We start from the raw sequence: 128654 nt of genomic DNA on the forward strand, positions 1-128654 counted from the left end.
GATAATGTTTATGGAGATAAGTACCAACCAATCAGCTCCTAACTGCCATTTTTCAAACACAGCCTGTGACATGGCAGTTAGGAGCTGATTGGCTGGTACTTTATCTCCGTTCACTTTATTTCCATCCGAGACTTAGTAAATAGACGCCTCTGACCCTTTAAACAGCCAGTTAATATAACTGCTGTGTATTAAAGCTACTGGCTTTCCCAGGACTTCCCATCTGTGCACCACTCCCTCTCCTGTCTGCTGTTTGTACTTAGTGAAATGAGGAAACAATGCAAATAGGAGGTAACTCCTGCAGGGTGTCAGCTGTATAAAGTCAGTGCTCAGCAGCTGCAGAGGCTGTCAGGACTCTGCAACCATGGGCCTGAGGAGACTGCTGCTGAGTGTTACTACCCTGCTGTCCCTCATCACTGAGAGCAGCTCAGAGCCGTAAGTCATGGAAGTTCTGTTCTACCCTCAGTGTTCTACATTCTGCTGTGTCCTGTATTCAAGGCTGTGCAGCTTCACATTAACCAGTCTGATTACTCAGCCTGTGTCCTGCCAGGGACACCCATAATATAAAGTGCCCCAGTCCCCACATCCGTAATCAATTTTAATAGACATTTAGGGTTATATTCACTAAGGTGCAAGTTTTAGAAGTGGAGATATTGCCCATAGCAACCAATCACATTCTACTTAACATTTATCTTGCACCTTCTAGAAGAGAATAGCTAGAATCTGGTTGCTATGGGCAACAACTCCACTTCTAAAACCCCACACTTTAGTAAATATACCCCTAACTGTGTGTTAGGTTAATTTAATTGTACTGTACATGGAATCCTGAAAACATGTTCTGTTGGGAGTAGTTTGTTTTAAATATTTTCTGGGAGTTTTTTTATTTTTAATGGCTTATATTACCGATGCTATAACTATATGCTTATTGCATACCTCCCAACATGACCCATTCCAGGAGGGAAAAATGCTCTGTTCAATTCCCCCATACATCAGCAACTGATTGGAGCAAGTCTGCTATTTGCAGATGATTGTGTAGTAAAAAAAAAATAAAAAAAAAAATGCAGATATCAACCAAAGTGATTAGAATTGGTAAATCAGATTGTCCAACATGTTGGGTTTCACAGATCAATTGGGGCTGTAGATTGCTAGTGTATGGAGATGATCTGCAGACTGTTGCTAGTAAAATGATGGACCTTTCAAGATTGGCAGATCTGTGTTTGCTGAAAATGATCTGCAAATCCCTGAAAGATCTGTAATTGTATGGGTGTAGATTGGGAAATCGTAAGATCGTGCAACAAATCTTCAGATTGTTCAATTGTGGTTGTTTTGATTGCTGATGTACAGTATGGGGACTTTTCCTGGTCTTCCCTCTTATTGTATGATTGCTGCCTGTCACCTCTGTTGTACTATTTCACTGATTGGAAAGTTGTTTCAACACAAGTGACAGCAATAGTCCAGTAACCGAGCACAGTCCTCCCTGGAATGGGTCTTAGGGCTCTATTTATTAACATTATTTTGACTAAAGTGAAAAAGGGTGTTTTGTGTTTTCACATTATTTTAGTATCCCCTATAGTTATTACAGGGCAATTGGAGTAGAATTTTACAAATTCTACTCCAACCCCTAAGTATCACTTATTTTTAGTAAAGCAGATCGCATTTCCCATAATTGTAATGGGAAATGTGATCCGACTAGAGTTACTAAAAATAAAATGTGAAAAAATATCGTGGAAAGCCCTATGATAACGCCACCTGGAGGTGGCGTTATTCAGGGTCTCCTCCGGTTACCAAACTCCTGCCCTGCTCTAACTGGGAGAGCAGAGCCGGGAGTTTAAACAGACCGCAAGCTGATTACTGTAAAAAAAAAAAAATTGACTTACCTGACTCCAGGGACCGGTGATCGGGGCTCCGGGTGATATCCTCCCTCCAGTCAGCTGGTCTCCCATAGTGCACTGCTGCCCGGTCATCAGGTGATCGGGTCCTAGTGCAGTATGGGAGATCCCCTGACCGGAGGAATGGAGAACATCACTGGAGGATCGGAACATGCAGGTAAGTGTAATTAAGGGAGGCGGGGGGTCTGCGATTGTGGGGGCCGGGGCTTAGCGCCGGGGGTAGCAGCGGTGACCAGTCGCCGCATGCGCAGGCACTTAATCACTGTATTTTTTGCGAAAATACAGTGATAAGGCTCCGAAGGGGATTTGCAGGGACAGAGCTTTATCGCAAGCTCTGTCCCTGCAAGGGATTTGTAGTAAATCCCTGTGATATTGCCTGAATTCGCAATGCAAATTCAGTCGTTAATATCACACTACAATCTGCATTCAATATGTGGATTGTAGTAAATAGAACCCATAGTGAGGCAGATGTATGAAGCTCTGGGAAGTGATAAATGACAAACTATTCAGCTCCCAACTGTCATTTTTCAAACACAGCCTGTAACATGACAGTTGGGAGCTGATTGGCTGGTCGTTTATCACTCTGAACTTTGTCACTTTCCAGAGCTTCATACATTTGCCCCATTGGGAGGTATGTATGTTAATGGTGCATTCTGATCATGATCTGATAATTATAATAGGGGTCTGATCTTTAGAAATATGGAAGGCTACATTTATACTTTCTTATTCTTTAAATAAAAAAATAATTAAAAAATATCTTCCTGTATTTAAGTTTCAGTAAAATAACCCAGAAAGCTGTAATATGCAAGTTAATATACTCTGTAGGCTGAGCAAGCGATCTTGTGCTATCAAACTGGTTTTGGCGATTATCCTTCATGTACAGGTGTGTGTCTATACAAATATACTGAGGCCCCCAGTCTGCCACAGTAACTAGGTCTGCACATGCCCAGTGGATTGTCACATAAGGTAGCGGTTTTGATATTACCAGAGCACATCCCTGCATAACAGCACTGGAGGCAAGCAAAGTGATGGTCTGGGGGGTGTGTTGGTTACCAGAGGTGGCAGTGCCAATCTCATACATGCAGAATGATGCCCTTGGACTCTGTGGTAGCTGTGGCTAGGGGTTATGTATTGTCCAAGCTCCTCAACACTCCCAGTGATGTCGCTGTACAAGACGGGTCGGGTATTTGTGTGGAAGTCTGCCAACCCCCCCCCCCTGCCCCATTATTTATTTGGTGACTGGGGAAGGCTTGGGTAGTCTGGCTACTACTGATACAGCCCAGCCCAGAACGATCTTTCTATTACTGTACAACATCAGCCTGAGATAGAGAAAGTGTTTTGTGCAGAGAGAATTACTGGCTCGTCTGTTCCTTGATAAATTGCATTAAGCAGCTCTTCCCCATAGCTCAGAGTGGTACTTTACCTGGAGAGTACTATGGTACAGTGGGAAAAAACTGATCTCTCCAGAGAGAACCACTTAATACTATAAACTGGAGGTAATGGCCATGTTCTCAAGAGACTTGGCTCTTCTCCATCTGGTTAACAGACCCCTTGTTCATTCACTTTGTAACTTTCCTTGTACCCTTTATTATACCCAAAATGCCTGAATCTGTGCTCTCTAGTGATCCATACATAGCACACGGCAGATTTACTTTGTAACTTTAACAGAAACAGCTTTGCAAGGCGATATACTTACATGTTTAAATTGGAGACGAGTGGTTTGGTTTTTGAGAGAACTGAACACTCTAGAAATTGGGGGTTCTGAGCCGGGCAGAGTCCCAGTTTGGGATCACATTGGGGTTTCGAACAGATCGGATTCCTGGGTCGGGTCTTCTCGCAATTTGGAACTCATTTAAAGGCCAGATCTCGTATGTTTTGGATTGCATTTGTCCTTCCATCATGATTTCAGGTGCTGTGAGGTGGTCAGCATCGACTGGAAATGAATGGTATTGATGTTAATAATACTAAAGGAGCAAAAACTGGTACATGTTACATTATTCTAGCTGTTGTGTTTTTTTATATTTTTTTATTTTTTTTAAAAACCTCCCAAACCGAGTCTGAACCAAAACACTTGAGGGTGGTTATGGTAAAACCAATACACGGGGGTCCGTGCCAGGGCCGGCAACAGAAATCTCAGGGGCCCAGTACACAGTCTCTGGGGGCCCCACCTTCTCACCACCACTCCCGATCCCCGCACATCCCTCCCCTGCGTGTGTGATATGTGAAGCATGATATGTTAACTGAAAGATATGCCAGCCTTTAAATAAAGTATAAATACACTATGACTTACCTCACTGTCTCTGTCACTGATGATGCAGGCTGTAGATCTTAAAGGGAAATTTTTTTGCTCAAAGCAAAAAAAGAAGAAAAGACGAAATTATGCCTATTCTGGGGCACCCTTTACATAAATACTGAAAATACAAAGATGGTAATAGAACAATGAGTAAATAGAATATCAAACTTAACATATAATGGAGAACCTTAAAAAGAGAGTATTCTACCATCCAGGTAGAATCTACAAAAATACATAAAGAACATACAGAAAAAAACAATTATCTACTCAGGGTAGACTTGGTCAATCTAATAGAGCAATTCATGAAATCAAATGACCACAAATGTGTACAAAATTACGAGTTTATAATGTACTTGATAGAACAACATGCAAGTCAAAAACCACAAGGTTATATAGTAGTCAAAGGTGATCTAATTGATATGAGGATCAGTCATAAAGAGAAATTAGCTTTTTCATATTGAGTAAAATCAAATGAAGGCAATAGGCTGATAACAGATACAGTGCAATACAAACAATTCCGATATAGAATACGTTGTTTCAAAAGCAATTTTTTATCTGGAAATAAAGCATATGGTGAAGATTGTTATAGGCTGTAAAGCAACACCCTAATTTAATTAGTTAGATGATTTTGATGAGTAGGGAGAACACACCACACTCAATTATACACGTGTATATAAACAAAAATCCACAAGGTGAGTCAACAGAATGGTTCAGAGTATAAAAATTAAGGTATAAATGCTGAGCTGTACTTGAATGGATTAGTGATCATCGGTTAGATAGTTTATATGAAAAAATATATGGTCACGTCTAGGGAGACTGAGTGTAAGACCATGTGTATAAGTATTCATGGACAGAATAACACATATGGACCATCGAAGAAAGTCAGGCCTGAGATACAATTGTGCACATTCACTTCTGTTGCCTGTGTACATCAAACGGGATGAGAGTGACTGATACGTTAGTCTCAGGAGAAATATACAGCAATGCTTCTGCTTTCTGGGATGTCAACTATGTCTCTCACCTGTTGTCAAAACATTGCAGGGGTGGTTTCACAGAAGGGAGACCCAGATGAGAGAGCTTGATGGAGGGAAAGAAAAGAGGAGAGAATAAGAAAAATATAGGGATGTGTTATAATAGAAACAATATAAAATAATAATTTGCAGGCAAGATATAATTCAGGGAAATGAATTGCCTATGATACAAAGTGATGGTGTGGTCACATGGGGGAATAATATCCCTTTTCTAAGTGATAAACTGTGTATTATGTAATGAAGGTATGTGACAAGCCCAGGGGATACACCAAAAACCAGGGTGCTCTCCCTGGGAAATAATAAAACAGGGGACTGAATAAAGGCACTAGGTGTGTGGGGAAGGAAGAAAGACCTGGGAGTACAAGATCGCGGCTTCCCTCTAGTCTCCCCCGTCTAAATCTAACGGGATCGGAGGAGGGAGTGCCGCCTGAAGTCCAGAGAGAAAAAGTCGGAGCAGCGCTACCATTCAATGAGGGATTAGTTACAGCTCTCCCCTGTTACCTGACGGCATTGCAGGGAGAGCTACTGGCTGAAAAACTCAGACATGGCAGCCTGATGGAGAGAATAGAAAAGTACCTTAGGCCCATGGTCCAAAATGTTGTTATAAACAGAGCGGGTGTGTAGCGGGTGGCCTGTCGTCTGCAAATGGCAGGAGCAAGGACGCGCATTTCGCCGGGAGGCTTGATCACCTGATCGCTGAATTACCCTCGTGTCTCTTGTCTTTTACATGCTGACGGCCCAATCATAGTAGTTTGCCTTAGAGTGGCTGATGAAACAGCCAATGGTGTGGGCTCCTTATTGGGTCTGCATGAGTAAGTGCTGCTGATGGAGTGTACTATTGGTAGGTCATTAGCATACATAAACAATATGTAAGAACCTGACTGGAACATGACTTGATCAGCGTTTGCATGGAAAACAATGATGGAATTAATAAGATTATAACTCTGGGATCAATAGGTCCGGAAAGTGATTACTATCGAAGATAGTGTCCCCTTATTTGGTCTGCATAAGTAAGTGCTACTGACGGAGAGTGTACTAGTGGTAGGTCATTAGCATAAGTAAATGATATCAAAGAGCATGACTGGAACATGATTGTATCAGCATTTGCAAAGAAAAGAAAATATTATTATGGAAATAGTAAGATTATCACTCTGGGATCAAGAAATCAGGAAAGAGATTACTATTGAAGATAGTTTATCAATGTGATAAGGGTTGAAAGGGAGATGTTTCTAATGGTACAAAAATAAAAATAAATATATTCAAAAGAAATGAGAAATATATGTGGGATGTAGCGGAAATAAGATTAACAAAAAAATAAGATGGTATGGCTGAAGAATGAAGGGTAAGAAAAAATAAAAATAAATGCAGATAAATATAAACAGAGTATGATTACCTCTGGGTCTCACACCCAAGAACCCCAACATTTTATCTCTTACCCAAGGTCCACAAAGATCTGACCAACCCACCTGGCAGACCTATAATGTCAGGGAATGGGGGATTGTTGGAAAAAGCTAGCTGCTTTCTTGACATCCATTTGTGACATCATGTTCTCAGTCTTCCATCATACACCAGAGATACAACTGACGTTCTTAAAAAAAAAAAAAAAAAAAAGTGGTACTTGAGAATACACCTATTCTCGTGAGTCTAGATGTTGAATCCCTATATACATCCATTATTCATGAATTGGGGATTAAAGCCGTCAGATACTACCTCACAATGGAGGGCATGGGAGACTTCCAAAACTTTCTTCTCAAACTCCTGGACTTCATGCTACACCACAACTAATTTTTATTCAATAACCGCTTTCACATCCAGATAAGAGGAACAGCGATGGGGGCAGTGTGTGCACCCACATACATTAACCTCTTTCTAGGATCGTGGGAGAGGGAATAAGTCTTTCATGAGTGCGACACCAATCATGTTATTTCATGGATGCATTACATGGATAACATCCTGTTGATCTGTTATGGCTCACAACAGGAATTGGACACCTTTTGTCATGCCCATGAATAATAATGATATCAATCTAAAATAAACATCCACTAACAGTTTACTTCACAGTAATGGCTACCACTTCCCTCCAACTGTGAAAAACATACCGAAAGGAGAATTTCTCAGACTATGATGCAACTGTTCGGGTGAAGACTTGTTTGAGACCCAGAGTAAGGACCTAACCTTGAGACTACAAGAACGAGGGTACAGTAAGCGTTCGGTTAAAAAAGCCAGAATTGAAGTCTTCAAAACCAACAGAGTCCCTCATTATTAGTGATAAAGCCAAAAAAGATAAAACTAACACCATTAGATTTATTGGAGATTTCTGCAGCAACTGGAAAGAGGCGAGAGATATTGTGCAGAAATATTGGCACATTCTGCTATCAGATGACGATCTGGCTAGGAACCTGGATGAGAAGGTTAATATGAGTTGGCAAAGGGCACCTAATTTAAAAGATCAGCTTCATCAGCCACTCTAAGGCAAACTACTACGATTGGGCCGTCTGCATGGAAAAGACAGGAGACCCGAGGGTAATTCAGCGATTAGGTGATCAAGCCTCCCGGCAAAACACGCGTCCTTGCTCTTGCTATTTGCAGACTACAGGCCACCCGCTACACACCCGATCTGTTTATAACAACATTTTGGACCACGGACGGACCTAAGGTACTTTTCTATTCTCCATCAGGCTGCCATGTCTGAGTTTTTCAGCCAGTAGCTCCCCCCTGCAATGCCTTCAGGTAACAGGGGAGAGCTGTAGCTAATTCCTCATTGAATGGTAGCGCTGCTCTGACTTCTTCTCCCTGGACTTAAGGCGGCACTCCCTCCTCCAATCCCCTGTTAGATTTAGACGGGGGAGACTAGAGGGAACCCGCGGTCTTGTACTCCCAGGTCTTTCTTCCTTCCCCACACACCTAGTGCCTTATTGAGTCCCCTGTTTTGATATTATTTCCCAGTGAGAGCACCCTTGTTTTCGGTGTATCCCCTGGGCTTGTCATATATCTTCATTACATAGTACACAGTTTATCACTTATAAATTGATATTATTCCCCATGTGACCACACCATTACTTTGTATCATAAGCAATTAATTTCCCTGAATTATATCTTGCCTACAAATCATTATTTTATATTGTTTCTATTATAACACATCCCTATATTTTTCTCATCCTCTCCTTCTCTTTTTTCTTTCCCCCCATCAAGCTCTCTCATCTGGTTCTCCCTTCTGTGAACCCCCCCCCCCCCCCTGCAATGTTTTGACAACAGGGGAGAGACATAGTTGACATTCCAGAAAGCAGAAGCATTGCTGGATATTTCTCCTGAGACTAATGTATCAGTCACTCTCTCATCCCCTGTTTGATGTACACAGGCAACAGAAGTGAATGTGCACAATTGTATCTCAGGCCTGACTTTCTTCGATGGTCCATATGTGTTATTCTGTCCATGAATACTTATACACATGGTCTTACACTCAGTCTCCCTAGACATGACCATATATTTTTTCATATAAACTATCTAACTGATGACCACTAATCCATCCGAGTACAGCTCAGCATTTATACCTTAATTATTATACTCTGAACCATTCTGTTGACTCACCTTGTGGATTTTTATTATATATTCGTGTAAAATTGAGTGTGGTGTGTTCTCCCTACTCATCAAAATCGTCTAATTAGGGTGTTGCTTTACAGCCTATAACAATCTTCGCCATATGCTTTATTTCCAGATATAAAATACATTGTTTCAAAAGCAATTTTATTATCGAAATTGTTTGTTTTGCACTATATCTGTTATCTGTGATCAGCCTATTGACTTCATTTGATTTTATTTAATATGAAAAAGCAAATTTGTCTTTGACTGATCCTCATATCAGTTAGATCACCTTTGACTACTATAAAACCCTGTGGTTTTTGACTTGCATGTTGTTCTATCATGTACATTATGAATTCGTGATTTTGTACACATTTGTGGTCATTTATTTGATTTCATGAATTGCTCTATTAGATTGACCACGTCTACCCCGAGTAGATATAATTGTTCTTTTTCCTGTATGTCCTTTATGTATTTTTGTAGATTCTACCTGGATGTAGCATACTCTCTTTTTAAGGTTCTCCATTATGTTAAGTTTGATATTCTATTTACTCATTGTTCTATTACCATCTTTGTATTTTCAGTATTTATGTAAAGGGTGCCCCAGAATAGGCATAATTTGTCTTTTCTTCATTTTTTGCTTTGAGCAAAAAAAATACCCCTTTATGTGTACAGCACAAATCCTATGGGTGCACCACCAACCAAGAGTTATCCAGGATTTCCCCAGTGATAAACCTTTACGTTGGTTCTTTAATCTAATAACTAGTTTATTTCCTTATTAGATTCACTACTAGTGTGGACTTACTCCTCCTACTACTCAGGCTGTAGATCTTGTCTGCAGTCTTTTGTAAGGTCTTCGTGATGACAGTGCTGTCAGGGGTAAGGGGGATGGTGTCTGCAGCCAACCATCCTCAGCCCTCATCACCTTCCTCAAGTTTAGCCTCTCATCCCTATCCTCAGCCCAAAAACCTCCCATCACCTTCCTCTGCCCCAGCCCTTAACAACAGGTTTTTTTTTTTTTTTTGCCCCGATCTCCTTTATTCTCTCCCCAGCCCCCTTCCTCTGCCCCAGCCCTTATCTGCTTCCCCTTCACATTCTTCTTTCCCCAGCACCTATTGTCTTCCTTTGCCACTATGCCTCTACTTAGTTACTGGAACCAAGGGCCTGATTCAGAGCCGCTCGTAAGCGGCCACTCGTTCGCTCCGAGCAATGTTCGCACAACTGCGCATGCGTATGGCTCGTAATACGCATGCGCGAACCAGTCAGTGCGGTCGGAATTCAGTGCTCGCAAAATAGCGAATGCCTGCTAATTTGAGTGACAGAATGAGGCGTTTGTGGGTGGTAACAGGGGAAGGTGCTTGGAAATGGGGAGTGGAGATCCGAACGCAGGCGTGCCAAACTGTCAAAACGGGCGTTTTAAGGGTGTGCATAATTAACAAAGCAGTGTCATCGACCACGTCACTTGGTTGTTTCTTAGCCTGAACTGTTCGCATGATTGCGGTAGGAAAATCCAACCACAAGCACTGCGAGCAGTTCCGATGCCTTTCGATGTACTCGATTAATGAAATAAATAGCGGAGATGACATAGGATGCGAGCGGCCAAGGGGCGTTTTTATCAAAATAGCGGCCGCAGGTTTAGTTTGCTCGTTCAGGCTTAGAGGCGTCAACAGACCGCAAAGAGCGAGCGCTCAATTTAAATAGCCGGCCCCTTTTTCTGGACGAGCGAGCGCAAATGGCGTCTGGCTCTGAATCAGGCCCCAAGTCTCCTCACCAGTGCAGTGTGTGGCAGCTGGCCAATCAGGCAGGGAAGATGTGCGGCGACGTGGCCTATGATGTCACGCTGCCGTGTTGCTCACTTAAAGATCATGCCCGGGCCGCAGCTGAGCCACCTGGAAGAGCCCAGCATTGCCCGGGCTAGGCTACAAGGGAGGCGGAGCTGGGCTGCGGCTCTGGGTTTCCGGTGGCCTTATTGGGCCCGCCCTGTCCTCTGGGGCCCCCCTACCCTGTCATTGGGCCTGGTCCACGCAAATCTCTAGTTAAAATGCACAAAAGTTACAAGGGGAATACAATGTATCTAATCAACAATGTAAGAAGAGCATGTGCAAGAAGATGTAGAAAACGTGGAACATTAGTGTACATTGTGTGTATTTGTACTTGTTGCTGATCTGTGTAATCTTTGTATATTCTGTTAATAGTGAGGATATTTTAGTAGTCGTTACTGCTACTATCACCTGTCCCTGCCCAATCTTCTTTCTGTGTTCCCTTCCTTCCCGAATCTCCACCCAATGTTCCAGTTTTTCAGGTTGTCTTGCTGTTAATGATGGGGTGTGAATTCCCCAGTTCAGTATAGAATACAATACAATACACACTTTATTGTCGTCAACAACAAAACAGACATGTTGAATTGTCAACTAAATGTTAATTACAAACATTGCAGCATATAAAACAAATCAGCAAATAATCCCTTAATACTCAGGTCAGTGCATTTTGACAGTTTAACAGACGGACAGCTACTGGGAAAAATCTGTTACATAACCGCTTCATACGCGTACGCACACTCCTAAAGCGAACATTTGATGGTAACCTTTCAAAAACCATGTAGTTGGGATGACTAGGATCAGCTAAGATACTTCTAGTCCGCTTTAGTACTCTATTCTAATAGAGAACTTGAATTTTAGCCAATTTTACACCTATTATTTTACTTGCGGTCTTTACCACATGTTCAAGACCACCCCGATCAGCAACAGAGCAATTTCCAAACCATGTTATAATCCCATAAGTCAGGAGTCTCTCTATTATACAATAAAAACTTAGGAGCGTCTCCGTACTCAGACAAGCTGCCTTTAGCCTTCGTAGAAAAAAAAAGCCGTTGCTGCGCCTTTTTAATTGCAAAAGAACAGTTTAAAGACCAGGTCAGATCCTTTGAGATATGAATTCCCAAAAATGTAAAGGAATCCACCTCCTCAATGACCATATAGTCTAAAATTACTGGCAATTTAGGTCCACAATCCACCCTCCTAAAATCAAATACAATTTCCTTAGTTTTTGCGATATTTAGGATTAAACAATTATCCTTACACCCACAATAACAAGATCATCTGCAAACTTAACAGACTGTGAAGCTGACAGTCATGAGTGAATAAGGAGTATAACACAGGGTTGCCTACCTTTAACATTCTCTTCCCGGGATAAGCCCGGGTAAGAAATGCTGCAGGGGACCGACGGGGGCGGGGCTTGACGATTCGCGTCATTAAGCCCCGCCCCCTCACGGTAAAATTGCCGCGATTGGGCACAATTTACATAGGGGGCGGGGCCAAATGCTGTGATTCATGCAGAATCACAGCTTAAGCCCCGCCCCCTTCACGGAGACCCGCGATTGCCGCGGGTATTCTCCTAATTCTGCCCACTTCACTAGGAAGTGGGCAGAATGCGGGAGAAATGCCTACCCTTCCGGGGGTGCGGGGGGTTACCCGAAAAATCGGGAGCCTCCCGCGAAAACCGGGAGGGTAGGCATGTATGGTATAACAGTGGGCTCAGAACGCACCCCTTGGGGGGGCACTAGTTTTCAACAACCATTCCCCAGAAACCTACCCCCCTAACTTAACCACTTGTGGCCTGTTCAAAACCCAATTGCACGTATGCCCATTTAAACCGAACTGAAAAAGATTTGAAACCAGACGCTGGGACAATAGTATTAAAAGCAGAACTAAAATCAACAAACAATTTTAATATAAGCCCACTTTTGCTCTCAGTGGGTCTGCACCATATGCAAAACTGCATCATCTGTGGAATGATTTACCCTATAAGCAAATTGACAAGGGTCAAATTTGGCAGCAAAGTGAGATTTAATGTTTCAGCATCAGACTCTCAAAACATTTCATAACAATGGAAGTTAGAGCAATCGGGCGATAGTCGTTCAAACATTTAGGCATACCTTGTTTTTGGAACAGGTACAATAGTTGTTACTTTAAAACATTTGGGAACATGGCAATACGCAAGCGACACATTAAATATTAACTTGAAAATCTCCGATAACTCATTACAACATTCTCTTAAAAACCCTCCCTTGAATACCATCCGGGCCTGCAGCTTTACCCGGGGATACACCACGCAAACACTCCCGAACTGATAGTTCGTCTAACACTAGAGCTAACACCTCTGGTTTAATATCCAGGACCATGATATCAGACACATTCCCATTTTCAAACCTAGAAAAAAATATATTCAGTTTTTCCACCAAGGCACGATGAACGACACATAACTCAGTAACTTTGATTTTATAATCTGTCATATCGCAAAAACCCTGCCACATACACCTAGGATCTTTACATTGATTGAATTTATTTTCCATCCTAGCTGAATACTCTGTTTTGGCCCTTTTAATGCCTCTCCTCAGGTCAGACCTCTTTTGTATACACCTCCTTATCACTGGATTTAAAGGCCCTGTCCCGAGCTTTCAATAAGGAACGTACCTTGCTATTTAGCCATGGTTTCTCATTTGGGAATACCCTAAAAGATTTCCTTAATGTCACGCTTTCTATAAAACAGCTGATATAGCCCAAAACCATAGTAGTCAAAAGATCAACGTCTATAGACCCATCTACCATTGATTCCTCAATTAACAATTCCCAATTAGCAAATGCTAGATGGTCCTGTAATATCTCAATCACTCCCACGGGCCAAGCTAATACTGATCTCCTGATAGGCCTAACACGCCTAACCAAAAGCTTATACAGAGGTATCATAAACAAGGAGATGTGGTCTGATTTTCCAATATGGGGACACACAACAGTCTCATGGGCCTATTTTAAGATTTGTATAGACCTGATCCAAAATGTTTACCCCCCCCCCTGAGTCGGAACCGTAACATTCTTAAAGAATTTTGGCAGTACCAGTTTTAAGTCTGCCTGGTTAAAATCTCCCGCCACGATGAATATACCATTCACCTAAATGGATTGCAGTTTTGTTAACTCTCCTGATGTAAGTGGGACAGTCCTGGGGATCAGGATATATTTCCCAGTACCAGCACTGTTTGCATGTCTCCTCCACTGACTGCTGCCCCCTCAGATCTGGGCTACCAGCCATCCATTTATAGGAGATGTAACTGGCTGGGGGCAGCCAAACTCTTCAGCAGTGATGAATAAAGAACATGACCATGTGACATGGCTCCATATAACATGACCACACCCCCTTCATGTGCACATGCCACTGCTTCATTGCTGCCCCCATTCTGTTAGTCATCTGTGGGTACAATATGCTTGATTTGCCTGATTGGCAGCACTGTACCTGGGTATTATGTTTGTAACCATGCTACTGGTGATTAATGGGGGATTCCACTATTTATAGTAATTAACACTACTACCCCCACTCTCCTTCCTCTTGCTGTTGAGGCTCCTGCTGAAATCTGGCACCAGAGCCGAGTCTACAACTTCTAAGTATACCCAGCAATCTCTTCTAATAAAAGTGCCTGCAGGCAGGTCCGGCACTAGGTGTCTCGGCACCCAGCCCCGTCCCGCCCACCCCCTGTGCCTACATTATTCAAAGCAACTGATTGGGTGGCGGGCGGGGCTTTCCTAGTGCCAGACCCCGGTGCCTCTGTGCGACTGCACAGCCCAGAACATGCCAGAGCCAGCCCTGCCTACAGGGGGCATTTATTTGCATGTGTACCAGTAATAATTGATTAGTACATAGTAGCCTGTTCAAACTGACGGGTGACTTTATTGATTAGATCTTATGAGGCCTACTTATTAAACCCTTTCAGCATTGATTAAATGCCCCAACAAATGTAATCCCTTTAGAAGCCTATTGGAACTACGATCAGGGCACATTTATTAATCTTTAAAAAGCTTAATCTTCACAGAGCTTGTCGTTAGCTAGATGTCACTAGCGAGGTGCATCATTGGCCAGTTTTAGCCATTGTAATCTAGAGGCTGCAATTTCAGGATTTTTTTTTTTTTAATTCCTGTAGGATTCTTTTCCCTTAATTGCGGATTGAACATGGGCGGACAGAGGCGCAGTAGCTGTGCTGGGTCCAAACGCCAGAAATAAAGTGAATGTCTCTGCATGATTTTCTTGACCGCTTGTGGCTGGCACATCTTTCCTGCCTCTGACAGACATTATACGCAACTACGCTCCCATAAGGGCTTGAGCTAGCAGCGTGCACTACCCCTGTCTCACAAAGTTGAGTTACCTCTCTGTGGAGGAGGTTACTAGAATCGGGGTGTCCTCTCACTGAGCTGAACGTAGTGACCTGCAAACGGCCCAGGTAGCTTTGGCAGGCAGTAAGTCTCCTAAGGTGTACACATCCCACTGGGCACACAGCACTTGCTCAGTGCCCAGTGGGATGTTTATCTCTGTACGGTTCTCCATATGCATACCAGAATTCTGGACATCCCTGCCCTCTTTGCCCCAGATATTGACCCAGCACACTCTTTACACATTGGATAAGGCCCAGCGTTGTACACAGATACAAGTGTTGGATGTAAAATTAATTAGCAGTCTCCTGGTGTGTCCTTGTCACATCACATTGTGACTAAGGCATATTTTTGGACAAATAAGACTCAAGAAATATGTCCAGCTCTAACAGAGAAACACAGAACTTGCCAAAAGGGTCTCTTAGGTGCGACTGCAGCAGGAATGTGTGAGGATACATCTAGAAGTCACTTTCTTGCCTCATCTTTCTCAGGCAATACTTTACTGTAGGCAGATTACTACAGACTGGTGGCTATTTAAAAAATTTATAGAAAGAGTACTGTTCTCTCCCTTCCATTTTCCTTGCCAGTGATTCCCCTGTTTAAAGAACTCCAGCCCTCTGCTGGACAGTGTTTTACCACCTATCTCTGTCTCAGGGCAACATAGAACTTGCAGAAACCTCAGAGAGGCTGGTTTAGCCATAAGGAAACCAGATGGTTATTGCCAACATGCCTTTCCTGCTTGTCCAGAATGACTTTGGCTTCCAAATAGGCCTTTCATACGATTCTGGTCCATCCAAATTACAGTGAGCTTCTAAGGTTCCTCTGGAACGATGTCCTCTACCAATGGACTGTCATGGTTTTTGACCTGTTCAACTCACCTTACACATCCACTCGACTCATGAAAGCCATAGTGACGCATCTTCACCAGAAGGGAGTTTTGCTGTATCCTTTACTTAGTTCTCCTGGTAGTCTACTCAGACCGTGAGAAGCTTCTTTCTCACCGAGGGCTTATTAAGACTCTCGTCCAGGTTTCTCTGCAAACCTGAACTAAATCAATATTGACTCCTTGCCATCCATTTTGTTTTGATGGGGTCCTTAGTAGATTCCTGTTCTTTCTCAATAGCAGTCCCTCCAGATACATTGGCAGATGTTGATACTTTTGTCTCAAAAATTCTTTGTCATCAGCTTTTTATGAGTGATTTAGTGAAAGTCATAAGCAAATTGAGAGCTTTGGATCCAAGTTTCCTCCATGCCTCCCTCATATGCAGGAACTCTCCGAACCAGAATGTCTTGTCTCCACTGAGAGGGGTTTTATTGGTCAGACAAGATCCTGCTGACCCCTACATTCTGCAGGGAGACATAGATTTGGGAAGTTCATGTGCTCCCACACAGGCTCCTTTTAGCCCTACCTCCGAACATGGTCATCACTTCCGGTGATCCACTCACAGGGGCGATTTAAATGTTTTACACTTTTTTTTTTTTTTTTTATAAAGATGCCTGACTGAGCAATTCAATTGTTGCTCCATCAGGGCGCGATAGCCACTGGCATTTCTGCTGGCACCCTGAGGAGGGTGACAGCAGCAATGTGTGAAACAAAACCCTGGTTAGGGCGTGCTAAGAGCAGTTAGCGCGCCCTAACCAGAACTTTAGATGGGTTTAGCCGTTTTACACGGTTAAACCTGGGGTGAAGAGGGCAATAATTAGTGAGTGCCCAGAACAGTTGAATTGCCACTTTGGCTGCTCATTAACTATCACGCCTAAAAAGCAAAAAAACCAAAACAAAATAAAAACAAAAAAAATTTAATTGAATTAAATTGGGGATATTCGCGAAAGACACGGTGGTAAGAGTAAAGTGGTCTACCAAAGAGTCGGCAGCCCACCTAAACCTCCTGAAACTAAAGCTGTGTACACACTGTGCAGTGTATGTACCCAACAACTGCATGATGCTATTGAACAATACATCACGCAGTCCATATACAATGCATGCAGTGTACGACTGATTGATGTGTGGTTCTGTGCTGCATTTGGTAGCAGGGGGTCATTCAATGCATCGTCAACAGATGGGACGATGCAATAAACGACCTGCAGGCATGCGTGATCAGGCGTATGCACTATGCGACCCATGTGATAATCCGATCCATGTCTGAATGGTATATCGAGGGATCACATAGTGAGCGGACAAGTTGGCCCTTTTTTCCTTAGTTCCACTACATAATACATATTCAAGCGATCTCCCTTCAACTCTGTCTAGACCACAGGTTCTCAAACTCTGTCCTTTGGGACCCCAAACAGTGCATGTTTTCCAGGTCTCACAGAATCATAAGGGAAATAATTGGCTCCATTAATGGATCTTTTAACATGTCAGTGAGTGATGAATACACCTGTGCACCTGCTGGGTGACCTAGAAAATGTTTCCTGTGTGGGGTCCTGAGGACTGTGTTTGAGAACCACTGGTCTAGACAACAGAACTGCAGTTTCTTACCTCAACAGGATGGAAATGCCTCATATTAGACCAAGAGAGTCTGAAACCAGAGATTTTCCTCAACATTGTAGCGACCTTCAGAAAGCAGCAAGTGGACCTGTTTGCTGTTCCATCCAATGCACAGGTTCCATCCATGTCCAGAATCTGGGCCCAGTGGTTTTTCACATGGATGTGATGTCGTTCATGTTCTCCTCCCATATGCCTTTTCCCCAGTTGGGCATGGCTGTGATAAATGGAGTAATGTTTAATTGAGGGTGAGGCTTGAAATGATGGGTAATGGACATGTTCATTGTTTTTACATAAAATGTACTACTTTTTTGGAAAGTATTGTCCTATATCCAGCATAGGGTGCAGGACAGACTGTGTGCCTTTACTCCTTAAAGAATGAGAACCTGCCCCAGCTCAACTAAGTGTGTGTGTGTGTGTGTGTCATTTCTTCTACAATTGGAAACATCAATAGATACTAAGTTGCACTAATTCCTGAATATTGGTAAATATGCCCTTTAAGGGGAATATGTACTAAGCAGTGGTAACCACTCTTTATCTACAGATGGGAATAGAGGCAACCAAAAATCACAAGTTGAGTTTTATATAGGAGAAGGTTCCCCAGCAGCACAGTAGTGCGGTCCGCTCCTGTCTTACTGATGGCAGATTACTGTATATACAGGTGTCTGACACTACAAAGTTCATACTGTACATTCATTGTATGTTTTTTTTTTTTTTTTCTCTTCATAGACAATATGTCCTGAGCACACCTGTATCGCTAACCAGCGGAGAAACCGGAAAGCTTTGTGTAAACCTTGTGCATTGCAGCGATCCCCTAGATATCAATGTAGTGCTAGAATACAATGGAAAGAATACCACCATCATTGAAGCTCATGTTACTACTCCTGAATACTCCCTGTGTAATGATTACCCGGTAAGGACCAGACGACGTGAGCAATCCACAGTATCCAATCACATCACAGATCTGGACTGACTGTGAATAACCTGTTATTACACACTATTGACACCCACAGTCATGTTTCTATGTCTTGTTGGGACAGAAAGGGGCATTGCTGGGGCTGATACGGTATATACGGGAATTTTTCCAAGAGCCACAGTATTTCTCGTCAACATGTACAGTTACCTGGCTCTGAGTTCTGTTTGCCAAATTGTAATTTATATCTAGTCCCCAGTCATGCACATAAGCTCTGTCAACATAAAATGCTTAGTTTGTTGTAGCTGGATTACTCAAATGTACGGAAACACCACACTATATAAACATGTTCAGTCCAAGACCGATAATCCCATTTTGGCAGAGTTTTTGTGAGTCTTTGAGAAGTTTGAGAATTTTTCTCCTCCTCAGATTCCAGCTGTCCCCAGTTCTGTGCCTGTTGTCATCATCTTTTCTGCAATTGGGAAGGTCACCGACATGAGGGAGAGGAAGACTGTGGTGATTAAGCCCCCTTCTTCAAACAAGTGTATGTTTCAGATGGACAAACCCATTTACAAAGCTGGCCAGAAAGGTGAGTAGAGCAGAAAGACACTACGTTCTCTCACCACATGCCATCCCAACATCAAGATATGGAGAAGTGGGACACAGTTGGCCTGGCCCAGATTTCTCCCCCCCCCCCCCCCCCATACAGTTTGTGCAAGCTGCACCCCTTTTGCATAAGACCACCCCCTGCGGGAGTCCATGTCTAAAATTGACAGTTCATTATGTGCTAATAATTTGGTTGGCAACCATGGATGGATGCATAATATTATTATTATTAGCACATAATGAAAGTTGAAGGTAGCAAATAGATGACGGGGGTTGGAATATTGGACACCTCAAATTTGGGGAAGGCCCCGAGACTCCTGGGAGGATAGTGCACCCCTCGTTTTCTCAAGGGGGTGTTGCGCCATTCTTGTCGGGCCTTGCCTCCGCTGTAAAATGGCGTGATTCAGGACATCTTGCACTGGTAGGAGCTGCCTGATTGATGCAGATAGCAACATTATTCCTGCTTGGACTTCCCGAAGAGTACTGTATGTTCAAGAATCGTGACATGAGACATAGGGCCTGATTAAGAGCCGTTCGCAATTTGCGGACGTTCGTTCAGGAAAAGGGGGTGGCTATTCAAATGAACCATTCGCTCTTTGCGGTCTGTTCACGCCTCTGTCTGAACGAGCAAACAAAACCTGCGGCCGCTATTTTGTAAAAACGCCCCCTGGCTGCTCGCATCCTACGTCATGTCCGCTATTTATTAGATTAATCGAGTACATCGACCAGGGTATGAACTGCTCGCTATTCTTGTGTTTGGTTTTTGCTACCACAATTTTGCGAGCAGTTCTGGCTCCAAACTAACCCAGTGACGTGGTCAATGACGCTGCTGTATTAATTATGCACACCCATAAAACGCCCGTTTTGACCGTTTGGCACGCCTGCGTTCGGATCTCCACTCCCCGTTTTCAAGCACCTTCCCCTGTTACCACCCACAAACGCCTACTCCTGTCACTCAAATTATCAGGCATTCCCTATTTTGCGAGCACATGAATTTCGGCCACACTGACTGGTTCGCGCATGCGTATAACGATCTGTACGCATGTGCAGTTGGGCAAACATCGCTTGGAACGAACGAGCGGCCGCTTACGAGCGGCTCTGAATCAGGCCCATAGACCAGTTGTGCTGTAACCCATAGCAACATATCAGATTTGTTTTGATAAGCCTTGAATAAATATGACTAATGGATGTTAATATCGGGTTGTCATTGGTTACAGCAAGTATGCTATTGGCTATTACAATAAAAATGTCAAATTCAGCGCTGGAGAGGAGCAGCATAAAATTATACCATTGTTATCAAAGACTGGATATAACAATATATTAAAAATACACAGAAAATGTCAGCGCTCCACTGCAGAGATGTATATAAAACTAGATGGAGAGAACATGCATATGAAATCTTTCACACAGTTACCCTCCTTTACTTTGGAGTACATCTCTATCCTGATTTTCTAGTTCAGTCAGAAATTTTCTCCAAAGACATGAAAAATAGATGAACAAATAATGGTCTTATAGTGTAATATGTTCAAAACAGTCTGGATCTCCTAAAGAATGGGTAACGTCCAAATCTTCCTCAATATGGTCAATGTGGTTAGTGCTCTGATCTTAATTGAAGATTCACCCACAAACGTGTATCATCTTTGTATATAGAATGATGCTCACAACATCAAGGGTATTGTATTTGGGCTGACTGGTGTCACTCTTTTGGAAGGCACCTGAACTGTGCATTACGTCTAATGGGAGTGCCACCCTCTGGATAGAAAATAAACATATCTCTATATCTCATCTCTCTCTATCTATCCATCTATCTCCTTTATATAATATTAATAGTGTACGTATGAGCTACCCAGAGCTGTGGATCATCTGAATATGATTTATATTCTTTTAAGGTGTTTCAACCATTTGACGTCTCCTAAGCCGTTCCTGCCACCGCTAGCTGCACAGTCGCCAATGTCTGGCTACTGTATCAGATGCCAACAGTAAAGCAATCACACCCCCCCCCCCCCCTAAGCAAATACTACATACAGTAGAGTAGCGGAACAAATTGTAAGTGTTCCACACATATTATATTGTAAGCCCACATAGGTAGGATCAGCTTTACCTTCTGTATCATGGCATTGAGTGTTTTTGTTTTTGTTTTTTGAGACCCTCTATATGTTGTAACTTTAATCTCAACCAACACATTCACATAGAACGTTAAAAAAAAAAAAAAAAAATAGCGCAGTCCAGCATTTACTGTATCTATGATGTAAAAATACATTAGCTCTTCTTCTTTGCTTATGTGGGTGCAGCAAAATTAATGACACTTGGTAATATACTCTCCTTTATTCTGCTTAAAAAAAAAAAAAAAAAAAAAAATTTGAATCCTTCAGACTTTATTTTTTTTTCCCTGTTGTAGTACTGTTCCGTGTGATCTGTCTAACCCCGCAGCTGAAGGTGGTAAATGATGAGAAGGTGAGTGATTTGGGGATAAAATCCCCTCCATTCATTTTACCAGCCCTAATACACCGCTCCCTCGTGGTCTTACTGTTGGAAATGATGTGTGTGCAGGTGTTGATATTGCAGTTATGTAGGAACACACCAGCGGATCACTCATACTTTGAACAGCCCAGTTACTTACCCAGTGGTGTTGGTCTATAGATGGCAGGTACAGCTGTAATCATGTAATATCCGTTACATACCAGGATGTGACGCTGGCATCGCAGTGACACTATCACATCTATTGGTGGCTTTTTGAAAGGAATGTTGGTGTAAAGTATAGATGTGATATTTTTTTTTATTTTTCCTCTGTCTGATTATCATGGGGGGGGGGGAGGAGAGAGACTGACACTGGGAGTGGGACCCACAAGCCTGTAAAATTCCCCCTGCAGGACTAGACATGCCAGTCTGTCAGTAGGAAATATATATTTCTCAAAGGGTGCGCTTAATTATAATATTTAAAGATTTTATAATATCCCTTAGTAACTTGCCTGCATTAAACAAACATTAAATGTTAAAACCCTCTCTTTACATAAATCAGACCTACTCCCTCAATAATGTTTTTAGGAATACAAGGAAATAATGTCAATATTGTATCCGTTCATTACATCACTTGTAGCAGCTAAAATTTATTCCTAAAAACACTTAAGGGAGTTTCTTATTTGTGGAAAGAGAATGTTTTAACATTTGATGTTCTGTTTTTTTTTTTTTTTTTTTTTTTTTTAAAGCTGGTATTTTACTATGCGATTATTATTGAATCTTTAAATCAATATTATAATTGAGCAATATCTTTGAGATAGATAGAGATGTCTCTGGGCCTGATTCAGAGCCGGACGCTCCCTCCATCGTGTGCATGCACAGTGGGGAACATCGACCCACTTGTGAGCATACTGCTGCTCGCGAGTGGGTCTGAATGACCCCCTCTGTCTCTGTCTCTCATGCACTTGCTTCTCCTTTTGATTAGCCCCTAGGGATGGACATTGGCTTCAGATGTTTCACAACCATCAATGTTTTACTTTCGATGGTAGTGTTTTAACCATTTGACGGTGGCATTGTGATGGTAGCCACCATCAAGATGTTGTGGAAGCAAAGGCCATCTGATGTTAAAAATACAGCTGTTTAACATTCGGAACTGCTGTGTGGTGCTATTGCGCATGTATAAACAGGTCTTCTTTTTTTGAGCATGCACTAATCATATGAAGTGTTTTTTTTTTTTTCCATCAATTTCTTTTGATGCGATGGTAAGCAACCATAGCATTGACCATTTAGATGGCAGAAGCCCAGCATTCATTTGATGGTGGGCTTCCGAAGTCCATCCCTACGAGTCACAGGCTGGCACCCATGGCAAGAGGTGCAAGCCGTGGTAATATGAATATAGCTGGCTACACACCTGTACAATCACGCAATGTTTTGATCAACTAAACTCCCGTTTGGAAGTCCCAACCACGGTGCCGATATGCACACAATCATACTTGTGACCTTCGATTCCAGCTGCTGCAATATTGAAGGAAAATGCTTGTACCAGCGAGCACACACTTTCTCCTGATTCCAGGTTGCAGTATGTTTACCAAGAATTACCATAATGGGCTGCAAAGGGGCATGATTACAGAATAAAAACTAAAAGGGGTCAGCAATAAGTGGGTGTCCAGGTGTTGTGGCTCTGCACATCCCAGCAAGCCAGTAAGACAAATATACTCCATCTATGTGCTGGGGAAAGGTTTATGGTGCAGGGTGTATACTTTTGAACACTTGCTTTAGTAGTTGTGAGACTGCACATCCCAACAAGTCCAGACAAAATTTTGCCTAAATGTATTGTATCACTATATGGGCTATAAATACAGTGATAAGTGGAAAAGGAGGCCAGTTTACACGAGAGTATGTAGCTAGCCACCTGACTTAGGGTCTCATTCACACCCACTCATGAGCGCCGTACGCTCGCAAGCGGGTCGATGTTACCCAAACAGGCACCTCCGTCGTGCGCATGCGCGAGACACTAATTACGACGGGGTAGCCGTCGTTATGGGTCTCGCACCAAAGGGGGCGTGCTGTCGATGGTGATTGACAGCACGCCCCCTTTGGTGGGCGTGCCAGGGGCGTGGCTGCCCAGATGGAGGCGTTCCCATGGGAACGCCTACCGTCTGGGTCCGGCCCCACTGACATCACTAGTGATGTCAGTGGCAGTGTTTTTGGCTCTGATAGAGCCAAAAGCACTGCGGGCTTGCGGCAGACGAGACCCTACCACAAGGCTCTCGTCGCAAGCCCGATGGTCTTGACCATTGCGATATCTTTTTGGCCGCTTGCATAAGCTGTGGGTGATCACCCACAGCTATGCGAGCGGCCAGGAGGCCGCTCCAGTTTTAGGTAGGCCGGCCCTGATTCAGAGCGAGCACTCTGGTCAGAGCGTCCAGCTCTGAATCAGGCCCTTAGTTTAATTATGCACACCCAGAGAGACTGCTCCAATTTATTTTTTGGGAGGATGTGCAGTTGTAAGAATGGTGGAAGGTGCATACACACTGCACTTTTAGTCCGATCTTGCTCGGTAGAATATTAAACCATACAGAAGATGCAATCCTTAATTCTCCTAGTTGTTATTCAACCAAACCTAATCAAAGGTGTGTACACTCTCTTCTGATTATCGAACAAAAGGCTCAATCAAAAGATCAGCCCGACGATTGTATAGGTGTGTACCCAGCTTAAGTGTCTGTGCCATTGCGCTCCCCCCTCCTCTGTCCCCTAACTGAAATTGCCCTCCCACTCTAGGCGGGAAGAAAAGTGCTGCAGTAAGTGAAGAGGGCTGCCACCGCAGTCTCCCGGGCAGTTCAGAGTAGCTGGTGAAGTCCTGACCAGAGCATGTGCCCTCTCATGACAGAAGGGGTCCCGAAGTGGCAGTTGGTGGTTGTATAGTAACAGAGGAGCCAGCCTACAGGGCACTGATAAGGAAGGGGCTGGACGAGGAAGGCTTGAACCGCCACTCCAGACAGTGCTGATTTGTCTCCGGAGATGCCCACCACTGCCTCTCTGTTGAGTGTGACAGAAGGCCGGGGAGACTAAGCCATACTGTCCCCAGCTCGGGTACTGATTAATCCTCAGTACAGCTTAATCCTTTCACACACATCCAGTCAGCTTCTAGTGAGTGAAGTTTGCTTAATCCTGGCATTAAGTTGCACAGCCCCACGTTAACCCTGCCTGTGACAATATTTGCGTTGTAACAAAATCATCAGTGATTTCATTAGCACGGTCAACCCCATTTCACCTCTATAGCCTGCAGGATAGGAAAGACTGTGAATAAACATTTGCACCCCTCACCAGTCAGCAACGGAACTGATAACCTTAAACCAACTGTGGACAAGAGGCTAGTTACGCCAGGACTTGTTGTGTAACAAACTGTCTGCAGGGAACCAGCTGATCGTGGTATTACACATAACACCCCTTTCCCACAGAAAAGCAAATGATGTGTCAAACATTTGGACAAGCTGCACAAGCCCATGTGTGTGAAAGGAAACATTGTTACCGTTATACCACTGGCGTGCAGGGATGGCACGGTACCCGACCTGCACAGTGGATACTCCCGGCTGTTACACGGTAACCGTGCTGTGCCCGGGCTGCGTGAAAGGATCCACTGCTTCCAGGTTTCTTTCTTTTTTTTTCACACCTGGCAAAAAAACAGGCGCCTTTTTGCTGCCCGGTCAAAACCGGCATGTGTGAAACTGGCCTGAGGAATGCGGTTGGGAAACACTGCTGTACAGTATAATGGTCACCTAGCAGAACAGTGACCTGTGTACATAATCAGACTTCTTGCTTCTTAGACCAAAAAAATAATGGATTGACCAGAGAGAATGTAATTTTAGGACTAATTTAACTTTTTTTTTTTTTTTTTTTTTTCCCTTTCAGTTCTCCGCTGTCTACCTGCAGGTAAGACTATCAGAACTTTATATTCCCATAATAATTAGGCTGTGTTGAATGAGTGTTAATGAATATTTTGGCACATGGGGCCTGATTCTGAATAAGACTCAATGGTGATGGTTACTCTTCCGTTGAGCATCTCACTCGCGTGTTCAGATGTATACCAGGCAAATGGTTTCTACTGCTGCTTAGTACAGTCATGGCTGAAAGTTTTGAGAATGGCACAAGTATTGTTTTTTACAACGTTTGCTGCTTCAGTGTTTTTAGACCTTTTTGTCAGATGTTACTATGGTATACTGAAGTAAAATTACAGGCATTTCATAAGTGTCATAGGCTTTTATTGACAATTTATATTAAGTTTATGCAAAGAGTCAATATTTGCAGTGTTGACCCTTCTTTTCAAGACCTCTGCAATTCGCCCTGACATGCTGTCAATCAACTTCTGGGCCACATACTGACTGATGGCCGCCCATTCTTGCCTAATCAATGCTTGGAGTTTGTCAGAATTTGTTGAATTTTTGTTTGTCCACCCGCCTCTTGGGAGAAGTTGCTCATTCTTTATTCATGGCTGTGTTCTTAGGCAAAATTGTGAGTGAGCCCACTCCCTTGGCTGAGAATCAACCCCACACATGAAAGGTCTCAAGATGCATTACTGTTGGCATGACACAGGACTGATGGTAGCGCTCACCATTCCTTCTCCGGACAAGCGTTTTTCCAGATGCCCCAAACAATCTGAAAGGGGATTCATCAGAAAAAATAACTTTACCCCAGTCCTCAGCAGTCCAATCCCTGTACCTTTTGCAGAATATCAGCCTGTCCCTGATTTATTTTATTTTTTTTCCTGGAAAGAAGTGGCTTCTTTGCTGCCCTTCTTGATACCAGGCCATCCTCCAAGTCTTCGTCCTCTGTCATGCCAACAGTAAAGTATCCTAAGACCATTCAATTATGGGGTTGCTTCTCAGCCAAGGGAGTGGGCTCACTCACAATTTGGCTAAGAACACAGCCATGAATAAAGAATGGTACCAAAACATCCTCTAAGAGCAACTTCTCACAACCAACCAAGAACAGTTTGGTGATGAACAATGCCTTTTCTAGCATGATGGAGCACCTAGCCATAAGGCAAAAGTGATAACAAAGTGGATCAGGGAACAAAACTTCGAAATTGTGGGTCTATGGCCAGGGAACTCCCCAGACCTTTAATCCCATTGAGAACTTGTGGTCAATCCTCAAGATTACAATTTTGGGTAAATGAACATTGCCAGAGAATTAACATTTTCAGATTTAATGCATTAAAACACGTTTTAAACAGAGGCGTAGCCAGAACATTGTAGGCCCCATAGCAACCTTTTTGAAGGGGGCCCTTCACCAGTGCTTCTAGAGAAACTCCTTTCTCTGCAGTGGTTCTTTTTATACCCCATAATAGTGCCTTTGTTTACATCATACCACATACTGGCACCAGTTCATATTATGCCATATTGTATCCCCCCCCCCCCAGTGCCCAATATGCCACATTGTGGCATTGCCAGTTCACATTCTGCCACACAGGGGGCAGGGCCCAACCAGCTCCTACCTGAGGGGATACTTCCTAATGCAGGAAATTCCATTTTGAGTGGAGATCGTCCTAATTTAGATAAATTGTCCCTTTCTGGGACAGCCCTAATCTCTGAGCTCCTTTCCTGCTCCCAGTTTCACAAAGGCCGGGCTTACTGACTAGCTCAGCTGTGTCTGTTAGTGTGATGCAAGAGTGTGGAGATGGATCATATTAGTGTGGAGCTTTACTGAGAAGGAGAGACAGATCACCACTGATGAGTCCCCTTTTCAGGCCCAGGCAATGGGCTGGACCCAGTTTCTTAGCAGGCACGTTCGGGAACTTGGTAGACTTCTACAGCTACAGTATAAATTAGCTGGGTCCGGGGCCCATAGAATTGGCTCCCCTTGCACCAAATATAGCTACACTCATCTCATTCTCAACTAATCATAATGACTGACTTATTTAAGGGTTAGGGTCCCATTGTTCATACACTGGACTTGTATATTCATTTGCTGATGATGGGCCTGATTCAGATTTGGGAATAGTGAGAGCCAGTAACTGCATCTTGGTAATACCATGCTGGACTTCAGGTACAGCAGATGTAACATGTGCAGAGAGATGTCAGTTTGGACGCACCCCTCCCCAAATCTACATCTATATTGCACTTTAAAAATAAAGCTGTCCAGAATCTGTGGGCTACATGCAACAGCAGCCAGTATTTACCCTGCATGCAAAAACTATGTATGTATTTGCACCCCTTTTATTGCAACATGGTTTGTCCATGTATTTGCTTACTCTATTCCTAACTCTGAATTAGACCCACAATTGCCAGCAATTTCTGCATCTCTTTGCTTTTTTGTAGGGTTATAATTTATTTTTTCTATCTTTAATTTTTATGTAGACTCTGAATTTTTTTTTTTTTGTTTATTTTGGCCCATGTACCAACATGGCTATGTTGTATCGCCTACGTAAACCATCCTCTTGCCCATACATTCACTGAATGATTTTCTCCACTCCCCCCGCCCTGTCTCTCTCTCCTCCAGGATCCTTCAAGAACCAAAATAGCGCAGTGGTTGCATCAAGTATCTGACCATGGGGTGATCTCCTTGGAATTCCAACTGATTAGCGACGCTGTTCCTGGGTCCTACATGATTTCAGCAGAAAGAGAAAAGGGTTCTGCTGTCAGGCAGTGGTTTACTGTGAAAGAATATGGTATCTCATAGAACCCATTGTGGTGTATAAAAAAACTGCATACAGATGTGGCTTCAGTCGCCCCAAACAGCCTCTCATTATTTGCTTATTTATGTGAATAAGATGCATGTTTTGAGCAAATAAGATGCTCGGCGCGCCCGAACTGCCTGGGACCGTGCGCGCCGAGCGTCGTCTTTGCTCAAAACATTCATCTTATTCACCTAAATAAATAATGAAGTGACAAAACTACTCTGCTATATTACACTGATCAATATGATGAGCAACATTTGTACAGTTGTGCGTGACGGAGTCTGAATCTGTAATACGCTATCCTAATACGCGCCCACGGCTTATTCTCGCTCCATGCTTCGTTGCGCTTCATCTGCGTTTTTGTACGTCTTTAGAACTAACTCCTGTGCAGTTAAAGGCGCAGACCAGCGTCTCTTGTACACTATATGAGTGGTGTTTCACTGCGTCTGCGATGCTAATAAGGCGTAAAATGTAAAGAAAAAGATGATGCGCTACAGCTCTCGGAGCAGCTTAAATGCGCCGGGCGTTTCATGCCGTATGACTTATATATGCTGTGTGTATGAGGACACATCTGTAGGTGGCCATAAAGAGAATTAGGCCCTCATTCAGAGCCGCTCGCTAGCGGCAGTACGCTCGTTCCGAGCGATGTTCGCACATCTGCGCATGCGTACGGTTTTTAGTACTCATGCGCGAACCAGTCAGTGCGGCCGAAAATCGTTTGTACGCTATATAGCGAGTGCCTGCTATTTTGAGTGACAGAATGAGGCGTATGTGGGTGGTAACAGGGGAAGGTGCTTGAAAACGGGGGAGTGGAATTCGAACGCAGGCGCGCTTAAAGGTCAAAACGGGCGTTTTAAGGGTGTGCATAATTAATACAGCAGCGTCATTGACCACGTCACTTGTTTTTTTTAACTCAGAACTGCTCGCAAAATAGCGGTTGAAAAAACCAACCACAAGAATAGCGAGCAGTTCATACGCTGTACGATGTACTCGATTAATCTAATAAATAGCGGACATGACGTATGGTGCGAGCGGCCAGGGGGCGTTTTTATCAAATAAACGAGCATATTTTTTGCTCGCTCGTTCAGACTTAGAGGTGTGAACAGACTGCAATGTGCGAACAGATCATTTGAATAGCCACCCCTTGTTTTTGAACGAACGACCGCAAATAGCGAACGGCTCTGAATGAGGGCCTTAGTCATGGAATGCTTGTGTGCATTTATGTATACATTTTGTATATGAATCTCTTAAGATCCCCTATACAGGGGGAGATTTATCAAGCCTTGGAGAGACTGAGAAGCTGATCAGTTGCTTTGGGCAACGTCTCCTTTAGCTGTCATTTATTTAGCACGGTCTATGAAATGACAATTAGAAGATGCTAGGTTGCTTTTGCCTCTCCTCCCTCATCCTCCACTGTGAGTGATAGGGATGGACATTGCTTACCATCCATGGTTTAATCGGTGATCTATGGTGAACCATCGATGGTTTGCACCACTGCTGCTGCCCCCCAGCATTGAGTGCTGCAGGTCAATCAAAATAGTGGGTAGAGTTAAGCTCCGTGCTGACGAAAGGAGAAAAAAAAAACGCATAGGGTACTACTGCGATGGCAGAGAACCATTAATCTCTTCCATTGACGGCAAAATCATGGACCATCTGTAGTTAACTATCAATGTTTAATATTGATGGCCGTCCCTAGTGATTGAGCTGTTGCAGTAGAATCTGAGCTGAAGTGTTGCTAAAACATAGAGACTCTATTATGGGAATTGTAGGACAGTGATTCTGTTGTAGTTCTAGCTACAGTAGATGTCACACTGCTCTGCAGACATGCAGCATTATATCCCATTTTACAGGTCTACTTTCTAAAAAAAATAAATGTTGTGGTCCACAGGTTACCCTGCTTCTTTATGTATGTTTTCATCTTTATAAGCCATTACGCTGCATTATATAAAGTTACCGTTTGTTCCTGCTTCCTTGCAGTGCTGCCCAGATTTGAAGTTAAGGTGGAATCTCCAAACCGTTTATCAGTAGCCTCAGAAGAGCTGAAATTCAGTGTCTCTGCTATGTACGTAAAGTCATTTTAAAACTTTTTATTTTTTTTTATTTTCATGTCTAGTGAGGATGTGACTAGTACTAATCTCAGCCAGTATAACTGATCTGTGCCTCTCCCTCAGTTACACGTTTGGCGAGCCGGTGGCCGGCTCCATCACGGTTCGGTATTGCAAGCAGCCAGAATTCTACGGCAGACGACAAAACTGCTTCAAAGACAAAGGTGGTTTCTGTTCTAATATGACCGGAGAGGTGAGTGCAGAGGCCTGTGTGAGTGACTACAGCCTGTTTTATGTTTGTGTGAGGACTGGATAGAGTACAGATGGGAGCTGAGACCTGTGCAGTCCTCTACATAATTCATACTTTGCCCTATGCTTTGTTGTATTTAGAGTTTGTCTTCATCAGCTGATCTCCTAGTATGGCCCATATTCAATTAGTTTTGCACCCACAATACTTTTCTGCCTGCTGGACTTTTCGCCTACATTGCGTGTTTTTGTGAATAAAACTTTTCGTGCATGCCCCCACTATTCGCCGTATTCAATTCCAAAGGACTTGAAAATGGCACCTGGCGAAACTGAAACAGGTCCTGTCAAAAATGGGGAACTCAGCCTGACACCTCCCAAAAGATGCATGAACATTGGGGATCACTATAGATTCCCCCGAGTAACCCTAATGAAGGTATTTGGGGTTCTTAAGTTGTGACAATTGGTTCCAATGAGCTCTTTTACACAAGTGGTGAAGAATAGCATAAAGCAATTTTTTTTTGAGAAAAAAAAAACTCCCAGCAAATTTGGGGTACATGAAAATGGGTGCTAGCATATTTTTATGTTGCTAAAGTGAAGTCTTAAAACACGTAAAAATCCTCCTGCCACAAACACTTGCACTCATAAACACCTGCCCCATACTTGGGGACCCCCCAGAAGTCTATTTCGCTAGTTTTTGTTTGTCCCCCAACTTTGCAGTTTTTCGCCCTCAAAATGAAAGTACTTTTTTTTTTGGGTGTTCTAAAGTCATCTTTTTTTTTTTTTTTTTTCTTTTTTTTTTTGACAGTTTATCTTTGGGGGACTGTCCCAAAGGTGCAGGGGGGTTTTCCCGAAATTTGTGCCCCAAAACCGCAATTCTGCACTTTTTTCCGCCTGCTATTCATAGGCAAAACTTCTCCGCCGATTTACATTACATTGACTTTTCACGTACGCGAAAGTCTTTGGAATTGAATACGGGGATAAGTTTTTGCCTGGCGAAATGACTTCATCCGCGATACTTTTCCGCGGTTTCTGACTTCTCGCCTCTAATTGAATACAGCCCTATATAGTATAAATTCTCTACTCTCTGACTTGCGTTAAGTTTATTACTTAATACATTTTCTCCTATACCCAGTGCTATTGCTATGTACAGAGTTACACAAGGTTCCATTTGAAAGCAAAAGGCTGATTGGAAATGAGTGACGGGCCCCATTTATTAACTAACCTTAATATCCGCTGCAAATTTAATTTAGTATCTAAAGATAGTGACGCAGTGAAATTTCTGTAATCTTAGATATTCGCTGTTTGTTAAATACAGGATGATTTATCCACTTTAGGGAGTGCTAAATGGGTTATGAATCGTTGTTAAATGGTGCCCTTATGGGGGGCATCCACTAGACTATTTTATCCCTGTCCAACCTCTTAACGATTTTCCCTTGAAGTTTCCCTTGAAATATGATCTTCCACTCTGAACAATTTGCAAAAGATTTAACAATAAACTATGTTGTTTTAATCTGTGATTGAGAGCTTTCAGCTATAGTGGTCAGACAGTGGTTCATCGTTTGATCGTTCAGCGTGAATGATGTGTAAACGATTTGTAAGCAATCAAGTGAAATTGACCTGCATGCTCAGTCGATGGAGGAGACTATCAAACAACCAGCGGGAGCACGCATCGTACATCGTTAGAAACAATTACTGCACGATTTGCAAACGATGTTCAAATGATGTTCTAACGATTATCGAACGATTTTATCATTATCGTTCAACTTTATCATCTAGTGGATACCCCCCTTTAGTTCTGTGTGATATCGCCCAGCTAGTATTTTGGCTTATGTCACAACACACATGCTCTTACACAATCACTAAAATGCTGCATTCGCATGCAAGTCACACCATCCCGTGTGTGTGTTCTACTATACAGTAGAGAAGTACAAATACCCAGGACATCTCCCCAATGTACATTATTGGGCTCTAACTGCCCCACATTATATACCACCAAATGAAACTCTAGGAAGGGCCACACTAATAATGGAATAAGAAATCCAAATTAATGATTCAAATCACTTTGAAGTGTAACCCATTTATAGGACACATATCCAGCATGTAATACATAGGCCCTCATTCAGAGCCACTCGCTAGCGGCAGTGCGCTCGTTCCGAGCGATGTTCGCACATCTGCGCATGCGTACGGTTTTTAGTACGCATGCGCGAACCAGTCAGTGCGTCTGAAAATCGTTTGTACGCAATATAGTGAGTGCCTGCTATTTTGAGTGACAGAATGAGGCGTATGTGGGTGGTAACAGGGGAAGGTGCTTGAAAACGGGGAGTGGAGATCAGAACGCAGGCGTGCTTAAAGGTCAAAATGGGCGTTTTATGGGTGTACATAATTAATATAGCAGCGTCATTGACCACGTCACTTGGTTTTTTTTAACTCAGAACTGCACGCAAAATAGCGGTTGAAAAAACCAACCACAAGAATAGCGAGCAGTTCATATCCTGTTCGATGTACTCGATTAATCTAATAAATAGCGGACATGACGTATGGTGCGAGCGGCCAGGGGGCGTTTTTAACAAACGAGCGTATGTTTTGCTCGCTCGTTCAGACTTAGAGGTGTGAACAGACTGCAATGTGCGAACGGATCATTTGAATAGCCACCCCTTGTTTTTGAACGAACGAACGCAAATAGCGAACGGCTCTGAATGAGGGCCATAGTTGCCAATCTCCCTGATTGCACCTTACCCCCATTATGAAGCGATACAAAAAAAAAAAACAGACCCATACATTCAAATGTGATAATTAGTATAATTTCCCTGTATTGGTTATAAGGCACAATGGCTACATGCATTTTCAGAAAAAGTATTCGTAGATCTTAGTAACTGCTTTGGGGCTCATTTACATTTGTTTGTAAATAAATTGACACGCCTCCCAGATGTAGCAGTACACAGCCACTTTACCGCCGCGCTCATAGGTGCTGCTTTCACAATCTCCCTGAAATGCTTTTTCAAAAGTAGGCGAGTATGATGTGATAGTGTAATTATATACAGTATCCATGTCATTCTACAGCAGTACAGCAGCAGACACTACATAGAATATTGGGGTAGATGTATTATAGTGGCACTTAACGTGCCACTATAACGCTTCCCCTCTTTACCGAGGCGAAACAGGAAGCACTACCGATGAGATGTATAAACCTCTCATGGGCCGGAGAGGGGGAGCGTTAACTCCCCCCTCCGGCGCTACCCGCTAGAGACCACATAGCATCAGCCTAGTGCTGATGCGCTGTGTCCCTTCCCGGCCGGCTCAACTGAGCATGCGTGGGATCTCGCAAGTATCGCGAGATCCCCGCGTGGAGCCAGCAGCCGGGACAGCGCTGTCCCTGCTGTGGGGATAGGCTAGCGCCAGGCTGTAGCTGTCGCTAACGACAGCTACAGCCGGCCGAACGGTCATGCATTATGACCGTTCGTACATGGCCCTGCCATCTTGTAGATAGCAGCGCCGATAATGACAGGGGCGCATGCATTTACCGCCCAGACCCCCGATCATATATTGGGGAGAAGCGGTATCAGCGCACATAACGAGTGCTGATACCGCTTCTCCCCGATGTATGGTCGTACTCCTCGCTATATGGGCGCCATATTAACACCCATGATTGCATTACAGTAGGAATGTATTAAATAGCACACGCAGGGACAGGGGGCCCCGAATGGAGACTGTCCCTGTGATGTGCTCGGAGTGAAGCAACTGCATTGGCTGTCTCTACACTCCTGTGCCGGGACTCCAGTGCATAGGCTATCTACAGGGACACTCTCCCATTAAATGCCCGTAGGCTACAGCAGCGCAACACCAGTTTCATTCAGATGGGGTTGGCTGCAGATGCCAATCTCCGGGACATGGTAAGTCTGATGGCTTCGTAACCTCCATAAAACCCTGTGGGGGTTGCGCCGCTGTTGGAAATGGAGGGACTGCAACAGATATCCGAGATATCGTACGTAGAGCCTTGGCACTTCATCTGGTCTTGTGCTGCCAGCAATAGGCTGCAGCGTTATGATTGGGAAGTTACTAAAGTCTAGCTACATTAATATCAGAGATACGTTGGACCTGTATACATGGCATCTGCTTTTTAATGTAATCAATCTTTATAAATATTATTTACAAAGCTGTTCATGTTCCGTAAGTCTAGAAAAATAATACAAAAAATTCTTGGCTAATTGCTGCAGCTAAACCTCGGTTATATTGATTTACCCTAGCTTGGTCCGGATGGCACTTATAGTGGGGTCATTGACATGTTCTCCCCCGCCATGAGGTCCATGGGAAGAGGAACATCCATTACGTTGGACATCACAGTGACTGAAGCAGGAACAGGTAAGCGCTACGTCCATACAGGACTTTGGGGTCTATTTACTAAGCAGTGTTAGGAGACAGAAGTGATAAGGTGCCAGCCAATCAGCTCACAACTGTCATTACAGTTAGGAGCTGGTTGGCTGGCACCTTATCACTTTCTTATCACTTTTCACTCTCTCCTCACACTGCTTAGTAAATAGACCCCTTTATTTATAATATGTGCAAATCTAAGATTATTAGTAAATCACCCTGTCCAGCAGCAATGTCAGGCTTGTTTCTATGTGGTTCTCTCAGATCTTATTGATATTTATTTATTTAAACATGTTTGCTTTTAAACCCTGCTAGATTAGATTTCCACAAATCATTGCTATTGTCTTGTATTTTTGCAATAGGTATTCAAGTCACCGAAACGCGTTACGTCTATATCACCCCTCAGCCAGCCTCAATTCAGCTTGAATATGACTCTTTAAACCAGTATTATAAGCGAGGATTGTATTACACTGTTCAGGTGAGTAACAATCTGTAGTACTATAGAAGTCTGATATTTATGAACAATCAGTGCGGCTCCCATGTATTGAGAGGGGTAACTCATTGTGTGCTACATGTTTGAGTCCACTGCAAGAATCCCGTTCCCCTTTATTTTTAAGGGTCAACCTCATCTGGTGCAGTTCTCCTAGTAGAGATCTAACCTACGCGTTTCCCTCCATGTCCTATGTTACCATGACTTCTAATGCCTGGGCAGCAACTTCCAAGTTCATCTTTACCTTTTTAATAAAGCTTAAGCAGGACCAGCTCCAAAATAAAATTTTCCCTGTGGTTACCATACTGCGCATGCGCAACACGCTGGGAAAATGGCCGCAGCGGCCGTTTTCTAGGCATTTTTTTTTAATTAAAAGTGCTGGCGCAGACTTGGGACCGCACACCCTGTACCCATTATAAATACGCCCCTGCCTGCATCTCTATTTCCCCTTGCTGGGTACCTGGTCCTACTCTGTGCAATGATCAGGCCGACCTAATTCTGTGAGCTGCCCCAATGGCCGTTCACCGTTCAGTGCGGATCAGTAGGCAATATGGAATATAACGCCAGACAGCTGCAATGGAAATTTTGCTGTGGGGGAAACCTTTTGGAAGATATTTCTTGCGCAGTGTTATCTGATAGAGCTGTATTCTGTGGTCTCAGCAAAATTTATTTATTTTTTTTGTATTTTTATTACAGGCAAAATTAAATGATGAAAATGGCCAACCTATACCGCAGCAAGAGATTGACTTAGACCTTGAGGATCATGCTACTCAGACTGCCACCACGGACTCTGATGGGCGAGTGGTGTTCCAGATAGACACATCCAATATGTTACAGCCAAACTTTACTTTCAAGGTAAGTAATTGAACATTCCTTCTATGTAAGTGACCTGATGCTTGGCCATACCAGAACCATGTTCCTCCTACGTTGAGTTTAGATGGGCGACTAAGAAGTAGGCACTAAATAGTTAATCTATTGGAGCTGAAGCTCCCCCCTCGTCCACCCTTCTCCCAACACTGCAAGTCATGGAAAATTGTAGTACAGGAATGCACCTATATATAGCAAGCCATCCCACAACATCAGCCGTCATGGCGGGTTAACCAGAAGGACTGTATACCATGCCCTCTACGACCAGTCTGGGGGTATGGGGAGAACATGGGCCTTCCTCTTGATGTGGGAACAGGTTATGCAGGTGAAAAGACCACCTGGCAATCGGAGCGTCCACTATTGTTGCCTTAGGATCCCTAGACTGCAAAAATGACGGGTCCTGAAGCACCCGCTGTTGCCCAGGGACCCTCATTATGGAGTGGGATGCCACTGGGAAAACTGGTGGCGGCGCTCCCAAACTCCGCTCTCCAAAGCCTGAATCCCATAAGGGGATGAGGCAGCCTAACTGCAGAAGACCAACACTTGAAGAAATAAACTTGGCTCTAATTTTTGTGCCTCTTTGTCAATGACTAAATAAAAAAAAATTGACATGCGGGGGATTCAGCTCCAAACGTTTATCCCTTTTTTTTTTTTTTTTTTTTTTTTTTTTTTTTTTATATTGCCTACTCCTCTGCCTTCCCTCTAAACCAACCCTTAGTCTACAGCGTCCTCGCAGATGGATTTGGAGGAATTGATTCTATGGTGAATATAAAAACAAAATTTGTTATTCCAGTGTTCACAACAAAATGCATATATTCCAAGCATCGACCATCACTAGTTCCGTCCTAAGTATCACTGCATGGCGCCACATCAAACCTGTCGACTTCTCATGCGACCGCGGGAGTGCGCATATTGTGCATTCACACTCCTCAAATTGGAACGACAAATCATGAATATTGTGGAGTGTGAATGCACAATATGCGCACTCCCGCGGTCGCATGAGAAGTCGACAGGTTTGATTGGGCGCCATGCAGTGATACTTAGGACGGAACTAGTGATGGTCGATGCTTGGAATATATGCATTTTGTTGTGAACACTGGAATAACAAATTTTGTTTTTATATTCACCATAGAATCAATTCCTCCAAATCCATCTGCGAGGACGCTGTAGACTAAGGGTTGGTTTAGAGGGAAGGCAGAGGAGTAGGCAATAAAAAAAAAAAAAAAAAAAAAAAAAGGCTAGAAGCCGCTGCTGCATCATAAAAATACAAAAACAGAAAAGACATTTGCTATCGGCGCCAACAATAATATGCTGCAAATCACTGTATCTAGCAAATAAAAGATGGGGATTTTGTTCATATTTTGATCAAAGGCACAAACTATAGAGGGTAACATCTAGTCAGCAGCTGGCTTGTGAACCACACCTAACTAAGGGGTCTGAATACTAAGCAGTGTTAGGTGTGGTTCACAAGCCAGCTGCTGACTAGATGTTACCCTCTATAGTTTGTGCCTTTGATCAAAATATGAACAAAATCCCCATCTTTTATTTGCTAGATACAGTGATTTGCAGCATATTATTGTTGGCGCCGATAGCAAATGTCTTTTCTGTTTTTGTATTTTTATGATGCAGCAGCGGCTTCTAGCCTTTTTTTTTTTTTTTTTTTTAACTGCGGAAGGCTGCACAGGCTGCAGTCCTGAACACCTGCGGCAGCAGGTGCGCGGTTCCTATTTAATGAGCATAAAAAGAGTAAAATAATCCAGCTAGGGACGGCACCTGCCCCGAGAAGCCAAATGAGCGTCATATGCTAAGGACAGGCCAGAATGGCAGTCCCTGTGAGGGAGATCTCCTCCTTCTGTGGTACTGCCTGTGTTATTAGCAAAAAGCACTTCCTATTAAAAGCCACTGCTCTGCTGCTAATTCAAAGACTGGGGGATCACAGGGGAATGGTGGGTTTTACTAGAGGGGGGGCTGCAGCACCGCTCTCTAGGTAAAATCCACTTATGTATGTATCTATCATTAATACGGCCATGCAGCTGATACTATCTACAATATGTGTAATACCGAGCAGACCTATTTCCTTGCTATACTTCCCAACCCAACTGTTCCCTCAAAGGGATACTATATATGAGGGGGGGGGGGGACCTCTGCCCCTTCTCAGCTGGACTGCAGCTATCCCCCCTCACAGTAAGGTGGGGGTCTGCTCTCCCCTACATCCTTACTATCCACTGTGATCTTGTACTAGATCCATGCTGCTTACAACTGCAGTCTTGCTGCCCTAGACCTGCTGATTATGGGATTTCTCTGGGGAGGGGGATAAGTGTACTTTATGGCTGCAGCATGTACAGTGAGACCCCTGGACCAAGGGGCCCATGTTTATTGCACACCCTGCACCCATTCTAGCTATGCCACTGCCTGGAGAGTCCTCTACACCGTTATGATTTATTACCATTGCCCTCTCAGCGCAGTAGATACTTTGTATTATCTTTACATATTTAGACCTATCTAATGTCTGGATACTCTATTAAGGAATGGAAGAGTGCATCTCTGGGCCCCATAGCAAACACAGGTAGGGGCCGGGCGATTCCTCTCAGGGGAACCCTCCTGTTCTTCTCTGAAGTAATATGGTACAAGCTAGAGATGTGCGGGTTCTGTTTCATTTTCTGTACTGATCTCAAAAACTGCATCATATTGGCTATCTCGCACTCTCATGCTTTGGATAGCCAATAAGATAAATACGAACGAATACAAATTTGTGTTACTTTGGAGTAGAGAACCAATTTAAAGCCGGACCCGCACATCTCTAGTACAAACACTATCGTCCCTGCACAAGACATTATATTCTAGATGAAATAATCTCTTCTGTATGACCAGCTTCACAGAACCACTGTTTTTTTTTTTTTTATTTTTATATATGCTGGTAGCTAAAGGGATTGTCTAGGGTGGAATGATCTCGAGTCTATATTAACTGGGACTTCTGGATCCAGCTCTTCCTGTGGGGTGGGTGTGGTGGGGGGGGGGGGGGGCAGGGTGTTCCTGTCACAGCAGGTTATCTTCTCTCCTGCTTGATTAAGCCCTAGTCAGACCACCAGTTGGTGTCATTTAAGGGTCCTCTTCTCGTCCGCTTCCCCTTCCATTTAAAGTGGAGGCTTCAATAGGAGCCTGGAGACTTCCAGTAGATGAATTGATCAACAAATCTGCCCAGAACAGTAGAGATCAGGGCAGTGGCGTAACTAGGGTATTTGGAGCCCAGGGCAAATTTGAAAACTGAGCCCCCCCCCCCCCACTAACATACCGATAAGGTGTGCGTGGAAAAAATGGGCGTGGTCACTTAAAAATACACACCCCTTTATTTTCACGCTGACCATTCCTATCCATATGCACCTTAACCCCAGTAGTACCCCTTATACAGTACCCTGCAGTATGCAGTTGTGGTCCCTCTTATGCAGGCCCATAGTAGTGCCCCTTATACAGTATCCCCAGTAGTGGTCCCGCTTATACAGCCCCCAATTAGTTCCCCTTACTCAGTGCCCCCAGTAGCAGTCCCCACAATGCAGTGCGCCCAGTAGCAGTATCCCCTTATGCAGTGCCCTTTATATGGTGCCCCCAGTAGTAGTCCCTCCTATGCAGTGCCCTTTATATAGTGACCCAGCAGTAGTCTTCCCCCCCCCCCCCCCCCATGCAGTTTTCCCAGTAGTGGTCCCCTTATGCAGGCACCCTGTAGTGATCCCCCCCCCCTATCCAGTCCCCCCTGTAGTGGCCCTTCCCATTTCCCCCAGTAGTGGTCCCCCGAGTGCAGTGCCTCTAGTAGGCCCCTATTATAATGCCCCCAGTGGTAGTTCCCCCCCCCCCCCAAGTAGTAGTCCCCAGTAGAGTAGGTCCTCCCAATGGTGCCCCCAGTAGTAGCCACCCCTCCCCCGTTGTGCAGATAGGTTAAAAAAAATAAATAAATAGATATATCTATCTATCATATATTTTTATCACACACACACACACACACACACACACACACAAATCTCTGCTCCTGCTCTCGACGCCGCTCCCGCCCGGGTGGGCGCGCTCAGCATTATGGGACAGACGTCATGACGTCAGTCCCATTACCCACTGCAGGAGCCGGACGGAAGTACGGCTCTTGCAGTGGGTGCTGCAGCAGTCAATGAGAGTCTATCTGACTCTCATTGGCTGCTGTTTAACACCTGCATCGCCACCAGCGCTGGCGGCGATGCGTGTGTTATGCACAGCCTGAGCCCGCCTCCTGGCGCTATTGGGCAAGCGCTCAGGGGGAGGGAACGGGCTCAGGCGTGCAGCACAGGACCGGCGCTGGAAGCCTAGCGCCGGTCCTGTGTAAATGTGTAGCGCTGACCGCACTCACTGCGGTCAGCGCTACACTGGCTAACTAGGGCGGGCGGGCTGGTACCGTGGCCGGCGGCGCTCCCCCGCGCCGCCGGTCCAACGGTACCCAGGGCACGAACCCTTCCCTAGTTACGCCACTGGATCAGGGGGCGCAGTTTAGTGTGACTCTAATAGAATGTAACATTGGATAAAATTTAGTTAAATACGGTAATCCTTATTCATACAATATGGAAGGTCATGGGAGAACTGTAAATGATTTTATTACATATAGCACATCTATCTCAATAGCGGCCCCTGAGATGCATGAGAAACTTTTCCGTGGATGAGCCTCCAAATGTCGGCAGTTGCCTTGCACCTAATGAATGTCCTGTCTGGCTCTTTCACAGGTCAGCTACAAGAACCCAGATCAGTGTTATTATGCTGAGTGGAGAGATGCAGATTATCCCACTGCTGAATACACCGTTTATCGCTTTTACTCACAATCTGGGAGCTTCCTGCAGATGAAACGCCTTAACGGGGAACTGAGTTGTGGGCAAAACCATAAAATTGATTTGCAGTACATCTTCTCCTCATCAGGAGTTGGTAATCGAGCAACTAAGGCCACAATCTACTCTATGGTGAGTGGTGGAATGGATAACAGACCAGATTAAAAGCCACGTGGCTGCCCATCTTACTGTGGGGTCTATTTACTAAGCCTAGGAGCTGATTGGGACTTTTATCTCCATCCAAACTCATTATTCAAACACAGCCTGTGACATGGCAGTTAGGAGCTGAGTGGCTGGTGATTTAGCTCTGTTCACTTTGAGGTCTATTTACTAAGCAGTGTTAGAAGACAAAGTGATAAGAAAGTGATCAGGTGCCAGCCAATCAGCTCCCAACGGGAGCTGATTGGCTGGCACCTTATCACTTTTCACTCTGTCTCCTAACACTGCTTAGTAAATAGACCCCTTTTATCTCTATCCAAGGCTTAGTAAACAGACCCCTGTATGAGCTGTCCAGAACACTTTAGCAGCACCTGGGCAGACTAGAACGTATATGGAAGGAGAAATGCGTTTCTAGGGCATAAACTCTAAACTTAGAGGAAAGAGTATAATAATCAAATGTTTAATACTGGCTGCAAATAGTTCTAGAACAAGTTTATCCAACTGGCACAGTGATGTTGCTTCAGATTTTAGATTCTCCTCCCCATTTACATCACTTTAATATTTCCTTTTAGATATTATCAAAATCCAAGATTGTGGAGAACGGTCAGAAGGATGTTGACCTGACCAGCTGTAAGTATGTTCTCTTGGCCAAATAAGAATTCCAAGTTTTAAAATTGAAGATATTTTAGTGTTCATGTAAAGTGTATTTATGGATGTATAGATTATATGAAATATATAATGCTGTTGGGGCATTTTATTAGCATTGTGGGTACTTGCTAATCAGCTTGCTTGCATGGACAACTATCGCTGACATTGGTCCAGACTGGCTGATTAGCTCCCGATATCTCCTTGCAGCTATGAATGGGACCCACTCCTTTGATATCTCTGTGTGCTCTGATCTGGCCCCCAGCGCGGATTTGGTTGTATACGCCATCATGAAGAAGGAAATCATCGCTGACACTATCAAGCTCAGTATTGAGAAATGCTTTAAAAATGAGGTAAGTGCAGTAATGTGACCACCTAACCGCCACAGGCTGATACCACTAAAGATGGCGGCTTTGAAACCTTCATTTTTTTTTTTTATTTTTTTTTATGCTCTTGTCCACTTACTGGTCATAATGTTAACTGTGTGTGGTTTTTTATTTTTCACCCTCACCCCCATCCCTTTAGTAGATTTGAAAATTACTCCATTCTAGCTTTGACCACTCTTATCCAGTGGAAATTCTATGTGCCTGGCAAATATTTTACATGGTTTGCCTGCCTTTTTATTAATCCACCACTAGATGTCAGTACACCATTTTCTCTTTTGCGTATATATAGGTACATATACACAGTTCTATATTTATTTACCATATTACCCTCTGATATAACAGCCATTTTGATATGAAAAAAATTTAACAGTTTAACTTTCCTCAAATTTAAGATTGAGTGGCATTCTTTTGCATGTAAAAACTTCAATTACACCTACCCTTTTCAATCTGGATAAGTGGGTAGTGGAATTATTATTATTATTATTATTATTATTATTATTATTATTATTATTCTGCAGTGTGGTCTCACAATGCTGGGGCTATTGGCTCTATAATGAGCAGAGCACAATCTGATTTTGTATTTTCTTCGTGTGCGTGTTTCCTCCAAAGTGCTCATGTTTTCTCCCGCACTCCAATTCCCCTAGACTGTGCTTCTGTGTATCACATGGTGGAGCCTGTGCTGCCAGATTCAGTTGCGCAGACACTGATGTGAATGATTTTATACTGCACTTTGCAGATACCTCTTCCAGTTGGCATTATATAAATAATAGATTCATGAAACCTGAGTGTGTGTTTATCTAGATTAGCTAGGGTGGGGAGGTCTATCAAATTGTGGGGAGGGATAAAGTACCGAACCATCAACTTCTGACATTTCTCAGCCTATAAAATGACAGAAGCTGGTGGGTTGGTACTTTGGAGATTTATCAAATTTTGGAGAGCGATAAAGTCTCAGCTTCTGACTTTTTATAGGCTGGGAAATGACAGACGTTGATTGTTTGGTAATTTTATCGCTCTCCAAAACTTGATAAATCTCATTCTCCGTAGTGGTGTACATGTTAGAAATCCAACATGGGCAAGCGAAATGATTATCTTCTATACCTACCTAGAATTCATGTGAAGGAGGGGGGGTCACGGTACTTCTCTATTATGTAGGAGAGCTAGGTCTGTGAATGTAGATGGCTGCTGTAAAGAGGCTTAATACACTTTTATAGTGGAGTCGTCTTAAACATTTTCTGGTTCTCCAAAAGAGCCAATCAAAACTGGTCTACGCGCTAGCAACCCTACAGACCTGGCTCAGCCGGCAGCGGTTAGTGTTACTTCCTTTGTATAGATCACTGATTCTATGTTCTCACCTCTGGTCATTTTTAGGTTTCTATGACTTTCTCTGCAGAAAAGGGGGTTCCAGGCTCCAACGTTGACGTTCAGGTTTCTGCAGATCCGAAATCCATCTGTGGGCTCCGAGTGATTGATTACAGCCTCCTGCTCATCAACTCCTATGAGCGATTCTCGGCTGACACAGTAAGTCATGGAGACCCTATAACTCGGCTTCATTACCTGAGCCAAAGGATGAAATAGACCCAAACTGTATTTCTGAGCTCTTTGCCTCTTTGGTATGGTCTAAGTTGTCACCAATTTATATAATCAACATGATGCAAAGGAAAAACAAAGTTCTTACAGTATATGTATTACTGGCTGATGTACCCGGTTTCCCCTGGGTAGACCTTAGATATTTAGTTTCCATTTCACTAGTCCAGTGACCCATTAATCCTTGACCACTATAGTACTGCATCACGGCTATAGTTAGTACACAGGTGAGGGAAGGTAATAATCTAACACATTCCACGCCCTCACCTCTGTAGTAACACATTTCCCTCCCTCTCCTGTGTTGTAACATACTCCCTTCCTTCACCACGTAGTAACACATTTGACTTTCCCCTCCCTCACATGTGTAGTAACAGTCCCCCTCCCTCACCTCTATGGTAACTTAATGCCCTCTCACTGCTCCTCTCTAGTAACACATTTCCTTCCCTCATTATTCAAATAGTGGAGTCACACCAACTGCCAGTGATGTTTGGCAGCACTTGGGGTGACAGTTGGTGTTTTGAATATGAACTATGCTGCAGCCATGATGAGTCAGTTAGGACATTGCACAGGGGGAGGGAACATTTTAGCCCTTTTCACCCCCTTAGGAATCAAATTTTGAAAACTCCATTCTTAGCGGGCACCAACGTCATGGAAGGAATATACACCCGATTTTCATGTTTCTAGGTCCAAGGGTTTGGTCAGTCAATGAGTCATGACATTTGATTGTGTGGGTAAAAAAAAAAAATATATATATATATATATATAAAAAATTTTATTAGTGGAGAGGGCAGGTCACAAATGATGCATACTGTAAAAGATGTTCATACTTTGTTCCTCTTGATTGGAGGGGATGTTGTCCCTTATGTACGGAATGGCCTGGATGGGTTAAGGGGGGAGATGTAGGAGGGACTTGAGGCTAGGGGTGAATTGTATTAAACCTTCTAAAGAGTGCAGAAGTTGCCCATAGCAGCCAATCCATTTCTAAGAACTGCTATAACGGGCAGCTTATTGTCTTTATGCTGTTACTGCTCTCCCCATGTATTGTCACATCAGATAGTTATGTCTGAACTCCTTGCTACGCATTCTGAAATAATTAAAATGCCACTTTACCATAAATGGAAGAGAGATGATCAGTTTCCCATATGGTAGTGCGCTTTGTGGTTATATTGGTTGAATGACATTTAACATTTATTTTGTGCGGCTTTGTTGCACGGCTAGAGCAGTGTTTCCATACCTGGCTGGAGTACTGAATGCTGAGCTTCCATGGCTTCCCTCAGAAGAAAAGAGAGAATGGAAACCTATTTGAGAAGAAACAAACAAAAAACCTGCCGGCATTGCTAGATTCACATATTTCATATTTGTATTGCACCACAGTGGTTCTGTACAGTAGGCAAACAGGAGTATACATTAAGCAGACCAATATCTTACATAAGACCTTGCCCTGCTCATGAGAACATTTAGCCTATTGAGACAAGGGACGAGCTGAAACGAGAAGCACTTGTCTGGCAGAGAGTGGGGCTTTGGACAGGTAGCGAGTGTACAGAGTAGGCTCTAGTAGAGGTGGGTACACTGATCATCTGAAGATTGGGAGTGGTTGTAACAAGTGGCTAGCTCCACTGGAGAAGTATTATAGGATGGTGTGAGGTGGCTATCAAACTTCATGAGGTCAGAGACTGATCAAGAGGATACTGAGGGAGAATAATATGTATGAAGGAGGAGGTGAGGGAGCAATTTTTATATGAATTCTGAAGATCCAGTTTGATGCGTTGCAGTGTGGAGTGGGGATGATTAAATACTCAGTCTTGCTGAGTTACTTAAGTTGGATTGAAGCTGGGGCAGAAGAAGGGGAATACCAGATCGGAGGTTCCAGTAGTTGAGTTGGAATCTAGGAGAGAATCCTGACTATGAGCAATAAAGAATTCGGGGGCAAGTGTGGTCCTAGGGCAGTGGGCTTGAGAGCCTGAAGAAATTGTGGTGTTAATGGTAAGTGAGACTTTAAGACAGAGGCTCCCAAATGCAGTCCTTGAGGTGCTCCAACAGCTCAGGTTTTAGAAAGATCCATGGTTGCGCACAGGTGGCTATATCAAATTGACTGACCTGAGGTACTAAGTCACCTGTGGTCAAGCATGGATTCCCTTAAAACCTGGATTGTTAGGGTGCCTTGAGGACCACATTTGGGAACCTCTGTTTGAAGGGGAGATAACTATTCTTGGAGGAGGGAAGACTATGTGCTCCATTTTGGGCATAGTACAGAAGGACATTTTAGAGTAGATGAGGTACAGTTGGTTATGGTGGGACAAGAGTGAGTGAATTGGCTCTCCATGAGAAATGGTGTACAGTGAGAAAGAGCTATCCAACATTGGAGCGTGAGTCAGAGTTTACGGAGTTGAGCGATTGTTGGTCTGCACTGCGCGTGCCTCGAGTGTAATCACTGTTGTCGCTCAGTGAGGATTTTATTAGCAAAGTGTCAGGTAGGGACTGTATGTGGGTGGCAGCTTGGAGGTGGCGACTCAAACGCAAGCGATCGGTTTGTGACTGCGATCCCATATGCAGTAACAAATGGCTCTGGTGTCTGTTTCCATTCTGCGTGATAGTGGATAATCGGCCTTCTGAGTAACCCCATTGATTTGAGATCGATGCTGCGCCTTTGTACTTGTTTGTTTGGATTTATGAAGCTGCAGTTGGGAGTCTTAATGCAGATCCTGGCGGCTGCATCATATTTACGCTCACCCCGCTAAGTAGAGATTTGCAGCTGCGGCGGCATTGGCGTCCATGTTTGAATCTGACCCATATAGTGGAGGTGTGTATCTTCCAGAGGTAGAGACGCTAAAGGATAGAACAGTCGGGAAGAGTGATCAATGCTGCTAAATGCCACAGAGGAGGATGGAGAAGTGACTCTCAAACTTTGCTGTGAATTGATCAATAGGAACTGTATCCTTATTTTATTGTCCTCTCAAATAATTGACCTATTTACTGTAGTAGAACGTATCCTATGAGCACAGCACTGATTGGTGTCCTTGCAACAGGTCTACAACTCCCTGCAGTACTGGAGCTACGGTTACAACGTTGATGGCTTTGATGTGGAGGACCCAGCATCCCAATGTGAGGATCCAAACAAACTTGTCTTCTGCAATGGACAATACTATCTCCCTGTAAGCAGCGGCTCTGAAGGGGACAGTTATAAGCTTCTTAAGGTGAGTTTAACCCTTAGTCAATAGGAAAAAACTTGGGTTTGAACTGGAGTCTCAAACTACCCTCATTTAATTGTTTTATAAACCTCTTGGACACTGAATTCTGGGCCTGATTCAGAGCCGGACGCTATTTGTGGACGCTCGTTCAGAAAAAGGGGCTGGCTATTTAAATTGAGTGCTCGCTGTTTGCGGTCTGTTGACTCCTCTGTCTGAGCGAGCGTCCGAAACATGCGCTCGCTATTTTGTAAAGACTCCCCTTGGCCGCTCGCATCATAGGTCATCTCCGCTATTTATTAGATTAATCGAGTACATCGAAAGGCGTTTGAACTGCTCGCTATTCTTGTGGTAGCATTATCCTACTGCAATCATGCGAGCAGTTCAGGCTAAAAGACAACCAAGTGACGTGGTTGATGACGCTGCTTTGTTAATTATGCACGCCCGTTTTGACCGTTTGGCACGCCTGCGTTCGGATCTCCACTCCCCGTTTTCAAGCACCTTCCCCTGTTACCACCCACAAACGCCTCATCCTGTCACTCAAATTAGCAGGCATTCGCTATTTTGCGAGCACACTATTTCTGACCGCACTGACTGGTTGGCGTATGCGCATTACGACCCATGTGCAGATGTGCGAACATCGCTTGGAGCGAACGAGCGGCCACTTACAGGCGGCTCTGAATCAGGCCCTCTGCCTGATCAGCCCCAACCTTCCCACTGTTCCAATCCTAGGATATCCTTTTTTTTACCCTGTTGCCTTACCAGTAGCCGACAAACATGCAAACTATTGATGGCATGAATTCTGTCTGCAGTTGTCTGTAATAGGTTTCTGTCGTGTTTCTTTCAGGAAGTTGGGATACATTTTGCAACACATCTCACAACAAGAAAACCAGAACTTTGTAAGGATCCGTCCGTAGAGAAAACCCCACGTCCAATAAGACCTCTTGCTAAAGTAGCTCTTGGTAGGTATTGTTTATATATTAAGAGCCTTATATTGGATACCTGCTAAACAATCATTACGTCTCTAGTTTGTCTTTGCACAGCGATGAAATACTATATTGTAAACCCATGTCTTATTGCATCTATGCGGTGCAGAAAATTAACTCCCTTTTAATTTATTATAATTATATATTTAATTTAATATATTCATAATATAAAATATTTAATTTAAAAATATATATATATATATAATATATATATATTCATGATTGGTGTTACTGTACATGTAGCGTTAATAAAGTGGAGTACTATACTTGCATTTCATTTGTAGCCTCCGTTTGAAATAGTCTATGTATAATCATTCCCAGTGTTTGCCATGTCTCCACAGCATCATGTTTAGTGTACAGTATGTATGGAGACTGGGATACATAACTTGGCTTGTGCTATTCTATGCTGCAAAGAAACACCTATTAAATTCTCTTTCGGCTCTTGTCTCCCACATGTGTTGTCACAACAGAAAGTGATGTTGCAGCCAATAGACTTTCTGTAGGATACAGTGCTGGTGCCAGTGCAAGTCCTGGTGCTGCTCCAGTTGAGACGGTCCGAACAAACTTTGCTGAGGGTTTCCTGTGGCTTATGCTAAATCTTAAGTAAGTGTTAACGTTCCTGCACTGGTATTCTAGTATTTCTATAGGACTTAAATGTCCACACACACACACTCACTCACTCACTCACTCACTCACTCACTCACGTTCTGCTTCAGGTTCTCTGTATATATTTTCATATTGGTCATGGTGAGCAGACTGAATAGGGTTGGTGGTTTTTCAAGGCTATGCCAAGATCACATTGATCTGTTCGTTCCATGGACAGATCTCTGTGCAAATGGCAAGCCTCTGATCATTTGTGGATATCTCAATAAAACAAAATGATCAGTTTCATTACCTTCATGCATTACGCTCTTTTTGTGATACCAGTGTCTATATGACCATTAGGTGCAGATGCTGTGCTCTCAGACTTGTACAGCTACTTAAACTGACTCGGCAATCGCTACTTCTAATTCCACTCTGGTACCCAGACAGAACGGGGCTAAGTGGATCCAGAACCAGCCTTTGGGTATATTTACAAAAGTGCGAGTTTTAAGAAGTGGAGAGGTTGCCCATAGCAACCTATCATAGTCTACTTATATTTAGCTAGCACCTTCTAGAATGTAATAGCTGGAATTGTATTGGTTGTTATGGGCAACATCCAGGGGCGTTTCTAGAGGAGGCGGCCCATGTGTTGTCTCCGACACTGGCTCCCTCCTCTCTGTCCGGTGGCCGGCAGCACACTGAGCTCTGCACGGCCAGCGCTGGAATTATAGACTCTGGGCACTAGAGTACGCAGGTCACCGGGAAAATGGGCGCGGCGGCCGTTTTCCCTGTACTGTGCAAACGATGGGAAAATGGGTGCGGCTGCCATTTTCCAGTCGTTTTTACAACACTTGACCCCCGCGCCGAGTGGGACTCCGGAGAGGTAAGTAATATGGGTGTGCGGTGTGGGGGCCCCCCTGGACCCAGGGGCCCATGTGCCCTGCACACTCTGCACCCATTATAGATACACCCCATGCAACATCTCCACTTCTAAAATCCCGCACCTTACTAAATATACCCCTTGGACTCTATATACAGCTAAATACTTCTGGCACCATGAATCCAACTGCCTAGGCTGAGCCGCAGAAATTCCACTGAACCAGGAGAGCGTTTCAGCCGCTGCTGGCTTGGTATGAGCACCGTTCCTACAAATAGCCCGCAGCTAACTCTCAGTCCTGGTCATTTTCTGGGAAATCCTTGAAGGATGCACTGGTCTCCATTTACACACAAGAACTAGTGTATATAAATTGGAACTTTAGGCTGTATATTATATTTACCCCAGCACTATATAGTGCAGGATTACAAACTGAAATGGTACAGACGTATTTTATAAGTGACAATTATTTATTTTTATTTTCTGCAAATATCTACTCGGCTGACTTTCGTATAAATATTTTTGGGTATTTTTATGACAAATTATTAGAAAACATTTGTATATTGTAATTACAGTTACTATATTCCTAGATATTAGCCTGAAATTCCTTTTTTGTTTCGCTATATTTTGTATTTATTAAACCACAAAAAAAGATGTGTATGATGGCTTATGATTTTTAAGGATTTACACCAGCACAGGTTTATTCTTCCATTTTGTACCAGCATCACTAGTGTTTTCCCCCTGACAACCTCCATTCTTGGCCCCCAAGGTGGAGCTACAGGTGACTGGTGCCAGCTGTACCAATCATGGCACAAGTCCGCCGTTTAGAGCGCCTGGTTCAGAGATGGCCACAGACGTGCCGGCATCTATTGGCGGTTGCCTGTCTACGACTTTATGCAAATGGTGCTACAAAGCCCTTCCCTGGTGTACATCAATGTGTATTAATGTGCAAGAACTGGGACGCCCGCTTTGTGTATCTGTAACCACTGTAATATCACCTGGTGCATCTTTAGACACCACCATCGGTCGCGGCATTTTTCATTTGTGTACGGACTCGAATGAATGAGCTACAGTTTACGCAACCACGATCGGCGACACGCCTGCGACCGTTCCATACACACCCATAAGACTGTCCATCTCCGCTCATTTGTTTAGTCACCTCCCCAAGACTTTTCCAATACAACGCTGTTGCGATTGGGATGCATAGTAATGCATGCGCTGTAGAAGTTTTTAGGGATATTTGTGCACACGCAGTAGTAAAAAAACAAACAAACTCTCTCTACTGAGCATTGGTATTGCGTTGCGGCTCTGTATCAGGCCTGACGTCCACATGTGTCTTCCGATGTGGGAGATGGAAATGAGAACCTCCTCAGAGGAGGTTTAATGCCGTAGACTATAACCTTTAATGTGTGTGGTGTTTGTTTCAGTGCCGAGGGTCGTGGTTCTGTATCTGAGAAGGTGCCGGACACCATCACTAAATGGCAAGGATCTGCGTTCTGTCTGTCGGATGAGGGAGGTTTCGGCATGACCAAATACCCAGCTAACTACACGACGTTCCTGCCCTTCTTCATCGAGCTGACTCTGCCGTATTCCTGCGTCAGAGGAGAAACCTTAGTTGTTGTTGCCATTGTGCGCAATTACTTGGAGCAATGCACCAAGGTGAGCAATGTGTTCCGCTGCCCTGCTTGTGTTGCGCTGGAGCAAATGATGGCGTTTCCCCGGCAGTTTGGGTGGCTCTGTAATTGCAGCAGGCAGCAATTTATAATTCTATTCAGTGCCCCAAAACACACATACTGTTTTAGATATGCATGGATACGGGATTTCGAGTGATCTCCAAGTACATCTTAGAAGGGTAGGATACAAAGAGGTGTCACTTATTATATTAGAATTCTCATGCATCCATTCACCCAGCTATTGGTGCAGGCTTTATACCGACCAACTGACATAATGTATCTGGTCAACTGGAAATACTGAATTTAGTGTTGTAGGATGAGATCTCAAAAGAGCTTTAATGTTTCAGTAAAGTATATGGGATCCGACGTCTGTCATCCCATGCAAGGGAAGTTGTTTGTGATCCAGAACCTGTGTGTGCAAAATGCCCAATGTAATGTGACGCATGATCTAAAGCCTGCCACAATTTCCCTGCACACTGATGTCTAGCTGATGAGCTAGGAGTCGAACTAGAAGTGTTTTAAGAGGGAAAAATAGGGATGTAATTAAAGTGGAAATTCATCGTAAACCAATCCTATAGTGCCAGTAGAAGACACTGTTATTCGCTGCTATTCAATATGACCATTGTAGCCAAAGCACAAAGCTGATCTTGTATGTTCTCTTCAAGCTCATTCAAAATAAATCTGTCGGTCAAGACCAGAGATTCTCAAGCCTTAAGTTTTTTTCCAACCGGCCATGTTTTCAGGATTTCTGTCTGTGGAAGCAGGTGAGAATTACTGACTGGAGTTGAGAACCCCTGGTCTAGACCTTTAAAGTTCTCTTTGGAGTTTTCCAAGTTTAATAGGCAGAACTTTGCAGTCCTTTTGTGGGTCACAATCCTACATACAGTATGGTCTGACCAGGGCCATCTCCGCCTCATGGCCACTGCATTTGGCTTGTAGGATGGCAGGAACATCCCCCCCGGTAGCCAGTATTGATGTTGCAGTGTCCTTTGGATCCTCTGGGCATGCAGACTGTACTTCCCGATGCTGGTGGCCGTGACCCCTCAATGTGACGTCTTAGTGTAGCGCTGCCCTCCTCATACACTGGGTCTGACCGTGTACTCACCGATGCAAACTATAGAGCAAGAATGTGATTTAAGGCACTCTGGTGCGCATAGGACAAGAAAGCAAACTTGTATATAATGAACAAAGAATTATAGATTGAACATTTAGGGGTTCACTCGCCTTGATTTAAATTTTCAACTATTGTAATAAAAATTTCATTTATTTTGAGCACAAATTAGCTGATGCAGCATATGCCACATTCCAGCAGAAATCCAAAAATTGTTCTAAATAGTTTCAGAAATATTCCCATATGGGAACTACTCACAATTGTGAGTAACTTTTCACAGGCGTACCTGCCCGTCTCATCAGTAGTGTAGATGAGTACATTCCTAAATGTTCAAACTTTTAATTTATTTTATTATATACAGGGTGAAATATTGGGAGCTATGCATCAGGTTATGAGATTGCAGAACAGACGGGATTTCAGCGAGTTTGTTGCAAAATTTAAAGCTCAAATTTGGTTTGAAACTAAAATCTGCCTTTTAACTGATTGCCGCCATATTTCTTATGGTGTTACTCATAGAAGCCGGAGTGGGATCCAATCTGTTCCCTCCCATCACCCCCCCCCAAGGGGGCTTCTGGGTCATAGACCCGAAAGTGCCTCCATCACAAAGGGACGCCCTTACCAAGCGGCATGCCCCCCGTCCCTCTCTCCAGTGAATAAACACCATATGCACGGCATGTATTCACAGCATGCTCTGCTAGGAGCATTGAGTGAGGAGGGGCCTCCCAACCCCCCCCTCCACCAAGGGGGAGCTCTGTCTTGAAAGACTGCCTCCTCTCTCAATATTAAGAGACTCTCCGCAGGCTGCTCTGCTTGCTATGAGAGGCACCAGTGGGCTACTTGTCATACAAGTGTATCACAACTTGCAGGGCCAATTCTAATAGAGCCCATTAATGTCCACCTAAAGAAGAAGAAAAAAGAAATTCTATACAATTTTTTTTTTTTTTTTTCATATGTAAAATACACCTTACCTATATGGCAGTTTATGTACAATGAGGAACATCTGGTGAAATTGATCCTCGCTGGGCAGACAATGTCTTCAGCCTGTCTTCAATATTCATGTAGGAGCAGGGCCGCAACTAGGGGGGGGCTAGAGGTGCACATGCACCGGGTGCCAGAATGCAAGGGGTGAAAAAGGGCTGACTCAGCCCCTGCACACCCCGTTCAGTCTTGTAGTGCATGGTGACTTGGGGGCTGCAGATTCCATGCGGACCAGCCATCCGCATGGGCTCTGCTGAAAATGGACATCCAAAAATGGCCGCCGCCAAGGTGGAGACAGATGCTAGAGGTCCTACTGGACCTCTAGTGTCTGTTAGGCCAGCGAAATGCACATAGCATTCCCAGAAGTACCGGGAACGCTGGCGCTGCAGGGAGAACATGCAGAAAGCTGCATCTTCTCCAGTAAAACCCCCTGGCAATGAGCATGAAACCCCCTGGCAATGAGCATGAAACCCCCTGGCAATGAGCATGAAACCCCCTGGCAATGAGCATGAAACCCCCTGGCAATGAGCATGAAACCCCCTGGCAATGAGCATGAAACCCCCTGGCAATGAGCATGAAACCCCCTGGCAATGAGCATGAAACCCCCTGGCAATGAGCATGAAACCCCCTGGCAATGAGCATGAAACCCCCTGGCAATGAGCATGAAACCCCCTGGCAATGAGCATGAAACCCCCTGGCAATGAGCATGAAACCCCCTGGCAATGAGCATGAAACCCCCTGGCAATGAGCATGAAACCTCCTGGCAATAAGCATGGAACCCCTTGGCAATGAGCATAAACCCCATGGCAACAAGAATAAACCCCCTGGAAATGATCATGAAACCCCCTGGCAATGAGCATGAAACCCCCACAACAAGCATGGAACCTCTGGTATTGAGCATAAAACCCCTGACAACGAGCAGGTAATTTTAAAGTAATTAGAAGCCTTACTGTGGGGCATAAAATGGTGTCGGGCAAATATGTAAGTGGCACTTTGGTAATAGGCATTACAGTGGGTGGCATAATGTGTAATGAACATTATGGTGTGTGGAATAATGTAAGTCACTATACCAGGGTCGTCTGACTAGTGCACTGCCTTATGGAGGAGCAAGGACAAAATCCAGGTACGGGAAGGGAGGGGGGCGCAAAGTTACTGCCTTGCACCGGGTGACAGATATCCTAGTTTCGGCCCTGGTAGGAGGTCATATCGTCTGGAAGATGTCTATATTTGTGTAGACATCTTCCAATGTCCTCATCCTACAACAGAGGTTCACCCAGACTTTAAAAAAAGTGCCTTGCCCCCTGAATCCACCTATGTATGGTAAATTTGTATTCTGTTGGTTTGACAATCACACGAAGGGCCCTGTTTACTACAATCCGCTTTTAAAATGCGGTTTTAGTGTGATATTTCCCAATGCGAATGCAGCTCTGGTCAGCTGGTCTCCCGAGGTCAGTGCAGGAACCCAGAGAACTTTCCTGGAGCTCCGGTCCCTGGAGTGTGTGTGTGTGTGTGTGTGTTGCAATGATCAGCTCGTGGCCTATTTAGACCACACAGCTGATCACTGGGACCCGGCTCTGCCTGTTAGAGAAGAGCAGGAGTTGGGGAACCTGGGAAAACCCCAGATAACGCCATCTCCTGGTGGCGTTATCACAGGGCTTCCCCTGCTATTTTTTCTGATTTTATTTTTTAGTAAGTCTCAGGCAGATCCCATTACAAGTATGGGAAATGTGCTCTGATTACTAAAAATTTTACAATTGGGGTTTGTAGTAGAATTTGTAAAATTCTATTCAAATTGCCCTTTAGAAAGTTTGTGATATGAAAAGGGTGTGAAAATACTTTTTCACTTTTATTTTAGTAAAAATGTTCATAAATAGGCCCTCTAATGAAAACAGACTGCCATCCAAATCACTTACAGTCCGGGTGCTGTTACTCATGTTATGTAAGTTATGCTTTACCTTGCTGTCTGTCTTGATTAGGTCCAAGTGACCATGGAAGACTCCAATTCATATAATGCGGTGCAGAAGGGGGGAGAGCAGGATGCCTGTATCTGCGCCAATGGAAGAGCCACTTACACCTGGGAAGTTCAAGCCAACAAAATTGGTATGAACACAATTTTATCATATTTGATATATTTTTATTTCACTACTTGTGTCAATCTCTGGATCTTTCTGCCTTCTCCACAGGAGAGATCAAGTTTACAGTGTCTGCTCAGACAACGCACATCAGTCAGTCTTGCGATGGCCCTAATGACTCCTCCCAGCCTCCACGCAAGGACACCGTTGTGCAAAGCATTCTTGTGGAGGTGAGACCCTGTTAGTGGGAGTGTGTTCTATTATATAAAATATCAAATACTGCACAGATTTGGGGTTCCTAACGTGTGTACAACAGATGAGATCTCTTTATTGTAACTATTGGACATGTTCTAGGGAAGAAAGTATTATAGTTTTTAACTTATGTGGGAGTCTTAATTTATTCCAGTTTTTGTCGTGTGGTGTGTATTTTTATTTATACAAATTATGAACATTCAAAACCTTATCCGCGGGGACGATTGTGTACTTCCAAATGTCCTAGGTCTTTATTACCTAAGAATAATTAATTGTCTTGTGGCAACTTGTAAACTTGTGTTGGTTGTCAGACCCCTCTAAAAATCTGCTTCAGCCATCCCATTTATATAGTGTATTAAAGTAGTGCTCTAGAAGTCTACAAGCAGCTTTATTCATCGTGAGTATCCTGCAGTGCCATCTACTGGTCACAAGTTATACAGCAGTGACTTTCCCCTTCTATAACTGTGTGTGGGGTGTGTTCATAGGTCATAACAGTGAATGAATAATCCACTTGCCCAATGATTTCCAAACCTCTACAGATGTAAGTAATATCCAATTAATGCTTCTGGGGGAGTTTAGGGCACATTTGGAATACACCTGACCGAACATCTCCAGCACGCAGAGTGTCCAGATGTCGCCACAATCAATGAATGCAGTATCTTCATTCCTTTTGGCTACTGGCTAGTAATAAACTCCGTAGACACAGATTATTCCTCTCAAAGCGCCCATTCATTTCAATGGGGTTTCTATGTGTAGCACATGTGCTGGAAATGCATTTGAAATTTAATGGGAAAGGGTTCAATATTTTTCATCAGTGGTTTAAATAAAGATGTCTTTATAGATGTTACTAAGCTCAGTGTGTGTATGTAGTCACTTACAATGCATCAGGCAGATACAAGTTTATATGTGACATGTCCTCGCTATCTGTGAGCAGGATAAGTGATCTTTCTTTCTCTTTACTAGCCTGAAGGAATCCGCAGAGAACTGACTCTAAGCCATCTAGTACACGCACAAAGTAAGTTGGGTTAGTAATTATTGAAAATATCCTTAGTTTTGTCAATTGAGAAAAAAAAGTCTTCAGTCTGGTTGGTTGTGGTGATCTGCTAAACACTGATCTGTTTTGTGCATGTGGGGTGTGTTGGTTCTCCCAACTAAGGAAATGAACACAGTTTTTAGTCTTCAAGTTTTGTTTCTTTCAGTAAATGTACTGTATAACCTGACTGCTTACTGTGTGTGTTCTCTGTCTACAGACAAACACATTCCAATGCCACTCAGTATAACTCTGCCAGATTACGTGGTACCAGACTCTCCGTCCGCTTATGTTACTGCTGTTGGTGAGTGACACGAATACAGACATTCACTTGTAAAACTGTCATTTTTGTTCCCAGTTTATACGTTTCACTTTGTGTTTTTTATTTTGTATTTCTACAGGTAATTTGTTCACAACATTATTTTTGTGGAGGGGTCCAAGCACCCCTGGCAAAGTAAGGGATAGGTGCCCCATTTGTCACTCCAGGCCCACCCCATGTATCACTTAATTATGATACATGGGGTGGGCCTGGAGCCCACCCCATGTCTCTGCAGCCCCCACCCCCCTGCCATGTCTCTCCAGGTGCACCCTAAGCCTTGGTCTTAGTCCTTGTCACAAGTCAGTCAGTAAATACACGTGGATTGCGGGAAGACACAAATGCACAATTATAAAAAAATAAATAAATAAATAAAAACTTAAGCTGAGACGGTCTCCACCTACACCCATGGATGACTCTGTATAAGCACCACAGAGCGCAATCACTAGGACTTGCCGGCCTAACTCCTGCTGCGTGCGCTGTCCTACACAAAATTGCAGCGCGCAAGATGGTAGACGCTAGTTGCACGGCTGCTAAACACCAGGCGGGGTCATGAACCTGCTGTGATGTGTCACTTCTAGCGGGCTGTGTGAGGAGAACTATAGGTCCCAGCATGCAGAAAGGTTTACCTCCCAGGTGGCTGTGCGGAGCCTCTCGCTCCCAGAAGGCGCTGGTGTATATGGGAATGAGGTCATGGTTGACGTTGCGCTGTGTGCTTACTCCTAACCGTACAGGGGTGGCCAGAGACTCTACTTCCTGTGTGGGGATGTGGGTGGGGACAGGTGGCGTAGCTCCCCTCGTGCCCTGCCCCCATTTTTGCCTCCCTGACCAACACGGCTGGGTGGTGCCACCCCTCTGCTGACACCCCAGGCTAGTGCAATCCTGGTGAAGGGGTAGATACTCCCCTAGATCTTTACTAATATGTATGTATGTATGTATTTATTATTTTTTCTTCCCTTTACAGGTGATGTTTTTGGTCTCCCATTAAGAAACCTTCAAGATCTGGTCCAGAAGCCATATGGTTGTGCTGAACAGAACCTTGCCCGGGTGGCTCCCATTCCTCACGTGCTGGAGTACCTTAATGCCACGGGGCAGCTAACAGACGAAATTCTCAAGAAGGCAAAGGGTTACATGTCAGAGGGTGAGCTGCACACACGTTACTGTATAGACTCGTAGTTTACCCATAGGATTATTTTTCAATAAATTAACTGTTAAAATAGGATTGTTATTGAGTACCGCAACATCAGGTGATGGATAAACATAGAATTTGATGGCAGATAAGCACCACTTTGCCCATCTAGTCTGCTCCATTAACCTTTATGGTAACCTCAAACCTTATTTGATGAGAATTTCCTTACAAAGAATGAAGTGTCTATCTCAAGTGTTTTAATTACTCTATAGTATTAAGCTCTACCACCTATGATGGGAGCTATTCCACTTCCCTTCCTGTGAAGTAATTTTTCCTCAGATTTCCCCTGAACCTCCCCAGTCTCAGTGCATGTCCTTGTGTTCTAGTACTTCTCTTCCTCTGAAACATGTTCCCCTCTTGTACCTTGTTATAACATTTTGATATATTTGAAACTTTATTATGTCCTCCTTGTTCCCTTCTCTGCTCCAAACTATACATGGTAAGATCTTAGTCTTTCCTGGCAAGAGTTGTGATGTACACCATGCACCATTTTCGTTGCCCTGCTTTGTACAGTCTCTAATGTATTCATATTATTTATTACAGAATTGCACACCGTATTCTTGCTGCTACTGATTCCTCTTCCTATGCAACCAAGCATCTGATTTGCCCTTCTCATTGCTTTGCTACATTGCCTACTTTATTTAAGACACCTGAAATAGTGACTCGTAGATCTTTTCTCCTCTGCAGTTTCCATTAAAGGGATGTTAATACTATATTTTATCCTTTTGGGCTTTTGAGACCCAAGTGCTTGCTTGGCATTAAACTATAGCTGCCACATTCTTGGCCATTCCTCTAGGTTACCTAGATCCTCCATTTGTCTTACCCCTCCTGGTGTCTTCCCTGTTTCATACCTTTTGTGCCATCTGCAAAAGGACATACTATCCCTTCAGTACTATTTTGCAATGTCACCAATAAAGATATTAAAAGCACTCATCCAAGTACAGATCCCTGGGGTACTGCGCTAGTAACCTTTCCTCCTGAGACTGCACTCCCTTTACAGTACTACAACTCGGTTGAATGGATAAGATCTTGCAGAATAGAAAACAATCTTAGAATCCAGTCCCAAGCTTTCCAGTTTACATAAGGCTGTCCAACATCAGACTGTTAAAGTGTAGGTAAGCTACATCTACGGTCCTCCCCTTGATCTATTACTTTAGTTACCCAATCAAAAAGGTAAAAAATTTGTTTGGCATGATCTCCCCCCAGTAAATCCATGCTGATTAGCATGCTGTAAATTGCTAGATTTAAGATATTCTACAACGCTTTCTTTTAATGGTGATTCCATAACTTTCCCTACTACTGATGTAAGGCTCACTGGTCGGTAGTTACTTGCCTCTTCCTTGCTTCCACTTTTCTGCAGTGGGATTACATTCGCTCTATTCCAGTCCTCTGGAATTACTCCTGTAGCCAGTGACTTGTTGAATAATGGTGTTACCAGAACCACTTTAAGGCCGGGATGTACTAAAGGAAAAATGCGGTAAAAACCCTGTTTTCGGGGTTTCTACCGCATTTCCATATGTACTAAGGCCCAGCCGCACTTTTACCGGTGCAGAGGGTAACTCCAGAAAAACCTGGCATTACGCTATAGAGGCCTATGAGCTTCTTACCGCACCCAGCTCCCGACTGTTCGCCGCCGTCGCCCAGCGCTGGCCCCCACTTACCTGCTGTCCATGGTCGCCGGCCCGCGCTCCTCCTGGTTCCTCCGCCACCTCATCCTAATCTTTGGGTGCAGGGAGGAGGAGCCCGGGGCTTCCTGCACATGTGACCAGCAGGAAGCTCCCGGGGCTCGGAGGGAGCAGGGTCCCACGGAGACCCCCGTCACCCGGCGTCTGCTGCTTTGCAAAGGGTAGCTCTTATCGCAAGAGCTGTCCTTTGCGATACTAATAACATATGTTAGTACATTTGCGATTAGTAAGGTTGCAGTGACTGGCGGAATGGTTACCGCAACTTTAGTACATCCCGGCCGAAAACTTCTAATATCCTTGGATGTATCCCAACTGGCCCCTTTGTACTTGTATCTACCTCATTAGAATTAATATACTTGCAACTTAACTGTGTGCCCTTCGCCTCTCCATCTGTAAAGATCTGCTATTGCCTTGTCTCCCTCCAGCAGATTCTCAGGGGTATATTTACAAAATTGTGGGTTTATAGAAGTGGAGATACTGCCCATAGCAACCAATCAGATTCCAGCTATTAGTTTCTCTAGAGAAACGATAATTAGAATCTGGTTGCTATGGTCAACATCTCCACTTCTATAAACCTGCACTTGAGAAACTATCTCTCACTCTGACTTTAGTTTATTACTCATTTTTGTTTTTCTCCTTTCACTTATATACTTAAACATATATATTTTTTTTGCCCCCTTTACCTATTGACTGGGCCATTTTCTCCATAGCTTCTGCCTTTGTTCATCTGATCTAACAAGATAACGCCTATTGGGGCCTATTTATCAATATTATTTTTCACTAAAGAAATGTGAAAAGGTGTTTTCACATTATTTTAGTATTGCAGAAATTTATGAAAGGGCAATTGGAGAAGTTTTTGTGAAAAACTACCCAAATACCTTCAGTTCACTTATTTTTTTAGTAAAGAGATCCCAATTCCCATACTTGTAATGGAAGATGTAATCTGCTCAGATTTACTAAACTTAAAATGTGAGAAGACATTGCGAGCTCTGTCCATGCAGGGGATTTTTGATAAATTCCTGTGATCTTTCCTAAACTTACAGTTACAATGCGAATTTAGGTGACGATATCACACTAGAGCTGCAATTGAAATGTGGGTAGTCGTAAATAAATGACTTCTTTTTGTTTTCGTAATTCGGAGTCTGCTTAGATTTCCAAATTTTTTCCTTTTTTTTTTTTTCTTTCGCTTTCTCAATACTTTTGCAAACCACTCAGCCTTTCTTTGGCATCTAAAGGGTTAGGAAAAGCACATGACGACAAAGTTCTGTAGCTTTCAGTATTGCTCTTTTTATATTTTTCCACCTCTCCTGCACTTCAAAGTTCCTCCCAATCTGCCAATGAATCACTTACACATCTCCCCATCTCTGCAGTCAGCCATCCTAAAATGCTTGGTGGTCACTGGATCCTAGGTTCTCACCCAGGGGCCTTTCAAGAGAGGAGGAGGCCTGTGTGCAGTCTCAGTCATGGGCCCCCTCCTCTCAGGCCTGCAGTGCACACAGCACTGCACTGCACTGTGACTCTGGGCACTAGAGTGTTCCCAGAGTCCTACTCTGGTCACTGGAAAAATGGCCGTGGTGGCCATTTTCCCTGTACTGCGCATGCGCAAAACGATGGGGAAATGGTCACTGCAGCCATTTTCCAGGTATTTTCTATTTTTTTTGCAGCGCCGACATGGGACTCCGGAGAGGTAAGTATAATATGGTTGCAAGGTGTGCGGTACGGGTGCCCCTGAACCCAGGGGCCCGTGTTCACTGCACACCCATTTTAAATACGCCCCCTTTTTCACATATTTACATCTGATATTCTGTCACGATTGTGAGTATCAAGTCTAATATTGAGTCTTTGACAGAGGGAGAGGGAGGCTCCATGCAAGTAACTTTAGAAGGTCCCCACTGTTAGTAGAACTTGTAAAAGACTACTTTTACAAGTAGATTAAAGTCTCCCATAATTACCTCTGATTTTAATGCCATTTTAGTGATGTCCTGCAAATAGGTTCTTGTTCAGTTCCTCTTCCTGACCTGGTGGTCTATAGATCACCCCAATATGAAGAATTGTAATCTCCCTCGTTACTATAGTCACCCAAAGTGCTTCAGGTTTTTTATTCTTCAACACTTAGTATTAAAGTAGTATTTATGTTTATTTTTTTTTTTTTGCTACATCTCTGCTCCATATGCCATGTAGTGCGCCATGCTATTCATGCTGCAGCTTGGCGAAGTATATCGCAGCATGTTGCAGTAAGGCGTAATGTACTGAAGTGCTGGAAAAGCAGGAGTGTGTAATAAAAAAAAATTCTGTCCACCAGATGTCTCTTTTCCTAAACTGCACAGCACATGTATCAAATAGCCAACAAAGCTTTTGTAGCGCTGACGGAATCTGTCATTAATCACACTATACAGTAGTACTGGACCGCGTTTTGTCATAATGCAGGATTTAAATAAAGTTCAGTATTCTTAAGGAACTCTGCTGAACTCAATACATTGCTCCCAACTTCCCACCACCTGTCATTTCTATGCTACTGTATGCCACCCAGCAGATAATGTTACACACAACAGGTGTGGCTCTTGATACGGCTGGCATGTGCATGCGAGTGGTTAAGATGAGCTGCTTACGAGGTGGACGCCTCAGGTTCGAGGCCCGGAAAGGGACAATATAATTTTGTACATGATGATTTTTTTTAATCTTCACTACAGGATTAAATAAAGTATAAAGAATTTAGTGTGAGTTCTGTCATTTATAAAAATACATATCTGCGTTGCCCAGAAGTCACACACCCAACATTAAATAAAAACACAGCAATTAAAGTTCAGTATTCTTAAGGAACCCCATGTCAATAGCGGTTTAGCGTAAAATGCAGCTTGGTGTATATAGTACGGATGGCCTGTAATGAGAATGTTTATAGTGGTTTATTCTTGACACTGTGATCATTTAAAGCACCTGAGGAGTGACTTCACACTGCCTGAATGTGATTGGCCAACCTCTGACAGATCACCGCCCACTGCTACAGTCTTGTATTCAGTATTGTAGTTTTCATCCGTGAAGCACTTTACACACCATGCAGTACACGGTTTAACCGCTGGGTGGCGTTTTTTTCGTGGCATACAGTACGCCACGTAATAATGCGTATTGACATGCCGCTACTGGGAAGCCAGAATGCGCACTATGAGCAAAGATGTAGCAGGACACATCTGTACATTGCTACCCCTCCTTCAATCCTTACCCCTCTGGCCTTCCTAAATAAAGTATATCCCGGTATAGCTATGTCCCAGTGGCTACTGTAGTTTCTAGTAGCAACAAAGCCATATTTGGACAATAACTCTAGAGAGGTCCTCTGGGATTTGGAGAGTCGATTATTTGGACATTTTTGAAGTTGAATCTAAAATGTGTGATCATTAAATTTTCTATGACTTTATATGGGTGTGGTATAACTTGTCAACGTGAGAATGTCTACATGGTCGAACTGTCGACAGTGACCATGTCAACGTTAATCATGTTTACGATATGTTGACTTTATGAACTGTCGGCAGTCTGTCTTTGGTGGCCCAGTTGTCACCATCCCTAGTGGCAGCTCCATTGTCTTCCGGGTCCCGGCAGTCAGGTGACTGATACTTCCAGCGCATATCTGTGATGCTCCTGAATTCCAGTGAGGATTTCTCACCTTGTACCTAATCCACCCCCTAGTGCCTAGCCCTAATCCCTCCCCTGCAGCCCAACCCTACCTACTGACCACCACAGCCTAACACTACCCCCCACAACCTTCCCAACCCTACAGCCTAACCCTAACCTCCCTTTCCCGCAGCTTAACTCTAGCCTCCCCCTGCAGCCTAACAATCCTCTTTTGCAGCCTAACCCTAAATACCAGCTTCCTCAGCATGTTGATAAATCACATGACTGTTCTGATTTCGACATTGTGAGGAAGTTGACATGTTGCCTGTCGCTAGTTTGAGCCATGTCAACATTATGGTGTCGGCATGGTTACCTTCTGACAGGATATCGTTTTATATACATTTTTGTTTTTATGGAAACTGAACCCGCCCAAACTTTGCATATCCAAGGGGATCCGAGCTCCCTTCCTGTTCAAAGCTTCTGTTTTGTGTGCTGCCACATTAATGGTTCATCCACTCGGTCAATAATCAAAATGGGCAGGTGTGACACCAGCATTACTCCCGTCTGTGGGCGGGCCCAAGCCACAGACACCTTTCCTCTGATGTAAACAGCAAGTTTTGGTCCCATTATCCCAAACAACCTCCCTGAGCACAAAGTAAATGTCTGTTTTCAATGTGTACTATTTAACACCTTCATAAGCAAGGCTACCGCATGTCTATTAGATGTATAAAAAATATACAGCGTATATGGGCTGAATCAATATTCAATGAGGATATGGTACAAAATGGCTGCCCTCTCTGTTTTAGCTACAGGTGCTCTGCAGATGTCACTTAAGGTTATTGGTTTACATAGGCTTGGACAGAAGTGGGCTTCAGTGAGCCTGCTCCCATATAAGCCCCAAGCATCTCGGTGCGATGGTATAGACCAGGGGTCTCCAACATTAATTGTGGTTTGAGCTACTTTAGAAAAATGAAACCTCCTGAAGAACTACTAAAATTGTAGAAAAAAAAATTAAATCTGGCTAATAACCGAACATACAGTATGAAGGCAAATTAATGAAAATGGAAAAAAAAAAGTTTCATAGAAAACAATGCATGTAATTATTAGTGATATTGTTGTAGTTTGTAAATAAAATGTAAGTACAGGTACGTGTAGTAGAGGAGCAAAATATATAGGCAGGGCTGCTGTGTGATTTTCTGGCAGGGCTGGGCGGCAGTCGCTTGCTCCAGCGTAGCGTAGGCACCATGGGTGGATCCATGGGGAAGCAAGTTGGGTGATTGCTGTAGAGGCTGAGGCAATCGCCTGACGTGCTTCTGAGGCTCCACCCATGGGGTCAATGCCACTGGGAGCACACGTCAGATCACTTCCTCCTAGTTGACTTGGCATTACTGTAGCTAGGTGAGCTACCAATATTAAGACTGCGAGCTACAGGTTGGAGACCACTGGTATAGACACTGCATAATATCTTCTGACAAACTCTCTCAATGTTCGAATAGCGAACCTTCTCCAGGCCAAATATGTCTTTCAGGAATTGATTAACTTGATCCTACATTGATTCTCCCCGCCTCATTTTCTTCAGTCTAATTTTTTAAATTAGAATAGAACAGTTTATTAAACTACCATCCTGTCTGCCACTGCAGTTCCACTCAGTTAGCTAGATACAAAACACGTGAGGGTGGTTTTGCGAAACCTAAATCACAAAAGTTCATCCATATCCAAAATCAAAACACGGGGGTCAGCGCACATCTCTAATACAATAAAAAAAAAAAAAACTCCTACTTTGCCATCTCAAATGAAAGGATCAGTTGGAGACCCTTAGGGGTTTGTGTACTAAGCCTTTGAGAAAGATAAAGTACCAACGAATCAGCTCCTAGCTGTCACTTTACAGGCTATGTTGGAAAAATGACAGGAGCTGATTGGTGCTTTATCTCCATCCACTTTACATTGCGCCAATGCTTAGTACATGGACCCCTAGATTGATAACAAGTGCTGTGTATAGTTATAATAGCCAATAGAAACATTCTCTCATTATGCAACATTAGTGCGGCTTACTTAGCGGGAGCAACGACTAACCTTATGGGTAATTGCGATGTCCGTATATAAGGGAAGGTGTGAAATAAGCGCTAAATATTATTCAGGTCCACGTAATACACACATCGCAGAGGCCTCCTATAACCTTCTGTAGGTCTTTCTGTATGGAGCACATCATCTTGCACAATTAGCCAGTCACAATGCATTGTCATGGAATATCCTTGCTAGACCATGAGATTAATATTGCCTTGTGGTATTCTCATCCCTAGGGTATTATCGCCAGCTGTCCTTTACCTATGGTGGAGCCTATAATCTATTCAGGCAATCAAGGGAACAAGGGAATTCATGGTAAGGCAAAAATAAAATTTGCAGTAATGTCCGAAAGGTGATGGTGTGTACAGATGGGTCCACATATATCTAGCCTCCTGTCGCGCCATGGCGTGACTCTGTACTGCTGAGCGTCTTTTTTGTGTATAGTTTTATCTTCAAATGTGTCTTATTCGCACAACGATGCGACAAGATGGCACAAGCCGTTTCTGCTGATTAAAATGATATGCGGCATGCCTATGTTCTGTGTGTCTGCGGGTGTATCTGCCTGCAAAACGCTACGTTAGTGTCAGCAGCTGTAACACTGTAACGTACTGTGTAGCATGCAGATATGCCCAGAGAACATGCATATCATTTTAATCAGCCGAAGCTGCTTGTGCTACCGAGTCTTGTTCACACAACGATGCAACTAATTTGAAGGTAAAGACTCACACAAAGAAGCTAGACGCTATGGAGTCACACTTAGATCCCGCGTTTGTGCGCTACAAGTCATGCCACACGAGGATAGATGTGTGGGAGTAGTAGTGAGTGTGAATCGGGGAGTAACAATGTGTCTGGGGCATTGCTTATCAGAGTAGCTAAGTTCTAATGTGTAAAAGAGGAGCTGTATCACTGTACTGTACAGTATATTACAGGGGGCATATTTATTAAGTAATTTTTGCCCTTACAATACTGTATGTGAAAACTGCTGTTTCTGCATGTTTAAGGGCAGAATTAAATTCCATCTCCAAAGAAAACTACTTAAGGGAAACAGCCCTTGCAGGCAAAATCCGCAAAGCGTGTAAACACCATCTAGCTAGCTCATTACTTCCAATGGGCAGCCCTACCAGAGAGTGATCTTGCAGTTCCTCACCGTAGAGTTTTAGGTGCTCGTGATCGGTTACCGCATTGCGTCATGGCTGTGCGCAGCTTGAAAGCCACGCAGTTGCTGTGAAGGGACCCGTAGGTAGAAGTAAAGAGATTGCAGATGCGATCACTTTACTGCTTCCTGGTCACCGGGACAGGCTCTTATCTGAGCCCATGTCTTGGCAATTCCTATTGGTACATTCCAATAAATAAAGATTCCTTATTGTCATGATATGGGTTCTTAATATTTGGGGGCAGAACGCATTTTATAATATTCCCCTAGGATTGGAAATGGACTAGACTGGCATATATTGGCTGTTCCTCACTTCGACTCAGCATGGCTTTCAATGTAGATGTTCCAAACCACTAGATCTAAAAAAACAAAACGTTTTATGCCAAGATGCTACGATTAGTGTTCTCCGATCTATAGATAGGTATCTGGATGGAACATCTACAGTGTCTATATAGTCAATAGGTCAACGTGCAGATGGTCGACGGGATCAAAAGGTCAACCCACAAATGGTCGACACAGAAAAGGTCTATACATGTTGTTTCATTAATTTTAGGGTTAGGGACCTGGTAGAGGGTTATAATGGCTGCTGAAGGGGACAGTTGGGGTTAGGCACTAGTGGGAGGGTTAGTTAAACACTAGATGGAGAGTTAGTTACTGAGGCCCTGCATTTTTCACTCGAATACTCAACTAAGTGTTAGGTGCCATTTAGGGAGTGGAGAAGCATGTGAGGGAAGAGGGCCCTGCTCGTGAGAGCATTAGTAGCTCTTTTATGACAGTAACTTGTGTTTTGTAGGTTTTGTTCAGATATAACAAACTCTAACAGTCGAAGTGTTCCTTATGTGTATTGTGCTAAGAGGTTTTGTCCTTCTGCAGGCTGACTGCCTATACCTATAAGACTCTTGAACAATGCAAACCATACATCTACATTGATGAAACAAGACAACAGCAATCGCTCATCTGGATGGAGAAATCTCAGCGTCTTGACAATGGCTGCTTTAAAGCCCGTGGGAATCTCTTTGTGATGAAGGTGAGTGGCCCTAATAGAAAGTGTCCCCAAAAATTAACCCCATCTACATTCTAGCACCTGATTATTTATTTATTTTTTCCACGTCATCTTATAAAGCTACCTTGTTTTGGACAATTAAAACTTAGTACATAAGATGAAGGCTCGACAAACCATGTAGAGGCATAAATTTAATAATTAAAACATTTTTATAGGTTCTGATTGCACTGAACCAGCGGGATTTCAGTAAGATTGCCACTTTGAATTAGGGATGTGCGCCGGACCATTTTTGCCGGATTTGGATTTGGTTCTAATTCGTCGTCCGGCTTTGGATTTGGATTTGCCAAACTGCGGTGACTGGCTTTGGATTTGGATTTGGATTTGGATTTTTTTACAAAAATTGACAAAAAAAGCTAAAATCACATAAATTGGTCTTTTTTTTCTTCCTAGAGTATTATTAACCTCAATAACATTAATTTCCAGTCAATTTAGACCATATCACAGCTTATAATATTGTTTTCAACATTATTGGCCAAAGGTTGCAGTGAGCTGACTGTGTCGTTGTGCCGCTGCTTTGTCGCTTAGTAACCAGACACCACAGTATAAAGCACATCTATGACACATTGCCACACAGCAGTGGCAGAAATGAAAAGTAGTGCACCCACCCAGTGGGGTACGGCCAGCAGAGTCACAGTACTTGTTTACAAAGTGGGCTACGGCCCTAGGAGTCACAGTGCACAATCTTATTAGCATTACACCGCACATAGGGCCTGATTCACATTACACCATAAAGTAGTGTCTCTTATTTATGTTACGACACACAGTAGTGCCCCTTTTACACAATGCCCACAGTAGTGACCCTTTTACAAAATGCCCACAGTAGCGGTGTCCCTTACACAATGTCCCCCAGCAGTGGTGCCCCCTATGCAGTCCCCTTAGTAGTACCGTCCACTATGCAGTGCCCCCAGTTGAATGCTCCCCAGTAGTATGCCCCCCATTAGCAGGCCCCCCCAGTAGTATGTCCCCCATTAGCAGGCCCCCCCAGTAGTATGCCACCCATTAGCATGCCACCCAGTAGTATGCCCCCCCAGTAGTATGGCTCCCCCAGTAGTAGGCTGCCCCAGTAGCAGGCCCCCCCAGTAGTAGGCTGCTCCAGTAGTAGCCCCCCCAGTAGTAGGCTGCTCCAGTAGTGGCCCCCCCCTGTAGTATGGCCCCCCCCAGTAGCAGGCCCCTCAGTAGTATGGCCCCCCCAGTAGCAGACCCCCCCCAGTAGTATAGCCCCCCCCAGTAGCAGGCCCCTCTGTAGTATGGCCCCCCCAGTAGTATAGCCCTGCCCAGTAGCAGACCCCCCCAGTAGTATAGCCCCCCCCAGTAGCAGGCCCCTCTGTAGTATGGCCCCCCAATAGTGCAGATCCCCCCCAGTAGTATGGCCCCCCCAGTAGCAGACCCCCCCCCCAGTAGTATAGCCCCCCCCAGTAGCAGGCCCCTCTGTAGTATGGCCCCCCCAGTAGTATTGCCTCCCCCAGTAGCAGACCCCCCCCAGTAGTGCAGACCCCCCCCCAGTAGTATAGCCCCCCCCAGTAGCAGGCCCCTCTGTAGTATGGCCCCCCCAGTAGTATAGCCCCCCCCCAGTAGCAGACCCCCCCAGTAGTGCAGACCCCCCCCCCCCAGTAGCGCCCCCGGACCTTTGACAAGTAAAATAATAAAAAAAATAAAACTTACCTGTATCCCCGCTCCCGCGCCGTCCGCTCTGTCACACGCTGAGGAGGGAGACGGAAGACTGAGCTCATGTGTGAGCTCCAGCCGGCTCCCTCCGTGCAGCAGCCAATGAGAGTCTGTGTGACTCTCATTGGCTGCTGTAACAAACACACAGCTGCCGCTGGCGGCTGTGTGTCTGTGTCTGTGTAGGGCAGAGCGCTATCACTGCGCTCTGCCCTACACGCGAGGAGACCTGATGTCGGATTCTCTAGTGAGAATCCGACATCAGGCGGCCGCCGTTCGGCCCCGAACGGGGATCCGAGTCAGGCGGTGAACACCCGAACAGGGTTCGGGTGGACTCGGATCCCCAATGTTCGGAGCGGTTCGGATTCCACAGAATCCGAACCGCTCATCTCTACTTTGAATATAGCTGACATTCTGGCGAATCGCGTCATCACATCCCCCGCACCGCCCACTTTTGCAGCTGGCGCGGGGGTTAGCATGCTGCCGGCATCCATTTCTTGGGGAGTTGCCTAGTCTTGCGTGGTGTCGGGAGCGGCACCCGATTTTCGGGAGGCTCCCGACAGTCCCGGGAGAGTAGGCAAGTATGCCTGAAGGGCCCTGTAAAAGTCCAGTTTTGATAACCAATTGAGCCATTTTAGACCAAATGGCAAATCATAGTGTGTGCCCACCCTCTGCAAACTGAACTTGTCCTAGATACAACCATTACTTATGGCACATACAGTATATGCAGCACACTGCAGTGAGTGCATTATAGTTATTTGGGGGAGAGGTGCACTGTCATGTGACCAGACTTGTCTTGTGGTAAAAATAAACTCAAATGTGTGTTCTACTTTAAACAGGAATCGGACAATGACCTTCATTATACAGCTTACCTTGCAGTCGCCCTCATGGAAACCAAGTACAGCTTAGGGGTAAGTAACTTATTAAAGTACAGTTGAAAAATGTTCCCTCTTATAATGGAATGAGAATGAAATAAAATTTTGGATAATTTAGCCCTCCCAGTCCTCTGTCTATATTCTGTATAAATAACTCTGCAGATAACTCACTGATTCTGTTTAACACCCGATAACCCAAAAGTTTTGCTGCCCTTTAAACACCTCATATAAAAGATGACTAAAATTGCACCAGAGGCTGACTATGGAAGTTAAAAAGATGTTTGTCTTGTCTCACCAAGTACATGAGCTATAGATATACATTGATCGATGTGTAGATGCTGCCTGAGCCAAGATAAGTCTATAAAGTATCATCCTCTTACTAGTAACTGTACTTTAAAACTATTGCAAATTGTTTGGACAAACATTACCTGGAACTTATCTATACGCTTTACACAACCTGAAGGTGCGTGGTGGCTATTTTTTTTTTTTTTTTTTTACCATATTCATATAGTTGTCTGATACTATTATTTTTGTGGGTGATTTCACCAAAAAATATGACATTATTGCTTTTATAAAAAATATTATTGAACAGCAATTCTTACCACCAATGTTTTGATATCTGGTCTTGTACCTTACGTGTGTTTGTGTGTGTGTGCGCTTGTGATAGGACCTCATATTTCTATAAGAATGGCACAGTCCATGGGCTAAATGTAATTGCTTGCACAGTTCTGATGCTGCGGGGATTTATGGGAGTCTCACCATATTGGTAAAGTGGCAATCCTTTAAAGGCTAAACCAAGCTGGTTTAGCCTCTTATTTGTCACTTTTTAAAAATTTGGAGAGACTCTCATAAATTCCCACAGCATCAGAACTAGGCAAGCAATTACATTTAGCCCAATCTCCAGTTATAGGCTACTAAATGGAAGGGAGGACTCTGTAGTGAAATGCCAGCAACTTGCCTATACATAGCCGGACTTTCCTTATCGAAGACAACTACCACTATATAACCATAAAGTTTTGCACAGCAATTTAGTATAGTGTTTATTTTATTTTTTTTTTTTAAACCTAAAGAAGGCATTGCGGACTCAGTGAACCGCGTGTTCAGAGGTATTCTGTAGTCTCAGCCTCCAGAACTTGGCGAGTGATACAATGGAGAGAGAGGGAGAACCAACCAGTCAGCTCCTAATTGTCACTTTACAGGTTGTGTTTGAAAATGACAGGAGCTGATTGGTAGGTACTTTATCACACTCCAATTTCTCTCTCCAAGGCTTAGTGCATCTGCCCCATTTGTTTTAACCACCTCAATCGGTACTAGCCTTTAAACCTGGACTGTTAGGGAGCCCAGTGGACCGAGTGTGGGAGCCATTGATCTAAAACCAATACATTCCTATGTCTAGTTCTGGTACATTTACTTCCTCTTGTCTTCCAGAAAACGCTATTGGAAGGCTGCATGGAGTGTCTGAGAAACGCATCCAAGACTGAGCAGAAGATCACTATCCAGGTCCTGATGCTCTATGCCTTCACACTGGCCAAAGACTGGGAACATAGTGACCCTCTGCTTGAGTCACTGATGAAAAAGGCAATCACTGAGGGTATGATCACTTTATTGGCGTGTTATTAATTAAAGCTGCATCAACCTAATGTGGCACATTATGTATTACGTGGCTTGTGAAATGCAGCTTCTCTGACTTGTCAATTTTGTGTTAAACATTTTATTTTTGTCCATTATTTTGCAAACACAAGTTGCTGTTTGTCAAATTACATTACTGGTCACTTTAGAAACCCCTGACTAGTTTGGTACCTGTACCTATAATATAATAACTATATGTAACTTGGTTTGAAGAGGTACAGAATCCCAGTTTAATAATTCCAACTTCCTACTTCTGTCTTTGGCATCCAGTTCTTTTAGAAACAATCTACATTGGCAGTAATACTAGTGTCTGTAAAGTTTGCCGTCTCTAACCCGGCTATACAATGCCACTCTTTCACAGGTGGCACCATACACTGGGAGCGAGAACAGATGCCAAAGAGACCGTGGGTTCCATTCTTCTTGCCTCCATTTGGCTCCAATGAAGTGGAGATTACGTCTTATGTGTTGCTGAGCATAGCGGCAAGGCCCAGTATTTCTCTAGATGAACTCACAACAATGGCTCAGATCGGAGTGTGGCTCTCCCGCAATCAGAATTCACATGGGGGTTTTTCCTCCACGCAGGTAACTGTGCACAACGGCTGTGGTGCAGCAGCCAGGGTAACAGGAGCTGAATGGCTGGTACTTTATCTACACCCAAGGCTTAGTACATAGACCCCCTAAATGCTTGCTGTAACTGCCATGTCACAGGCTGTGTTTGTAAAATGACAGTTTGGAGTTGGTTGGAACTATGGACCTCATTCAGAGGTGGTCGCTTGGTGAGTGATAGGTTGCACCCAAAGTGATCGAGAATATGCAAAATGAGCGCTCAGTCGCAACGCACATCGTAAGTGCGGAAACACCCACTACAATGAAAGCACATCCCTATCTCTATGGCCTAATTCAGAGTCTGTTGCAGGCGTCAGCACGATTAACACCTGTTACATTAAGTGCCTACAAACATCGGTTGAGGCAGAAACCATCGCCTGCAGTCGCAATGCTTAAGGTAGAACCTGGGCTACCCTTAGCTCTGACGTGTGTGATGACTCGCTCAGCAATGTATGCACGCCCTTAAAACGCCCTTTTTAAGGTCAACCACGCCTGTGTGCGCACCACCACACCCCCGTTCACAAGCACCTTCCCCCTGTAACCAGCCACAAACGGCACGAAATGTCAATCACAGCTACGACCTCGTAGTGACTAGCGAGCAAGAGGATTGTGGTCGGAAAGACAGGCTTGCGCACGCGCACTGCCATGTACATGCATGCGCAGTTGAAAAAAAACATTGCTCGCTACGACCAATCGCTCCGTGCGACCGCCTCTGAATGATGTCCTATATCTCCATCCAAGGCTTAGTGAATAGACCTCGAAGTCTAATGATGCGTACACATTGGACCTGATTCAGAGCCGGACGCTCTGACAAGAGCGCTCGCTCTGAATCAGGGCCGTCCTAGCTGAAAATGGAGCGGCCTCCTGGCCGCTCGCATAGCTTTGGGTGACCACCCACAGCTTAAGCGAGCGTCCAAAAAGATGGTCGCAATGGTCAAGACCATCGCGACCATCGGGCTTGTGATGAGACCCTTGTGGTAGGGTCTTGTCTGCCGCAAGCCCGGAGTGGTTTTGGCTCTATCAGAGCCAAAAACACTCCCACTGACATCACTAGTGATGTCAGTGGGGCTGGACCCAGACGGTAGGCGTTGCCATGGGAACGCCTCCGTCTGGGCAGCCATGCCCCCGGCACGCCCACCAAAGGGTGGGCGTGCTGTCACTCACCATCGACAGCAGGCCCCCTTTTGTGTGAGACCCATAGCGACGGCTTGGCCGTCGTTATTCGGGTCTCGCGCATGCTTACGACGGAGCTCCCTCCGTCGTGCACTTGGGCACCATCGACCCGCTTGCGAGCGGGTCTGAATTAGGCCCACTGTACAACTAAAATGAAAGATGATATCGATCATATCGTTCATATCACACATTTTTAGGTGGCCAACTACCTACAATACGCGTGCACGTATGGACGATAACTATGTTGTCCATCGCCCATGCATTCCAGGTTACTATAGGGACCGCGGGTCATTGGCCATCGTTGGTGGGTTCATGGTGTGCTGGATGTTCGATATCCTAACATCCGCACACTCGGGAGATCGTACAACGATATCATTATCGTTGTCGATAGTCCCGTGTGTATGCACCATCAGCTCTAAACTGACAGTTATCACCCGGAAGCTTTTTAATCCATCTCCGCTCTTTTTCTTTCAGTCCACTGTTTTAGGTATCCAGGGTCTTGCTGCACTTGCAAAATTGCTGTACACCCCTAACTCCCATCATACAGTGGTAGTCAAATGGGGCAATGGGGATGTCGCCAGTTTCACTCTAAATCAAGACAACAGGCTATTGGTCCAGAGACAGCCCCTTCCTGATACCACTGGAGACTACAGCTTGGACGTTGATGGATTGGGATGGTGCCTTATACAGGTGACATTAAATTCATCTTTGTTATGTGACATCCTGGTTATAAATGAGGATTGTGATTTAAAAAATGGGATCGTGAAATTTGATTTGCAGAACAGAGTTCACTCTAATGTTTCGTCTGGTGGAATTTAAGTTTACTCACTCTGTAGAATCCTTAAGTAAATTAAAGCTTAAAATTCGGTCAACCTTAAATGTTTTTTTAATTTTTTTTTTATTTATAAAGCACTTGCCATGACTGGGTTGCTAGCATGGGATGCCAGCGTTCGGGATCCCGGCAGTCAGAATACCAACACCGGCATCCCGACGGTTAGAATATCGACACGGTCGGTTTCCTAACCTTCCACCTCTCCCTATCCTATTCCCCCCCCCCCCCCACCCCCTGGTGCCTAAACCAAACCTCCCCCTTCCTGTACCCTAAACCTAACCCCCCTCCTAGTGCTTAACCCTGACCCCAGTACTTGCCTCCGGGATTCTGACTGCCAGAATCCCCTCCATCTGTATTTTAAGCTCATCCCGCTAGCCCACATCTGAGTGTATAGAAGTCATTTCAGCTACCAGCCAGAAGTCTGTGTAGTCACCGGTATATAGTAACAGCAGAATGTATCACCAAACAAATGCTTTTTATTGCTGTGTACACAGGATCAAGGGCGTTTCTAGAGATCGGGGGGGTCGTGTGCAGTCTCCGACACGGGCCCCCTCCTCTCTGCCTGGCAGCGCACTGAGCTGTGTGCGGCCAGCGCCGAAGTTAGACTCTGGGCACTAGTGTGCCCAGAGTCTAGTGTATGCACAGGGCACCGGGAAAATGGCTGCAGCGGCCACTTTCCCTGTACTGCGCATGTGCAAACGATGGGAAAATGGGCGCCGCGGCCATTTTCCATTACAGCGCCGGACCCCTGCGCGTACGTGGGACTCCGGAGAGGTAAGTAATATTATGGGGGCAGGGTGTGCGGTGCGCGGCCCCCCCCTGGCCCAGGGGCCCATGTTCACCGCACACCCTGCACCCATTATAGATACGCCCCTGCAAAGGATCAAACGCATGCTGCAAACTTTAATAGAAGGAACACCTTCTATATAAGCTAGACAAACACCTTCCCCCAGCTACCTCCCCTTTTATTTCGATCTAAGGGTCTGATTCCGATGTAGCCGCAATGTCGATATTTACGCAGATTGAGCGATTATGCTCACACACTGGATTCACTCGTAAAGTGTTTAAGGGAGGTAACAAGGGGGTGGTTAGGAAAACGCAGACCTGTCGGTCGATTTAAACACCATTTTTTTTTTTTTTTTTTTTTTTTTGAGTGTTCATAAATGAACCACTGCGTTATTGCACACAGCAGGAAAGCCCTCTCTGTGTGTCTGGAAACCAGCTGTGTCTGCGACAGCTGAGACCTTCTCAGAAATCCTGTTCTGCCTTCGATGTTTGCGGTTTTGTGCATGTGTGACGTATGCGAGATGCTTTCAGTGAGCGTCTCTAGTGAGTCATTAGCATATTTTCGCAATTGCTGAATGCGGCTGCGATGGCATTTGGCATCCATCTCTATTGGGCCCTTTTATCAGCAGCTGAACACTGATGACATCTGCATGTATAATAAAAAGTCGAGAACAGTGGTTGCCATATCAAAATTGACATTTATGAGCAGGTTGTCCTATGTCCCTACTCTAGGGTGCATTGAGTTCCGATTTTGAGAGCCACTGACAGTCCAGGTTTTAAATAGATCTATGCTTAAGCACAGTTGACTTGATAAGTACCTCAGTCAACTTGATCATACCATCTGTGGTCAAGAATATGTATCCTTCAAACCTATACTGTTAGTGCGCCTTGAGGACCAAATTTAGTTAGTTCTGCTCTACATGGTAGAAATACATTTGTGTATTGTGAGGTTTTTTTCTTCCCCTGTAGGAACTTGTCACATTTAACAAAACTAGTGTCTTCCGCCAATCTCTATCTCTCTCTCTGTAGACCACCGTTGCCTATAACGTCCCAGTACCCAGTGAAAATTCGGCGTTCTCCATGGAAATCGCAACTTCTTCATTTAGCTGTGTGAATGGGGTGGCTTATTCCATCAATCTCAACATCAGCCTGAGGTACCTGATGATAAATATATTTCATACAATTTAATTGTAGCACAAAAAGAAACTGGCGTTGGTGTGAAATGGTAACGTCTCGGTCACTAAATGCCGCACCAGGATTTGGTTGTGGTAGCAGAGTTCAGGAAAATGATGATGCAATTTTTAATTTCTCAATTCCCAATACATGAGGACTCTGTATTGTAGGAGAATACAAGTGCAAGGAATCTGGTGTTAGGATTTATAATGCTAAAAAGACAGTACAGCGCTCTTAGGGGTAAATTTACTAAGAAGAATGTCTGGTCTGAGTTTAATCTCTCACAGCGTCACTGAAACTCTGACTTTTGCCAGCAGAAACTCTCAATCCTGCTAATCACGAGTCTTTGTAAATTTGAGTTTGCAAAGGTGTATGTGATCGAGATTATCCCCGAGGTGTGTGTGTGTGTGTGTGTGTGTGTGTGTGTGTGTGTGTGTGTGGTCCCAGGCAAACTCACCTGAACATGCAGCCTGCACATATCGGAGAGATACGTGCAGACAGCTTGTTTGTGAAAAAACTAATGACCGGGTTAATGGTAGGGGTGAGCGGGTTCGGATTTCTGAAATCCGAACCCCCCCCGATCCGAGTCCGATCCGAGTCAGGCTCGACTTTTCCCGCCTGACTCGGATCTGAAATCGAGGCAAAACTTCATCATCCCGCCTTCCGAGTCTCGCGGGTTTTGGATCCTATATAAGGTACCCGCGTCGGCGCCATTTTCTCACTTGGCTGTGGACAGTGAAGAGGGAGGGTGGGAGTTAGGGCTGTGTAGTGTAGTGTAGTGCTGCTGTTGTCCACTACTTCAAAGTCCATAGGGGCTGGCTGTGTTGTGCTGTGCTGCTGTTGTTAATAGGGGCTGTGTCCACTACTTCAAAGTCCATAGGGGCTGGCTGGACTGTGTTGTGCAGTCAGTTCTCCATAGGGGCTGTGTCCACTCCAAAGTCCTGTGCAGTGTCCCAGTCCTAAAGGGCTGCTGTAGTGTTGTCCAGGAGGTGCTCTGTCCATCAGGGGTGCTCCCCCCAAGTGCTAAAAAAATTATATATTTTCTGTGTTTGTGAATTGTGTGCGCAGTAGCCGCACGTGCATCAACAAAGTAGTGCCAAGCGTGCGCCTGTGTCATAAGTAAAGGGCCGGCTGGCTTGACCGTTAAGGGTGCTGTAACCCCCGAAAGTACACTCCAGTCCAAACCAAAAAAAAAATTATTTTCTGTGTTTAGCCGCACGTATATATCAAATCGATATAACATAAATGGAGGACCAAACTTTCTTCGATAAAAATAAAATAGAGAAAGATCACGAACCACTTCCTCCTAGTGCTGAAGCTGCTGCCACTAGTCATGACATAGACGATAACATGCCATCAACGTCGTCTGCCAAGGCCGATGCCCAATGTCATAGTAGAGGGCACATACAATCCCAAATGGCAAAGTTCAGGAAAATGACCTTGAAAAAGACATTTAAATCAGCTGAAGAGAAACGTAAACTTGCCAATATGCCATTTACGACACGGAGTGGCAAGGAACGGCTAAGGTCGATCCCTAGTATGTTCATGACTAGTGGTTCAGCTTCACATGACGATGGAAGCCCTCCACCCGCTACAAAAATCAAAAGAGTTAAGCTGGCAAAAGCACAGCGAAGAACTGTGCTTTCTAAGAAGATATCACAAATCCCCAAGGAGAGTCCAAGTGTGGTGGTGGTTGCGATGCCTGACCTTCCCAGCACTGGACGGGAAGAGGTGGCTCTTTCCACCATTTGCACGCCCCCTGCAAGTGCTGAAAGGAGCACCCACAGTCCAACAGTGACATCTTCAATTTGCATATCAGCAAGTGAAGTACAACAGGATGAGGATACTGGTGTAGCTGGCGCTGAGGAGGAAGTTGGCGAGGAGGATTCTGATGGTGATGTGGTTTGTTTAAATCAGGCTCCGGGGGAGACGGTTGTTGTCCGTGGGATGAAAAAGCCCATCACGGTCATGCCTGGGCAGAAGACCAAACATTCCACCTCTTTGGTCTGGCAATATTTCTATCCAAATCCGGACAACAACTGTTTTGCCATATGTACCTTATGTAAAGGTGGAATAAGTAGGGGTAGGGACGTCAACCACCTAGGAACATCCTCCCTTAAACGGCACCTGCAGCGCGTTCATAAAAAGTTACTGTCAAGTTCAGAAACTTTGGCTAAGACCGTAAGCAGTCCAGGGACACCTAAATCCCGTTGTCCTGTTGTATCCAAGCGCCTGCAAACCACACCGTCAACTCCCTCCTCGTCGATTTCCTCCTTAGTCAGGATCGGAAGTAGTCCTGCAGGCCATGTCACTGGCATGACTGACTCTCCTATCCGGGATTCCTCCTGAGGATCCTGCATTGCTACGCCTACTGCTGCCGCTGCTGCTGTTGCTGGGAGTCGTTCATCATCCCAGAGAGGAAGTAGGAACACCACTACTTTTACTAAACAATTGACCCTCCAACAGTCCTTAGCGATGAGGATGAAGTACGACAGCAGTCATCCTGAAGCAAAACGTATAACTGAGGCCTTGACTGCTATGTTGGTGTTAGATGTGCGTCCGGTATCCGCCATTAGTGCAGTGGAATTTAGACAATTGATGGAGGTAGTGTGTCCCCGGTTCCAAATCCCGTCTAGATTCCACTTCACTAGGCAGGCGATACCGAGACTGTACAGAAACGTCAGAAAAAGTGTCCTCAGTGTCCTGAAAAATGCCGTTGTACACAATGTCCACTTAACCATGGACATGTGGACAAGTGGAACAGGGCAGACTAAGGACTATATGACTGTGACAGCCCACTGGGTAGATGTATCACCTTACGCAGCAACAGCAGCAGCGTCACCAGTAGCAGCATTTCAGAAACGCCAGCTCGTTACAAGGCAGGCTACGCTGTGTATCACCGGTTTCAGTAAGAGGCACACCGCCGACAACCTCTTAGAGAAACTGAGGGAAATCATCGCCCAGTGGCTTACCCCACTTAGACTCTCCTGGGGATTTGTGATATCTGACAACGCCACCAATATTGTGCGGGCATTACATCTGGGCAAATTCCAGCACGTCCCATGTTTTGCTCACACAATAAACTTGGTGTTGCAGAATTTTCTGAAAAGCGACAGGGGCGTGCAGGAGACGCTTTGGGTGGCCCGAAAAATTTCTGGCCATTTCGCCATTCAGCGACTGCGTGCCGAAGATTGGAGCGCCAGCAAACACTCTTGAACCTGCCCCGCCATCACCTGAAGCAAGAGGTTGTGACGCGGTGGAACTCAACCCTCTATATGCTTCAGAGGATGGAGGAGCAGCAAAAGGCCATACAAGCCTATACATCCACCTATGACATAGGCAAAGGAGGGGGTATGCACCTGACTCAAGCGCAGTGGAGAATGATTTCCGTGTTGTGCAAGGTTCTCCAGCCCTTCGAACTTGCCACACGTGAAGTCAATTCAGACACTGCCAGCTTGAGTCTGGTCATTCCCCCTCATCAGGCTTTTGCAGAAGCAGCTGGAGAAAGTGAAGGAGGAGCTAAGACGGAGCGATTCCGCTCGGCATGTGGGACTTGTGGATGAAGCCCTTCATTCGCTTTGCCAGGATTCCAGGGTGGTCAATCTGTTGAAATCAGACCACTACATTTTGGCCACCGTGCTCGATCCTAGGTTTAAAGCCTATGTGGTGTCTCTTTTTCCGGCCGACACAAGCCTGCAGAGGTGCAAAGACCTGCTGGTGAACACACTGTCAGCTGAAGCGGAACGTGACACGTCAACGGCTCCTTCTTCATTTTCTCCCGCAACTGGGGCTGCCAGGAAAAAACGTAGGTATCCTAAGCAACCCGCTGGCGGTGATGCAGGGCAGGCAGGACCAAGTTTGGACATCTGGTCCGGACTGAAGGACCTGGCAACAATTTCTGACATGTCTACTGTCACTGCATATGATACTGTCACCATTGACAGAATGGTGGAGGATTACATCGGTGACAGCATCCAAGTAGGCATGTCAGACAGTCCATACCTGTACTGGCAGGAAAAAGAGGCTATTTGGAGGCCCCTGTACAAACTGGCTCTATTTTACCTGAGTTGCCCCCCCCCTCCAGTGTGTACTCCGAAAGAGTGTTTAGTGCAGCCGGGAACCTTGTCAGCGAAAGGCATAGGAGGTTGCTTCCACAGAATGTGGAGAAGATGATGGTCATCAAAATGAATTATCAGCTCTTCCAGGGAGACCAGCCTCCAGAAGGTACAGAGGGACCTGTGGTGGTGGATTCAAGTGGGGACGAGTTAATACTCTGTGAGGATGAGGATGTACACACTGAAGAGGGTGAGGAATCGGTGGATGAGGAGGATGAGGATGACATCTTGCCTCCGTAGAGCCAGTTTGTGCAGGGACACATTAATTGCCAGCTTGTTTTGTGGGGGCCCAAACGAACCAATCATTTCAGCCACAGTTGTGTGGCAGACCCTGGCGCTGAAATGATTGATTTGTTAAAGTGTGCATGTCCTGTTTATACAACATAAGGGTGGGTGGGAGGGCCCAAGGACAATTCCATCTTGCACCTCTTTTTTTTTTTTTTCTTTGCATTATGTACAGTTTGGGGCCTAGTTTTTCTAACTGCCATCCTGTCTGCCACTGCAGTGTCACTCCTAGATGGGTCACGTGTTTGTGCCGCCCACTCGTGTCGCTTAGCATAGTCATCCAGCTACCTCGGTGCAACCTTTTGGACATAAAAACACTATTGTGAGGTGTTCAGAATAGACTGGAAATGAGTGGAAATTAAGGTTATTGAGGTTAATAATAGCATAGGAGCAGAAAAACCTACAAATTCTGTGATTTTAGCTGTTTTTATGCTTTTTTTTTAAAAAAATACAGATCCAAAACACAAAACCCAGAACCCAAAACACGGAAGGGTGGTTTTGGCAAAACCAATCCAGATCCAAAACACGAAGAAAGATCCAGATCCAAAACCAAAACACGAAAAGTGGCCGGTGCACACCCCTAGTTAAGGGTGTGTTTGTTTGTGGCTTTTTTTTTTTTTTAAACAAATGACTTAGGGTACCCCCCCCCCCCCCAAAAAAAAAAAAGACGGCCAGGCTCGTGAGCCGGTCCTAGTTCGAAAAATACAGGAAAAATAACTATTGGGCTTCCCTCAAATTTTAGGAACCAGCCCCAGTCCTGGTTATAAAAATAGGGTAAAAAATGTGTGGGGTTCCCCATATTTTTAAAACAAGCACCGGACTCCAATCTAGCCAGGGTGTAATGCCACAGCCAGGGGACCCTTTTACCAGGTCTCCCTGGCCAAAGCATTAACACCCAAGCTAATCATCCCAAGCCGGGGATCTCAAGTGATGTGGGGGGACCCCCAATAAAGGGGACCCCCTCTCCTGTGCACCCCAGGCTTACACTGAAGCCTGGGGCTCTACCCTGCACACCTGGCCAGTGGGACCAGGGGTAATAGTGTGAAATTTCAAATTTATAATTTTTTTTTTTTTTTAACAGTGGAACTACAGGTGCCAGCATGCCTGCCCTTTTGGCACTTGTTAAACTACAAGTTCCAGCAGGCGGCTGGCACCCATACCCTCCAAAAAACAAAAATTGTAAAAAAAAAAAGACAGGTGTGTAATGTTTTTAAATTTGTGTGTGTGTGTACACTAACCCATACTTGCCTTCTGCCAGATGTTCAGTCCCCTTCTCCAAGTAGCATTCCCATGGGTTTACCTGTGAAAAAAAAATCCAATCCCCTCCTACCTCCTGGTGCAGGTCAATCCCCCTTTTCCAGGAGACTCCCTGGGTCTTGGCAAAACAATGAGTACCCAAACCAGTTCGGACATGTATGTGTTAAAGCATACATCTATACAGCACAGGATGACCGCACAGGCAGGCTTCTGTGATTCTCCGGGGCTGCAAGCCAATCGGAGGCCACTCTACAGTTAGCGGCCACTGATTGGCTGAGACACTCAGGAATTAGTGACATCACTGTGCTTGAGGCACAAAGTACCTCAGTGATGTCACTAGCTCCTGGTGAATGAATAGGTTGAATGGTAACTCAGGGTACAAGATTACAGCCTTCCCGATGTGTGGACCACACGCAGTCTTGTCATAAAGGTTTTCCCAAGGTTTTCAATGGTTTGAAGTGATTTCAAATAAAGCGTATAAATGTGTAACCAGAAGGAAAGCCATGTCTAATACATTTTTATCCTCTAAGTGCCTGACTGCATTATACACTAGAAGGACATTATTCTACTGTGTGTGTATGTATTTATGTATGTATAATTTTACTTCAGTATCAATATACATACAGTAGAATAAAGTAGAAAAATCAGATTGAGATTTAACGTTCTAAAAATAACTCTATAAACCAACAAAGGTGGGCAAATTTATTTTTAAGCCTATTTATGAACAAGTGCTCAACTGTATTAGAGGAAAGATTTAACATTGCATTATAAATGTTATGAGTTTTTTTTTAATTACTTTTTTACTAAAATTACACTTTTTGCATGATTTGTGGCACTTAGTAGGCAAACATTGTGCCAATAAATTCAATTCTGAAACATTTGTGCATAGGTTTGTCAGTAAATACATGTATGGGTGTTTAATTTTATTTTTTCTTCTGTAGTTATCGCGGATTGCGACCAGATTGCGGCATGGTTGTTGCCCAAATAAGACCGCTGTCTGGGTACCGTGCAGACTCTTCAACATTGTATAAAGTAGGTGATCCATTCACATCTATAAGCAGAAATGGAGCAGGCTGAGGAGAATAATAGTCTGGCTTCTTGCAGTGTGTAGATTCCCCTATGCTGTGCCATATAGATCACTAGTCACATGACCCAGCTCTGAGGACAGCATAACGTTAACTTGATTCTTATGCGGCCCATACATGGTGCCATTTGCAAACTTGCCACACCTCGGGAAGTTTTCAAATTCAGCCCGATGCATCGCATGCTGTTGTGAATGGTAAACGATGCATCTTACAAGATGCTTCGTTTACCTATTTAACAGCATGACGGATCGCAGATCTTATGGTTTTTCCATAAGATCTACGATGCCGATGTACGACGGCAGGGACGCGCATCGCCGTTCTACACTATGCCAAAACACACACGATATGCACGATTGATCCATCGAAATCATGCATATCGTGTGTAAAATCGCCCCGTGTATGGGCCGCCTTACAGGAATTACTGTACAGTACATGTGGACTCAAGTGCCCTAGCTCACAGTGGCAGTATTGTACCACTAGAGGGAGCCTAGTCATTTCCCATGTACCCAGCGAGCTACCACATTTTCCTCTACACGTGGGTAAGGGCTTCAATCATGAATGGGATGGAGAACCTAAATGTTAGGGTGGAGGATTGTAGTGAAATTGAATTGGTTGTGGCTCTTGTCCAGTCAGATCCCATATGCAAGTCCCACCCTTATCTTTGCTGCTTGTATGACTAGGACAGTATCTGTTTGTTGGCACGTGACCTAAATTGTAGTAGGATCTCTAAAATGGCTGTTATGAAAGTTGCCATGATTAACTGCCCTGGTTCTTCATTTCTCATTTCAGATGGTGAATGATAAACTTATTTCCAAAGCCGAAGAGAATCCAAAGGGCGACATCCTCTTATACCTGGACTCTGTAAGTGACCTGATCTGTGCATTCAACTTGTCCATGGTGTCCATCATCCGTCCTCTATATTCAGACCCGGATCATCCATTAGGCCGCCTAAGTCTCATGTCTAGGACTCTGTGGGCACCGAGGTGCCGGTTTACTCTAACATACTTTAAAAAAAAAAAAAAAAAAATGTTTTTGTCAAATGGGGAGAGGGGAGGTCCCTAAAGCATTATTTTACCTAGGGCCCCATGAGATCTTGAGTTTTTAGCATACATATGGACTGCTGCAATTTAGGAGAACCAGTGTATGTCATTAGTAAGAAAGGGCTGGTGGTATTTGTGTATCCCACTCGGAGATCTGTTAAGATCCAAAAATTCGGCCTGATGGTCAAATGTTCGACTTTTTTCCCAGCTTGTCTACTTGCAGATATGGATGCCACGGTCCATTAATGGGGCCGAACAGCGTGATGCCGTTAGAGTAGTCTGCTAATGGTCACCCACAGCTGTGCGAGCGGCCTGGAGGCCGGATTAAAAAATAAAAAATAAATAAAAATACGGACGCCCTGATGCAGGCCCTGAGATCTGCTGTGGGTCCCCCCTTCATATATCTGGAGATACTTGATTTTACCATTATTTATTTTTTTAATAAATATTCTCATTTGTAGCCTTCATATATTTATCCTGCCACCTCTTATATTGGATTCCTGTATACACACAATCCTTTTTGGTCTAGAACTCTAGATCAATCTGTGTGGTTCATTACAGAACGTGTTGCCTGCACTATTCGTTTCATGATCCACATGGAGTCATGAAGATAGTGCTAAGCGTTGGTAATGGTGTAGTGCAGCTGATCACTGATTTGCCACTGAAACCTTGTAACTTTTATGGCTTGATAGCAGAGTCGTAACTAGACTTTTTGGTGCCCTGTGCCAGAAAGAGCATTGGCGCCCCCTCATTTTTCAAAGTGACATAACGCACCCAAAAAAGGCCATGGCCTCATGGGGAAGAGATGGGAGAGGCCAGGAGATGCTGGGGATGAAATAAGAGGAAGCTACAAGCGAGAATGCTAATAAACAGAAATTTGACAGTCCCAAACAGCGCCCCCTGACCTGTGGTGCCCTGTGCGATTGCACCGGCCGCACTAGCCTAGCTACGGCCCTGCTTGATAGCACCGTGATGATTACAACCTCGGCTCTGTTTTCTCTCCCATTCCACAGGTGCCGCGTTACACCATTTACCTCTCAGTCCAGCTGCTGATGGAGCAGCGGGTGATGAATGTGAAGAGCAGCTTTGCTTATGTGTTTAGTTACTATGAGGATGGTAAGTGCAAGCTCCTGATGTGTAACACAATAATGAATGCTGCAGACTATCTCTCTATTCTGATGACCTGTTTCTTCCCTTCCTCAGCTGAGAATGGATATGCAGCTTTTGCCCACCCTTGTGCAGGACACGAATAAGGTTTGTAAAGGAACAGAGGAATTTCTTCACCAGGCCAGGATTTATATGTAGTCTGCATTGGTCATTGTGTACCATGCAGCTGGATCCGTGGTGTTGTGCTTGCATAACGTAGAAGTCCAAGCCCCTCCCCCCTTTTATAACGTAGAAGTCCTTATGGAAACATGGATCCCAATGTGCATGATTTTAATCTAAAAACACACATTTCTTTTATATTTTGATAAATATAGTTTGGTTGTCATAAGTTTTCCAAAGATAAGTCCTATGAGGCTCCAGTTTTGGGGTATTCAACATGTAACCCTCCAGATGTTGTGGAACTACACATCCCAGCGCACCCTGCCAGGGTTTTAGCATGCCCTAATGGCAATACTGTGGCAGGAGATGTTGGGATGTGTAGTTCTTCAGCTGCTGGAGGGCCACATGTTTTATACCCTATGACTGAATCTTAAAACCCCGGAAACTGGTCGATTTTAAAATTGCGCACTGATGAGCTCATAAAATCACATGAGAAATTCTGTCATTATGACATCATTGACAGGACATTGGGCCTGAATCAGCAGAGGACGTAGGAGAAGAAATGGTGTACATTCCCGATGGTCGGGTATCTGTGCAGGCGCTGGGCAGGATCTGCGATGTCGTACGGAGTTCAGTGGTTGACAGTCAGCGATAGCAAATGCGTCCTCTGATGTATCCGACCCATAGAACACTTCAAATTCTAAGGAAATGCTCCGCAATGCCATAACCCCAATAGTTACATCAGAAAGCGAACAAGGATCATTCCAAAATAATAGGCAGATTTCATGTAAAACTTCTTGACTGAAGTCTAAAGACTAAAAATGACACCGAACAGCTGTAAGATAGTAAGGGGTCTATTTACTAAGCCTTGATCTACTTTTATCTCCATCTGAGATAGTCCCAGCCAACCAGCCCCTAACTACCATGTCACAGGCTGTGTTTGAAAAATGACAGTTAGGAGCTGATTGGCTGCCCCCTTATCTCCGTTCACTTCATCTCCATCCAAGGCTTAGTAAATAGACCTTTTAAGTCTGTTCGGAGCTCACAAGGTCCTATGGCACAATGGAATGTACTCCATCTGTACAGTGCCTACCACCAATGAAAATCACTGCTTACTTGGCATTATAAAACTTGTTAATGGGTATATAAAAAATCTGGTGTTTCATATCTCTATTTATTTTGTTCATTTATTTTTTTGTAGGATCCATTTTCAACAAAGCTGTGTATTGTATACTGACCTGAGCCCTGCAGAGATGCTGAACTTTGCCTGGATAATTTTGTCTCCCTGGGATGAATGAGACAAATGACCTACAGACAGGAACTACAGTATGCCGGATCATCTATGTACAGGATCTATGCATCATATACAAGAACGTCTACTTGCTGTATATCCTACAGCCCATGCAAATTGCTTATTCTGTTCAGAACAAAACTATGGCAATAAAGTAACAACCATGTTGCAAAACTGGTCTGCAGTGTGTGGTTCTTAAGAATTACATACGTTTATAACTTCCAAACTTATACAACCTTGATTAGCTTACTTAACCTTAACTACAAATAAAGACACAGACACCAGAGCTTGGCTAAAAAAGGTCACAGCTTTTATTTATAATTGAATCAATTAACCTAACCAGGGTGGCAAAGAGACGCTGCAGACTCAGTTCTAGCTTTTTAACTTACTCCAAAATACTCAGGGAACGCCTAAACCGTTCCCCCTTTCAGACGCACTTAAACCGTGAGGGTCTCACTTCCCTCCTGGGCCAATCCGAGGCGTTTCGTGCAAAAACGCCCGGGTCCCCCCGTGCGGAGCAGGACAAATCCGCCTTGTACATCGAGAGCAAGTGCTCCCACAGTTATCTTGCGTCCCATAAAACCACTGAGCTGCAGCGTACTCCCGCCAAAGCCAGGCCCTAATAGAGACTGGCCCGCCACCCAAAAGAACTAACCAAGAAACGAAAACAAATCCTGAACAAAAAGATTCATACCCAGTCCGTTCAAATGCACGCCATCATGACGGAAGAAACGTACAAGATCACCCTCAAAAAAGCCATGACGCACCACCAAGCCACCTATCGCACGACATGCTTAGACACTGCCACGTTCACCTTCCTCCGTGTTCTTTCCAATGCCCCAAACTTTCGCACTCCTCTCCACGTCAAGCGGGGTGTCATCTCTGACCACACCATCTGAATGGATGGCCATTTTGTACGAATCGAATCCACAATCTCACGCAGACTCACGATTAAACCCACGCCTGTCAGCTGACCAACATCATTGCCACCAACGTGAAGCACCAGCCATTCGGGCATTCCCCATTTTGCTACCGCAGAAACAATCAGTGCCAAAACACCGTCCACTCGCAAACCTCTCACTCCAATCCAACGCACTTTCCGACTACCAATTGGCAAGCCACTAGTCCGACCCGAGACATGTTTTTCCGCCCAAAAAATGTAGGAGTGGCCAACCAACCACACCTGCCCGTCTTCTTTTGTCAACACTGCAAAAGAAGAAACCCTAACATGAGAAACCACACCCAACCTGGATCACAACGACACAACTTAGAACAAAACAGAGCAACTAACTAGCAGGGATGCCAAAAAAGGGGGAAACAGGAACCCGAGTGAAGAAGAAAAAACCAAAAACCTACCCGTGAACCAAATTGGGCCAGATCATGGCTAACGGGAGGAAAATTAAAAAATCCCCTCACACCCCCAATTGTTGAACGCTAACCGTTCAACGATTGGCAGGTAAACAACGTTTTCGGGTTATCGCAGGGTGCGCACCTACAACTTGTCGCAGCGAACATACTTCTTATAACACCCTGACTTCCAACGCCCCACCTTTTGAATATCCGAAGGAGATGCCCCTGCAAGCGCTGCACAAGTGGCTGCCCCTATTCGAAAGGAATGGGTGCCATAATCTGTATGATCTAAACCCAATTCTATTAAACTTCGCTTAAATAACGCAGTGAACTGAAACTTTGTGAGAGGCTTAGCATCCGCATGAACCAACCACTGAATCCCCCCAACTGGGCGCACTAACATGTATTGCGATGCTAAATGAACCGGGCAAATATTACAATCCTGCTGCTGCGCAAGCGTGACCCATTTACCCCTACCTGACTGATCCGTTTTAGAGAGACGGAGCTTACAAAGCACCGCCGCATCTCTAAAAACAATGTCCTTATACAACAACCCGGAGGACTCAGATAAACTATTAACTGCCACTAATTCGCTAACCCTGAAAGCTCCAAAAAACGCAGCAGAAAAAGCTAAACGAAAAAGAGCAGCCTCAAACGAATCAGAAGCTACCTTCTCCATAACCTTAAGCAATGCTGCCAAAAGCTGGGTGTCCACCGGCCGACGGGAATCGGCGTGAACAGGAGCTTGCCTAGCCCAACCTTTTAGAGCCTTAGCAAGAAGAAAAGACCTGGTTGGGTCAATCAAACCTTTTAGTTTGCAAAAAAAAGACTCCCGCAAGCGCCGACGCCACGTAGGCCCTGGACCTCCCCTGCTGATATCTCTCCCACACAAAGGATGACAGCAACTCCTTCGGAGACTTACCCTCCGAATCTTGGCGCGCGCAGTGACTGCTCCAATCCCGCCATGCGGCCGAGTATTTGCGGAGAGTTGATGGAGCGAGCGATTGCATCGCCAAAGCCTCTAAGCCGGCCTGATTATCTGCCACACAAACGGGGGGCATGTCAAACCAACAGCAGAAGCAGACTGTGCAAGCGCCCGAAAACGTTCAAATTGAAAACGAGACAATGCGTCTGCAATCTCGCTAACAACACCCGGTACATGACGAGCTCTAAAACGTATGTTGGCCTCTAAACAGCGCAAAATTAAATGACGAAGCAAACGCAAAACTAACGGAGAGGATGATCGCTGATTGTTAATAGCATGCACCACCCCCAAATTGTCGCACCAAAAAATTTCATGCCGGTTACTCAGACGCGCTGACCAGAGTTCCACAGCAACGACAATTGGGAACAGTTCCAAGAGCAACAAATTACTAGTTAAGCCTTTGTCGCGCCAAACTAAAGGCCAAGCAGTAGCGCACCATTCCCCATTGAAAAAAGCCCCAAAACCAGATGATCCAGCCGCATCAGTATACAGTTGCAATGACCCATTTGCCACTGGAGGCGCTGGCCAAATACGTTCGCCATTGAACTGAACCAGAAACTTGGCCCAAACCCGAAGATCTTGCTTAATCTCTGACGACAAACGAATATGATGATGCGGCTGTCTCGACCCAGCAGTGGCCCTCTCCAATTTCCTACAGAAAACCCTGCCCATGGGAATTATGCGACAAGCAAAATTAAAGGAACCCAGCAGTGACTGAACTCCACGTAATCTTACCGTGTCCACTGCTAAACAACCCGCAATCTGTTCTAACAATCTAGCCACTTTGTCGCTTGGTAACCTACAACAGCCCGCAACCGTGTCTATCTCAATTCCCAAGTACGACAGACAGGAAATGGGACCCTCCGTCTTATCTTGCGCAATGGGAACTCCTAAACTGCGAAACAGAGCTTGAGCGGAAAACAGGAGGTCTGCACAGACGTCGCTCTCCCCTGGACCTATGAAGAGAAAGTCATCTAAATAGTGTGCCACGCCCGCTTGTCCTGTGTCGGCATGAACACACCAGTGTAGAAAAGAGCTGAATTTCTCAAAATAGGCACAGGAAACCGCACAACCCATAGGCAAACATTTGTCAACAAAGTAACCTGACTCTAGTTTGAATCCCATAAACTGCATAGCGTCTGGGTGCAACGGCAATAAACGGAAGGCTGACTCAATGTCTAACTTAGCCAGCAGCACGCCCTGCCCAAAACTGCGCACTAAACCTAAGACTTCATCAAAACTTTGACGCCATTCCTGATAGTTTTTGTAGAGTGAAATATCATTCACCGAACGCCCATCAGGATATGATAGGTGTTGGATCAAACGAAACTTCCCAGGGGCCTTCTTGGGTACCACACCTACCGAAGAGATACAAAGATCCTGCAACGGAGGAACAGGGAAAGGACCCTCCATCCTCCCCAGCAGCACCTCAGCCCTAACTTTCGCTTGCACAACTTCTGGGTAGTCCCTGGCCGAGCGCAAGTTACGGGGAGACCGGACCCATAAAGGACCCACTATTGGCAGAGAAAAACCGAACGAAAAACCTTCTAACAAAAAAGAAGCGTCCTCCTTATGAGGATATAGACCCAACCAGCGAGCTAGTGCAGCTAAACAAATAGGCGAATGAGCCTTAACCAGCTCCTTTTGACCCTTCACGATCCTGGGTGGCACTAGCAGACCCTCTACGGCAATCCTTGGCTGGATGTTCCCCCCCGCAGAGACGACAGGAGTGACGAAAACGACAGGACGACCCCCGTGTACACCGGGAGTCGTTGAAAGCAAAACACTTGCCCTTCATAACTCCCGTCGCCCCCGTCCTGCCACTAGCATAACCCTTGCGAGGATGCATCCCGTCCAAAGGGGGCCTACGCTGCTGCGACACCTCTAACCACACCTCTACGTCTTTTGCTCCGAACGGAATAATCTTGCTGCCATCATGCTTTCTTCTAAATTGCACGTCGTATTCCCGCCATGCCAAGGCCCGCGAACGGACAAACATGTCTAGCACTAAAAAAATATATCTCACTATGTTTACATGTTCATCCGCTCGCGTCTCCAAATAGCACGCCGCAAATACCAGCATGCCCTTCAACCAACTGGTGAAACTACAGAAAGCCTCCTCGCCCATACCCCCCGCCTTCTTAGCCTGACCAAAAGCCTTTTTCATATCTTCGGTAAGCGTAAAGAAGTCGACAAATTTACCTTTACGAATTCTCCCCCTCACACTCTTTCGCAGGCCGCGAAGAACGGCGGTGTTCGCACAATGCACTGAATCAGCCCCTGCCGCCACTGTAGCTAGCTCCACACTAACGCCCTGTGCAGCTGTACTCACTGACTTCTTGGCTAAACGCCTGGCAACCATTTTGGCTATTTTACGCGGGCGCGCAGGGGAACCAGAAGAATGAGAAGAAGAGGAGGAGTCAGACATAGACGAACAAGAAGACTCATGCTCACCAGCACCAGATGGACCCGGAACAGCTCCCTCGACTTGCTCATTCGTCGTGGCCGAAGACTCGCCTGTCGTCCCTTTCTCCGCGCACACCGGATCAGCTGCTGCAACAGTGATTGGTTCGCTTGACGGAGCCTCGATCGCCCTCCGATTATCTGCAACCGGGGTAGACTGGTGAACAACAGGACTGGAAGTCACTACCATCTGCGCGGGGGGGGGGGTGGGAATGCCGGGCGTAGGCGGAAGGGGTGCAGGCGCGGCTAACAGACGAGCCGGAGGCACCAGCGTGAAGTTGGGCGTCGCGGACAAACTGGTGGAGGTTTGACTGTACATGACAGGAGATGCGGAAGGTAGCATCGGCATGGAAGCCGATGATGCGCTTTGCTGCGAAATTGGCAAATAAGGGAAATAAAGCTGCGGATGAAAACCTGAGAAAGGGTAAGGTCCAAAAGTGGCCCCAGAGTAGTTGGGATAAAAAGGCGGAGAGGACACAACTGAGGTGGAGGGATAAATGGGGGGGGCCGCCCCGGAGCTCCATGAAGCCTGACCCCAGGATGAGCCGACTGACAAGGGGGGCGCATTATAAATGGGAGGTGGGGCACTGTTGGCGGGGAACCATGGATTCTGATAGGTGGAAGGGACAGCTTGCCTAGGCCAAAATTGGGCAGGTTGACTAAGCATGGGGCTGATAGACCCAGGGGTGCTACTCAAAATGGCCACCGGGGTTAAGATGGCCGCCGGGCCCGACGTGCAGACCAGGCCTGCGGGACCCCCCGCTCCCCGGGGACCAAAACCTAATGACCCCACGTGACCCGCGACGCTAACCGCCGGCGGGCCCAATGCAGAGTAACCAGCGGGAGGCGCGAGCACTTGCGCCCCCGCCGGTGCAGCGTAAGCGGCAGCCGACGTGTGGCTGATGGGCGCCGGCAAGGAGCGTCCAGCGGACGCTCCCGACGGCGGGCCCGATGCAGAGTGACCAGCGGGAGGCGCGAGCACTCGCGCCCCCGCCGGTGCAGCGTAAGCGGCAGCCGCCGCGTGGCTGGTGGGCGCCGGCAAGGAGCGTCCATCGGACGCTCCCGTCGGCGGACCCGAAGAAGAGTAACCAGCGGGAGGCGCGAGCACTCGCGCCCCCGCTGGCGCAGCGGAAGTGCCAGCCGCTGCGCGACTGCTGTGGGACGGCGAGGAGCGTCCATCGGACGCTCCCGCCGGAGCCGCGTGGGGAGTGAGTCGGCCCGGGGAGGTTGCCGAGTGCACCACCTCCGCCGGGGTAGTAGGACCCGCATGATGCGCTGGTGCAGCCGCACCAGCGTGCACGGGAGGAGGGGGAGCCGATGGGAAGGACGGCAGTATCAAAGATGAGGTGGGGGGGGAAGGAGGACGTGGGGACAGCACAGGTGGGGAAAGGGGGGGAAGCGGACGCGCAGGGGGCAAGCTGAGGGGGCTAGCATAATCAGCTAGCTGACGGGGTGGGGGAGCAGAGCGACGTGGGCGAGGCATGATCAAACTAAGCTGCTTGGGCTATGGCACAGGGGCACTGGTACTTGGCTTTCAAAATTTCTTTCAAAGAGGCTGATCCCAAGGACCACAGGCTCCTATATAGTCCCCTATAACCACTCCCCCAAACTATATGACTGGCCCTTGGAAGCAGCTGATCACACCCAAACTAATACTCAATTTACCCAGCAACAAGGCTGTCATTCAAAACACACTGTCAGTAAAAACTAATAATCTTAACACTCCTCAATCCTATTCATATTTCGTCATTCATTCTATACTGCTGATATTGTGGCTTCACAAGTGAAATGAGTAATGCTGCAGTGCCCTCCCAGGGTGCTGACATGACCTGGAAGACGCCAACCGACAGCAGCACAGCTCCACACGCCAGGAGTGAAACAGCGGGGTCGCGATGACGTCATCGAGCGGTGCCGACCAGGGGAGCAACCAATGACCAGCCAGAGTAGGTAGCCATGACAACAAGGCAACCAACTGAAAGGTAACCATAATAGTAAAAATAAAAACATGCCCAATATCACACATCAAACTGAAACAAAACAAACACGTTTGTGAAATACACACAGTGCTTCTTGTGAAATGGTATCATTGGCATTATATTTCTGTATTTTATTATAACCTTTATTTACTTAAATTTTACTAATTCTACTCCAATTGCCCTGTAATAACTACAGGTGAAACTAAAATAATGTGAAAAGGTTGTGAAAACACCCTTTTTCACTTTATTTTAGTAAAAATAATGTTAATAAATAGAGCCCGGTGGGCTCTATTTATTAACATTATTTTTACTAAAATAAAGTGAAAAAGGGTGTTTCACATTATTTTAGTTTCACCTGTAGTTATTACAGGGCAATTGGAGTAGAATTAGTAAAATTCTACTCCAACCCCCAGTATCACTTATTTTTAGTAAAGCAGATCGCATTTCCCATAATTGTAATGGGAAATGTGATCTGTGTGCAAGTTACTAAAAATAAATTGTAAAAAAAATACCGGGGGAAGCCCTGTGATAATAACGCCACCTGGAGGTGGTGTTATCCAGGGTCTCCCCCGGTTACCGGGCTCCCACTCTGCTCTAACGGGGAGAGCAGAGGCGGGAGCCGGTACCAGTAATCAGCTATGTGGTCTAAGTAGACCGCAAGCTGATTACTGTAAAAAAAAGAAAAAAAAATTAAACATTATTTTTTTTCCTTACCTGAATCCAGGGACCAGTGATTGGGCCTCCGGTGATGGCTCCTCTCCGGTCAGCTGGTCTCCCACAGTGCACTGGGGCCCGGTCATCAGGTGATCGGGTCCCAGTGCAGTATGGGAGATCACCTGATCGGGAAGCCCGGAGAAGATCACCGGAGGCCAGGAGGATGCAGGTAAGTGTAATGAAGGGAGGGGGGGGTTGCGGGGGGATCGCGGGGGCGGGGCTTAGCGCCGGGGGTGGGGCTTAGCGTCGGTGGGGGGGTAGTAGCGGTGGTCGGTCAGCACATGCGCGGGCTCTTAGTCGCGGTATTTTTTCAAAAAATACCGCGACTAGAGTGCGGATGGGATCCGCAGGGACAGAGCTTTATCGCAAGCTCTGTCCCTGCAAGGGATTTATAGTAAATCCCTGTGATATTGCCTGAATTCGCAATGCGAATTCACTCGGTAATATCACACTACAATCCGCATTCAGTATGCGGATTGTAGTAAATAGAGCCCACCGTGTGTAATGTAGTATTGAGAGTTTTTGGTCGAGTTTTTTTTTTTTTTAAACTGTTTGCATCGCTGAAACTTGGGTGAGTTTACAATTTGTAAACTCTCAAATTTACAAAGAAGTGAGTTTAGTTGAGAGAGAGTTTTCTGATGGTGAAGCAGATCGAGATTTCTCCCCGAGTAGCAAGTTTAGATAAGATTACTCACCCGAGATTGCAGTGTTTTCTCCTTGCAAATCTCTCCTGAGCTAGCAGCCTGCACACATCAGTGAGATGCTTGTGTGTTAGACCTGTGAAAAATGGGTTAAATGTTTTAAAAAAAAAAATGCATAGGGTCCCCCCCAAAGGCAAACCAGCCCTGGACTTGTCAGCCTGTCCTTTTACCTAAAATTATGGGGAACAAAATGAGTAGGGTTCAATCGTAAGTTAGGAACCAGCACCTGGCTGCATGGCCAGTCCTGGTTTTAAATATAAGGGGGAGAAAAATAAACATGCCTAGGGGTCCACCTATATTTAAAACCAGCACCAATCCCAAACCGACCGGCTTTTTCATCCCATCCATGAGTTTACCAGGTGTGGCAGCCATGGTGGGCGCACTATGAAGGTTGCACTGTGGGTGATAAGCCATACAAGGACCCAAGGAATATATGGGAGAACTGACACATATGTGGCAGTATGATATACCCTGTGTGAATAGATCCACATGAAGTACATTCTGCCCATGGAGGATGCACTTCAGTGGAGGTATAGCATACAGTGGATGTATAGCACACCAGTATAGCATACAGTGGGGTGGAAGTACATTTTACAAAACAGGGAATAGTAAATACAGCACACAGTACTGCAGTTTGGACATGAGATTTACGGGTGACAAACATTTAAAATATGAAATGCACTGAATTAATAGATCCAAGTGTTTGTTCATCCTACCCGAGAATGAACCATCTGAGGCAGCCATCTGGGGCGCACTGCGTAGGTTACATCTGGCAGGGTGTGCAAGTAGCAGAAGTAGAATGTCCAGGTGGAGGAAAAAAAAAAAAAAGAATAAATGGTGACCGCATTTTAAGTAAAAAAAAAAAAAAAAAAGTACACATACACACCATCTAAAGTACAGCTTTATTACATATCTAACTCACACATAATTACCTGCTGCCAGATGTTCACATCCACTTGTCCCATCGAATCCACTGGAGCACCTGGAAAAAAAAACCCCTTAATACTCCCCTCCCTGGTCTCCATAGCACCCCTGGGTCTTGGCAAATAAAAAAAAAATCACAAGCCGGACCAGACATTTACATTAGTGGTGTACAGTATGTGTGTGACCACATACACAGCTAACCGGCTCCTGACTGCTCAGTTTGAACTGTCAGGAGCCAGTGGCCGCTAACTGTACAGTGGCCGCTGATTTGGCTCCAGCTCCTGACTGACTAGTCCACGTGGGAACTGTCGGGATCCTACGTAATTTTTTTTTTTTAAACCTTAACCATTACAATACTGATTCAATGCAGAAACATACACACATCACACTGATCTGTGTATGTTTCTGCCAAACTCACAGGTCAGGAGGTTAGGTGTTTGAAACTTCAATTTATCAGTGAGTTTGCTACACTCTCACCCAAGATTGTAATCTCTATTCCTGGTAAATTCCCGAGTTGCATCTTTTTCATGAAAAGTACTTCCGAGTTTGGCTGATGGTGAGTTGATTTGAGTTTGCGATCTCACATGAGTTTTACCTGTGAAAAGAAAGAAATCTCACCAGAGTTTGCCTTTAGTAAATTTGCGAGTTGAAAAAAAAAATGCCTAAACTCATCTGAGATTGTAATCTTGACCAAACTCTAATCTTAGTAAATTTACCCCTTAGAGTAAAAAAACAGAGTTCAAGTACAACTGTTACATTTGTCACAAAATAGGTAATGCATTTGATGGTGTAAATGCTATGCAGAATGAGAAGTGCAACAGCAAAGTTGATGAGTCAGCTTTCAGTGTCAGACAGCTGCACAATATATTGCTGGTATATTGATTCAGGTGCTGCCAGGTACTTCAGCTGCAATGTAGAGTGGTTTACTACACCTGTAATTCTATAAGAATTGGAAATTGTGTTTACAGCTAGAAAAGTTGAGACATTCACTACTCTTTTAAAATTGGAGACTAAACCAAAGTCACAGATATGGGAGCAAAGCACATAGACATCTGTGGCTCAGAGTAAAGAGGTCACAGAATCCTTTTAGCAGAATTTAAGTGCATTGTGTGGAACAAAAGAGGGACTATAATAGCAACAAGTACCCGGTGCCATCAATTATATATCCTTGGCACACAACAGTGGTATGCGATGATGACGTCTGACTCGCAATCTATAGATCTCTGGCACAGAAGATTAGGTTACCTTGGATATGATAAAATGTCCAGAAATTACTGAATGAGATGGTTACAGGAATATCTGTGACTGATACAATAAAAGAACATGTGTAACTGTTAGAGCCCAGAATCTGCAAATAGAGCTGAAGCACCCCTGGAGTTTGTGTAGACAGATGAGTGTGTGGTCCAATAGAAGCCAAATCAATAAGTGGATACATATATTTCATAACATTTATAATTTCACAAGAATGAGACCAGTTTGATTTTCAACCACTCTTGTTGTCTACTTTTTAAAAAAAAATTCTGAAGTGATGAAGAAAATTGCAAACTGGTCACAGACTGAAGACCTTGAGATCTAATAATGGAGAAGAATGGTTAAACAAAGATGTGAGTGTCTTCCTAAAGAAGCATGGTATTGAACTCAATTGGCCATCGCATACATGACCGAACAAAATGGCATAAGAATGCAAACTGCACACTAGTGGAGAGAAGAAGATGTATGTTGAAGGATGCTGTGTGGAAGCAGTGTCCATGGCAGTTAACCTGAAGAATTATATTCCAATACAGTAGTTGCCTTAAAATACAAAACGCCATTTGAAGTGTGGTCTGGAAGAAGCCAAGAGTTAGATATCTTTAGAGTTTTTGGGAGTACCGCTTATGTACACCTACCCAAAGAAAGAAGATGCAAGCTGGATTCAAAGTCCATGATGTGTACCGTGCTCCGTTATTTTCCATGAGAGTTAAGGGTACAGACTCTGTAATCCTAATATTAGAAAGCTTGGCAAGTTAAGAGATGTTATATTTCTAGAAATAACACCAGAGTTGCAAATGCAGAACAAATGTGTCATTGGATATGCCAGTAGTTGGAGATCTATCTGAATCAGAGACTATCAGCATAGACATCCAGCCACAGAAAATAACTTATGCGAGTTCGAACATTGGAAAGCCACCAAGGAAATACTATGAGGAATTTGCAAATTTCGAATTCAGTAAACCTCAAGATATCCAAGAGCCACAGTCGAGAACCGCCTGGACATTTCCACTGTAAAGAAAATATTAAATAACCATAGGACTCACACATCGACTAATTTAATCCTTTATTGCACACACTTACAAACTTCATACTGGCCTCTCCTTGATGGTGCTTGACCCCCTTGTCCATGTAGAAGTCCTGTCTTGAAGAAAATAAAATGCAGTTTCCTGAGCCCACAGACATGCTGTACAGTATACACAGTACAGGACTGAATAAGCGGGTTCCCTGCACTATAGGGCTAATTGGCTGAGAGTCCGACCAATCAGTCAGTGTGTGAGTCCTGTCTTTTTAATATAAATATATTTTATTTACAGTAGGGGCACAAGTGCTTTCAGCCGAGGACTGGTTAATCTTCGGGAGGACCATAGACAAGTGTAGGAGGGTTGCCTGGAAACCCCTCTCCCCAGCCCAAATAGAAATTGTATATAATACAATAGTGCTTCATGTTCTTGTATGTATCACAAATGAAATAATTAGCCCAACCTGTGGATCTTTTAACATGTCAGCCAGTAATAAATACCCCTGTGCATCAACTTAGAGATCTGGGAAACATGCACTGGTAGGGTTAATTATTAATACTGTTATCCAGTGCATAATGAGACCGATATGTACATATGTGTCCACGACAGTGCTAGGTTCCTCTGCTGCTCCCGCAGACTCCTGTTTTGCTCCCATGCTCTGGAATGGTGCTCACAGGTGAAATAAAATCATTCAGCTCAGGCAGGATGGCCCTACTGCTGCATCTAATGACTTACTGTGATTGCTGGATCTTTCTATGTTGGAATTATGACACATACCCAGCTTTAATATGCATCATACAAGTGTAGTAAGTGCTAAATATGTCCTCTTCATGGACTGGCCACAATCACTCTAAAATCAACATTTGGAAACCCGCCCCCTTTAAAAATCCTGCATTTGTCATGGGGGGGAGCATTTTAAATTTGGGGTCCCTACTTTTCTAAGGCTTTCTATCCCTGGGCTTACCTGTTTACATTATGGCAGAGGGACCCCATGCTGTGAATCCCTGCTATAGTGTAAGCCCCCTGTCTGGTTCATTCTGCTGCTGATTTTCCTGTACCAGACTGGGCTCAGTGGTCTGGGGCCAGTTATGTTTTTGGAGTGGGACCCGCGCAATTTATGTTTAGAAAATGAACCCTTTATTTTCACTTTTAAACACAAAAGCTTGCATGGATCTTAATGATCGGTGCGGTGCTTTGAATCCACTGCAGATTTATGCTTTGATTTGTCAGCAGAGTCTATTGTAGAGGTTCCGAAATGTGGTCCTCAAGGCTCCCCAACAGTCCAGGTTTTAGACATATCCATGGTTGAGCACAGATGACTTAATTAGTACCACAGTCAATTTGATTTAACCACCTGTGCTCAACCATGGATATCTCTAAAACCTGAACTGTTGGGGAGCCTTGAGGACCGCGTTTGGGAACCTCTGGTCTATTCCAAACAGTGCAATTTGACTGATCTCGCACACAACAGGACTGAGTATCACTAGACAGTCGAATACTCTTGTGTTTTCGATTGTAAAACATTCCAGTGATGTCCAATTACATTTAGAACTGAACGCATTAGTGAAAGTAATGATGATTATGATTTAGACACAGAAATTGAGGATGTTACTGTGGAAGTGCAACAGAATGAGAGGGATATTGTGTATTTGATACTAATGAGGATGTTGATGTTTAACAAGAACAAATTGATAAATTCAGTAGGATGATATTTGTGTCAAAGTAAGTGTCAGGAATCTGGATTTTGTTTGTGGACACAAGAACTGGGACCTTTGGGCTGTATTGAAGAGGCTGATATGAGTGATGTCTGTATATGAAGAGCTAGAACTCTCTATTAGGATAACTGGGCTGGAAATAGGTGACCGGACTGGAAGTTGGAGGTGACTGGACTGGGATCAGTTATACTGGATGTTGGGCTGGGATTGGTTAGACTCAATTACCAGGCTGGGACCGGCTAATATACACAGATGCTGGGCTGAAAATGGTTAATATACACAGATGCCATGCTAGAAGCAGCTAGGCTCAATTGCTGGGCTGGGACTGGCTAATATACACGGATACTAGGCTGGAATCGGCTTGGCTCAATTACTGGACTGGGACTGGCCAATATACATGGATATCAGGCTGGGACCAACTAATATACATGGATGCTGGGCTGGAACCAGCTAAACTGGGTTCAGTAGTGTTGCTGGGCAGATTAGAACAGATAACTGAATAGACCAAACTGGAACTGGTACAACTGTAAACAGTAGTGCTGCAGAACAAGTCAACGCTGGAAGCAAAATTAACCAGGCTGGGACTGGTATTGCTGGGAGCAGTAGTGCGGCAGAGCAGGTCAAGGCTGTAAACTGAATTAATCAGGCAGATCCAGGAGACAGCAGACTGTAGCACCCTGGAGTTTGGATTAGCTGAAGATCCACAGGTGGAAATATCAATTAGGGTTAAGACTCAATGAAGCACTATGATCTGTAGAATGGAATCCAAGCAATGTATGACACAGGATACATTGGGTTTCACTGTAGCTTGGACGCTGTGGGTCACAGCAGCACTGCTACTTGGAAGCACATAGTAGCTGCAGATGGCAGATAAATCCCAGCAGTACTAAAACAGCAGTATCTATCAACAACACCAACTCATTCACAGACCATTGCAAATCAGCATTGCACCAGACCACTTTATTTTGTTACAGGGAGGGGAAACTTATCCCGACACATCACTTACTTCACAACCAGACAGGCTTAGGTGACCGGGAAGATGGGTGGGGCCGCATGTCTCCATACCACAGGTACCGGTCTCACCATTATTTATTTATTACCAGTTATTTATATAGCGCACACATATTCTGCAGCGCTTTACAGAGAATATTTGGTAATTCACATCCGTCCCTGCCCCAGTGGAGCTTACAATCTATGTTACCGACCACATGCACACACTAGGGTTAATTTGTGTTGGGAGCCAATTAACCTACCAGTATATTTTTTGGAGTGTGGGAGGAAACCGAAGTACCTGGAGGAATCCCACGCAAGCACAGGGAGAATATATAAACTCCACACAGGTAGGGCTATGGCGGGAATTGAACCCATGACCTCAGTGCTGTGAGGCAGTAATGCTAACCATTACACAACGTCTGTGCTGCCCAAATAAGTACCCTGAACATCAACAGAGCACAGGTTCGGATCCATTCACAGTAAGTGGCTGACCCCGTGCAAATAGGCTCTTTATGACTTTTTTTTTTTTTTTTTTTAACACATGTATGTGATTTTACTACAATGACTGTGTTTCCAACAAGTGGCAAGTAAAACTATGAAAGCAGTATTATTCATGCTACAGAAAATATCCATCCAAGATCTGCGCTATAAGATTTGTTTGGTTACATGTAGCAAGCTATTTGGCTGTGTGTTGTAATTCCATCTAAAAGTATACCCACACACTTGACAAAAACAATTTGTCGACACAGCGCTCAATCTAGTATCTTGGATACTTATGGTGTCAGGTCTGAGAGAACTATAAGCACTTATACCGAGATATAGTCCGCTCATTAATAATATTAAGGCTTGGGAATGGTGTCCCATTTAGATCTGTCTTATTAACATGATCCTTTAAATTGTGGTTTTATGTGATATATTTTTATGTGTACAATTTCTATGCATTAAATTATTTTACTTTTACTGTGTTATACCCTGTTAGTAGTACAGCACTCCACCCATTTCTTTTTTGCACATTACCATATGAGGGCCAGCTCCTCACTGGTAGCAGCAGCCCTTTTTCAGGTGTACACAGGATCCCACTGTGTGGAACACATCTTATAACGTATAGCGCCCTCTACTTGTGGTTTGCTTATTCACAGACCATCTACTCTCTATATTACTGGCTTCACTAAGAAACATACTGATGGCAATATGTTGGATAAACTCAGGGATGTGATAACAAAATGGCTTACACCACTAAGACTCTCTGTCATTTCTGATAATGCAAGTAACATTCTACGCACATTACATGTTCAGATTCACCCAGTGTACAGTACCATGTTTTGTGCAAACAATACATTTGTTGGTTCAAAATCTCTAAAAAAAAAAAAAAGAAAGGTCCATGCAGGAGATGCTGACTGTGGCCTGTAAAATGTTACACTAAAGAATACTCAAGTTTTATGGAAGGTACTGAAAGGATATGAAATTGGAACCAATGATGTGAGTTCAGACACTGCCAGCAAGAGTCCTGTCATACCCTTAATTAAACTGCTGGAAAAGCAGCTAAAGAAAATTGAGGCGATAAAATGAAACGATTCCACTAAGTTTTTTGGACTTGTAGATCAAGTTCTTTATTCGCTTCACTAGGACCCAAGGGTTTGCAATATCTTGCAATTAGATCACTATGTTTGGCAACCATATTTGATAATAGGTTTAAGACCTATGTAATGTCTTTCTTTCCAACTGGCACAGATCTTAAGAGATGCAAAGAGCTCCTTGCAAGCAAGTTGTCAGCTCAAGTGGCACATGACATGAAGTCTCCTGCTTCAGTTTCTCCTGCAAATGCTGCTACCAGGAAATAATGTGACCTATTCCAGGAGACCCCATAGTTATGATGAGTCAACTCAGTGCACCAGAGTGAAACAACATTGTGACATCTGGTCAGGCTTAAAAGAATTGCCCACATATATTGACACTTCTAGTGTGACTCCGGGCCTGATTCAAACCCACTCGCAAGGCTGCATTTGCATGCAGCTGGCTGATTTTCGCTATCTGCACATGCCGAAAAGACGCAGTGTGCGTGCGCAAACCAGACCACGATCGCACGCTAAGACATAGTGGGCATACTAATGTCTTGCCATGTGATCGCAGGATTTGCATACTTTAGCAGCTGATGGCTGCGTGCGAACACATCCTACGAGCAGGTCTGAATCGAGCCCTCAATCTGATACAGTAAGCATCAATAGAATGGTGGAGGATTAGTTTATTGATAATGTACAATTTAGCATCGCACAATGGGCCCAATTCAGACCCGCTCTCTAGGCTGCATGTGCACGCAGCTGGCCGATCTTCGCTATCTGCGCATGTGTGAACTGGCCACTGTGAGCGGGAAGCGATCGCACTCCAGCCATAGACTGCTTGTGAGTGACAGAAGGTGCAGTTTGTAGGTGGTGACAGGGGGTGGTCCATGAAAACGGGGGAGTGGATGTGCGTTCCAACAGTGTTTCTTGGGCATGCAAAATTAACATGGAGCATTATTGCACACATCACCTGGCTGTGTTTCACACTGCAGCAAACGCAGTGCTTGCGGTTGGGTAGGGTCAGCCTCAAGTGCTGCGAGCGGCTCCAAAGGCACTCGATGTTAATGATTTTACATACACTTCCTGGAGATGACTTGTGCTGCGAAGGGAAAGGGGGCATCATTAGAGTGGCTTGCAATCGCACTGCCGTCGCATGCAAAGACATAGTGGGTGTACTACTGTCTTACAGTGTGATCGCAACCTTTGCATATATTAGCTGAGTGGCTGCGTGCGAACGCATCTAGTGAGTGGGTCTGAATCGAGCCCAAAGTCCCTTTTGAATACTGGGAGAAAAAAAAGGCAATTTTGCGCCCCTTGTACAAGCTAGCTTTGCTTTACTCCCTCCATTGTGTATTTGGAATGAGGGTTTAGCACAGCCGGGAACCTTGTGAGCGATTGGTATAGGAGGCTACTTCCAAAAAATGTGGACAAATTGAAGGTTCTACAAAATGAACTATAAATTCTATGAGGAAGACCTTTGCCACCAATTACAACAAAGTACAGATACTTCTGTAATGGTGGATCCCAGTGGGAATGAGCTAACATTGTGTGATGAAGATATTAACAACAGTGATGAGGGTGATGATGAGGATAATTAACACTGTTAGCCTTAAGCCCATTGGTAGCTTGGTTTAACCAAACCAACATGATGATTTCTTTTGTGTGAGCCCAAACAAATCATGCATTTCAGCCATAAAAGTGGCAGTCACTGTCACTGAAGTGCTTGGTTTGTTAAACTGTGTATGTGCTTGTTAGTATACAACCAGAACAATTCTATCATGCACCACTTTTCATTATGGACTTTTGCCAAAATTGATTGTGTTTGATAGGCAGCGTAAATTATTGTGCTTTATTGGTTTTGACCCTGAATAAAAATAATTTTAATACAAAGCATAGTTCTCACTGCATGAAGACAAGGTTACAAGTTTCCAAGCGATTATCACCACTATGCTACCATACAATGAATGTGATAGTGTGTTGTATGTAAGGTGGTGGGCTCATATTGCTTGCATAAGAGGTGTGCAATTCATGCAAGTAAATGCTACTGCATCATCAGAAATCGGCAGTGAAGACTGAGTGATGTCTGTCATTGTCATCAGACTATAAACGAAATATATGCCAAATGTAATAAACATACAAAGGGCCTGATTCACTACCATTCGCAACTTCGATTTCACACGCAATCGGATGATTGTTGTGTTCTGCGCATGCATATGCACCGGCCACTGCAGTGACTACACAGACCCATCAGAAAGTGACTGACAGGAAGTGCCATTTGTGAAAGGTGACGGGGGTGGTTGGCGAAACACAGGCATGCCAGTGTGTTCGGACGCCGTTGTATGGGCAAGCATAAATTATTCGCTGCTATGCCTTATGTAGTTTGAGTACTCACAGCGTGCAATGAAGTTAGCATTTCCTGAGTAAGGTCAGACCTTGTACTAGTGTGCGTGAGTGCGATGGTACTCGATTGTACCGATGGTTTCGCAGTCTTGCTACACATTACGATGTGTGTAAGGTAAAGTGGGCATCATTGTGTTGTGCTGCGATGACATAGCGATCGCAATGGGTTAGCATAATATTGCAGTCAGACTGCATGCGTAATCGCTATTGCAATCGCAGTTGCGATCCATAGTGAATCTGGCCCAATGTTTTCTAACTAACGCTTTTTATATAAGATTTGTATAGATTATTTTTTCGGTAACAATTTGCCTCATCCCCATAACCACTTACCCCTGTCGAGGGCAGATTGTTACAATTATTTTTGTTCTGAAAAACATGTTTTTCATTGTTAATAAGATGAAACCTACATCAAAAATAATAGAAGACAGAATACTGTTTTATTGTAAATTTTCTGTTTAGTTTTAAAGAAATCCAAAACCAAATGACGATGTAGATTTAGAAGCACAACACAGGGGTCTGAGCTCACCTCCGCTAAAGACACACCAAGCGGTAATTGAGCATTTGAGAAGGGTCTTAACTAGGGGTATACAACCGGATCCGCCATACAGAGTGCAGGGCTCTGTGGGCGGCACCGTCCCTGCACCTTGGCCTTGCTTCTGGCTAGCTGGGTGCCTGGAATTGCACCCTGCAGCCAAGATCGCTGCTACAGTACTGCTTGAGCATCCTTTAGACAGCGTGTACAGCTGATCTGAGCATCCTCAAGATGCTCCTGTCAGTGCTGCACTTAGCAGTGCTGCCAGCCCCTCTGTGTGATGTAATGATGGCATGCATGCAATGCCATGACATCGGGAACTCAGGGAACAGTCTGTCACAAGGCCCATTTGTGCCCTGATACGGCATTGCACCAGGGAAGGCCTTGTAGCTCTATTTGCACATTCAGATGTATGACTGTATACCAGGGAGGGGTTTGTAGCAGTATTTGCATAAAGGCCTGAAGCAAGACCAGCACAAATGGACGTGGTTTGGCCCATAGTGTTCAATTACTGTAATATAATTTTGAAGTTAAAGCTACACTTCCACATAACATTCTCCATTTTAAAATGGGTGAGTTGTTGGGTGTGAGTATTAAGAAGCTTCAAGCAACATACTTGTATCAGTTAGAGAGAAGTGCTCTCTCCTCCTGTGTGCAGTGATACGCCAACATGATGAGGTCCCCGCTGTGTAGTGAGCAAACTCCATTCATGCTATTGTGTACAGTGCCGCAGTACTTAGCTCCTTTGTGTGACCCCAGCCATTACTTGTATTACCACTGTTACTCTGTACACCTCTGTTACACTGTATGCTGCTGTTACCAAATGAACCCACCATCCTGGTTAAGGACATCTGCGTAGCCTCCAATTCACATTCCACTGACACAGGTTCTACCAATCCTAATATATGAACACAAATATCCTGACTCACTGACTCATCAACACCCAGCCCAAACCTCTGGACCTAGAAACATGACAATTGGGGAGTATATTCCTTTCATGACCTAAGCACCTATTAAGCAGTGATTTTACGAAATTTGACTCCTATGGGGCTGAAAAGAGGGTAATATGTTTTTTCTCGACCAAAGGAATTGGGTGACAAAGCAACATTGCCCAAGTGCTGCAGAAATGTGAGCTCATTGTCTGGGATGAGAGTACCATGAAGCATTGAGCAGAACCCTCAATGACATCAAGAACAATAATGGAGTGATGGGGGGTGTCACCATGCTTCTAGTTGGAGACTAACAGCAGACTCTGCCAGCAGTATCAAGGGGAACTGGAGCTGATGAAGTTAAGTTAATCAAGGCATTGTATCTGTGGCCCCTCATCTGGAAACTATCTCTTAGGAAGAACCTTAGGATCCACTTCTGGGACATTGTCTCTGCTGGGCAATTCTCCGAACTGCTATTCAAAATAAGGGACAGAGAGTATCTCAAGTCTGAGGGAAAGGTGACCATCCCTGCAGGCCTAGGCACAATAGTGAATTATCCTAGCAGGCTTCACAGCCAGAATATACCCTTATAATGCTGACATCCATAAAAAGTCCATGGACTGGCTGTGTGAGCATGCCATTCTGACCCCCAAGAACAATACGGCTACTGTCACTAATGACACTCTACTTCAGTCGTTCGAAGGGGCAGAAATGGAATATAGGTCTGTGGACTCGGTAGTGCAAATGGATGATGCGGTCTACTACTCCGTGGAGTTCTCCAACACCCTCAACCCTCCTGGCCTTCCAGCCCACAAGATTCTCCTCAAAGTGGGGGTTGCACTGATATTGCTGTGGAACCTCAACTCGCCCAAACTCTGGCATCAGGCTGCAAGTAAAGGCCCTCCACAGGACTGTCATCAAGACCACAGTGTTCACCCGCCCCTGCTTGGCGGGAGTGGGTGTTCATACCACTCATATCATCAGAGTTCAATAGGCTGCAGTTCTCCCTCAAGGTCTGCTTTACAATGACCATCAACAAGTCCCAGGGGCAGTCACTGAAGGAAGACGGGATTGACTTGATGAAGGACTGCTTCTCACATGGGCAGTTCTAGGCTTGCTCCAGAGTGAACTCACCCAGCAGCCTGGTGATCCTAGTACCTGAGGAGAGAACCATCAATGTGGTTTGCAAAGAAAACCTTAAGTAGAGAAAACAAGGTTTACATATGTCTCTTAACTGACCTTCAATTCATTCATATTAAATACAAGTTTAAAAAAAACTAAATTTAATTAAATGGATACTACAATGCTCTTTGAGCTAAGCATATAAGTTAAGTTAAAATTTGGTGAAGGAAATGGAAAAATCAAATATCTAAGGTCTACCTGGGTAAAACTGGGCACATCAGCTAGTAGGTTATACTAATAGGTTATGGGCCCAGTATCCCGAGTGTGAAGTATGTATACAGAAATATCTTGTATTTATATCAAGACAGAAAATGCACAGTGAAATAGCCAGCATGAGCTTTGTAAAACGGAGAGGATTAGATAATTATGCCACATGGAAATTTGCTATAGAGAGGCAGCTAAAGCAAGACAAGTGTGGAATATCACAAATGAGCCAGGTGACGATCCAAATTCTGATGAAGTGGATAGAGCCATGGGAACCATTGGCTTAGCTATAGAATAGCATGTGTATTCCATATTTCACATGAAAGTGTAAGCACATGGCATGTGGATAGCCTTGCAGGCACTATAAGAAGATAAAGGTCTGATGAGGAGGATACACTGTATGGTACCAAAGTGAGTGCAGACAGAGACCTGAATGAGTACATTGACAAGATGTTATCCATATCTTCTTTACTCACAAAGGACACTAAGCCAAAAAGACCTTAGTACAAGTGTTTCATATGTCACGAAGTGGGACATAAGGCCTCTGAATGCAGATTGAAAGATTACAGTAGTGTGCAAAAGAAGCATGAATAAAGAAATGAGTTAGGTTTAAATGTCATGGACAGTCACAGGAAGGATTGCTTGTGCATGGACTCAGGAGCCACAAGGCATTTCAGCTGCAACCAAGAATGGTCTACATCATTGAGCATGTGCAACCCTATATCAGTCAGAGGGTTCAGAGATAAAGGGGTAAATTTACTATTGGTCGATTTGCAGCACGATTTGAGGAGTGATTTAGCACTTCTCAAATCGCATGCAGTGAAAACCTTTTTTTCACTGCATTTACTATGGGTCGATTTTGTGTTGCGATTTGCAAAACAAATTAGATTTGAGTCGGTTTTGAAGAGTGATTTGTTGTTTGATTTGGCAAGTTCATGTCCAAATCGAATGGCAAATCACCCTTCAAAACGAACTGCAAATCCCCGACACAACGAACTGCTTCATGCTTTCACTTTCAGCATGAGCAGTTCGTTCTCACACAGATACATGCAGACATCAGTGAGATGCCTGCATGTATCTGCCTGTAAAAAGTTATTTAAAGAGTTAAATGAAAAAAAAAAGTGAGGTCACCCCCTAAATCAGAACCAGCCCCGGACTGCTGAAACCCAGTTCTGGTTGACTAAGTACAGGGAAAAAATGACGTAGGGTCTCCCTGTACTCAGTGCAACCAGCACTGGGCTATGGGGAGCATAGCTGGTTCTGGTTTTACAGGGAAAAATATGCATAGGATTCCCCTGCAAGATCCAGAACCAGCCCTGGACCCTTTCTAACGGGGGACTGATGCCACAGCCAGGGGAGCCCTATCACTGGGCCCCCCAGCCATAGCATCAGCCCTGACTGTTAGTCAGCCCAGGCATCCCTGGGGAGTTGGAGACCCCTTCAAAAAAAAGGGGGCTCCCTCTCCAGGGCACCCCTAGCCGGGGCTGATAGTCCGGGACTATCCCCGCCACCCCTGGGCGGTGGGTTGATTGTGTAGGTGTGGTGTAAAAATAGATATAAATAAACATTGTCTTTCCAGTAGAACTGCAGGTCCCAGCAAGCCTCCCCCGCATGATGTTCCAAGAAACACACACACACCTTACAAAGTATAACTTTAATACATACATACATACACACACTCACACTCCCCTTCTCCAGTAGGCATCCATGGGTTAAAATAAAAAAATGAAAACCCGACCATCGCTTTAAGGAATAATCATTCTAACCAGAATGATTATTCCTTCCCGAATGAAGTGCACAGACGCGGCTTCATCCTTTGAAGTTCCATGTCTGTGCATTCAGTGGCTGAGAGAGGTCAGGCCCCGCCTCTCAGCCAATGAATTTCTCCTCCATTGTACTCAATGGTGGGAGCCGCAGGGTTACTAAAGTTTATCCTGCGGCTCCCACCATTGAGCTCCCAACTGTCATTTTTCAAACACAGCCTGTGAGATGACAGTTGAGAGCTGATTGGCTGGCACCTTATCACTTTGTTATCACTTTTCACTCTGCTTAGTAAATAGACCCCTCAGTCACCTATGGTATGATAATGTCCAGAAGCTCCTTGATGGGATGGTGACAGGAATAGCCGTGAACAATCCAGAGAGATCAGCATGTGAGAGCTGTATAAAGTGTAAATTGTCCCTTCCTGTTGTCAGCATTGGTAGAATCAATAAGTGGATATCAATATTTCCTGACATTCATCGATGTCTTCACAAGAATGACAAACATTTACTTTATTAAAGCTAAAGGTGAGGTAATAAAGAAAACTGAAGACTACAAGAGTTTGGTGGAGACTCAAATGGGTCAGAAACTGAACATCTTGAGCTCTCACACTGGCGGGGAATATGAGAATAAAAATGTAGTTGTCTCCTTAAAGAAATATGGCATAGTGCATCAGCTAGCCATTTCATACATACCAGACGAGTGGTGTCAGTGAGCTGGCCAAAACACACAATTGTGGAGAGAGGGCCTGATTCGGAGTCAAATGCTCTGAAAGAGCGCTCGCTCTGAATCAGGGCGTTTTTTTTTTTTTGTTTTGTTTTTCGTGCGGCCTCCTGGCCGCTCGCATAGCTGTGGGTGACCACCCACAGCTATTGCGAGCGGCCAGGTGACAGTCGCGATGGTCTCGACCATTGCGACCATCGGGGCTTGCGCTGAGACCCTTGTGGTAGGGTCTCGTTCCTGCAAGCCCCAGTGAGCTTCTGGCTCTTAATAGAGCCGGAAGCTCACCACTGACATCACTCGTGATGTCAGTGGGGCCGCCCCGAAATGGCAGGTATTCCGTCGGGAACGACTCAGTTTGGCCAGCCACCCCCCCATGCCCGCCTCGACAGCTGCCCCCTTTTTGTGCGAGACCCGGAGCGACGGAGCGCCCGTCGCTAGCCGGGTCTCGCGCATGCGCACGCCGGAGCCGGCTCCTACATGCGCAGTGTCCAAACATCGACCCGAGCGGATCTGAATCAGGCCCAGAGTGCAGATTATGCTGAGTGACGCAGGCCTAGATAAGAATTTTTGGGCAGATGCAGTGTATCTGAAAAAACATGCACCCACAGTAGCTGTGAAAAGCAAGGAAAAAATCTAAGCATCAATCATCTCCAAGTCTTTGGGTGCAGAGCATATGCACACATTCCTAAGGAGAAGAGGCAGAGCACATGCAATGCACACATTCCTAAGGAGAAGAGGCAGTTAGGCTTAAGGATCTTACAAAATGTGAGTGCAGGAACTGTCACAATCAGTCAATGCTGGTTCTTATAGTGCTAATTGGAGGTCCCAGGGGTAATTCCTAGGTAAGCTGGCTCTCAATTTGGATGTAATTATGTATGTCCCTTTACCATGAGGCCTTACAATAGACGATTACATGACCCAGAGTGGGTATTGTCATCATGCAGTGTAGGGACCACCAGTATTAGAGAAGCCATGAAGTTGGCCTGGTGGCTTACCATGTATTTGCAAATGCTTGCAACAGATGTCTCTGAATTTCTATTACCATATGCAGTAGTTTTCAGGTATTGTTGCAGGTACAATTTAGTGTGCAGGGGAAAATCTTGGGGACACCCCCCTTTTTGTAACCTATTTAGCAAGCAAAGATAATGCCACTGATATGCTAACAAAGGGACGGACGTCACCATTGCTAAATGTGTTCCTGAAAAAGTGTGCACTGAAATATATTTGAAATGTTGATTTTTCACTGTTTGTTGCATAACCTAAATGTCTTTGGTTACAGGTGGACTTTGCTGAGAAATTTAAGTACAGCCCTGAGCATTGGGGGGTGTTAGGGAGGAATGTGCTACCGCGCTGTCTTCTCCTGTGTGTATGATTCGCAGGGACAGAGCTTCCTCGCAAGCTGAGTCCCTGCGTGCAAGTTTAAGTACATTCAAGTGATTTTTCCTAAAGTCGCAATGCGAATTTAGGTGAGAATACCACACAACAACTGCATTTTAAACGTGGATTGTGGTTAATATGCCCCTATATCTATATGAAAATGGAGCATGTGTAGGTGAGGGGCACTTCACAATGTAACCTGCTACACTAGATTGTAAACCTATCTTACAAATGTACAAGTTATGATTGATGACTGGTTTTACTTTTAATAAAAAATATCTGCTTTAAATCCTATAGCAAAAATCACAGTAAGGTTTTTTAATACCCTAAGAGGGGAGATGTAGCAAATCTTCTAAAGGGCTAGTTTTCCACAGTAACCAATCAGCTGTTAGCTATCATTTATAAACTGTACTTGATAAAGGATTATGAGAAGCTTACTGGTTGCTATGGGTAACTTCTCCACTTGTTGTCCTTAGAATTTTTTTTTATTTTTGTTATCAAACATTCTACTATAAATTAAAATCCAGCAGACGTGTGATGATTACCCCCTATCACATAATGTTTCTTACTGTAATACCCACGTCCTGCTTGTCATATGTACACAAAGAACCCACAATGCACAGCACTGTTCTTCCACATGATTGTCAATTTATTATTTGATTGTTTTGTTCTGAATAAAATAATCAATTTGCATGGACTGCACAGTATACAGCAAGTAGATGTTCCTGTATATTGTGCATAGATCCTGTACATAGATGATCCAGCATAATGCTGTGTATACTATAAATCATTCTTGTCCACATAGATCTCATTCATCCCGGGGAGACAAAATTATCCGAGCAAAGTTCAGCATCTCTACAGGGTTCAGGTCATTATATTGTATATGGTTTTGTTAAAACGGATCCTACAAAAAAAAAAAGAGATATTCAACACCAGATTTTCATTTTATATAACTCAGTAAAAACCTATTCACAAGTTTTATAATGCCAAGTAAGTTGTGATTCTCATTGGTGGTAGTGACCCATGCACTTTACAGATGGAGTAGATTCAATTGTACCACGGAACCTTGTGAGCTGTGTTGCAGACAGCTGACGGACTTACTGCTAGGGGTAAATTTACTAAAGTGAGAGTTTTAGAAGTGAGTTTTAGAAGAGATGTTGCCCATAGCAACCAATCAGATTCTACTTAACATTTAACTAGCACCTTCTAGAACACAGTTTCTCAAACTCGGTCCTGAGGACCCCAAACAGTGCATGTTTTCCAGGTCTCCTCACAGAATCACAAGTGAAATAATGTCAGCGAGTAATGAATACACTTGTGCACCTGCTGGGTGACCTGGAAAACGTGACCTGTTTGGGGCCATGAGGACCGAGTTTGAGAACCACTGTTCTAGAAGATAATAGCTAGAATCTGATTGGTTGCTATGGGCAACATTTCTTCTAAAACTCACTTCTAAAAACTCTCACTTTAGTAAATTTACCCCCTAGAGTTCTTCTTTGAAGTATAAAAACTAAAAATGACAGTCTTGAAGTGATTACATTGCCTTCAGAGTTGAGATCTTGGAAAGCAAGAAGTTTTACATGAAGTCTGTTTATTATTTTAGATTTATTCTTGTTCTCTTTTTGATGTAACTAGTGATCTTTGGGCTTGATTCAGCTTTGGGAATAGAGTAAGACAGAGCAGGTAACCATGAACCTGGACAAACCTTGTTGCAATGCAAGGGGAGCAAATACATACATTTTATTTTGCGTGCAGGGTACATACTGGTAGCTTTTGCATGTAGACCACAAATGCTGGTCAGCTTTATTTTTACACTGCAGTTTAAATGTCTATTTAGACCAGGCTTGCCTACCCTCCCGATTTTGCCGGGAGCCTCCCGAAAATAGGGTGCAGCGCCCGACCCCCAAGAAAGGCAGACAAGCCTCCCGGCAGCCGCCTATCACTCCGACCCCATGCGATTAATAGTTAAACCCCCGCAGTGGAGGGAGCTGGTGACGCGATTCACAATGAATCGCGTCATTTTGGCCCCGTCACCTGCTCCACAATGCCTGTATTATCGGCATTGTGTAGTGGGCATGGGGCATGGCCACGCCTCTGCCACGCCCACAAATGCTCATCACCCACCTGGTCACTCCCCCCTTATCCCGGCCACGCCCCCCATCCAGCTGATCTGGCTGCTCCCTCCCTCAAGGAGCAGCCAGAAAGTATGGTTCAGACACAACCCTCCCAAATCTAAATCTCTCTGCACATTTTACATCGGCCCCACCTGCAGTGCAGCCTGGTGTTACCCAGATGATCGCCCCCCTGTAGCATTGAGAAGCTGCAATCAGGTCCCTTGTGTCTGTTATGTCAGTATTTTGCCGGGATCACAGATCGCAGATTGATTAAACTGTCTGCTGCAGTCTGAATCTATGGAGTGCTGAGCTGCTCATTAGCTAGTCGCTACTCTGCTAAGACACCCCCCAGTGGCAGCCAGCGGCTCCCATATACTGCATATGTATCAGGAAGAGATCAGACAGTGAGTGCTGACTGAGCTATTGCACTGGAGACCGTCAGACCCTCCAACATGACCCAATCCATTAGGTACAAAATGCTCTGCTCCTGGAATTCCTTCTTAATGTATGAGTGCAAACACCTGTGCTGAAACACCTGTCTCATCAATTACCTAGTTCAACTCAGGTGACTGCAATCATACATTAGGTCCAGGACGTCCAGGAGCAGAGCCAGGGGCTGGCCGGCAACTTTTAGCCTGGGGGGCAAATGCATGCAGGCGGCCCCGGCAGAGGAGTAGCGTGTAGGCAGGGTTCCCCAAGAATGTGCGTGCTACAGCGCCCCCCCATCAAGTGTTCCAGGGAGGAGACGGGTCCATATGGGATTAATGTAAGGTAAAAATAAAGATTTGGGGCAGCCCCCTGTCATAGTGCCCATATGCGGTGCCCCCATGTGCCACAGGAGAGAACACCCTTATGCAGGCCTCCAGTAGTGCCCCCAGTAGTGATCCCCCTTATGCAGTGCCCCTTGTGCCCCCAGTAGTAAGCCCCTTATATAGTGCCCCCAGTAGTGGTCCCCCCTGTGCAGTGCCCCTTGTGCCCCCAGTAGTAAGCCCCTTATACAGTGCCCCTAATAGTGTTACCCCCTATGCAGTGCCCCTTATATAGTGCCCCCAGTAGCAGTCCACCCCCCATGCAGTGCCCCCAATAGTGGTAACCCTTATGCAATGCCCCTTAAATAGTGGCCCAAGTTGTAGTCTCCCCGCTATGCAGTACCCCCAGTATTGCCCTTTATATAGAGCCCGCAGCAGTGGTCCCTCGATGCAGTACCCCCAGTGGTAGTCCCCTCCCCCTATGTAGTGCCCCTAGTAGTAGTCCCCTCCCCCCTATGCAGTGCCCCTAGTAGTAGTCCCCTCCCCTTGTAGTGCCCCTAGTAGTAGTCCCCCCCCTTGTAGTGCCCCCCTTGTAGTGCCCCCAGTAGTAGTAGCCCCCCTTGTAGTGCCCCCAGTAGTAGTAGTCCCCCCTTGTAGTGCCCCCAGTAGTAGTCCCCCCCTTGTATTGACCCCAGTAGTAGTATTTCCCCTTCTTGTAGTGCCCCCAGTAGCAGTAGTCCCCCCTTGTAGTGCCCCCAGTAGTAGCAGTCCCAAGTAGTAGTAGTCCCTCACCCCCCTTGTAGTGCCCCCAGTAGTAGTAGCCCCCCCTTTGTAGTGCCCCCAGTAGTGCCAGACCCCCCCCCCAGTAGACACACGTACTATAAAAAAACAAAATAAAAAAAACCACTTACCTGAATCCCCGCTCCCACCGCCGCCATCTGCTCCTCTGTCTGTCCTCCCGGGCCGGGCCGCTCTGCATTATGGGAGAGACGTCATATGACGTCATGACGCCTCTCCCATTACCCACTGCAGGAGCCGGAAGATGGAGCGGCTCACGCAGTGGGCGCAGCAGCAGCTAATGAGAGTCTGACAGACTCTCATTGGCTGCTGATCAAAACAAACACACAGCTGCCGGCGCCGGTGGCTGCGTGTTTGTCACTTGTGTAGCGCTGACTGAACTCCGTCCGGTCAGCGCTACATACGCGGTGCAGTCTGTGACACAGACTGCCCGTGGCCCATATGACGCTGCGGCCCGGGGGGCATATGGCACCCTGCCCCCCGGCCCAGCCCGCCACTGAGCAGAGCATTGTGTAACTGATGGAAGGGGTCATATTGGAGGCTGGGAACGTTTCATGACAACGTGAGCATGCAAACACTGAGGGCTGACTATCAGATACAGTATGGTCACTTGAAACAACCAATGTATGCAATGCATAGGGCAGACAGTCTGATTCACACTGTTTGCAGCTCATAATTACGAGTCCCAAACTGTGGCTCACAGGCCATGCTGGAATTTGTAGTTGTAGCCACACATCACATAAGCTTTTATAGAACAGCCATTAGTACTTATTTCAGATTAATGACTGTGTACAGTAATAGATGCAAAAAAACCATTTAATAAGTGTAAAATTGACTATTAAATAGTCACATGCTGTGATTTTAGTATTTTCCTTAATGATTTACTACAAGTTGTTACTTATTAGAAATGCAGTTTTCAACAGCTCTAAACATACAGTACAGCACCTGTACACCTCTGCACTGCTGACAATCACAGGTTACATCCATTTGTACAGTAGGTATAATGAATAGTGTCAGTATTGCTGCTACACGCTATACAGGTTAAACTGTGGAAGCTCATTGGGATGAGACTGTCAGCAGGGGTGTATCTAGTGATCCAAGCACCCCTGGCTATGTAATGGACTGGCGCGCCCCCCCCTATGCAGTGCCCCCAATAGTAATCCCCCAGTAGTAATCCTCCCTATGCTGCATTGCCCCCAGTAGTAGCCCCCCCTATACAGTGCCCCCAGTAGTAGTCCCCACATACAGTGCCCCCAGTAGTAGACCCCAGTAGCAGCCCCCCCCCTTATACAGTGCCCCCAGTAGTAGTCCCCCCTATACAGTGCCCCCAGTAGTGGCCACCCCCCTAAATTGCCCCCAGTATTGGCCACCCCTATACAGTGGCCCCAGTAGTGGCCACCCACCCCCTAAATTGCCCCCAGTAGTGGCCACCCCTATACAGTGCTCCCCAGTAGTGGCCACCCCCATAAAGTGCCCCCAGTAGCGGCCACCTCCTATTTCAGTCCCCCCCCCTGTAGTGCCAGGCTTACACACACGAAGCACAAAAAAAAATTCAACTTACCTGATCCCCACTCCTGACGCGACCGCCGCTGTACGCTCCGAGTCCCGGCCGCTCTACTCCTGGATGGGAGAGACGTCATGACGTATAACGTCTCTCCCATCACATACTGCAGTGGGAGCAGGCACACGGAGCTCATTAGTGAGCTCCAGCCTGCTCCCTCCGCGGACGACGCAGCAGCAAATGAAAGTCTGTCTGACTCTCGTTAGCTGGCTGCTATTACAAACACACAGCCGCCGCTGGAGGCTGTGTGTTTGTAAACTGTGTAGGGCAGACCGCTCTCACTGCGGTCTGCCCTACACTTGTGGGACCCGGGGGACTAGCGTAGTCCACCCCTTGGCTGCTGGTGGCCCTGCCGGATGGTGCCCCCCCTTTGGTCGGCGCCCCTGGCGAGTGCCATCCTGGCCAATGGGTAGATACGCCCCTGACTGTCAGACTAGTGCAGCTTTGGCCATTGCAGAAAAGATTCCTACAACATCGGAGACATTTCATGTTTTTAAGCTTTGGTGGTAAACTTGTTAGTTATTGCCATAGATAGGTGCCAGTGCAGTCTTCTGTCCTGTACAAACTATATCATATAAGCCTGTGGTTCCTAAAGTGGGTGCCTCGGACACTTGCAGGGGTGTCTCGGGTTGGTGGTCCAGTACCAAATAAAATGATTTTTAGTCAGTGTGATAGGCAAAACCAGTGCTAATGACCGCCAATCAAAAAACATGTGGACAAAAAAAAAGCACAGCCCTGTCAACCACCATATAACTGAACTTAAAGGTCACATACAAGCACAATTTACTATATAATGTTTGCTGGATTGCTCAATAAGAAACTTTTGCCCCAGGGAAGCCGTGGAAAATATGCTGATACTCTAGGGTACCGTGATTCAAAAAAGTTTGGGAACCACTGATATAAGCAATAGTAAAAAAAGGAACGATCCTACTGCGCTTAAAGGTTACCCAATTTGGGTAATGATATTCTAAACATTAGAAGTAGATGGCATAAATAAATGAAAATTATATATAAATAAAATAAAAAACTAAGGCCCTCATTCAGAGCCGTACGCTCTGAGCAGAACGCACGCTCTGAATGAGGGCCGCCCTCCATAAAAATGGAGCGTCCTCCAGGACGCTCGTATAGCTGTGGGTCACCACCCACAGCCTATACGAGCGTGCAGGATGATGGTCGCGATGGTCTTGACCATCGCGACCATCGAAACTGCGAGCCGGAGCCTGCGGTTGAGATTTTCAACCGCAAGCCCCGGAGTGATTTTGGCTCTATCAGAGCCAAAATCACTCCCACTGACATCACTAATGATGTCAGTGGGCTGGCTTCTGACGGGAGGCGTTCCTGTGGGAACGCCCCCGTCAGGGAGGCACGCCCCCGGCACGCCCACCAAAGGGGGCGTGCTGTCAATCAACATCGACAGCATGCCCCCTTTGATCAGACACAACGAGCGAAGGACTTTCCTTCGCTCGTCGCGTCTGGCGCATGCGCACGACGGAGCTCCCTCCGTCGTGCGCATGCTCAGTGCAGAACATCGACCCACTTGCGAGCGGACAGCCGCTCGCGAGTGGGTCTGAATCAGGCCCTAAATCTTTTAATGAAAATAATGATATAAATCGTATTGTTATGCATAAAAATGCAACACAATAACACATTTATCAGTAGTATGTTTTCTCAAAGCAGAGCACATACAAACTCATGAATACAGAGCAAAACAATAATTTTATATGGTGCAGCCGCGTCCGGCTACTTAAAAAACACGCAATAAAACACAAATTCGGTGAAAAAAATTTGGTTTTAGTTTTCCTTCAACCACTCTTCATTGCTATAGCAATTAAAAATGGTGAATCCAGCTATTAAAGTCTCATTGTATTAGTTTGTATCCAAACATGTTGTTAAATTGGATTTTATTGTAATTAATATTCCCTATGGGATGTAATGCCGCTTCTGGTTTAAATATATATCCTACAGCACTTACATATAAGTTCCACAATATATTAGTGTCTCTGTGAACTGTATAGAAGCACAAACAAGTGCAACCAAGTATGGTATGGACCAGAGGAAGGACGTTTTTTAAATGTCCGGCACTATATACCGACAAACAGTGGCTAGTTAACTCAATCAGTATACGGCTGAGCCGTCAATAGAAACTGTCTGCTGCAGTCTGAATCTATGGAGTGCTGAGCTGCTCATTAGCTAGCTGCCACTCTGCTAAGACACCCCCCAGTGGCAGCCAGCGGCTCCCGTATACTGCATATGTATCAGGAAGAGATCAGACAGTGAGTGCTGACTGAGCTATTGCACTGGAGCCCGTCAAACCCTCCAACATGACCCATTCCATTAGGCACAAAATGCTCTGCTCCTGGAATTCCTTCTAAATGTATGATTGCAGACACCTGTGCTGAAACACAATGTTTACAATATCATTACCCAAATTGGGCAACCTTTAAGCGCAGTAGAATCCTTCCTTTTTTTTCTGTATGAAATTGGTTAGCATCCATTAATGGGGGGTATCCACTAAGCGATATACAAACGACAGCACGATTGCGACATTGCAATCGTGCTGTCGTTTGTATAGCTAGTGATGTGCTAGGACTGAACGTTCACTCGTTCAGTCCCGGCACATCCCTCATCCCGGCACATGCTGAACCTGACGAGATTGTCGGGTTGACCTGCATGTACGGACAATGTAGGATGTCGGAAGCGACCCGCGGGCACGCGCATCACGGGTCGCTTCCGTCCAAAACATCCCCGATGCATGCGCGATGCATGCGCGATTTGCAACGACATCGTTATCGTGCAATCGCTTGCTTAAATCGCTTAGTGGATAGCCCCCATAAGACTACAGCTAACAGGAATTGCCAAAAGTAAGAGTTTGTAGCAGTATTATTATTAGTAGGGGTGTGCACCGCCCACTTTTCGTGTTTTGTGTTTTTGTTTTGGATCTGGATCTTTCTTCGTGTTTTGGATCTGGATTGGTTTTGCCAAAACCACCCTTCGGTGTTTTGGGTTCTGGGTTTTGTGTTTTGGATCTGTATTTTTTTTTAAAAAAAAGCATAAAAACAGCTAAAATCACAGAATGTGTGGGTTTTTCTGCTCCTATGCTATTATTAACCTCAATAACCTTAATTTCCACTCATTTCCAGTCTATTCTGAACACCTCACACCTCACAATAGTGTTTTTATGTCCAAAAGGTTGCACCAAGGTAGCTGGATGACTATGCTAAGCGACACGAGTGGCCGGCACAAACACGTGGTCCATCTAGGAGTGACACTGCAGTGGCAGACAGGATGGCAGTTTGAAAAACTAGGCCCCAAACAGTACATAATGCAAAGAAAAAAAAGAGGTGCAAGAATGGAATTGTCCTTGGGCCCTCCCACCCACCCTTATGTTGTATAAACAGGACATGCACACTTTAACAAACCAATCATTTCAGCGCCAGGGTCTGCCACACGACTGTGGCTGAAATGATTGGTTCGTTTGGGCCCCCACAAAACAAGCTGGCAATTAATCTGTCCCTGCTCTACGGAGGCAAGATGTCGTCCTCATCCTCCTCATCCACCGATTCCTCACCCTCTTCAGTTGTGTACATCCTCATCCTCACAGAGTATTAATTCGTCCCCGCTGGAATCCACCACCACAGGTCCCTCTGTACGTTCTGGAGGCTGGTCTCCCTGGAAGAGTTGATAATTCATTTTTATGAACATCATCTTCTCCACATTTTGTGGAAGCAGCCTCCTACGCCTTTCGCTGACAAGGTTCCCGGCTGCACTAAACACTCTTTCGGAGTACACATTGGAGGGGGGCAACTCAGGTTAAATAAAGCCAGTTTGTACAGAGGCCTCCAAATTGCCTCTTTTTCCTGCCAGTACAGGTACGGACTGTCTGACATGCCTACTTGGATGCTGTCACCGATGTAATCCTTTAACAGACAGACGCACACTTGTCGCTGCTGCTTTGAGGATGCGGGTGCAGCTACAGCCTACACAATTCACAAAGACTGAAAAAAAAGAAGAATTTTTTTATTGTTTGTGGAGCGCACTTTGAGGGTTACACCACCCTTTAACAGACAGACGCACGCTTGTCGCTGCTGATTTGAGGATGCAGGTGCGGCTACAGCCCACACAATTCACAAAGACAGAAAAAAAAGAATGTTTTATTTTGTTTGGAGTGCACTTTGGGGGTTACAGCACCCCTTAACGGACAAGCCAGCCGGCCCTTTACTTATGACACAGGCGCACGCAGTCGCTGAATGGCAAAAGTGGGCAGAAATTTTTCGGGCCACCCAAAGCGTCTCCTGCACGCCCCTGTCGCTTTTCAGAAAATTCTGTACCACCAAGTTTATTGTGTGAGCAAAACATGGGACGTGCTGCAATTTGCCCAGATGTAATGCCCGCACAATATTGGTGGTGTTGTCAGATATCACAAATCCCCAGGAGAGTCTAAGTGGGGTAAGCCACTGGGCGATGATTTCCCTCAGTTTCTCTAAGAGGTTGTCGGCGATGTACCTCTTACTGAAACCGGCGATACACAGCGTAGCCTGCCTTGGAACGAGCTGGCATTTCTGAAATGCTGCTACTGGTGATGCTGCTGTTGTTGCTGCGTAAGGTGATACATTTACCCAGTGGGCTGTCACAGTCATATAGTCCTTAGTCTGCCCTGTTCCACTTGTCCACATGTCCGTGGTTAAGTGGACATTGGGTACAACCGAATTTTTCAGGACACTGAGGACACTTTTTCTGACGTTTCTGTACAGTCTCGGTATCGCCTGCCTAATGAAGTGGAATCTAGACGGGATTTGGAACCAGGGACACACTACCTCCATCAATTGTCTAAATCCCACTGCACTAATGGCGGATACCGGATGCACGTCTAACACCAACATAGCAGTCAAGGCCTCAGTTATACGTTTTGCTTCAGGATGACTGCTGTCCTACTTCATCCTCCTCGCTAAGGACTGTTGGAGGGTCAAATGTTTAAAAGTAGTGGTGTTCCTACTTCCTCTCTGGGATGATGAACAACTACCAGCAGCAGCAACAGCACTAGGAGGAAGTGGTTCTTGATCTTTCCCTATTTTATTTTTATCGGAGAAAGTTTGGTCCTCCATTTATGTTATATTAATATATACGTGCGGCTAAGGCTCACACAAACACAGAAAATAATTTTTTATTTTTGTTGGAGACTAGTGCAACTTTAAGAAATGAGCCAGCCGGCCCTTTACTTATGGGACACAGGTACACGCTTGGCGCTGCTCCTTTGTTGATGCACGTGCAGCCACAGTGCACACAATTCACAAATACAGAAAAAATTTTTTTGTTTTGTTTGGAGTGCCCTTTGGGGGTTGCAGCACCCTTTAGCAGTCAATCCAGCCGGCCCTTTATTTATGGGACACAGGCGCACGCTTGGCACTACTTTGTTGATGCACGTGCGGCTACTGCGCACACAATTCACAAACACAGAAAATATTTTTTTATTTTGTTTGGAGTGTACTTTGGGGGTTACAGCACCCTTTAATGGTCAAGCCAGCTGGACCTTTACTTATGACACAGGCGCACGCTTGGCACTACTTTGTTGATGCATGTGCGGCTACTGCGCACACAATTCACAAACACAAAAAAATATATTTTTTTATTTTGTTTGGAGTGCCCTTTGGGGGTTACAGCACCCTTTAACGGACAAGCCAGCCAGCCTTTTACTTATGGGACACAGGCGCACGCTTGGCGCTGCTCCTTTGTTGATTCACGTGCAGCCACAGTGTACACAATTCACAAACACAGAAAAAATATTTTTTTTTTAGCACTTGGGGGGGAGCACCCCTGACGGACAGAGCACCCCCTGGACAACACTACAGCACCCCTTTAGGATTGGGACACTGCACAGGACTTTGGAGTGGACCCAGCCCCTATGGACAACTGACTGCACAACACAGTCCAGCCAGCCCCTATGGACTTTGAAGTAGTGGACACAGCCCCTATGGACAACAGCAGCACAGCGCAGCACAGCACAGCACAGCACAACACTACACTGCACTACACTACACTACAACACTACACTACACTACACTACACAGCCCAGCCAGCCCTAACTCCCACCCTCCCTCTTCACTGTCCACAGCCGAGGGAGAAAATGGCGCCGACGCGGGTACCTTATATAGTATCCAAAACCCGCGAGACCCGGAAGGCGGGATGATGATGTTTTGCCTCGATTTCAGATCCGAGTCAGGCGGGAAAAGTCGAGCCTGACTCGGATCGGCCTCGGATCGGCCTCGGATCGGGGGGGCTCCGGGGGGTTCGGATTTCAGAAATCCGAACCCGCTCACCCCTAATTATTAGTATTATTATTAATATTATTTATTTTTTATCTGTATCTCATTTGGAAGCGCCGAAGCTTTATACATTTTTATAAGCAATAGTAAGCCTGAATACATAGTTTTTAGTATACTATTAGTAGGCCAGTGACAAGATGCTGTTCTAAAAGAAAAGGTTAGATTTGATCTTGGTCCTAAGTTTCAGCTAGAGCAGGGGTATACAACGTGCTGCCTTCAGCTGCTGTAGAACTACACATTCCAGCATGCCCTGCTACAGTATTGCTATTAGGGCAAGCTAAAACTCTGGCAGGGTATGCTGGGATGTGTAGCTCCACAGCATATGGAGGGCCACATGTTGAATATCCCTTGAGCTAGAGCCTCAACTATGCTGTCATCAAAATGTATTTATAACTAGGGGTGTGCACCGGCCACTTTTCGTGTTTTGTGTTTTGGTTTTGGATCTGGATCTTTCTTCGTGTTTTGGATCTGGATTGGTTTTGCCAAAACCACCCTTCCGTGTTTTGGGTTCTGGGTTTTGTGTTTTGGATCTGTATTTTTTTTAAAAAAAGCATAAAAACAGCTAAAATCACAGAATTTGTTGGTTTCTCTGCTCCTATGCTATTATTAACCTCAATAACCTTAATTTCCACTCATTTCCAGTCTTTTCTGAACACCTCACAATAGTGTTTTCATGTCCAAAAGGTTGCAACGAGGTAGCTGGATGACTATGCTAAGCGACACGAGTGGGCGGCACAAACACGTGACCCATCTAGGAGTGACACTGCAGTGGCAGACAGGATGGCAGTTAGAAAAACTAGGCCCCAAACTGTACATAATGCAAAGAAAAAAAAGAAGTGCAAGATGGAATTGTCCTTGGGCCCTCCCACCCACCCTTATGTTGTATAAACAGGACATGCACACTTTAACAAATCAATCATTTCAGCGCCAGGGTCTGCTACACAACTGTGGCTGAAATGATTGGTTCGTTTGGGCCCCCACAAAACAAGCTGGCAATTAATGTGTCCCTGCACAAACTGGCTCTACGGAGGCAAGATTTCATCCTCATCCTCCTCATCCACCGATTCCTCACCCTCTTCAGTGTGTACATCCTCATCCTCACAAAGTATTAACTCGTCCCCACTTGAATCCACCACCACAGGTCCCTCTGTACCTTCTGGAGGCTGGTCTCCCTGGAAGAGCTGATAATTCATTTTGATGAACATCATCTTCTCCACATTCTGTGGAAGCAACCTCCTACGCCTTTCGCTGACAAGGTTCCCGGCTGCACTAAACACTCTTTCGGAGTACACACTGGAGGGGGGGCAACTCAGGTAAAATAGAGCCAGCTTGTACAGGGGCCTCCAAATTGCCTCTTTTTCCTGCCAGTACAGGTATGGACTGTCTGACATGCCTACTTGGATGCTGTCACCGATGTAATCCTCCACCATTCTGTCAATGGTGACAGTATCATATGCAGTGACAGTAGACATGTCAGAAATTGTTGCCAGGTCCTTCAGTCCGGACCAGATGTCCAAACTTGGTCCTGCCTGCCCTGCATCACCGCCAGCGGGTTGCTTAGGATACCTAAGTTTTTTCCTGGCAGCCCCAGTTGCGGGAGAAAATGAAGAAGGAGCCGTTGACGTGTCACGTTCCGCTTCAGCTGACAGTGTGTTCACCAGCAGGTCTTTGCACCTCTGCAGGCTTGTGTCGGCCGGAAAGAGAGACACCACATAGGCTTTAAACCTAGGATCAAGCACGGTGGCCAAAATGTAGTGGTCTGATTTCAACAGATTGACCACCCTGGAATCCTGGCAAAGCGAATGAAGGGCTTCATCCACAAGTCCCACATGCCGAGCGGAATCGCTCCATCTTAGCTCCTCCTTCACTTTCTCCAGCTGCTTCTGCAAAAGCCTGATGAGGGGAATGACCTGACTGAAGCTGGCTGTGTCTGAACTGACTTCACGTGTGGCAAGTTCGAAGGGCTGGAGAACCTTGCACAACACGGAAATCATTCTCCACTGCGCTTGAGTCAGGTGCATACCCCCTCCTTTGCCTATGTCATAGGTGGATGTATAGGCTTGTATGGCCTTTTGCTGCTCCTCCATCCTCTGAAGCATATAGAGGGTTGAGTTCCACCGCGTCACAACCTCTTGCTTCAGGTGATGGCGGGGCAGGTTCAAGAGTGTTTGCTGGCGCTCCAGTCTTCGGCACGCAGTCGCTGAATGGCGAAAGTGGCCAGAAATTTTTCGGGCCACCCAAAGCGTCTCCTGCACGCCCCTGTCGCTTTTCAGAAAATTCTGCACCACCAAGTTTATTGTGTGAGCAAAACATGGGACGTGCTGGAATTTGCCCAGATGTAATGCCCGCACAATATTGTTGGCGTTGTCAGATATCACAAATCCCCAGGAGAGTCTAAGTGGGGTAAGCCACTGGGCGATGATTTCCCTCAGTTTCTCTAAGAGGTTGTCGGCGGTGTGCCTCTTACTGAAACCGGTGATACACAGCGTAGCCTGCCTTGTAACGAGCTGGCGTTTCTGAGATGCTGCTACTGGTGACGCTGCTGCTGTTGCTGCGTAAGGTGATACATCTACCCAGTGGGCTGTCACAGTCATATAGTCCTTAGTCTGCCCTGTTCCACTTGTCCACATGTCCGTGGTTAAGTGGACATTGTGTACAACGGCATTTTTCAGGACACTGAGGACACTTTTTCTGACGTTTCTGTACAGTCTCGGTATCGCCTGCCTAGTGAAGTGGAATCTAGACGGGATTTGGAACCGGGGACACACTACCTCCATCAATTGTCTAAATCCCACTGCACTAATGGCGGATACCGGACGCACGTCTAACACCAACATAGCAGTCAAGGCCTCAGTTATACGTTTTGCTTCAGGATGACTGCTGTCGTACTTCATCCTCCTCGCTAAGGACTGTTGGAGGGTCAATTGTTTAGTAAAAGTAGTGGTGTTCCTACTTCCTCTCTGGGATGATGAACGACTCCCAGCAGCAGCAACAGCAGCAGCGGCAGCAGTAGGCGTAGCAATGCAGGATCCTCCAGAGGAATCCCGGATAGGAGAGTCAGTCATGCCAGTGACATGGCCTGCAGGACTACTTCCGATCCTGACTAAGGAGGAAATTGACGAGGAGGGAGTTGACGGTGTGGTTTGCAGGCGCTTGGATACAACAGGACAACGGGATTTAGGTGTCCCTGGACTGCTTACGGTCTTAGCCAAAGTTTCTGAACTTGACAGTAACTTTTTATGAACGCGCTGCAGGTGCCGTATAAGGGAGGATGTTCCTAGGTGGTTGACGTCCCTACCCCTACTTATTTCACCTTTACATATGGTACATATGGCAAGACAGTTGTTGTCCGGATTTGGATAGAAATATTGCCAGACCAAAGAGGTGGAATGTTTGGTCTTCTGCCCAGGCATGACCGTGATGGGCTTTTTCATCCCACGGACAACAACTGTCTCCCCCGGAGCCTGATTTAAACAAACCACATCACCATCAGAATCCTCCTCGCCAACTTCCTCCTCAGCGCCAGCTACACCAGTATCCTCATCCTGTTGTACTTCAACAGTGACATCTTCAATTTGCATATCAGCAAGTGGACTGTGGGTGCTCCTTTCAGCACTTGCAGGGGGCGTGCAAATGGTGGAAAGAGCCACCTCTTCCCGTCCAGTGCTGGGAAGGTCAGGCATCGCAACCACCACCACACTTGGACTCTCCTTGGGGATTTGTGATATCTTCTTAGAAAGCACAGTTCTTCGCTGTGCTTTTGCCAGCTTAACTCTTTTGATTTTTTTAGTGGGAGGAGGGCTTCCATCGTCATGTGAAGCTGAACCACTAGTCATGAACATACTAGGGATCGACCTTAGCCGTTCCTTGCCACTCCGTGTCGTAAATGGCATATTGGCAAGTTTACGTTTCTCTTCAGCTGATTTAAATGTCTTTTTCAAGGTCATTTTCCTGAACTTTGCCATTTGGGATTGTATGTGCCCTCTACTATGACATTGGGCATCGGCCTTGGCAGACGACGTTGATGGCATGTTATCGTCTATGTCATGACTAGTGGCAGCAGCTTCAGCACTAGGAGGAAGTGGTTCTTGATCTTTCTCTATTTTATTTTTATCTGAGAAAGTTTGGTCCTCCATTTATGTTATATCGATTTGATATATACGTGCGGCTAAACACAGAAAATAATTTTTTTTTTGGTTTGGACTGGAGTGTACTTTCAGGGGTTACAGCACCCTTTAACGGTCAAGCCAGCCGGCCCTTTACTTATGACACAGGCGCACGCTTGGCACTACTTTGTTGATGCACGTGCGGCTACTGCGCACACAATTCACAAACACAGAAAATAATTTTTTTTTTGGTTTGGACTGGAGTGTACTTTGGGGGTTACAGCACCCTTTAACGGTCAAGCCAGCTGGCCCTTTACTTATGACACAGGCGCACTCTTGGCACTACTTTGTTGATGCACGTGCGGCTACTGCGCACACAATTCACAAACACAGAAAATAATTTTTTTTTTGGTTTGGACTGGAGTGTACTTTCGGGGGTAACAGCACCCTTTAGTGGTCAAGCCAGCCGGCCCTTTACTTATGACACAGGCGCACGCTTGGCACTACTTTGTTGATGCACGTGCGGCTACTGCGCACACAATTCACAAACACAGAAAATAATTTTTTTTTTGGTTTGGACTGGAGTGTACTTTGGGGATTACAGCACCCTTTAACGGTCAAGCCAGCCGGCCCTTTACTTATGACACAGGCGCACTCTTGGCACTACTTTGTTGATGCACGTGCGGCTACTGCGCACACAATTCACAAACACAGAAAATAATTTTTTTTTTGGTTTGGACTGGAGTGTACTTTCGGGGGTTACAGCACCCTTTAGTGGTCAAGCCAGCCGGCCCTTTACTTATGACACAGGCGCACGCTTGGCACTACTTTGTTGATGCACGTGCGGCTACTGCGCACACAATTCACAAACACAGAAAATAATTTTTTTTTTGGTTTGGACTGGAGTGTACTTTCGGGGGTTACAGCACCCTTAACGGTCAAGCCAGCTGGCCCTTTACTTATGATACAGGCGCACGCTTGGCACTACTTTGTTGATGCACGTGCGGCTACTGCGCACACAATTCACAAACACAGAAAATATATTATTTTTTTAGCACTTGGGGGGAGCACCCCTGATGGACAGAGCACCCCCTGGACAACACTACTGCACTCCTTTAGGACTGGGACACTGCACAGGACTTTGGAGTGGACACAGCCCCTATGGAGAACTGACTGCACACCACAGTCCAGCCAGCCCCTATGGACTTTGAAGTAGTGGACACAGCCCCTATTAACAACAGCAGCACAGCACAACACAGCCAGCCCCTATGGACTTTGAAGTAGTGGACAACAACAGCACTACACTACACTCACTACACAGCCCTAACTCCCACCCTCCCTCTTCACTGTCCACAGCCGAGTGAGAAAATGGCGCCGACGCGGGTACCTTATATAGGATCCAAAACCCGCGAGACTCGGAAGGCGGGATGATGACGTTTTGCCTCGATTTCAGATCCGAGCCAGGCGGGAAAAGTCGAGCCTGACTCGGATCAGACTCGGATCGGGGGGGCTCGGGGGGGTTCGGATTTCAGAAATCCGAACCCGCTCACCCCTAGTTTAGATGGATTTGGATATTTGAAATTTAATCTAAAATGCCTGCACATTCCAT

General features: G+C 45.1%; 1 protein-coding gene across 1 annotated transcript; it reads left to right on the forward strand.

The window, feature by feature from the left end:
* Positions 1-314: 314 nt before the first annotated feature.
* Positions 315-86817, forward strand: LOC148501809 (ovostatin-like). The gene is made up of 36 exons (XM_088449990.1): positions 315-432; positions 18201-18384; positions 18814-18973; positions 21389-21444; positions 25360-25380; positions 27946-28114; positions 30101-30185; positions 30295-30421; positions 34659-34773; positions 35145-35260; positions 35969-36127; positions 40876-41106; positions 41706-41763; positions 41989-42131; positions 43533-43682; positions 46775-46942; positions 47781-47895; positions 48390-48522; positions 50803-51034; positions 55114-55237; positions 55321-55439; positions 56425-56476; positions 56712-56795; positions 57772-57948; positions 65585-65663; positions 67375-67528; positions 70066-70137; positions 71530-71692; positions 72092-72312; positions 73984-74199; positions 76157-76281; positions 82899-82989; positions 83832-83903; positions 85096-85198; positions 85286-85336; positions 86550-86817. The coding sequence occupies exons 1-35, from the start codon at positions 362-364 to the stop codon at positions 85333-85335; spliced, it is 4395 nt and encodes a 1464-aa protein (XP_088306116.1). The 5' UTR covers positions 315-361; the 3' UTR covers position 85336; positions 86550-86817.
* The last annotated feature ends 41837 nt before the right edge of the window (positions 86818-128654 follow it).

The sequence above is a fragment of the Taudactylus pleione genome, unplaced genomic scaffold (genome assembly GCF_031769625.1).
Source record: "Taudactylus pleione unplaced genomic scaffold, aTauple2 ptg000502l, whole genome shotgun sequence".
Classification (NCBI taxonomy): domain Eukaryota; kingdom Metazoa; phylum Chordata; class Amphibia; order Anura; family Myobatrachidae; genus Taudactylus; species Taudactylus pleione.

Bases quoted from the DNA above. Each gene is read 5' to 3' on its own strand.
- LOC148501809 (XM_088449990.1), top strand. From the start codon at position 362: ATGGGCCTGAGGAGACTGCTGCTGAGTGTTACTACCCTGCTGTCCCTC. The intron at 55,238-55,320 runs GTATGAACACAA...CCTTCTCCACAG, and splicing joins AGTTCAAGCCAACAAAATTG to GAGAGATCAAGTTTACAGTG. The intron at 82,990-83,831 runs GTAGGTGATCCA...TTCTCATTTCAG, and splicing joins ACTCTTCAACATTGTATAAA to ATGGTGAATGATAAACTTAT.